Genomic DNA, 112,364 nt, shown 5'->3' on the forward strand with positions numbered 1-112,364 from the left:
ATATACTAATGGGTAGCTACTTTTTATACATAACATGCAATAAAACTATTGCCCGATGTTTAAAACAAGAGTTTCTTGAGCTATGGCTTTGTAACTTTGAGTTCGCGTCCAACCATTTTGCGGCGCTAGTGGCTACCGCATCTCCTTTTGCACAGGCTATGGTAAACATATTTACCTAGAGACTGTTCTTGGTTTGGTATTTTATATCTGCACATTGCAACATTGTTGTTCAGTCGATTCATATTCAAGTGATACATTCACTTTACCGCTAACAAGTCATTGCACAGAAAAACATGAAGAATAACCTTGGATACGGGCTGGGTAGTTCAGTGACAGAGCATGGGTGCAGAATGCCACAGACTCTGGTTCTACTCCTGGTCAAGCTATAATTTTCACAACATTGCAGAAAATTATGAAATTTATAGTTTCACATTGTAAACATGGACACCAAGTAAAAGAGTCCTTAGAGATGGCAACATTTCGCAAACATGCCTAGCCAACATCACATGTGGAAGTAATATGGAACATTTTCAACCTAAAACATTCAACATATCATGATACATTTATTGCAAATGAGTAATTACAGTAGTGTGTACATGAAGAAAAAACGAAGATAAAAAATGATTGTAGAAAACTTAACCAACCATTAACCTTTTTCTTCCCCTCATTCTGACTTCATCAAGTTTCTTTAGAACCTCTGGGGCCCCTTTTTTGTACTCCTTCGAGTAAGACTGCAAAATGACTTCAAACATGCATTCTGTATTGGGATGAGTACTTAGAAGGGCACGCTCAAGAACATACAGATCAACTCCCTTGTCTTCAGGTGTACCATCAGCACTGCTTAGCCCAAAGTCAATAAGCACTAATTCATAATCATCAGATTTTTTACGGAGCAACATGTTTGAGGTTGTAAGATCGCCATGTATTATACTACTTTTGTGCATTTTCCCCAGCATGGAACCAATCAGTTTTGCCAACTGAATAAACTTCTCACCAGACTGTTCCTCATCCTGAATTTGCAACATGTAGTCTCTCACTGTCACACTGTTTTCAATGTCTTGCATGAAAATGCATCTTCTATGAAAATCAACAAAGTACAGTGTGGGAGTGGATATCCCTGTTTAGAAAAAAAGATAAGCATTGTAGTTTGCAGAATTTTGTGGAGTTTATACAGGGTGTTACTTTAATGGTACCCATGAATCACAAACATATAGGGGACATGAAACAACTTTTTTATTGTTGGTGCATCATTTCGGCACTACAATCGAAGATTTGCAAATTGTTGACAAGTAGGCTGATACAAAACCCAATATTACCACTTCTTTTGAATAAGTTGTTTTTCTATGATTTTTCTTATCGTTGGTTCACTTCCCGTTGGTCTGGTGGACACATTCCTCACTTTGTTTTACAGCACATAATGTGGTTAGTAGGTTGTTATTTTTCACAAAATTTTTGCATTTCTTGCAAGACTGCAGTGTTTCACCATACGTCATGATGATGCAGATACGATCAAATGTTGTGTTGGGTTCCCAGCATACAGGTGGGAAAACAGTCTTTTTTTGAATGACGCACCAATGATAAGAATGTCACGACAAAAGTTGTTTGATGTTCTCGATACATTTCTATGGTCCATCCGTGCCATTCAAGTGACACCCTGTATATATATCTTTTCCATTATTTTAGCAACAAGATTGTGAGGAGAAATGGATTTAGTGATTAATTTTTCATGTGAAATTATGAATAGGTATTTTAAATCAAAACTCAGGTATGCTATTGCACAGTTCGAATGAAAACTTAGATGTTAAAATTTGTACACAAACTACTTTGAATTGTTAATATTTCCAAGTATCGGTAAAAATCAGTAAGGGTAACGGCTAAGCCCTATATAAAATGGTTTTGTAAGAAGTTGAAAAACACAATATATTTACTTTCCTTGATACTAAGCCATGAAAATAATACTGGGGCTAAGTTTTAACTAAAAAAGTATTGTTGAACATATCTAAAATCCAGTGTTCAAAGTGGAGGGATAGTATCCCCTACTGCAACCAGAGCTAGCAAAATTTGCATAAAGCTTTCTGCACTGTATTGTTTCACTCTGTTGAAGGATATAAGCTTCTCCTCCAGTGCTGCATCCATTGACCCAACGCTAAAACTAAAGATTTTTCCCAGGGAGGGGCAAGGAAGGTAATAAATTCCAGGGGAGGGGGCAAACGTTGCACATTATCCCCCATAATAGCGTTGCCCCCTCAAAAAACACTCCTTCAGTTTGAAGTTATCATGTTTCTACAATACACTTCTAATAATTACATAAAATACTGACACAAACAAAATTTTGTGTGTAATATATAATTATTTTTTTTTTTTTTTAGTGGCCGCGGTGGCTCAGTCGGTAACGCGTCTGACTACCATGCTCAAGGTCCCGGGTTCGATCCCCGGCCGGTTCAAATCCGGGAACTTTTCTAACGGTGAAAGCGGCCCCGGCGCCCACCCAGCGTCGAATAACATGGGTACCTGGGGGAAACCCTGGGGGGTAAAGGCGGTCAGGGGCGTGATGCTGATCACATCACCCCCACTCACGACCGGATCAAGAAAGTGTGGGGCGTTACCCCCACACCCCCTATACACCTTCATGGCGTGGTGCTATGCACAGGGGAACACTTTACCTTTTTTTTTTATATATAATTTTTTGGTGTCATTCATTTTCCAGATATCCATGGCCATAGGATGCACAGTCCTTCCATTTTAACGTTATTATGAATTAGCGATGGAACAGATTGGAACCCTATCTGTATCAGTCAATGTAGGCATATCAATGTATCGGTAAAATTACCGATCCGATATATAAATATTGTGCAATATTGTGTCATTTCGTTATAATGTTTATGCTTATAAACATATTCAGTGGCGTCGCGTGTGGTTAGCATACGAGTGTTCACAATAATGTTTTGTACTGAATGCAAATTTACTCCTACCCACTGTAAATTCATATTCAAATGAAAAAGTGAGAATAACAGTTCAATTTATATTTTGAACAATTTCCCCCCAAAATCATGCTATATTTGAAGTAACTATTATCAGGAAGAGTTGTAGAAAGTGGTGCAGGAACTGGTTGAACAGTATATCCTCCCCTATCCGCAGAAGGACGTAGGGGACATTGTCCCTCTCCCCCTTAAAATATGCCAGGTTTAGCGAATTGTCGCTAGAGTTTGCAACTATGTAGCACAGAACTATTCGAATCCCCCTAGACATACCTAGCATATGATGCACTCTGGTGCCGAATGTAAGAAGTATTGTCGCTTGCATCAGTGTTCGCACAGCGAAGTGAACATCTTCGGGGTATAGTGGCCAACAGCCCCTTAGCTCTCAGCTCTATGCAACACGCACAGCAATTGTGTTCAACGCCCTCTGTGGAACACTGTAGGAGTCAGTATTACCAACTATCTAAAAATGTTATCTGACGTGAAAGAAGTCACGTCAAAGTAAATTGTGTGTATATATACTAGTACATCAAACATAGTATTTTTCGAATAAATATACGTATGTGTGTGTGCATTTAATATGTACGTAATTTAAGACATATACATGAGTGTTCCCGTGCTCATGCGAACATTATCAGGCGACATGCCTGAACATATTATCTCCAATGTGTACTTTTTTAAAAAGTAGATGTCTTAATATGCAGCTTCTTGGACATTGCAAAAGCTTGGTTCAATTGGTAGCATACATTTACTATTATGAATATAAAGTGTCTGAGCTTGCTTGTTATTTGGTGGAAAATTCTGAAACTTGGTTATCACTTTTATAAAACCACACACATAATTTGTATGTGCTGGTTTTGTAAAGCACAAGTAAATACAGAGTTTCTTTTCAAAGATAAAGCCCATTATGTCACCTGCATATAAACAATAACTAAGGAGGTTAATGAATCACTAACGTTCCTCATACTTCATCAGCACCAGCAAAAAATTCATACTTTCTCATCCCACATGCCAATAAAAATTTCATACCAGTTCATATCTAATAAGTGGACTAATGTTTCAAAGAATGTGCAACAATTACCTGCCATCTTGCAACGAACTATAGCCCTAGCTTCAGCCTTAATCCTGTCCCTAGTGAGGTGATCATCTAAATCTGGGTGCCTGTACTTTTTAGGGAATCTTTCTTTCACGTAAACTGCCTGTCCCAAATATTCGCCTCGATACAGACGGGCCTCTGCACCTTGTTTAACTAACAGAAAATTCTTCTCTAGGTCCATATTGTGTAATTTCTCCTGCTTAAGAAGAAAAAGGGTGATATGAAAATTCAGAAAAAATACACATGTGACTGGAACGTAACAATTTATTTTTTGTACCAATTAACAAATTATACAAAAATGGTTAAGAAACAAAAATTATAGACTATTTACGACCAAGTATTGGGTACAATGCACTGAATTATTCAAGTCTTAATAGAATAAAGTGTTGAATATCTTTGAATAATACTTCTAATGTAAAGTTTAATACCTAACAGTTAACATGACTAAACAATTTATGATTCAGTAACAAGGAAAAACAATATAGGAATTTTAAATTCATACTTATGACCATACACAAATATTCAGTTAATAAATGCAAAATTTGATATAACATTCAATTCACCTAATATGGGATATAATACAATCTAACTGCAAAATATATTCATAGAAAAGTGGAATGGGTTAGTACTGTTTTCCTAAATCCCAACATTTTTATTCACTGTAAGACAGATACTATATTTCCTATATTTACTGATAACACTAAAATGTAGAAAATCTATTAACGTTTTAATCTCCGGGAAACGTTTCGAATTCGTTTATTTTCTTATTTTCACATTGGTACTTACATATTCTGCATTGCTGAGGATTCGTGAAGGTGGCATTTGGCTTTTTTTACCCAAATAATCTCAATTTTCGACATATCGAGTAATTCTTGTTTGTTCGTTTTCTCTTGCGTTACATGCAATATGGCGGAGAAATCTTGACTAGCGTTGTCGATGATCAGAGGTTATGCAGTGTTTCAACCTTCTTCATCGAAAAATACCTATTTTTGTGTTACTGATTTTTTTTTCTTCTTCCAGGTTCGAAAACCCCACGAAACATGCACGGATAGTCCCACACACCATTCATAAATAGCCCCAAGAACCATGCACGGCAAGGTTAGGTTAGGTTAGGCAAACGTAGTTAAAATTGTTATTCAACATCAGAAAAATTCAGGATAATTCTGCAACATTTACACAGTTACAAAACTGCGTGGTTAGAAACACTGCCCGGATGTTACATCATCAAACGCACACAACATTTGCTTCACGTAGTAGAAGGACATAGACGCAACAGCTTTCGTGCATCGGAGAGACATTAATCTTGAAAAATACATGATTTCCCGGCCAAATAAATTAAACGATGGGGAAAAACACTTCCACGACCTTTGAAAAGTCTACAGAAAGTCAGTTCGGTAAGTACTTTCTACTGTAAATTTGAAGAAATAAGTTTCTCGGAGATTAAAACTTTACTGAAAATGTTTGACAGAAACTTCGTTGCAAAATGATGTTAAACAACAAACTGGGAAATACTATTATTTACTTGACCTGACCTCCCTAAAAAAAAAAACATTTTAAAGTTTACACAATGTATAGTGCAAGTTTGCAATAACAAATAATAAACATGTTACCAGAATGCTTAACTTTGGATATAGATAGCTAAACAAATAGAAGGAAATTATCTGCATGGAAAAAATATGTCATACACACAAGTAATTATTTATCTGACTGGTAGCATAAATTTTTGATCCTTTACACTACACTGTATTCTCATGACTAAATAAATTGTCTATTATATCAATCACTTACGTTTTCTTGTAATAGGTATCACCTCTTTTACCCCATGGGAAATTAATATATTGTACATGTCCACTTGTTTGGACAGTTCTAGCTTTCATTTCACAATAAATAAAACAGAGCAATAATAAATACATGGTATCACACTTAGCAAAAATATGGTGAACAGATATCTATGCATAATAATGACACTAGGGAGAGGTGGAGGAAGTGGGTCAACCTTTCTATGTATCATGTTGTATCATGGAATATCAACAAAGTATTTGTCCCACTAGATCTGGAAAACTTTATGCCATGGTTTTCAGAAAGTTGCAAGGGAATAAGGTAACAGTATGGTATAGTGAAAACACATTTCACTCATTTATTTCCTAATTATTTACATTTGTACTTACATGTTATGCATAGCAGAACATTTTTGAATGTGGGATTTTGCTTTTTTCACTGAAAAAAGCATAATTTTTCACATTACAAGTATTTATTGTTCGTTGCTAATTCGCTTTCGTTACACACAATATAGCGGGCAAATCTTGACTCACGTTGTCGATAGGCAGTGTTTCCAAACTTATTAACTGAAAAATGCCGCATTCACAGAAGGTTTTTAAGTGAAAATTGATCCACAAACCATTCACGGAAGGTTAGGTTAAGCAAACAGAAAATTAAATTGCAACCTTCACACGTCATCTTGTAAAACTACCGTGTGGTTGCTACACTAACAGGGGGTTACATAATCGAACGCATGGAACATTTGATTCACGTAGTCGACGATAATGGTGGCAAGAGCTATCGTGCATCGGAGATACATTAATGTCGAAAAATACATGATTTGCCGGCAGAATAAGTTGAACGAAGGGAGAAAACACTTCCACGAGCTTCCAAAAGTCTATAGAAACTCAGTTCCGTAAGTAGTTTCTCCTGTAAATTTGAAGAAATGTGTTTTTACTATACCATACTGTTACCAGGGAGTAACAAATCTGAAGAAGCAACAAGAGCAATCTTTGTCTTTTTGTTACCTGGTTGTAAAATGCTTTTGTTTGTGTGTTTACATTTTTCTATTTGGCCTATAAGGCATTTAGTCATGTAGAAACTTCTTAACTCAGTTCCTGCCATTTCCTTAATCACACAATAGGCTGTTCACTTACACCAAACATGCCTAGCATTATTATTATAAAAAATGCTAGGAGGGTGGTCCTTGGAGTAATTGGACCACCTCATCTTTCAAAAAAACAAAGTAAATCTAACATGGTCAGAAAAACAAAGGTTGTGAGAATATATGAATAAAAAATTTGGTAAATTTCTTGTATCGGACAAACGGATTTCTTCAAATTTACAGGAGAAATTACTTACCGAATGCAGTTTCTTTAGACTTGTGGAAGTTCGGGGAAGTGTTTTCTTTCATCGCTCATTGAATTTTGCCAGTAAATCATCTATTCTTCGATATAAATGTGTGACTGATGCACGAAAGCTCTTGCATCCATTTACTTCCAGGTGGATATAGCCAGTGTCTGATGACGTAATCCCGGTCAGTATTTCCAAACACGTGTTTTTGTAACTGAAGAAGGTACGTTTCCGCAAATGGTTTGTGGGGCTATGTGTCAATGGTTCATGAGGCTGTGTGTCAATGACTCGTGGGGCTATGCATATTTTTTTCAAAACCAATTTTTCACTAGTGTAACCTATAGTGACCCTACCTAACCTAACCTTACCGGAAATGGTTCGTGGGGCTATGCGTCAATGGTTTGTGGGGCTATGTAGGTATTTTTGGGTGCAGTGGGGTGGAAACCCTGCATGCCGAGTACGGTAGTGAAACTGTGACCGCCATTTTGCACGTTACCGAAGGCAAAAAGAAACGAAGAAAACTTACTCGATATGTCGCAAATAGAGCTTATTTCCGTGAAATAAGCGAAATGCCACCTTCAGCAATGTTTCTCAATGCCGAATACGTAAGTACGAATACTCAAATTAAATGAACTAGCAAATTTCAGCCGTTTGTCCGATACGAGAAATTTACCAAAAATTTGGTTGGTGTTTATGTCAAGCGTAATACTCAATCAAAAATGAATTGTGATACCGGTATAACGTTGTACACTTACCCCACCTTACCTTCATGTAACAAGGAACAATGTAAGAATTTTAAACTTATATCTACGACAACATACATACGACATTGTGTAAAACATATGAATATTTCAATTCATTACCACATGAAAAATACAACAACTTATGCTGTCTTTGTGGCATGGCCTCCTGAAGATGCTTTCAAAACTAAAGGATTTGAAACACGGAAAATACTGGGTAGCATTGTTGCCAGAGTGCCAAACACCTCTTCAGAAATGCCTTTAGGAACCAAAAATTGTAAATTCTTTAATTCCGAACCTCCCCATGAAGCCATTTCTATCATGAACCCCTTAACACATTTGAAAACAAGTTCGGCTCTCTTGGTGCACCAAGCAACTGTCATGTCTTCTGCCATTTCATGAACCAACAAAACGGGAATAGTCAGTGTAGTAATATCATACGAACATGCTGCTTTTAGTATGTTTCTTAGACCTAAGATCACCGGGTGCCTTGAATTGATATCATTCGATCTGAGAGAATCATCGACCACCATGTGGAACACTACATGCACTTCTGCTAAGTTAGAGTGGCGTGTGATGTAAGCATCTCCAGAGAGAAGATTTTTGGAGGAATTGCGTCGCATATGCTGCTCAAGATTTGTTAGGTTTGATAAATTATCTTGAGTACTCTCTTGGCTGTAATTTTTATGCCTCCATGAAACAGCATCTTTAATCTGATCCCTAGTTTTTTCCAGCTGATCATCTACTGATGGGAAGTGAAATTCTGTTGAGCTCTGGCAAACAGAAATGAAATATTTCATTAAACCAGTGCAGCTGCCGTGGGAATCAGTGAGTAGTACAAGACCACATAAATCATTGGAATATAAACCCAATGCAGTCTGTAGCCTCTGAGGTTGTGGCTCAGTGCTTCCAACTTTCTGTAATTTCACTCGACAAAAATCTAGAACATCTGTAGAGAGTATGCGAATATTATGCATTTGTTTCATTTGTGAACCTAGATGGATGGTAAAACTTTCCTCTAAGATAGGAGATGGGAGTGTTTCTTCTTTTCCCATTAGACTACTAAATTGCTTTGGTTTTGAAGTTTCTGGAGAACTGGTTGGTGTTGGTAATGTTTCAATTGTTTGATAGTCTTCATACACTTTCATAACCCAGTTTCTGTATTCTTGACACTGTGTTTGTTTCAGATTGTCCAATTCACTGTTCCATTTTCCTTGTAGAAGATTCTGATCCTCAAAATGTTTTCCTGCAAGTTCATTAATATCTTCTTCTGTATTGTATACATTAACTCCTTCTACAGCTGTTGACATTTCATTTGTCTGTTTATCTATCAGTTCTGAAATTTGATCATCTCTCTGTGTGATAAGATCTTCTACCGCAAGAGCATATGAATGTTCAACCTGAAGAATTGTCTCAAGAGCTGGAGAGTGTACCAGCTTGTGGTATACTTCTGAAAACAGCTCTTCATCTGTAGCACCTTGTGGTTCAGTATATTCGACAATCTCTTCTTTAAATGCACGTTCCCATGCTTTAGTAATTTCATCAATGTCAATTTTACCATCAATTCCATCCGCAACATTTTTCTCAGCAATATTATCATAATATTTAATTGACTCTTCTTTCACAAACTTTTCAAGGGTAGAAACAAGATCTGGTTCAATGTAACATGGTAATTTGAACATAGTCATTAAACGTTGAGACAATTCCTTTACGGAGCTCGTGCAAGGAAAAGTGATGGGCACTTCCAACTTGAATTCATCTTTTGAAGTACACGCAGGGAAGGTGAACCTTACAGTTTTCTGTACAGTTTCTTGAGTGGCCATCTCGATTATTAAACAAGTACAATAAAAACTGTTACCAATATTTGCGGCTCATGCTTATCTCCGTATGTTATAGTTGAAATAAAGGTAGTTCGATTGTAATAAAAATAAAGCTTGACACAAATCACAGATGTAAATATTTCTTGCGTTCAGTACCTGTAAATGTCTTTTTTTGTCAAGCACAGATATCTATTTCCGAAGGTACTCTACTACTTGCATGGTGGGTGTACACATCGATACTCCCATTTCCTAAGTTGTTGTTGACACTTGGGTTCTACTGGTTATCCCGAAGTGAAAGAATATTTTTAAAAATTCGTAGCGTGAAAGAAAATAAACAATATGAGACTACACATAACTCACTAAATAAGTCGTACATAATACATCAATAATTAACTTATAATGAATGTAATTCGAAATTGTGTAATTATTAATTTTACATTGACAGTTTCTATTGTGTAGTATGGGACGATTAATTTCAATACCAGCATGTCACCAGGTATTACAAAATATCCCAGTACGCAGTGAAGTTACATATATATTTTTTAACACCACATATGCTCCATTTTGTATATTAAAAGCTTCGTCATTAATGTTTTTTTTTTAAATATATAATCAGACATCACTTCACAAAGAAACATCACTTTCGACGAGTTAAGGATAAACCTTAGGAAGGTGGGCGTAGAACAGGGTTCAAACAGCTGATTCATATGAAATAAATATTGTAAAAGTATGAGAGAGATACTAAATGAAAAGCACCACTTGACTGATGACCCTGACGTCTTTTTTGTTCCCTACGAAAATTACTATTTATTTTAGTAACTACTCCATACTTTGACTAATTCTGCAATCACGAACGAACAAGTTTAGCTTATTAGCACTAGCACGACCACTATTCGTGAACAGGCAAACATGGCAGCGTCCGCTGGAGAAGAGTCTCGTGACGTTAAAAACAATGGCAAAGGAAATGGATTATTGTTATATTATCACCATTATTCCTTTTATTCACAAAAGGTATACTCTTGTCGTAGGTTATGTACTTATACAGAATATTAACGTCATTCAATGTTCGAGACAAGAGATTTAGAAAGTATGCAACACCCTTCTTGTGGACCCACCTGTAATGCGATTGTTCCTTCAGTGTGTGAAAATATCGCATATCTGTAATGTGCTATCAAACTGAAACACACTACTTTGTTAAATTTTTACATGGTTAAGAAATTAGCTGTAAGAGCTCCAAAGTGGTAAATTAATAGTTGTGAAATAGTGCTATTGAAAAGGTTTCTCCATTTTTTTAAAATATTTTTTCCTACTATTTTCATTTCATATATGTTAATTTTGTTAAATGAGAAACTAACGGTTATACGTTATCCCTTTATTTTTTACATTTATAAAATTGTCAAAGGGGTAAGAAGGGGGTGTTAACTTTTGGCAATGTTTTCAAAGTGGTAGTATTTGAGGAGTGAGGATGCTCATAAAGAATTTACATCTACTAACTTATCGAGTGTCTTGTTATTGAAATAATGTGTGGTTTCCAGGTGCGATTATTGGTAATTATGCAATATAGCCCGAACACCTCTCACTAGTTTATTTCGTTCATTTCAGCATTGATACTTACCTATTCTGCATTGCGGAAGATTCTTTGAGGTGAAGTTATGCCTTTTTCCATAAAATAGTGTTTACTTTTCATATTACGAGTCATTATTTGTCTTCCTTGTTCCGCTTGGGTAACAGACAATATGGCGTGCACTCGTCATGGATCATCGCGCGACATGCTTGTGTTTTGTCGATTTGGAGTGGGTATGCAGTGTTTCAACCTTTTTAACCGTAAAATACCTCCTTTCGTGTTCATTATGTCATCACAAACCATTGACGGAGAGCTCCAAAAACCATCCACGATAGCCCCACGGACCATTTCCGGCAAGGTTAGGTTAGATTAGCATAGTTAAAAAAAATTAAAAAAATCTCTTAAAAAAAAAAAAGGTAGGGGAAAGTGGGGGAATTGTGCGCACCTAAGCAATTTTCATTATATTTGGAAAGGTTTTGCTTGAGAAAATATGAAATTTAGCTTAATACTTTTTCATTCTTTCTCCTTTTGAATGAAATAATTATAATTGAAAGAAAACAGTGTGTACGTGAGTAATGCATCATGTAATGAAAACCTGCATTTGCGCACAATTCCCCAACCTATGGGGTAATGATACGCAAGGGTAGGGCAATGGTGCGCATTAATAAATAGTTCAGCAAATAAAAATGTATGTAGTTATATATCAGATTAACAACATATAAATTGAATGTGTTAAAAGTGGTTGCCCTACAATTGTAGAAGGCAATTGAATTGCTGTTTCCATATTTAAAATTGAAAGAAAATTAATGGGGAAGACGATGTTATTTTCGATTACAAAAATCACACACGTAATTGTTGGCTGTATCGACACCAGTACACTCTGCATGGCTCCATTCACAGCAAGAAACACATCGATACCATAATTCACCGTCTTTCCCAAAATCACCACAAATTCCGCAACGTTCATTAGTGTGTTGTACAATCAAAGCACTGCCTTGTCCGCTTTCTAAGTCTACGTCATCCAATTCATCTTCATCAAAAACAATTTCTTGATCCTCGGTGTCTGACTCAGACGACTCTGAAAGTTGCCTTTTCCTTATCAGCTTCTTCTTGATGCTTTTCATTCCACACGGACGTTTATGGTGTCGCGTTATTTTGTCCAACTTCTTCTTACTTCCTTCTTGTTTCTTCTTTTGGGCCTCTTCTAACTTGCGTTTAATGGGCGTACTGGTCAAAATTTCTGAATGTTGTTTTGCTCGCCGAGAATTCTTTACAGTTTTGGTATCATTCCCTTTTCCTTGACGTAATCCCATTGGAACAAAGGAAAGGAAAGAGTTTGTCCCTGCAGCAGATGTTGAAGGCACATTATTATCAGGATTTGGATGGATGATTTCTTCCACTAAGTCTTCATCTGCACTGTTCGGAATGCCACATGATTTGTTCGAACCTTTAGGAGAGGAAGAATCTTCAGCGATAACAAGTGTAACGTCCTGAACAGGAGCAAAATCATGATCCTGAAACTTGTCGGGATTAAAGGGAAATATTCCTGTAGAGCGGAAACCTGAAACAGCTTTCTCCATTGTTGCAACTTTTATGAAAGCATGATTTAGGAGTTCAGACAAATCATATTCTGTCACCCTCTCATGGCCAGTTGTAGTTAAATAAAGATCATATTCCCTGTACAATGCATTTTTCAATGGACTGAAAAATGTTACGTCGAGCGGCTGCAACCGGTGTGATGTGTGCGGTGGCAGAGATACCAGATGAATGTGGTTATTCCTGCAGAATTCATAACTCTCGATTGAAATATGGCTTGCATGGTTATCTAAAATAAGCAGCACTGGGTCACTTGCTGTGGGTTTTGCAGATTTCTGGAAGTGAACTAGCCACTCAGTGAACAATTCTGCGTTTGTCCAACCATTTTTCGAACACTTGTAAGAACACCCGATAGGACCATTTCTTTGTAATTGAGGTGTCATACGTTTCCGCGGATAAATCAGCATTGGAGGAATATAAGATCCAGCAGCGTTGACAGCAAAAACACCAGTTATTGTGCGCCCTTTTTCTGCTGAAGTAGCAGCACCAATCCTCTTCATACCTTTCGCAGCGTAAATCTTCGGGCACTTCTTTGGGACGACCGTTATTCCTGTCTCATCCATGTTGTAGATTTGCCTTGGCTCAAATTTATATTCATCATTAACTTTCTGAAGATTTGAGAAAAATAGCTTCGTTTCTTCTTCATTGAATGCAGTAATTCTATTTAAGCTTGTTCCTTCGGGTTGTCGTAGAGTTACATCGGGATTTCGTTTTAAAAATCCGTACAGCCAGTCTTTACCTGCTAGAGCCTGTTCCATATTGAAAGAATGTACAATTTCGTGATCTTCTGCATATCTAAATGCTATGCGTCTTAATTCTTTCGGAGTTAACCCGTAGAATAACTTTGCCAGTGTCAGAACATAGTCCTTCAATTCACTTTCCACTTCAACAGAAAACGTTGATTTTCTTCCAAGCCGGGTTGGAGTAGGCAGATCACGATTTTCTACAAGCTTTTTCCGTAAAGTAGACTCAGGTATGTTGAACCATCTGCCAACTTCCCTTATTTTTCTTCCTTCATTTTTGATAGCGTCCAGAGCGTTTTTCAGATTACCCTGAGAGTAGGAGTTCTTCTCAGTTTTTCTGTTGTAATTTCGTGGCATCTGTGAACAAAATAAAAACCTGGGTATTACTACTTGTTTCACCTTTACTGTCGTTTGGGGAAATTGTGCGCTTTCAATTACATGTACGGGGGAATCGTGCGCACCCTTTCTCCGAAGCGCACCATTGCCCCACACCAACCTTACAAAAAATTTACTTTCTAGAAAAAAATATAAAAACGTTAATCTCGTAACAAGTAGACACGTGTATAGACATGATCATGCACTATCGAAACAAGCATAGTTCAAAACACTAGAGTAAAAATTTAAGACATACCTCCTTATTTTCGTCAACAGCAAAATAACAACAATGGACACAAAAACAAACATCCACTCGCTACACACAACACAATACAACTGGCGCGAAAAGCCCAATGTAGTAGTATTTCCTGAGACGCCCGCTAGGTTATAGCATGAATCGAAAGCTCATTCTCTGGCTCGTACCTTCGGAAACGTGGTGCGCACGATTCCCCCACTTTCCCCTACGTTTGGAAACAGTGGCGAGACCGCGTTAACCTTCGACGCTCGCGCCATCTGCAGGTTCATTATAGAAACAACGGCAAAATGTTGTCGCTTTACAGAAAATGCAAGTTCCTTACATAAAAAGTGATTATTTCTTGTTCTGCAGCATTCTATGGTGAAGTTTTCAGTTTCCACGAAAGAAAATACCTTGAAGAACTTCGACAACGCTACAGAAACTGATTTCAGTAAGTAGTTTCTCCTGTAAATTTGAAGAAATCTGTTCGGGCTATATCGCATATTTACCCGATTATTTTCCGTGGTACTACACACATCAAATGTATGTAAGCTGACATTAATAACTGAGTACCTGCACCACTTTCACCACAAGGTACTAGTTTACTATCCTTCTGAGACATTTATTTATTTTTACAGAAGAAACTACTTACCGTAATAAGTTCCTGTAGCATTGTCGAACATCGGGAAGGTGTTTTGTGTGATGTGGGAATGTTTCATAGCTGAAATTCATGTTGTTCGTTGAAAATTAATTCTCCGACAGAGAATATCGTTTGGCGCGTACACCTTCGTACACTGTATCATGACACGTCGTGATTGTGTTTTGTTCATCTTCATTGGGTATCCAGTGTTTCGAACTGTCTGCGTTTGCAACGAGAGTTAGAAGGATGAAACGAGAGTTAGAAGGATGGCGTGTCGCTAGCCCCACGAACCATTGGCGCGTGGTTAGGTTTGTTCGGTTAGGTTAGGCAAACATAGTTAAAATTTGGTGTCATGTTAGTATGAGGATCTAGAAATTGGAAATAATTGCGAACCATTGACGCTAGCCCCACGAACCATTGGCACTAGCCCCACGAACCATTGGCGCGTGGTTAGGTTAGGCAAACAGTTAAAATTTGGTGTCGTGTTAGTATCATTATCTAGAAATTGGAAATAATTGTGAACCATTGGTGCTAGCCCCACAAACCATTGGTGCTAGCCCCACGAACCATTGACGCTAGCCCCACAAACCATTGGCGCTAGCCCCACGAACCATTGACGCTAGCCCCACGAACCATTGGCACGTGGTTAGGTTAGGCAAACATAGTTAAAATTTCGTGTCGTGGTAGTATCAGGAATATATATATTTGGTTGTGAAACAAAAAAATTCGCGAAAATCGACAGGTTCTATTCCGAAAACTAACACCTTATTTTCGCTTATTTTGCAATTTCTAGATGTTTCCCACTTATTCCAGGATGGATAGCCCCAAAAACCATTCACGGATAACGCCACGAAAGATTACAATTTTCTTTGTAAAACAACGCAAAAAAAAATGAAAAAGAAATCGATCTGAAGAATTTTGTTTCACGGGCATTTCTTGGGTTTCGAAGGTTGAAACACTGCATAACAATTGAAAATCGAGAAGGACAAGCCCGATGCGTCATTATGTAGGAAGGTGTACGCGCCATATTGTGTGTGAGGCAAGCGGAAAGGCTAGGAGAGAGAAGTACTGGTAATGTCAAAAATTGCTCTTACTTTCATCAAAACAATGTCAATACACCTTCAGGAATGTTCCGCGAAACCGATACGTAAGTACGAATGTCAAAAATTTGACAAAATACAAGCACAACGCGCGATTATGTAGGAAGGTGTACTCGCCATATTGTGTCTCATGCAAGCAAAAAGGCCTACCAGAAAGACGTACTGGTAATGTGAAAAATTGCAATTAATTTCATCAAAACAACGTTGATACACCTTCAGGAATGTTCCGCGAAGCAGATACGTAAGTACGATGACGAAACGAAAAAATTAGAGGTGTCCGAAGGATAGTAAATTTTTACCGTGTAAATGAATATTCATTATTTTTTTTAATTAAAAGCTTGAAATAAGTTTAAAAATATGTTGTGGGTAACATACTAACACAAATATTGCTTCTCATTTTAGGTTGTTATGTCACTGCATGAAAAAAAGTTACCGTTTAAACCTCACTTCGTAATGATTACGAAAGGTGAACAGTATCAGCCTTGGTTTCTGCAAATTAATCCACGTGGAGAAGTCCCAGTGTTGAAGGATGGTGTAAAGATTATTCCAGATTCAGGGCGAATAATAGATTATTTGGAAGATAATTTTAGCAATGGTGAGTGAGAATTTTTGTTCTGTTAATGCACGGAATTGTATGAGGTGTTCAGCCTAAAAGTAAATGCCAGTAATGCTAATTTGTTTTGTGTTCATTATGGGTAGTGTCACCAGCTACCAGGAGTTGTTTTCGGTGGACTGTTGGATGGTTTCAAACTCCTGTCTCTACAATAGGTAAGGGATGGGTGCCTGGCATAAACAAATGTCCACTAGTGCTTGCTTTAACTCTCCTTCCACCATTATTATGATGTGTTTAAGTACTCAGGATCACATGTTTTTTGTGGAGCATTATTTCAGGACAATGCCCTATGTGCAGTCACAGACATTTATGTATCGTAACAATTCATTGACTACTGCTTACGACATGCCGTTAACCCACATTAATTTATTGACACCCATTTGCGCCCACAAAAAGTAGAGAGTGGGGAATTACACGATGTCTATAGGGTAAAAAGTATTTGGTACGGTCAATAAATAGCTGGATTAATGCCGTGAAAATGCGAAATAAAGTGACAGAGCGATGAAACTTATGGGATATGTAGGCCTTCACGTTACAACTCGCATTAACTACAATTTCCCGTTACCTTACCGTTGAATGCAGCTGAAATTTTTGCATCACTGCGAGGAAGAACAAGCAGGAGGAAAATAAACAACTCACATTAAGCTATAGGCAATTATCGAAAACCAAAAAGATCACTTGAAGAAACAAACAAAGAAATATTCGTAACAATGCTGATGAAATTAAAAACGGCCGCTGCTCTTTATAGAGGCTGCCGCCAGTACAGGAAAGTGTGTGTATCGGCATGCTTGCCTTTTGCAATAATAACGGTCTTACTTCAGTACTTAACATTCGGCGCTCAATATGACGACATGACATAATATGACACGCTAAGGGTTAGTGTTTTTAGTTGAACATAGGGAGTGCGGAAGAAAATTAAGGGGCTCACAAGCAACCCCCTGGCCCTGCCCCTGGTGAGAGACAGTAGCGGCTCGTGCCTAAAATAACAGGTGAAGAAGTATATTTATAGGCAATGAAAAACAAATAGTAAGTGCCAGTGCCCCCCCCCCCCTTCCCCAATTTAAAACGTCTTTTTTGTCTTCATCCGTCCATCTGGAAAATGGTGTCTGCAACAAATTACACACTAAGTCATTTACTGGGTTCATTGTAGAAACCACAGCTCAACACATGAACCCAACACACGATAGGAAACGCGAAACACACACGCGGAACAAGATCTCGCGAGAACGCAAAGATTTTGCCACAAGCACTGGATGCAATGTTTTCTCCGACGAGAGAACTGCTTCATCTAGAAGGCGACACCCATTCAAGGCCAACGCTAGGTGACGTCACCGTTGCCATGACAACCAACTAAGTTTTCCGCAACCTAGCGGTGTTTGCTCTTGGGTTGGGACGAACTCAATACGTGCGTAGCGCCGAGCGGTGTGTTATTTGAGTATTATCGTGTGCGTTCTGCAGGGAAATAGTTTAATTTAACAAGCAAATGAAAAATGTCAATATTAATTTGAAAATTAGGTGAAAACATCTGCACTTGTTGCACTTGGCCAGCTGCCACTGGTGAGAGAAGAAAGGAAGAAAAAAAAACATTCAGGATAGAAAATGTTGAATATTTCACAGCACTGAAAATTCTCGCGACAGTGAGCACGAGTGATGATTACAGGAAACATTAACAATGTAGTGATGGGAAAAGCAGGTTTCCAACTACAGTAGAGTCTCGTTTATCCGACATACTACTGGAAAAAAAATCATCAGTCGGCAACAAGAACTGCAAGTTGCGAGTGTGAACTTAGTCTATTTTTAGTTTCTCCTGCAATTAAATACATTGAGTAACAAGAAGAAGCTACAGAAATCGAGATAATGATGCTGCAAAGACTTGGCAGCGAAGAAACGGCAATCAACAGGAAAGCAGACTAAGATCAAAAATTTCTTTCAATCATCACAGGACTGAACTTTTGAAGTACTGTACGTACGTACTGTGTTTAACTTCAGACAATTTTGTAACTGTAAGTTCATTTTCCAGTTAATTTTTTCTGGATTGTTGTAAAACATGATTACTGTATTAGGTTCATAATGTGTAAAATTATAACATCCCTATCATCCGACATTTTCGCTTATCCGACGTTCTGCCGGCCCGTTTGTGTCGGATGACGAGACTCTACTGTACCTAATAACATATTGATTTTTTCAGCAGACACAAATAATAGAGAAGGGAACATGAAAAAGGAAGATTATAAGAAGATTCAATGTTAAGCTGTTAGATGGTGATTCTGCAGAAATTGAGGTGAACATAGAGAAAGTGATCGAAAATATATTGGGGAGGGAGAAGCATAATGTCTAGGGCTTGGAAGTTGATAGCCTAAAAAATCTGAAAAAAAAATACCTGTAGAATGGCCTTAAAGTAAATTCTTTAGAAATTACCTAAAAAAATTTAAAAATAACCTAAAAATAATTTTCGCTCTTAAAATCAAAGCTTCAATTTTTTTGTAAATTACAAGAGAGTAGTTAAATAATTGAATGAAACTCTTCGTTTGGTTTGGTGGTTTAAACTACCGAATGTAAGAAGAAAAAGCAATTAAGTGCTAAGTGGATTTCTTTATTTTACTTCACTGTTACATGAAATGCACCACAATGTTTTTCTGTATATGTCATTCACCTCCTTCCAGAGTGAATCTTGCATGATACAGTAGTCACTCAGCACCACTGTACAGTTGTGTTTCAAGTGCATCGGATTATTTTTTTTAATGTTATTAATTTTATTTTGGAACCACATATTAGAGCAATAAAATAGGGGCCAGCAAGGAAACCTCACAGTAGGGTTCACCAAAAGTGTTTTTAGTTTACTGGAGGGAAAAATAAATTTACCACAATTAATCCACTGTCTAAAGATTTCAGTTAAAAATAATATTGTGTGTTTGGATTGACGATATTTTTGATTAAGGGGAGGAGATACAGTTATACACCAATTGTGCATTTACTTCAATATCGCCCAAATGAGAAACCCTGGATGTATTCAAGAGTATGAATTTCTCTCCATGTTGCAAGTGGAAGTGGTTTTTTATCTTGATTAGTAAGCTGGACACGATGTTTGAAAAATATGATGAATAAGAATTTTCGGAATCCCATGTATTCCTTATGGGGAATCAACTTCAACATTAAGTAACAGCTAATCAAATGGATGATTCGACTTTTCCGCTGTAAAATGCATCTTCAAACTGCCTTCTTCCCATTGACATCTTTTTCTATTCCATCGAGAGTTTTATATTCACAAGAGAACGAATCAAATCATACTCCCATATAGTCAATGCTTTTCTCCTTGCCTCCTCGCAGTGTTGCCAAACCTGATGCGCATGAAACATCTAAATTTCACTAACTTTCAAGGAGCTAGATTTACGAAGGCTGGATAAAGTGCCTCCTAGGGTAATGTAATTTGTCAATGGGATGGGGGGCACTGCTATTATCATTATCTCTAAATTGATGACAATTTATTCTTAGTTTTCAACATCTAGATCCAGCGGCATCGCCCATCTCAGTAATCCACCGATGGTCGTATTAAATCGAAAATAAAGAATTCCCTTATAAAAATATTATGTCAAAATCACGTCAAACACAGTGCTATAAAGGAATAGCTGGGGAGATACGATAGAATGGGGCGATGCAGCCAACATAACAATATCACGTCACGTGCAAAATGTATAATTATGACAAAAGTCAGTCTATGTGAGCCGGAACCAGTGATGGCATCATAGTGGGGCATGGGGGTGGGCGTCCCAGTTCACAGCCGAACGAGTGCACCAAAGAGCCAGATCTGGCTCCAAGAGAGCTAAGTTGGCACACTGCCATGGATGGAAGAGCTCGGGAAGAGTCCCGTGAAGACTGTATCGCATGCCCTTAATGGCATATGTACTTGCTAAAAAGTCCATGTTACTATTTGATTGATTGATTGATTTGGTATTTTAAGTCCACTTTATACACAGTAAGGCTAATTGGGACTGGACCTACAGTTTAAAGTGGGATCCGAACCACTATGTGCTTACCGGGTATCGAACCCGGGACCCCTTGATTACAAGCGGACGACAGTACCACTGTGTCATTGGAGAGGACCTCCATGTTAGGAGATTTCAATATGAAAGTGCATTTAAAATTCATAAAACAACAGGGAAATAAGAAAGAAAGGAAAAATTATCTAAAACTCAATAAAGGCCAGAAAATGCAAAATAAGTCTTTCTTATTGTAATGGATGAGAAATGGACTACTATCAGGTTTAGCATTGTGTTCAAGGCTCAGAAAAAGAAACATGACTTTTCATCAACTTTCGAGCCCTAATAATAACAATGAAAAAGCTAGTGCAACTAAATTGTGAATGATTCAGTTTGTTTAGTTGTCAGTTATAAACATGGTAAATTTATTTAGCCTGATAAAATCATCATATGTAAAAATTGTAATGTCTGAAAAGTTTTATGCTCATTTTATATGTATTAATAGTATTACTTCCTATTTTTATTATGGTAAATCTCCTTGCAGGTGATACACCGCGCCTAATTCCTCTTGACCAAGGACCTGAAATTAGGCAGAGGGTGGTTTATTTTCGAACGGTTCTGGACCAGCTTCCAGCAGGTGTTATTACCATGGGGTCGTTTTACCATCCTGAATTTTGCCAAAACCCAAAACCACCATTTACACAACCAATAAGGAAACTGCTGTTGAGTAAGTTAGTATGAAATAATTATAACATACATCATATTGTGATCTAGTAACAATGTTCGAAATTAGTAGTTGCAAGTCTGAAGGTGCTGCTATTTTTTGGTTTGACACTTACCTCAATATGTAATGTTATCCATGCATTTTTTATGTATATAAACATATCAGATTAATCCATTTTTTTTATTTAAAGGATAGATCATTTCACGTGCCAAAATTGTAAAATATGGGTTCATCTTCAATATTTGATCACATTCCCTTGGCTTCATCAGGGAGGATATGGAGACGAGAGTACTTGTTAAATATCAGAATGGTATGGATATACAGGGTGTTCCAGAAACAGGTGGCATAACTTCAGGAGCATGTTCCTTACATGTAAACAATGAAAAAAGTTTATATGAACATATAACATAGGTCCGGAAATTTTTTCATTGTTTACATGTAAGGAATAATACACTCCTGAAGTTATGCCACCTATTTATGAGACACCCTGTATAAATGAGTATACACAGGAAGGATTAAAAAGCACCAGTGTAGTTAGAGATCGGTTAATTGATAGAACTCTCCAGCCTAACTATTGCCTATTTCTGGAAGAGCAGGAAAAGGTTTTTAGTCCTTTTCTTGGCACATTCTCACCCAACAGGTTGGTTGCTCCAAGTTGATACCTTCCTGGAGATGAAGCCTGCTCAAAAAAGGTTTATAAATGATTAAGAAGCATTTAAAAATAAGAAAGGCTAAAACCTTAATTATTATGAGTGTGCATTGTGGGCATCCCTTCATACTCGTCCTCTTCATCATAGTTAGCCAAAAGTTGCAGAAAAAAAATGAGAAATAATAAAAAATACAATACAAAAACTTAACGTAAAGTTTTAACCTTTCTTTGGATATCCATTTTCTAGATTTGTACAATTTTTATTGTCAAGCAGTAAGTACCGTATTTACTCATATATAATGCATACTTTCTTCCCAAATTTTTGCACCCAAAAACTTTGGTGCATATTATGCACAGAATATTTTTTTCATGTTTACAGAACCCTATCATGTTATATATCGTTGTAATGCTTGAATTCTGTAGTTTCTGAACATGGCAACTGTATTCCATTCAAGATAGCGACACTAATGTGAAATAAACTCATCACAAAATGAAGGAACGTTGTGATTTTTGTGGTACTTTGGATGAAAGAAAAGATAAGGAGAAAGAAAATAATAATTAAAATGTATTACTGGACAAATAATATGACATATATGGAGTGTGTAAATGCCTTAATGAAAGAAATCTTGTTCTGGTAACTGCTAGTTTGAGAGTCCTGAATGGGCCTCTTATAAATGTGTACGTGAGGCATGGAAAAAGTATACATTTTGAAGGTTTTTTTTAGAAAAATTAAAGAGAAAATGAGCAAAACCAGGCATAAAAGTCTAAAGGCCATTTTCCACGATTTTTCACTTTGTAATGTAATGTTCTGCAACACAAGAAAAGCAGTGCCGTTCTGGCAGAATTCAAGCATGCACCTCCCATCACATGGGATGTGTATCAGCGGTATTTGTTGGGCAAGAAATAACAGAAAATAACTTCCTGAGCACTGCAAATCCATAACGTAATTTTGATCTCCCTTTCTACTATTACAGAATAAATATGATGGTTTAAGAGTGAAAGCTTTGGGATGCTAAACACAGTCGAGTGGAGGGAGACGGGGAGTCAGTAGCTCTTGATTGGCATAGCAACAGCTTTATGACCTTAAAGTAAAAAAGTCATTTCTTGAACCAGGATTATACTGCGCATTATACATAAGACAACATTTTTTTGTCACTTTCCCCCATCAAAAACCAGGGTGCGCATTATACATGCATAAGTACGGTACTCTAGTTCCTTTACATCCACCCTGAACTTGGTAGAATATTAGTATTAAAAAAGGTAAAGGTAAAGTGTTCCCCTGTGCATAGCACCACGCCATGAAGGCGTATAGGGGGTGTGGGGGTAACGCCCCACACTTTCTTGATCCGGTCGTAAGTGGGGGTGATGTGATCAGCATCACGCCCCTGACCGCCTTTACCCCCCAGGGTTTCCCCCAGGTACCCATGTTATTCGACGCTGGGTGGGCGCCGGGGCCGCTTTCACCGTTAGAAAAGATCCCGGATTTGAACCGGCCGGGGATCGAACCCGGGACCTTGAGCATGGTAGTCAGACGCGTTACCGACTGAGCCACCGCGGCCACCGAATATTAGTATTGGATATCAAATATTTAATACTACTTTTGGTGGCAGATTTTTGGAATTAGAATTCTCAAAAACATTCATCACTAAAGTGTTTGTGGTAATTTTTGTGTTTACTGTACTGTAATTATGTGTTATTTTGAGTCCATGTGATTTTTTTGTTGTAACACGACATGAGTGAAGCAAATTGGAAATAAGCAGATTTCAAAGTATGAAGCTTTTTGTCATACGCTGCCTCTAAATAAATTCCATGCACAAAGGAACCATTAAAGACCACCTCGACGCGATCTAGACTAGAACTGGTCCTTGTCATTTTGGTAATTTTTAGATGCACTCTTAAACCATTCCCGGTCAGCCAACAATTTTCTTCTCCCCACTGTAACTCTAGTTGTCAACAACCTCTTTTTCAACTCGTCTGCAAGCGTTCAATGATGTTCTTTGCCCTGCCATATGCCACGCGTTCCCCTTGCCTGCGGTAATTTGACTTCAAAATTCCCTGTTCCTGGGAAAATTACATGCTGGGAAAAATTGGTTTGCAACATTGACCCAGACTGTTGAGGAAGTTCAGAGGAAATTTTCCCAATATATGCAACCCTTCTTCCTCTCCTGCAATAGTTTGGCTCCACATTTCCAAGTTCCTGGGGAAATTACATGCTGGGAAAAACTGGTTTTGTGGTACTTGTGGTACCTCTGTCATGCTTGCCTGTCACCCCCTGGAACATGCCCTGGAGCTGTCTGCCAACTGCATCTTGTAGCATATTTTCTGAACGCAAAAATTTGCTTAAAAATACGTTACAAATTCTTGCTCCGCATCAGCACGGAAGCATGCTGCAGATGCTCTGTGAAGTATTAAGGTAGTTACACTTTCCTCTGCTAGAGGGAGACCTTCAGCATTAGTTTCCTCCCTTACATACCCTTAATCCGAGTTACCACATTACAGTCTCGAATTCAAAGAAAGTCGTCAAGGTTTCCAACTCCTAATAAATCAAGGTGCCAACTTCCTAAGAAATAAGGTTCATCTTCTTATTGAAACGAACAATCAATTTTATGCACATTTTCTGATAGATATTTTTTTCTGTATTTTGGTCACTGAGTCTGGGCTTCGCAGATAGCCCTGAATATACGCCCCTGATTGGCTAGAATTTGTTATCAAATTTGTACCGATGCTTCCAAATGCCGATACCAGGACATCAGCTTGGCTTGTCTCTAATCATTATATCTATTGAAGAAGTACAAAAAAATAGTATAGACATTTTAAGTGTATCATAACTATTTATAAATTAATATTGTTGCTTTTTCAATATTTTCAGATTCAGAAATGAACAATTCCAAGTCTTTATATCAGATAGCAGAGAAATATCCAGAAAGTAGAGAAGCACTTACTCAGAAGGCTAAAGCTCAGGAATTAAGGCATCAGACATTAACAGATGCAGATGAATATAGGAAGGTACTAGTGAAAGTCGATACAGTACTAAACAAAGTAGAGACTGAGCTAGCATCACACAGTGAAGGTAAGTTGATGGTTTCATATTGCTAGCACGTTAATACATGAGTCTAGTGCATCGTTTCTCAACCTATGGGGCGCAACCCACTTCTGGATCCCGAGGGGGCATTTGGTGGGTCGCGAAGTCAGGTTCGAAAGTTTATTTACTGTGTCTTAAAAACCTATTACCTTTAAATTACTAAGATATATTGTTTTAACAATTTAAATTCAACCCGTGTTGTATGTAATCTAAACTCTACAATTCTGTTAGTTCAGTGAGTAAAAAAAAATATTATTTTCAATTTCAGCATGTGTGTTTAGTTAGATGTTAGACTAGAGTAAATTAGAATTTTAAATTACATATTTACTTTTCTAGAATGAAGTATGTGTAATTTATTTAAGCAAGCATAAAAGAGGGCTTTTTAAAGTACTCTCTGTTAGCAAGAGTTTGATTATAAACTGGGTGCACACTCCTACAATTCTGCCGGCAGCCATGCTTACGGATCCCATGAAGTGTAATATCCTTCAAGGTGGGTCCTGGACTGAAAAAGGTTGAGAACCATTGGTCTAGTGTATACAGACCTCAAATTTTATTGGCTTTTTTGCTTCTGGGACTTCAGTATGAATTTTGTATGCATTTGTATATTGTTCAAAGTGAAGCTATACAATCGTAGACACTTACAATAAATTTATAATTAGGGACCTCATAAAACTACAATACTTTTTGCAAATTTGTACTTGTACACTTTTTTTTCCTCGTCATCTCTCAATGTGTAGGGTATTTGTTGCAAGTTACATTAACTAAATCATCCAACCAAATACCGTCCCTCCCATCGAGAAGAGATCATTTTAACTTGACTTCGAATTGGACACAGCCATCTTATGCACTGTCATTTGCTGCAAGGACTGGACCTGTTCTTTTGCCATGTCTCTAATGTAGTTTTAAATGCTCGTCACATCATTCTCGAATGTGCTGATTTTTATTTCCTCAGAGTTTTAACTTTCCCAGCAATTTATCATCCATGTTGAGAGATGAGAGTATTTTAACTAATGTTTTTATCTTCGTGAAGAAGTTTTTTAGTGTTTCCTTGCCTTTTTAATGTGTTGCGTGTCTCCTGTGCAGGTCCCTTTACAACCTGCGCTTCTAATATTTTTGAAGGTTTTTTTTTAAGACTTTAAGGTAAGGGGGCATTTCCTATATATACAGGGTGTACCTAAAACAATATAGCAGTTTCAACATTTTTTTTTATTTCTCGTTGAGCGACGGGGTATGAGAACAAATGTTACATCTGATGAAAGAAGATTTCTCAAAGTATGTGGAACTTAAATTACAAGTGTTCAATGTGTGATCCCTTGGTGTGATGGCATGGTATACATAAGTCGGAAGTCCATTTCCAGCTACATTTGTATCAGCACGTGTGATGTGATGGACTGAATGACTGAAACAATCCAAGGTTTCTCAATTCAGGCAGATCGGTTGGTCGTGGTGACACGTAAGCATGACCTTTTACAAACCCTGAAAGGAAGAAATCACATGGGATGCAGTCAGGAGAACGTGGCGGCTACAGCAGACAAGGAGAATGCTTTCTGCTGGGGAGTCGCCATTTCTCGACAGTGGTGTCATGCGCCAGTGAGGGAAAGTACAAGTTTGTGGGTATTTTGAAAAAAAAACTTTCACAGTTCCCTTTCATCCAATGTAACATTTGTTCTTATATCCTTTTGCTACGAGAAATAAAAAAAATGTTGAAAGTGTATATTCTTTTACATACATCATACATTAAAGTGTGCAAAATGGCCATAATGACATATACAATTTTTGTTTTTTAAGTAATTGTGGATGTTCTTTGTAGAACAATCATCATGGTGGCTTTGCAGCGATAGATTCACAGTAGCTGACATTTCCTTAACCATTCTTCTGGACCGGCTGTATTGCTTGGGACTCGAAAAGAGATTCTGGGAAGACGGGAAGCGGCCATGCTTGGAATCTTATTATCAGCGTGTTCAACTTCGAGACTCTTACAAGAAAACTTTTCCATCTCGTTTGTTCCACTTAAAAATGCTCGTGAAAATGCAAGCACCATTCTTGATAGGTGTCGTCGCTGCCGTAGCAGTCCTTATAGGTGGAATAATTTATCTTAAGAAGCGTAAGTGAAACTGTGAGCATCATTATAGTGGAGTTATAAGTAATTAAAAGGGTATTGTTAAGTCTTCATTAAACAGTTGATACTTGCAGGTGAATTGTCTGTCATTGGTAGCTGTATGTGGGTAGTGTGATGCAGCGGTTAAATTACATCACATTGGAGCATGGGCTATCTTTTCTATGGCACCATTCAGTCGGTGGTAGTAGAGATTATTGATGGGTAGTACAAAACAAAGTAGCCACATTTAGTATAATTTTTCAGTGCAGACTTATTTCGAAAAATAAAAATAGAATGACGTTCGAGAGGCTACAGGTACATGTTAATTGTATGTGAAATATTGCCATGTTGAATGAGTATGTACATATATACACACACACAATGTACGGACATGAAGTTTGGTGAGTCTGCATTTTGTTGTTGTTTGTGATTGATAGAAGTTGTTAAAAAATTGTTTATTCATGAATGAAAGTTGTTGAAAGGATGATCAGATTAATGAATAACTGTCTCGAAAAGAAAATGTGACAATAGGTATAATGAATTATTCATTATGAATGAATCGGTTTCAAATTCTACACTCTAAATAGGTTGCCCAAGCATAAAAACATGACTTATCATTTCATTTCATAAAGTGAAATATTTCCTTCATGTATTTCAGCATTTTTATGCATGAAATCATAGATGTAGAAATCTTATTAAACAATACAATAATACATTTTATATTTAAAATTTGGTTTTTCATATGGTAATATTTGTATAATATGTTATTAGAAGCTCCAAAGTTTTCAGTTTTCATATACATCTTCTCCCCCAAGTAGAAAAGCTTTCCTGTAAATCCTCACTGTGAATTCGGAACATTTTTGTACAGTATGCGGGAGCCTTTTTACTGTGTTGTAATTTCACAACTAAGGGTATAATCATAAAAATAGCTTGTGTTTCTCAACCGAACTTAAAGCAAATTACATTGAATGTAACAGCCAAATACTGAAACTTAATATTGACATGAACTGTCATCATTTGCAGGTTCAGGTTTATGCAAGGATACAAGCCCACGTATCTCAAAACGTTTTGTTTTCTTTACATGGTATTTTTGAAATAGGGGGTACTAAGTCTACATTTCAAACCTAGAAAAATAATGTTAACTTAATTTTGCTTTAAAGTTCCCTTTATGCACAGAGACTAACCAGGACTGAGCCCATAGTTTTCCACACATTCAAAACCACTAAACTTTGTGCTCTCACTGGGAAGTCCTATCAGGAGAATGAAGATCACTGTTATCTCACTCAAATTAAATAAATTTCCACTAATAATGTCATTTACTTAAGATCAGGTGATAATATTTGTCAAGATTTCGACCCCATAAGCAGTCTTACAAAGATTTGTACAGTGACAGACATTTCTAAGTTTACTTTGTTGTGGATGTGTCTGACTGTGATTGCAACCTTTATGTTTACACTATTGTCTTTGTGTTTAAATATACACTGCCTCTGTAATATTTGTCACCAAGGTACTAGTATAGTGGTCGCATTAAATAAGGTGGTGAAACCGTAGGTTATTTTCTTCCTATGTGTTTCCTTGGTTATTTACATTAAGAAATTTATTCAAGTATGGCTACTGTAGTTACACAGGTACAAGGTGTTGTCCACCTGGATATAAAGCCAGATCATACTGTGTGAGTTTAGAACTACAAATTCTTTGAAGATTAAACCTCTGCAATATGAAATTTATGGTAGAAATCAAAAGTAACCTATTGAAGATTCTGTATAAACTTCAAATTTAGAAGACATTTCTGTTACATATGTTTGTTGATTGTAACACATTGTTGTGTCATGTGTAAGGCTCGGAAGTTGAAGACCTATGAATTGCCAAAAAAAGAAGACCTAAAAATGGAAAAAAGAACGTATGAATGTGATCCAAATTAATTAATAACTTCAGTTTTAATTACGTATTTAATGAATAAAAAAATACAAAATTTTGGTGGTATGGATCACACTGCGAAAAAACTATATGAATGAAATGCATCTTCTTTCAGTCCAAAAATGTTTTTCTCTCGTTTCAGGGATGGTTCAAATATATTTCTTTCTTCCTTTTTTTTTTTATTTCTTTACTACAGAAAGGCTGTTTAAGAGGTGACGAACTGATGATGATTCGAATTGAGAATGGGCAGTAAAAACGTAGTCGAAAGAAGGTGAAGTTGCAAAAAAAGGCTAAAAAAGGACCAATAAACCAAAAAATGCCGAAAAAGGCAAAAAAGGACAAATAAAACCCACCTTTTTCGGGGCTTTTGACCCAAAATGAACATATATTATGTTGGGCCTCATCTTCGGACACTAAGGGGGAAAAAAAGGATTTTTCCTCAACTTCCGAGCCCTAGTCATGTGTGTTTGCCAAAGAGGAAAACACAGGATGAACATATGTATGTGCTTAGAGTCGTGACTGACGAAAATTTTATGTTAACTAAACTTCTGACATGGGTCTTCAAATGTTAATTGAAAAGTATGTGAAAATTTTTATTATCATGCCCGAACTAAGAACTGTTGATGGTATTCTTATATACACCCAGTGGCATATTTAAGTGTGGAGGGTCTGTAGGGCTCGATACCACCCACTAAATAGTCATCAGAACTTTAAAAAATGATGGTGTTGTCTTCAAAATGATTTATTTATTGAATAGTGTACATACAATGCGAAAGAGTTGCAATGCAGTATTGTTTGACAAAAACAGGACATGTACTACATAGGAATTGAAGCAAAAAGTGCAGGCTGACTGACTCCTTATTTAGCCTGCATTTTTTCCCTTCAATTTACAGGTTGGGAACCCACAAATTTACAGTAAAAATTCAAATTAACCATTCCCCTTTACTCCCAAACATGAAACCATAAATGTCTGAGCATAGTCTTGCATGTGATAGTTGCACCAGTCCGCACATGCATTAAAGTAACTACAATGTTGTACTTGAGATTTTCAGTTTGAAAGGAATCCCTTGCAAAATAAGATTTGAAATTCATTATGATTCAAATTCTCTCTTGACATCCTTGCCACCATCTTGTAATCAAGGCCTTCTGAGTCCAGTGGGGGACACAATTTCTTTTCCAGGTCTTTCGAGTCTTGTGTAAGACTGTAGGGGAAGTCCCGATTAGCCTCTGTGCATAAAGTGAACTTTAAGGCAGACTTTACTGTGGAATGACACGGTATGCACATACTTTTAGGATAAGGGTTTATTTATTTCGAAATTCATTGAAATTTATTTCTGTAATGTATGTTTTAGTGTAATTATTTTCATTTACAGTATTTATAACTAGTAATTTGCTGTTTTATATATGCATGTTCAAATCACCAGATGAAACAATCTGTACAGCAGAACCATAAGATTACATCATGGATTTTATTTTGCCCTGCATAAAATCAAGGTTCCACTGTGTCAAGTGAATACTGTGAAAGAAAAATTAAAATATGGAACTGAAATGTTATAATTATGTGCAATTTGAATCAAATTAACCTTGAATTTATACAGGAGGCACATGTGCTTTTGATATTTAAATGTAATAAATTTTGTGTTGAGAAAGGCACTGTGGTGCAATGTCCTTTAACATATAATTGAAACTCAGTCTTCTGTTTGTGGTAAGATATTACTAGTAATGATTTTCATTTATTAAAAACACATTAAATTAGTACCACGTATTGAAGAAATCCCAGTATCTCGAATAAAAGAAATGTTTGTTGACAATAAGTGATGTGAAATAACCTGAACATTGGAAGATTCTTCTTAAGCAAGTATGAATGATTGTGTCAACCTTGCTGCCAATCACAATGGGTGTGCCACCAATATCGGTGCCAGTATCAGTTCACCAATATCAACTTACAAATCATCATCATCATATTTTGCCGTTTCCTGCTGTGGCTGGGTCAGCATAGAAGTCAAGCCTCTCCCATTTTTTCCTGGTCTTCCACTATCTGCTCTTTCCACCGACATCTTGGCCTTATTCCCACTCCTTGCACAGTGTAAGCTGTTACAGTTAGTCTTTATGCATCCATCCTCTTCATGTGTCAGAACCATTTCATCTGTGCTTGATCTATCCTGTCCTGAAGCTTCACAACCCCCATTGTTTGTCGAATCTCCTTATTCCTTATTCTATCCCTCCCAGTCTTCCCCAATATACTCCTTAAAAATTTCATCTCCGCTGCCTGCATCTTTCTTTTGTCTCTCTCTGTCATTGTCCAAGTCTGCTCCATACATAATTATTGGCACATAGTATGTGTTGTATGTTACCTTCTTGCATTTCATAGGCACATCCCTGTACCATATTAAACTTCGAATGCTTTGATATAGTCCACCACCCATTTGTCCTCTTCTGTTTACCTCCTCATGTATTCTTCCACTTCTCTCAATTATGCTTCCTAGATATTTGAAGCTCTCTCTATACAAATATGGTATGAAAAACCTTTGATCATTCAACCTCTTAATTAATATAAAGGGATGTATACACAGCAAAACTTCAGTAATGAATTCCTTATGTAGAGAGAAGAAATAAAAGGTTATATGCAACCGGCTCTAGGGAGGGTAACTTGGGCACTTGTCTGAGGCCACATGCTTCAGGAGCGCCCGTACCAGATAAAAATAATCATTTGTGTATGGCTTATTACGAGTTTATATGATGCTAGTGCTTCCAATGAAGCAACCAACCTGACTCATCTTACCTCATGGATTGTTTTGACATGCGTAAAATTTTTGAAAATTACGAAACTCATACTCTAAACAAAGTTGTATATTAAAATAGTGTTCAAATAAATATGTAATTCAAAAATAGTTACTATGCACTATTAGCTTAATTATATAATGAAATGAAATGAAAATATAATTCATATGAAAGAATGTTTTTCGATATGATTAAAAATTGCCAATTTCAAACGTAAAGTAACAGTTTGACATTCAGTTTTGCAATTAAATATAATCAACGTCACACCAATGGAGCATCAGAAATGAAAAGAAATCAATTTTCGGCAATTCTTGGTTTCAATATAGGGTGATCATACGTCCAATTTTGACCAGGACAGCCCCATTTCAGAGATTTGTCACGGTCGTCCCGTCGATATTATTAAAACACATTATTTGTACTGTTTTATAAAAGTGTAGTAGTTATCTTGAAAACCAAATCTAAATTTGAGGGACATTTCATGCTCAAAAAGTTTTTTTTTTTTTTTTAAAATTAGCGTCATGGTCGTCGAGAATGTTCAACCAGACTGTTGTGTTGTTTTGTGTGGGTTTCGTTATTTGTTGAGCAGTGGATAAGTATCGTCAAGAAGCGTACATCATGTAGTTTCAATACGAACCTGCAACAAGAATTTAAATTCCTGCATCTTGACAGAAACACAAGACAAAGCTCTAGTTGTGTGTCAGATATGTTGGGAGTTTTATGAGTTTACTTTCTCTTGGTAGACAAGGCTTAGCATCAAGTGGTTATAGTGTGGGAGAGAAACTGTCCCCCCACCTTGCCTAATCTCCGCCATTGCTCAGAAGGTACATATTTCTGGATCCATGTTGATATAACCTGTTTTTGTTCTCTATACATGTGGAATCCATTCCCAAAGTAACAACATAGCAGAATTTTGCACTAATTTACCAACTAGTTGACAGAAACAGTGGTGTGCCCAGAATTTGTAAAAAGGTGGGGTTACAAATACTTTTTTTTAGTAGTCTGCCCTCATTTTGCCATCTTTTCTTGCCTTTGACATTCTTTTTTTTTTAGGAATACTGGGCCAAAGAGGGAGGAAGTCCACTCCTGATTCTTCTCATTGTTTAACATCCCAGTGCCTTTCTTTGTCAAACTTCCTCACCAATGTATTCTTTTTTCCTTGGCGGAGTAATTGACTGCTCTAAAAATTGTCAATATGAGCTGCTTATGCACAAGCATGAAATAACCGAATAGTCTATTAGAACTTACATGTAATTGAACATGCACATATTTATATAATATTGGTAAATAGCACAGGCCTACTAATTTTCAGTTGTGTGTCAATAGATCTCATTTCAGTTTTTGTACAATCTGTGATGATGTTGCAAGAGATTTTTATTGTGAATTTATGATTATTGGCATTCCATACAGGAGTTTTTGTTCCCCATAAGTAAAATAGTAACTTTGTTAGTGATATTTTTTCAGCATGTATGTAATAGTTATTTGCCTGGTATCAGGCAGGATGTTTGAAAATTAATATGCATATTTTGGTCAGTTTGTTGTTACACGAAGAATTTCATTCATTTGAAAATCAAAATGGTATTTTTTTTACGTGGTTGTTTCGTTTGCTTTGAATAAAGTGGAAAGTAGCGTTGATATTGGGGAGGGGAAGGATTGGTCAATTTCACGCAGTTCTGAATTTTTCTTCTTCCAGTTTCATATTTCCCCCCACAGAATATTCACTATCAGGTGCATCTTACCATTAAATCCTGAATTTAGTTAAAACGAATGCCTATAGACAAAACTAGTTTTAACTCTAATTACAAGTAGTTTTAACAAATTCTTAAAGTGAAATTTACTTTGTACTAGAGAAAACTAGCTTTTTAGTTTAAACTACTTTAAACGAACACTACCATAGACGGATGTAATTTCCATTAGTCACATTCCAGTTTAAGCCTTACCATCAAAACCAGCATATACAAAAATTCCATCGTTCGTAGGTTAACAATGAGCAAATATTTTAAAATGGTTTAAACTGGAGTGTGACTAGTGAAAACCAATTCAAACTATTTTCCATTTATACATTTGTTGTAATAAGATTATTTTTCATGGTTCATTATTTGTATTATTATCTTGAAGGCATTTCATAGTTATTTTTTCTTATTATTCATCCAAGAATTTTTGAGTATTTAAGGTTGAAATCCTCAAAAATTAGAAGGTTATATCCTGAAGTCAGGATAGGACCACACTTGTAGTCATAACAGACACAAGAAAAATATATCTCAATGAGAAAAAGTTATTTGTGAAGTTCCTCCTCTCCCCATTTTGTTCAATTTCAACACTGGCAGAAAATATTTTTTTTCTTTAGTCCACACACGCACACACAGCTCAATGACAAATGTACTCTTAATGTTTCCTATACCATACAGTGAAAATATATTCACTGTCTACTATGCATAATTACAACAGCATAACATGTTAAAAGAAAGTTTTGTTAACATTTGGTACTTTCTGTGGTGTTTACGAAAATTTCTAGGTTATTCTCATAAAATATTTCCTCAATTAGGGGATGTTTCTAAATTGTATCTAGGGGCGTGCGGGACAGAATTTCTTTGATCGGGATGGGAAGTTTCTTAAATCCCGACATTCAGGATGGGAAAAATTTGCAATTTCCCGACTAGTCTGGAAAAAATTCTAATTCTACATGTCATTTTCACCTTAAGTGATTGTTTTTGCATTTCAGGAATAAAAACTAACAATTTCTGATAAGTTCCAGACACTTAGAATGTGGAAAACATCTAGAATTAACGATTTTTTAAAATGACCATTCGGTATTTCCAGACTGGTTGGGATCCCAAAAAATCTGTCATTTTTTTCCAGATCCTGGTTCCGACTTTTCGGGATCCTGCACACCCCTAATTGTATCAGATCTACCTTTCACAATATAAAAGACTAATAAATATTGCCTATCATTCTCTGCAAGAGAATTGTTAGGGAGATATTAAATACGAAATAAGTTTCACCCAATACTTGTAGTTTTTTAAAATAAAGTGAAAGGAATCCATTGAATGCTTGTAGTCTGGGAAAAGGTACTTTGTAATGTAATATTTTTCTAAAAACAGTAGGAAAAGAAAACACTTATGCAAAATGTAAACTATTTTTGTCATTTCTGTATATTTTTTGTATGTTGTGGCATTACTATTTTTTAAATAAATTAGACTAAAAACAGACTCATATCTTATAGTGTTCTAAAAAATTCTGGTATTTGTAGCTGCCTAAGAGTGGGTGGATTAAAATGGACAGGAATGAGTCTTCCAGAAGAAATAAAATTGTATCGGTTATGGTTTTTGATCAGCTTATAAGATACAGGTATGCCTTGTTTCTTAGCACACCAAGATATGTCTTTATGTGATACTAAACTTTGGAACTACACCATCCCAATTAAATTGGTTAATAAATGGACTCATATTTTTCTACTTATGATTTTGTGTCTCAGTATCGGTATTTCAGTCTTCCTTCCAGCATGAAAAACTATGTACACGCTAGATTTAAACAGTTCCTGGGATCATGGTATTGTAATAGAGCCCGGAAGTTCAGGCATTTATTTTCATTAAAATAGGCAGGCAAAAAGGCATTTATAATGTGGAAAATAGGCACTAAAAATGAAAAAAATGCAAAATCAAAAAAAAAAGGCACATTTGGAAGTCACTTACTTTTATCTATAATTTCTGGCAAAATGTTAAAATCTACATTGGGAAGAGCATTTCAATTTTCTCAGTCTTGATTGCACATAAATGCAAACAACGTTTTTTGGGAGAAAAATAATTTATATACATTTTTTTTAAAAAAAATGGTCAAATTTCATTGAAAAAGGCAAAAAAAAGGGCATTATAATTAAAAATAGGCAAAATGAAAAGGCTTCTAAAACATTCGAAATAACAAAAAAACGTATATCCGGAAATTTTTTTATCAATATATGCAGTAAATAAAAAGGCATTTTGCCAAACTTCCAGGCTCGAGTAATTAACATTAAGTATGGCATTTTGTGCTCTTCTGTAAGTGTTGGACAATGTGATTACATCCCTCTGTACATAAAGTTCAGTAGTGATCACCTTGTAATCAAGGGGTTCTAAATTTGATACCCAGTGGAGGAACATAGTGGTTCACATCCTACTTTTAAACTACAGGTTCAGTCCCTATTAGCCTTTCTGTGCATAACCAACTCAAAGTTCAGTAACACTTTCTTTAATTAATTGCATAAAGGCTACAATGATATTACTTTCGTATGTATGTCTTTTCAACAGAGGTGTAACTTGGCAGAAGCAAGGGGGTCATTTGCCCCCTTTTTTTTTTCACGTTTAATAAAATTTACAAGTTAAATGTGCTTTAACTTCCTGTGACCTGAGGAGCAAATAATAAATACATAAGAACAAAGTAATAGTAATGTTTGTGATTTTGCAAATTTAACAATTGTGTAGCAAATAATCCTGGGTGCTATTTTCATGAAATAGAAACATTTTCAATTATGCCTCCCAAAGTTACGCCCATGCTTGTGAAAGATAAACTTGAATACTTTTTATTTTCAACCAAAGTTTCTAATTTCGCCATCTGCCACAGTTGACGTTACTTGCAAAGGTGGAGACTTGCAGGGCATAGAGGACTTTCAGTAAATGACAGTATGACGAAAGGAAGTTGCTGCAGATGTTCAATGGAAATTCTAAACAACCTATCACATCCGAATATATTTATATATTTTTTCAATTTTACACCTGTTTGTTTACAATTAATTATCTACAATAAAGAATAAGGGCTCAAGCATCAGCTCCTGGTTGTTACAAACATTATTTTGGCAATGTTGTAAGTGTCTCCCAATTCAAACAGTCCATTGCTAACTCCACCCTTGCTACTAGTTGCATGTCCAACAGCAGTGCCAGAAGCAATGATTTTGTGGCGCACTTGCGGGATTCGCTTCTGGTTTCTCTTCAAGACAGTCACAGTAATAGTTACAATGCTGAGAGAAGTGCAATCAATTGTTTTAAAACTCAAGAGTTACATACAGGGGATGGACAAAAATATGGAAACACCTACAGAAATGCACAATACCTTTATTAATATAGAGTAGGACCACCTTTGGCACGCAGAACGGCCTGCAGTCGACGTGGAATGGACAAATACAGGTCGCGTATGGTTGTCAAAGTGATGTTGTACCATTCTTCCTCCAAAGCAGCTGTAAGTTGTTGTAAAGACGATGGTGGTGGGTAGCGGTCTCGCACCGTGGTCTCCAAAACCGACCACAGGGGCTCAATAATATTGAGGTCTGGCGATTGTGGAGGCCATGGCAGATGTGACACTAAATCTTCGTGCTCATCAACCAGTTCTGGACGATGTGAGCTGTATGAACAGGGGCTCTGTCATGTTGAAACATGGCATCACCATCTGGGAACAAAGTTTGCACCTTGTTCACTCAAAATGATTACATAGTCCCTGGCAGTGACATGTCCATGCAGGGTGATGACGGGTCTGGCAGAATACCAGGAGATGGCTGCCCAAATCATCACTGAACCACCGCCATGCTTCACTCTCGGTAACAGACAGTTTGTATCGTACGCTTGTGCTGGCATTCTCCACACATACACTCTGCCAGCAGTTGGAAACAATGTAAAGGATGACTCATCCGACCAGATTATAGTCTTCCACTGCTCCATTGTCCAGTTTTTATGGGCGTTGCACCACTGTCTCCATCTAGCAGCATGGTCAACAGACACGAGTGGTTTTGGAATTGCAGATCTGCTTGTGGAGTTCTCTTCTGACTGTTTTGACGCTAACAGGGTTTGTAAGCACTGTATTCAGCTCAGCAGTGACTTTTGGAGCCGTGGTGATCTTCTGCTTGGTCACAATCCTACTCAATGTGCGTCTGTCTCTGTCACGCAACACACACTTGCATCCATGCTGGTCCTTCGCTGATGCGGTTTTTCCGGAAGTCTCGTAGGCAGTCATGATTTTCGAGACTGTGCCTCTTGATACACCGAACATTTCCGCTACTTTCGTCACGGAAGCTCCCACCATACGCGCACCCACAATTTGCTCTCTTTGAAACTCTCAGCTCGGACATGATTCACGATAACCTGCATGCACCGGTCGCTGAACTGTAACTGGCCCATCTGTCAGGTTGGCCAGTGTGTATACCTCGCAGGAAGTGCCAGTGACCACAGCGCCACCTACCATTCAGACGCAAATCGCGTTTGAAATGGCTACCTGTTTTATACCAGGTGTTTCCATATTTTTGTCCAACTCCTGTATGTAGTGTGTTATATTATTAAAAACGTAAATTTTTTTATAATCTTAAGTCCATATTTTGGTGAAAAAAACTAAATATGTACTTACACATTCAGCACATTTTTACTACATATAAATCTATTCCCAGGTGAATTTGGCAAAAAATAAACAAGGTAATGCACACAATGGATTTATTTTTGAAACAAGGTTGCCCTTAATACAGAATACTACAATGCTCTACAGATGAAAGGAGCAAAGTGTTCTTAATAATAATTACTGGCTTATAATGCAAACAGTGATTCTATACATAACACTTCATTTACCTTATATCCCAACAGAAATGCATACTTTTCTACCAAATACTGTACATAATTATCAACAAAATTCATTGCTCCTCAAGCACTAGTTCCCATAAAGAGTTTTGTAGATTTCCACTTGCAAATACTTTATTAGAAGTGAGAAACTGATTACATATGAAAGTACAAAAATAATGCGGTGTTCTGCTTAAGAGAGAGTCAAAATTTGCATTTTTATATGTATGTTCCAGTGGCTAGCCAAGGCTGAACAGACTACACTGCCAAGAAAAAATCATGAGATTTAACTCTGTTTGCATTCTGGCATAACACTGCTGCTTATACCATTTCAACTCGAAATTATCTTTGGAATATATTTTTTGCTTATATTTCACCTTTCTACCTGTCTAGGTTAATCACCAATTCTAAAAATTACAACACAACTGTGTTACTGGTAGAATTATATATAATTTTAAACAGACCAGTTAAAAAGTCATTGGTGTATGGCAAGATCATTGAAATAGCATTGTATATTTTTAATGGATTGAAGTATTGTATAAAGCACATGAGGAGTCGTGTATAGAGGTAGGAAAAGAACCTTCGGCCAAAAGCCTTCGTGCTCTTTCCCCTCCATCATTTAACTTGGGCCATGAAGAAGCACGATCCACTCTGCATCTTCCCTCAATGCAGGAGGATGATACACCAGAGTGACGAGTCTGCGCAAGCTTTCATCAACTCGGAACACACTCCTTCATGGATTTTTTTATCAGGGGCTTGAAATAGGAATTTTCATGAAACTGAACAGATTACTTCCGTTAACATGCTGTTGCATGTTTTTTGTCTCCAATTATGACAGTGGTAAGACGTGCTCTGGTCCATTTCGACCTCTGGATTCTAAGCTTGTAATTTGGCTATTTCTCCACATTTATTGTTGGGTAAGATGATGGTAATATTTAGAATACTGAGTGTTACTGCAGTGAATTCAGACGTTAGCATAGCCACATGGAACGTTACAAAGCAAATGCTATTCTCAGTTATACCATTCCTCGTATACAAAGGTATTAAGTTAATTTCCAGCACCTACTTTGTGTATTTAACGAATAAACCGTATACACCAACATTTCACTTAAAAAATTAACTACATATGAACAATGAATAGTGGAAAAGTTGATATGAAACTTTAAACTTATCACAACCATGGTTCATGGCAAGGATTTCATGTACAATACATTAACTGCTTATGACAAATTATTATGGCAGTACAAAAAAACACTGGGTGATAAAAACAATACAAACTAAATATATATACATACAAGTTCATGAACATTGCACACATGAGTTATAAAATGTGCAGAAAGCTTCTTCTCACTGTATAAGACCAGAAAGATAAAACAAATTTATGAATTTAGCATGAAGTAATGGCTACTCTACAGTGGTACCCAAACAATATTATCTTTCATATGAATGAATCCAACATAAGTGGACTGAACAACCTTACAATCATAAATTCTTGAAAAGAGATGCTTTCTTTAACATGTAATTTTACTTATTTTAGTCAGAACTACTGTGAGCTTTCACTTGACTAATCCTACTAGATAGTAATGGTATACAGTAAATGGGGGAAGTAACAGGTGGTGCAAAAGTCATCCTATTTGAACAGACTTTTATTTTGACACTTGTTGTTTATATCAGCAGTGTTTTGTCAGTTAAATAGAAGATGCTCACGAAATTTTTGTGCGCGAAAATGAATATGTATACCCCACATACAGCCCGTGAAACATTAGCTCTCTTGCGTGACACTTTTCCGGGCAGAGTAATATCCCGTTTTGGTTATTTGCCATGGCCCACCAGGTCCCCCGATTTGCCCGCTCCAGATTTTTTCCTTTGGGGATATTTGAAGTCATTGGTTTATGTGAATAAGCCAGAGACGTTACAGCAACTAAAGGACAATATTCAGCATGAAATTGAAAACATTTCCCCGCAGATTCTTTCCAACCACCAACGCAATATAAAGAACCCAAATTTGCATCAATTTGAATGGTGGTCATTTATTGGATCTTATCTTTAAAAACTGAGGAATAAAACTTACAGTATCAATAAAAGTTTAACACAAAAAAAACTACTTTGTTTAATTTAAAACCCAAGCTGTAGGCTAAGAAAATCAGGTGATGACTTTTGCACCACCTTGTACTATCATCAATAAAGGAAACAATATGTGCAATTAATGTCTTATCCTACTACCAAAGTACTTACACTACAATGTTTTAACAATTTGTACTTCCGTTTCTGGTGCTTAACAATGGTAAGTACCACTGACAAAAGTTACTTTTTTCTACTTTCGTTATCATTTTGAAAGTTGATTTACAGTATTGTCTGTTTATTCTCTCTATAATTACAACTTGGTCCTATTGATAGAATATGTTATTCACAAAAAATCAGTGTTAATTAATTTTTCTACCTGTAGGGGCAAGAGAAATGTGGTCTAAACATTATAATTGTTCTTTTGCAAGTGTCCATTTCTTTTACATAAAAAACTAATACCTTAGTTCAAAATAATCCATATAAAAAAAATACCTAAAAAATTTCAGATCCTGCAACTTCCGTTACACAATTTAATTCCCAACAAATTCTGCTTCAGAGATTTTTTTTTTACACTTTCAATCACCTGTCATGGTATACAAAACTATTGATCACAATACCATACTTCAAATCAGGCCATTTTTTTATTACAAACATCTAGACAACGAAAAAAGAGTATACTCAAAATAGACCATAATTTAATTGCATTTATCACTTCGTGATGTCAATTCATCTTAACTAATTATTTCATACTTAAATAGACAGCTGCCGTATTTACTTAAACTAATACATTTTTTATGAATACCACAATAACCTTTACACAAAATACGGTCATAAATACTTTTATAAACATGCAGAAAACTAGAAATGCATTTGTTTCTTAAACTTCTAATCTTAAAATTTAATAAAAACTAGGCCGATGAGCTACTAGACATCTCTCTAAGTTTTTCCGTTAGGCACCTTTGTGTGGAAGATATAATTCACATCTCCTTCCACTGGTCCAAATTTAACATCAAACCATTCCATACACTCTTAAAATTACAACCACATGGATGTTTGCTGGTACACTCCTCGCTATTTCACATGACAACAAAACAGAACTAATTTACTCGTTCAATGTAGGAATAAATTGGAAAACTGGTTTTTAATGTGACAATACATAAGCTTGAATGACTCTCATAATACTACTGTGAATCACGTAATATGGTTGAAGAAGGTAGGTCATCGATTATGCAGATGTGCTTCATCTTTTGGAATTCAGAATGATAATTTATGGCATAGTACAAGACAGAGCTATAAAGACACTTCCCATATTTGAAAATACGTTGCAAGCTATGAAGAGTGGATTGAATTATTTATAATAAATTCTCTAAGCCATAATGAAAGTATTTTATATAATAGACAACTAGGTGAGACAATAAAAAATATGTGTGTCTTAAAGTTCTAATTGCAAGATCTTTGAGAAAATTTGAAACATTTACTAGTTTCAGGCTAGACACGTCAATCTTTGTGCTACTATTTGGCAGGTCTGATAGTCCACGAAAACGTACCGATTGCTTGATAGACCTGATCTGCAGTTTAAAGTGGGATCTGATTTTTGTTATCAAGTCGCTTTTCTGCAACTGTTGGATAATCGAGACAAGACTGAATGATGTGACGAAATTGATGGACATTCACAAAGAATGCCCATACCCATGTTGGGATTCAAACCTTGGACCCCTAGCAGCATAATGTGCTATGCTAAGCATTCTGCCACATTGGCTAAAATGGGATAAGAATCAATAAGTCTAGTTCGATGCACTTTTTGACACTCTGTGCAGTGCAGGTGTATTCCAGTGTCAGGGTGGTGCAAGGAAATGACGTTCAACCACGTAGACGGAAAGCGGTGTTCAAGTTCAGAATATTCAACAAATGCCTGTCTGCTGCTTTAAACGGTAATTTGATTTGTTAACACTCACCATGTGATCATACACCACACATACATTGACCCAGAACATAGTACATCAAATACAGTACTCGACTCCAAATCAAATCAACAAACTATATACGACTCGGTGTTGCACTGTGTACCCAACCAGACGCTTCGATGCAAAGAGAGTCAATAAGTGTAGCGAAATAGATGGGGCTATTGTGTCTACTGAGTTTGGGACCTGGGGTCCCTTGATTACAAGATGATGGGCCATCAAGGAGACCAATGAGATACTAATTATTAACACAAGTCCTTTTTTTTATCCTTAACCCTACGTACACCAAGGGGTTACGCGTAACACCGCACACCAAGGGAGGGTTAAAAAATGTCCACCACACAAATCATTTTTTCTGTCCCAGAAAATTTAATATTCTTATCTATTTTGTAGTAACTATAAACTAAGACAACTGAAGGCTACGAACAGAGCAGGTATTAAGTATATCACCTTTTTTATTTGTTATCCTTACAATATATTTTAACATTATGGAAATTCTATTAAGTATATCACCATTTTTATGTGTTATTCTTACAATATATTATAACATTATGGAAATTCTATTCACATATTTCCCGAATTATAAGAGCAAGGATGTAGTACTACAGACATAAATTATTTTTGTTATTGGAAGCTACAGAGTAAGCATTATTGTCTTATATTACTTTCCAAAAGTCATTGTTGATTACTCTGTATCAATAGTCTTGCGTTTGCAAGAGCGGCACACTTTACTTTTTTTCACTATGCTTTCCACAAACAAAGGCTTCACATTTTCCACATACAATACAAACTTGTTCAACTCTACATTTTTCGATCTGGCTTCTTTGCAACAAAGAACACATCTTCCTCTTCCTGTCTTAGGTTTTTTACATGCACATTATGGTAACACGTTACACCACGGGTGGGTACTTTATGTCCACCACGAAAACTTTTTTTAAAAATTTTGGGTTATTTTCTAGTAATTAAAAGTATTGAATGACAGAAAATAAAATTTATATTCCTTTTGACACAAAACCTGAGTTTTGACATGATACTAAAGAAACATCCATAAAAATTCTTATCCGAATCAAAGTGTGGACAATTTTTAACCCACCTTGGTGTACAAAGGGTTAATGCTCAGTACACCCTTTTTTGTACACAAGTGATTGAAAATGTCAAGATTTAGTTGCACTTGATGTGGAGAATTATTGTCGTCATTGCATCCCGAAATTTGCCCAAGCTGTCAACTGCCTATGTTGAACGGAAAAATTAAATGTCAAAATGCTTCAAAATTTATATAGAGCTCATGCACCTTAACGCCATCTATCCTTTTCAAATTAAGACTTTTGAAGGGATCGGGGAGAGTTTCATCTGCATGGCATTAGTAGTAACTCATCTGCCATTTATCATTCATTATGAGAGAACTTAAACTATTTTTGAAAGATTTATTCAGCCTATTAATATTTGTCAATTCTATGATGATTTACCCACTGTACCCCTTGAGAATTACGTTGATTTTTTTTAAATCGACAGGTTTCAATGTTTTATGTAATATAAAATTGGTTCCAGCATGCATAAAACACAAATAACGAAGATGTTTGATCCCAAAGTACGGCCTCCACAAGTTAAAACCTGCCATTTCTGAGTACTTTCACTGCTTTTTATTAGTAAAAACCATTTGTATGCACACTAAAATAGTGAAAGAATACGTCACATAACTACCAGTCCCAAATCTAACCTAACTGCATAAAATTATCGCTGTTGTTAAATGTCATGTTGGGAATTATATGCATTCGCACGAAGCGTTCAGGCCATTCTGCTTCATGGTAAGGTAACAGACGTACTATACTTCACAATAAAAAAAAAAAAAGTTCATAAACAACAAAATCTTCACAAACCATGCAAAATATTTCACTTTCTCGAGGGGGTACAGAGGGTCAATGGTACCATTAATTCCTATTAACATGGTAAAAATAGACAAACGATATGAAAAACTTTGTTACAGAACCACAAAACATTAGCTTACTTGTGCAAAGTAAATGACCAACATACAGTGGCAACAGCATGTAAGTGACATTATACTCAACACTGTATGGAATGGGTAATATCTAATTTCGGAGCAAATTTACAATACCGGACCCCTCCCCGATTTTTGTAATTTTTCACATACTCACTAATTGAGGCCTCCTAATCACGAATTTGAAGTTAAAATTTTGGGGTCACATGCAGAAATTGCAAAATAAGGGGGTCCATGATAGCAACCGACAATGCACGATTGCTCATTATTTATCGCAAGATTTTGCATTTCCAATACTTAAGGAACGAAATATATATTTCTGACATTACTACAACCCCAAATTTTAACTATGCTTGCCTAACCTAACCATGAATGGTTTGTGGGGCTACCTGTGCATGGTTTTACAACCCCAAATTTTAACTATGTTTGCCTAACCTTACCGAGAATGGTTTTGCGCTAATTGTCATAATGAACCGATAAAAAATCTTATTTTCATAGCACTTTAATGGCAAATGTTCTTCAACGAAGATGCCATTTTCGTACCCTGCAATTTTACGATCGATGCATTGTTGCCAAACTTGCCTGTAATCAAATCAGTCCACATTCTACATTGTGATTGTCAATGTCACTGTTCTCTTCCGCCATTCTTACAAGATCCATGCTCGGTAAAAATTTACTATCCTTCGGACACCTTTAATTTTTTCGTTTCGACAATTTTTGACATTCGTACTTACGTATCTGCTTCGCGGAACATTCCTGAAGGTGTATCAACGTTGTTTTGATTAAATTAATTGCAATTTTTCACATTACCAGTACGTCTTTCTGGTAGGCCTTTTCGCAATTATTTCTAATTTCTACATCCTGATACTAACACGACACCGAATTTTAACTATGTTTCCTAACCTAACCGAACTAACCTAACCACGTGCCAATGGTTCGTGGGGCTAGCGCCAATGATTCGCAATTCAAATCCACTGGATTTGATACAGTCACGACGCGTGATGGTGTACGAAGGTGTACGCGCCAAACGCTATTCTCCGTCGGAAAAATAATTTTCAACGAGCAACATGAATTTCAGCTATGAAACATTCCCACATCACACAAAACACCTTCCCGATGTTCGACAATGCTACAGGAACTTATTACCGTAAGTAGTTTCTTCAGTAAAAATAAATAAATGTGTCCGAAGGATAGTAGTTTCTTCAGTAAAAATAAATAAATGTGTCCGAAGGATAGTAAACAAGTACCCCATGCTCTCCAAGTATCAAATCAACAGTGTGGCAATGCTGTAGACAGCGTAACTAATTGCAAACGTCAATTGTTCATATCAACAAATATGGTTCCCAAACTTATATACGGAGAATCATTCCGAGAATAGAAAAGCTTATTTTACAACTTCTACACGGTAATGAACAATTTCTACACCTCACCCCAACACGTTAGCCTCAGATAAATCATCGCGACGAATTATTTCGTGAGTATAAGCAGTAGCATAGAAATTACAGAAGGGTCCGGTATTGTAAATTCTTGCCCTTATTTCTACCAAACTATTATTTTAAATTAACAATATTCACTAAGAATTTACACAAGAATAATGATTTTTACCTTGAATGTTCCTGACACGAAAGTTGAGATAAAATCATTTGCAACAACTGCAGACAGTTTGTATTCTGTTACTAAACCTATTACAATGTGTCATGCATTTATTGGACTTACAACTTTACATCTTGCTGTTTTGCCCTGCGTACATTTTGCATTGCCGCTTATTATAGCAGCATAAATGGTGAATTACAGTTGTTCCCTTTGGTTTGTGAGAAATGTTAAATAGAATGCACTTGATTTTGTGAAATCAGGCATGTCATGCTACAAGTTTGCTTAAATTCCAGTTTATGTGCATATGGATATATTGGAGATGTACTTAAACCTACAGTTTATCTTATGAAATTATTTGTGCAGAATTGTTATTTATTCACAACAATAAGAATGAATTAAGAGATTGAAAACACAATGGAACTGCCATGCCCTGCCTGGGATTGAAACTTAGGAACTTGGAAAGCAAGATTGTGATACAACCACGCAGCACATGTACACAAAAAAGGTAGCATTTTTAGTGCACAGGTTTTGAAGCAGGTGGGTTCTCAAAAACTTATCCAGAACTCAGCTGGTCAAACCTACTAAAACTAACCTCTGTGTTGGCCAAGTAATTAACAGATTAATTCAAACCAAGTCTTCAAAACAGTTGGTGGTTGTACAATGTATGTATTATTGCAGCAAACATCATGTAGTATGATAATAATGTACAGTACAAAGAACAATTCAATTTGTTCTATAATGTATATTAATACCGTTATATACCAGTGTGTCTGACAACAAAACTCCCGGCAAACTCAAATCACTACCTTAAGAGATATGGGGTTCTACATTGTTTGATGCAGAGATATGTATTCAATATGAATGATAGGTTTCCGATTGGTCAGTAACAAAATAAGCTCCAGCTAAGCATAACAACTGCTCTTAATTGTAAAAATTGGTTGTTATACTTACACCTCAAATTAATAAAAACATGCAAATTACGTTCAACTTTTCGCAACATATCAGTAAGTACTGCTATATTTCTTTTCTCTAGTACTATATCTGATATTTAGTTATATGAACTTACACTAAATACCAAATAAGGCTTGAAAAAAATATCATGCCAATGTGTTGAAATATCACAAAAACAGGTATAGTACTTGTTGAGCATAATTTACATGTATTATTATTTTAGGCAAAACAACTGAATCAACAATTTTAAATAACTGCTTATACACTTTAATAAGCAAAATAAATACTTAAGTCCAACAACAACAGAAAATGCTACAACATGAAAGTTTGTAGACATACAAACAATGCCTTGAGCTTAACTTTCAGTCACCAACTGGAAGTTCATTGAATGACATGGAAATCAATATCATCTACAAATTGCCAATCATAAATGAAAAACATTACAAATAAATTTTCATTTTTAGGAAGTGTCTATAACCTATGGAGATTTGCATTGTTAATAAACACTATAAAAATTAAATACATTTGACAACATTCAAGGACACGCTACATATACAATCTTTGAAGTCATGGTCACTAGCCTTATAACTGGCTGAAATATGGGTCTTGAGAAAAAACAATGTGAAAAGAAACATGCATGGAGCAGTAAAGAATTTTTTCTTTATATTTTATCGTGATATACTTGTAATTTTGTCTACTTACTAAGTTTGTAAAAATAGGATAACAATTCATGTGTTACTTTCGTTAAGTAAGAGGAGCTGTATTTGGTTTGTTTAAGGAAGTGGTTTGATTATCATCACCTCCGGTTGTTTCGTTAACATTTTCTTTTTCCTCCACATTTTCCTGATTTCGTAATCCATACAGTGGCATGCCCATGAATCTGGGAAGGTCTCCTTTAACATTGGCATTACTTAATGTTGACCTTCTTTTCAACGGCACATCTTTGCACTGTCTTAAATCTCTATACCGAAATAACCCATCCCCTGGAGAACATGGAGGAATATGAGGTAATGTATACCAATACCTATATGTCACAAACCACATAAGAATGGCTATGGCACCAGCCAAAAACTTTTCAATCATTATGTGAAAATACAATATTGTACTAATTAACATGACATCCCATAAAACAGCAAGAAATGTCATGGCAACAAATAAAATACGTATGTATGGTGTAAATTTCTCATATGAAACTTTAAGACTTGTAAATTCATCATTTTGAAGGGCCCGTAGGGGTCGGTTGTCTTCATTCTCACCGCTGTTCCTCGAATGTTCTTCAACTCTTATTAAGTCCTTTATCCCTTCCCAACCAACAATAGCACGAGCCTCTTCGATAATCAAAAGATTGCTGTAGATAAGCAAGAAGGCATGTCCAGACAAATCTAATCCATTCCAATAAAATCCCTTAGCCAAACATTTTTCCTTTGTTTGATACAATTCCGATTTTACGTTACACCTTCCAAACGTTGACTCGATGAATACAAAAAACTTGGTCCAAAACCACCACATCAATGTTCCAATTGCCAATCTCAGAATATGCTTAACAACCTTTTCACGTTTACCACAGCAATAAGTAAAACTGGTGAGAGACACAAAAGGCACTGTCAATGTTAATGTCCAACCCCATGCTAGCTTCACAAAGAACTGGTTAAAAAAATTGTCTGATCTCGAGAAGTAAGTTTTTGGAAACGGGAGAACATCGGCAATAAGTGATACAATAAATAAACTACCACCATAGATTCCAACTTTCACGCTCGTGTCCACAAATAATGCTTTTTTACAAACGTGCATAACCATCATCATAAGAACATGTTGAATAGATGAAGGATCTGGAAGTGGTTTTGTTCCTCTTGTTTCCCATTTCGGTGATTCAGTAGATGGGCGAAATTTCAAATGGCTGGCCCCACCGGTCATATGCAAAGGTCTCCTCTTCGTCGCCATGTTCGCTTACTGTGCATTTTCTTCTGCATTCAGCATTGCCAGGCATCATTTTTAGATGTACGAACAAGATGCCAAAAATAATGCACAAAACTATATCTTGATTTTAAAATGAATTTAGAACTCACAGAAATGCTTCAATAACATTTAAACCAAATAAGAAGAAAAGGTGCTGTTTTTAAGAATACTCACAATCAATTATAGAAACAGAATGTTTACAACTAGCATTAACATGAATTTAGAACAAGGTAGTCATAGACTGAAAATGTGCACTCATTGATTGGCCGATGTAAAAAAGACGACGACAACTTTTCTTTCACTCTGTGTTGGCAATTTTTATGTCAGTTAAGTTAACACATGCATTTTTTATGCACAGACGTCGGAACCAAAAGAGGCCAGTGACGCGCTCTACTTCCCAATAATTCATAAAAAGTAGTCTATGATTGTATGTTATACACCATAGATTCAAATATATTGAAGTATTTACCTATGATTTTACTCTATATAGCGACCTCATGATGAATCTGAAACAAAACAATCCACAATACGTAATAGTTGTATTAACTGAGATTGTTTGGTTCACAGATTATATATAGATCTGGTACTCATACGAAAAACAAAGATGGCCAATAGCAGACAACAAATTATCGTCGGAGCGGCGGCAAACAGGTGATAACGTGGGAGAAAATGTGATAAAAGTGTGTGCGTGCAGCTGATATCACTCTACCATCGAGAGAAATCGCAAGTTCAACGAGTCCCTGTACCCATATTGAAGCGTTCAAGGTTAGAGTATCATAATTGCATTAATTATAGGGGAAAGTAAACAGGTATCTAAGTTCCTCTGGCACGCCACAGATACAGTATGTAACATTGTTTATCGTACACATAAAACTTCCGAGAACAAAATGACATATCTACTAACTAACTAACGAACTCTCTAGCCTTCTCAAACCCGAAGAACATATCTACTTGTAAATATACTCATTGGTAACAGTTTCATACATCGGAGACATATCTCTTTAATCTTACACATGAAACTACTTACGGAAATGAGTTTCTCCAAGGTTTACAACGTTCATCGAGGTATTTTCTTTCATCGTGGAATATATTTGACCGGGAAATGATTCATTTTTCAAGAGAAATATCTCACCGACGCAAAATTGCCAATGCTTTCATTTGCTTGCCTTACGACAACCGGATGCTGCGTAGGTTTGATGATGTAAGCCCCTGTCAGTGTTTCAACCCCATTTTTTTTTTTACTATGCTTGCCTAACGTAACCAAACCTAACCTAACCTTATCGGAAATGGTTCGTGGGGCTATCGGTCAGCTACCGTTGTCACGTGCCAGTTTCGGGTAAGAGTCTAGTTTACGTCCTTTTCCTAAGGAATACGTGTCATATATCGTTGGAAAGGTTATTTTATAAGGAATTCAACAAAGTAAATCCCAAGGCGAGGAAAAATTTCCTGGAGGAGAAAATCGAGAAAAACCGATGTTGTCCAGATATGCGTGATTGAACGTACTGAGGACATTTTTCGATGATGAAGCACATATTTAGGGGTGAAATGAGTGCTAATGGAACCTAACCTAACCCCGTAGGCATACCTCGTTCCCGTGAATGGTTATTGACAGAAAGTGTAAAAAGAAAAACTTACTTACCCTACGGATGCCGGAGCGCCGGCTGTCTGCTAGCACGGTTTTGTAAACGGGCAAGAAGGAGTGCGCAAGAAAGACGTAAACGGGTAAGAAGGAGTGGACAAGAAGGACGTAAACTAGACTCTAGCCCAGTTTCGACGACACAATGAAAAATGCAAGGAAGAACTGTTTCCCGAAAGCGACGATAGATGGCAGCACGCCATATAAAGAAGAACAGAGATCATTATAGAAACTAGGAGCGTAGAAGAGCAATTATATATATATTATAGTAACTGAAAAATATATAAAGGAAGAGTATAAAAATTATAGAAGGAGTGAATAAAATGTTGTTAATAGCAAATGAAGATAAATAAGAATATTCTCGCATATGAAACAATTAGGAAAGTTAATAAGTGAACAAATGAATTCAGGAATGTATCTCTTTTTGATTCTCTGGCAAGGAGAACGTCGCCATGTTTTGGTTGCTTGTCCCCGGTGGCGCTGTTGTCAAATTAGACGCCCCGAAGCACTTTACGGTTGCACTCTTTATTAGTCGCACTGGGCCATCGGCAGTGCTTGTTATTAACGATCCTGGTTATTTCCCGTGGTTGTTGTTTTAGGAGGAGGCGCTATTGTCAGATTAGACACTCCTAAAAATCCTCTATAGCTTTGGTTCAATTCTCTACAAGGAATGCAGCATAATGATTTGTGTATATTATTGAGAAGGGTAAAGAGAAATATTTGTGATAAATGAGAGAAATAAGACTTTTTCCAGTGGCAAAGAAGAATAGAGGAAATAAGAATTTGCTGTGGAAAGAATAAATAGAAGAATTTATCGAGAATATAAGAATATCTCAGCAGAATATAGAAGACAATAAGAATTGCTGCTGAAAGAAGAAATAAGAATTGATATGAATAGAGGAAATAAGAAACAACGATGAATAAAAAGGGATGACTATTTTCTGTGAATAGAAGAAAGAGATTGTCATAAAAGGTAGAAGAAAGAAAAAGAAGATGATAGAAGAAGTGGAAATTGAAGAAAGAAGAAGCCTTTCATATATTTTGTCATAGAAGAAATTGACGAAAGAAAAAGCAGCATTTATTTCCTATAGAAGAAACTGATGAAAGAAGAAAGAGCCTTTCCATATTTTATCATAGAAGAAATTGATGAAAGAAGAAGAAACCTTTTACCAAAATAGAAGGAAGAAAAGAAGAAGAAACCTTTTCCCAAATCAAAGATAGGAAGGAAGAAGAAGCCTTTTCCCCAAAATTGTGAGAAGAAAATAAGAAGAAGAAGATTTCCTTTTGATTATACATATATTTATTATATATTTCAATGTATATACAAGCTTCGCTATACATTTTCTCTGTATTGTGTATAGTTTCCAGAATATAGATCTGCATTTAACTATATCCTCTTGGCTATAAAACACTTTCTTATTTGGAATTCTCGAATAAAGAACCTATCTCCCTGAGATTAAGATTTCTGTAGCCGTGGTAAATAACATTTAAGTATGTACCCCAAAGGGCGTAGCATAGTGGCGCCCATAACATGGAGCCTTGCCTTACCTTAACTTACCCACGAACCAGATGAAGCATAGTGGCCACCAACGTTGCGGCTAGCAGAATTGTGACTGAGAAAGCAAAGAGAGAGAAAGCCAAGATGGAGAAAGCAAATAAAGTCGAGGACGAGGACAGAGAAACTATAATGGAGGAAATGGAAGACAGAAAGGAAATATTAAACTGCTGTGGAAAAGAGGGAAATAAGGAAGAAACTATCCTATGCAGCTCATGCAAAGGAATGAAACATTGGCTATGTGAGAAGATAAGAAGAGAAAAGTACATATTAATAAGTGACAGAGGAGATTACGTATGCAAAAATTGCAAGGAAGAAAGGATAAATGAAAAAGAAGAGAAGAAAAGAGAAAATGAAGGAAAAACTAAAGAAGACGGAAGATGTGAACATGATAGAAATGTTCCAGAAGTTATCGATGCAGATGGAAGAAAATAGCAGAAGATTAGAAAGAGAATTAAAAACACAGATGGAAGAGAATAACAGAGAAGCAAAAGAGAATAATAGAGAATTAAAAACACAGATGGAAGAGAATAACAGAGAAGCAAAAATAATAATAGAAGACTCGAAGAAAAGATAGATGAAAGTAGGAGACAATTAAAAGAGAATAGTAAAAAGTTAGAAGAAAGTAATAAAAAGATGGAAGAAAGGCTCGAGGAAAACAGCAGGAAATTGGAAGCATCGAGATCCGAAACTCATGAGATGTTCTTGAGATTGAATGAAACGTGTGAAGGAAATAGAAAGTCGTTGGAAAGCAAAATAGAGGAAACAATGCTGTCAATCAAGAGCACGAGTTTAGAAATGAATAGAAGAAGCGAGGATGAGGTTTCAGAGATTAGAGAAGAAAATGAACGAAGAAATGAAAGTCCAGAAAGGAAAATGGGGGAAAGCGATTCTCAGACAGAAGTAGCTGTTTCAAGAACAGAAGAAAATGACAACAAGACAGAAGTAGATGTTTCCAGAATAGAAGTAAACGAAGACAAGATAGAAGAATCGAAGGTCCTTATAGAAGATAGAAGTTGGAAGATGAAAAAGGAAAGTTCAAATGATTAGCATGACAGCAAGATAGAAGAAGAAGGTATAGAGTTAAGCAAAGTAAACAAAGAAGAGGCAGTTGAGAAAATAGAAGAAGATGAAAGAGGAATAGAAAGAGATGAAAAATTTAGTTGTCAATGTAATGATGAAGAAACCCATATCGAAATGAAGATGAAAGAAGAAAGTTCCGGTGACGAGTGTCTGATGGAGGAAGAAAAGAAGTATAAGCCTAGCAGAAGATGTAAACAAAGAAGAAAGAAAAGGAAAATTAAATTTAGATATATTCACGTAAAGACATGGAATAAGAAGAAGAGAAATAAATTAAAAATAGAAAAGAACCTGAAGAAAGTTAATAATATGCTAAAAAGGGTCCACATAGATCAAATGGATTCTGATGCTACTTCGCCAAAGAGAAGAAAGAAGAAGACGAGACTGAAAAGACAAGGAGAGCATGCATTTGCTGAAGATATAGAACATAAGAAGAAATCTTGGCAGAAACCAGATTGGAAGAAGAGAGAAATGAAAGTAATTTATTTACTGGAAGAAAGTTGGAAGAGGAGAAAGAAGGATCTTGAGAAGAATAGAATAGAAAAGAAAATAGAAGAAAAAAGAGGAAGAGAAAAAGAAAACAAGATAATGACAAGCAACGAGTATTTGAAAGAATCGGAAGAAACAAATAAGACTGACTAGTGCAAAGGAAGGAAATGTTATGATTTATAGACTGACAAGCAGACGTTTCTAGAATTAATAAAGTGTATGAAAAAGGTTCCAGCTCACCAGAAGAAAAATTCGTGGACTTATTAGTTTGGGCAAATGTTAATGATCTATTTGAAAGAAGAAAATTTTAGTTGTTTAATGTTAGTTCCTGTAAAAAGATATTTATATGATAGCCATCGTTGGAGGAAAATCTATTCTGCAAGTTAAATCTTAAGAAAGAATAATGAGTGCTAATCTATGTCACCACTCCATTGAACAATGAGACCGATAGTTTAGTTTAGTTTAGTTTATTTGCGTCCAAGGACTACCGGTGTGTACAAATTAGAGTACATAGTAATATAGGACATGTCAATACTTACATTACAATACAGGTACATTAATAGATTTTACAAATACAAAATATATAGACAAAAATTGTAAAGAATTGGGTCTTACTCTGCTATTATATCAAAATCACAAAAAAATATAACATGAGAAGATATACTAATTACCCACTTTCATTTGACATTTAATTTTACAACAATAATATGTGATTATACTACATTATGTATATTTGTCTTATGTAAAAGTCTTTTCCTTGTATTCAGCTATAGAATAAAAAACATGCTTCAGAAGCATTGATTTTATCTTGTGCTTGAATATCATCAATTTTGGTTCTTTCCTCACATCTTGTGGTAGTTTATTGTAGAGATCTATGGAAGAATTTAAGGGACCTTTCTTACATAAGTTAAGGTGGCAGTGTTTTATGTGAAGTTTGTCTTTATTTCTTGTGTTTAGGCCATGTATTTCCTCATTTGTGGCAAAGTTGGAAATATTTTGCTTAACATAAATTAAGCATTCATAAATATATATGCAGGTGAGAGTTAACACATTAAGTTTACGGAAAAGAGTTTTACATGAATAAGTTTTCTTTACTCCAGCTATGATTCTTAAAGCTCTTTTTTGAAGCATAAAAATGACATTGGAGTGGCCCTTGTTACCCCAAACCATAATACCGTATCTTAATAAAGCATCAAAGTTTGCCATATAAAGGCACTTTACAGTTTGGGTGCTTGAGATGTCTACCATTTCTCGAAGGGCATAGCACACACTACTTAATTTTGATTGTAGCGTGTTTATGTGTTCTGTATAGCTAAGGTGTTCATCCAGAATGATACCCAGAAATTTTGATTTTTTTTTTAGGCTCTAGTTGTGTATTCCCGGATATTAGATTGAGGCTTATTTGGTTTCTGGTTTGGATTGTAGAAAGTGTAATGTAATTTGCTTTTTTGCTGTTGAGGAGTAGATTATTATTTAAAAACCAGTCATCTAATTTGTTTAATACGTTATTAGCCTTAGATTGTAGAGCATCTTTGGAAGTGTCTGTTACTATAATATTTGTATCATCAGCATATAATATTGCATTTGCCTCAGGTATAACATTTGATAAATCATTTATGTACATAAGAAACAAAAGAGGGCCAAGAATACTTCCCTGAGGCACCCCACATGTTACACCTTTCATGGTGGAGTGTTGATGTGTTACGTATCCTTTTGCTGTGGTGTGCATTCTATTGGTAAGATAAGATTGAAACCACTTTTGTGGTAGTCCACGAATACCAAGTTTTTGAAGTTTCCACAGCAATATCTTGTGATTTACAGAATCGAAAGCTTTTGATAGGTCACAAAAGACTCCTACCGTGTGATTACAATTATTCAGAGATTGTGTGACACATTCTACTAAGTCTACTAACGCTGTTTTCGTGCTTCGTTCGGACCTAAAACCATGCTGCGACAAGCTTAAGATTGAGTGTTTACTACAGAAATTTTCTACTCTCATCATTATTGCATGTTCAATAATTTTTGAGAAAACTGAGAGTTGCGAAATGGACCTGTAATTTGATAAATCCTTTGGGTCATTTTTTGGAAGATCAAACCTGTAAAAGGAAAGATGCCAAAGAAAGTAATATGGAAAATGGAAATCAACTTTTCAATTGTACGAACAGAAGAACGGAGAAGATAGAACAGTTAGGCACAGAAGGAAGTTAATTATGAAGAAAACTCTCAGGAAAAAAGGAGAAGATAATATAGAAGATCGAACAGTATCAGTAAAATGAATTCTTTGTAAGCTTAAACGATTAAAAGTCATCGTGTGTTTAGAAAAGTGCAAAAGAAATGGGTTGTAATCTCAGAAGATAAAGAAAAATCGGTTGTATTCCGAGAAATGGGTTGTAATCCCAGAAGTTAAAAAAGAATCTGTTGTATTCCAAAAAATGGGTTGTAATCCCAGAAAATAAATATATCTAGATACATGCTGATATGAAATTAAGGCTGATGTGAAGAATTATTGTAACTGTTGTAAACACTTAGATGGTCAACTTAGAGAAGAGAGTTATTTGAAACGGAAAAATCTGAGCTAACTGATAATCTGTAGAGAGATTGCTGAAAGAAGAAAAGGGTGAAACGAAAATTACTATTTTGGCAGGACATCGTCAGGTAAAGTCTATCTTGGAGAAATTAGACGAGTAGACTTGCAGGAGGTGAACTATTGAAGAAATATATTTTGTATTTAAAAATAACTTGAGAGGTCACGAATATTTTCGGAACGCAGTGATAACATATCTAGAAACGGAAATTAAAAAGAAGAGAGATATAGAGAGATGAGGAAAAATGCTGCATGCCAGGAGATATAATTGCACAGAGAAAGTGAAAAGGAATATGAGCAGTAGAAATGAGAGCCAATGAGAAGAGTCAAACGAGATGTAGAGAAAGTGGAAAAATTTATCTATTTCCAAAAGATTTTTCCAATAGAGAAATTTTTCATCCTCAAGGAGGGGGATATTGTGTCACGTGCCAGTTTCGACGACACAATGAAAAATGCAAGGAAGAACTGTTTCCCGAAAGCAACGATAGATGGCAGCACGCCATATAAAGAAGAACAGAGTTCATTGTAGGAACTATGAGCGTAGAAGAGCGATTATATATATATTATAGTAACTGAAAAATATATAAAGGAAGAGTATAAAAATTATAGAAGGAGTGAATAAAATGTTGTTAATAGCAAATTAAGATAAATAAGAATATTCTCGCATATGAAACAATTAGGAAAGTTAATAAGTGAACAAATGAATTCAGAAATGTATCTCTTTTTGATTCTCTGGTGAGCAGAACGTCGCCATGTTTTGGTTGCTTGTCCCCGGTGGCGCTGTTGTCAAATTAGATGCCCTGAAGCACTTTACGGTTGTGCTCTTTATTAGTCGCACTGGGCCATCGGCAGCGCTTGTTATTAACGATCCTGGTTATTTCCCTTGGTTGTTGTTGTAGGAGGAGGCGCTATTGTCAGATTAGACACTCCTAAAAATCCTCTATAGCTTTGGTTCAATTCTCTACAAGGAATGCAGCATAATGATTTGTGTATATTATTGAGAAGGGTAAAGAGAAATATTTGCGATAAATGAGAGAAATAAGACTTTTTCCAGTGCCAAAGAAGAATAGAAGAAATAAGAATTTGCTGTGGAAAGAATAAATAGAAGAACTTATCGAGAATATAAGAATATCTCGGCAGAATATAGAAGACAATAAGAATTGCTGCTGAAAGAAGAAATAAGAATTGATATGAATAGAGGAAATAAGAAACAACGATGAATAAAAGGGGATGACTATTTTCTGTGAATAGAAGAAATAGATTGTCATAAAAGGTAGAAGAAAGAAAAAGAAGATGATAGAAGAAGTGGAAATTGAAGAAAGAAGAAGCCTTTCATATATTTTGTCATAGAAGAAATTGACGAAAGAAAAAGCAGCATTTATTTCCTATAGAAGAAACTGATGAAAGAAGAAAGAGCCTTTCCATATTTTATCATAGAAGAAATTGATGAAAGAAGAAGAAACCTTTTACCAAAATAGAAGGAAGAAAAGAAGAAGAAGCCTTTTCCCAAATCAAAGATAGGAAGGAAGAAGAAGCCTTTTCCCCAAAATTGTGAGAAGAAAAGAAGAAGAAGAAGATTTCCTTTCGATTATACATATATTTACTATATATTTCAATGTATATACAAGCTTCGCTATACATTTTCTCTGTATTGTGTATAGTTTCCAGAATATAGATCCGCATTTAACTATATCCTCTTGGCTATAAAATGCTTTCTTATTTGGAATTCTCGAATAAAGAACCTATCCCCCTGAGATTAAGATTTCTGTAGTCGTGGTAAATAACAAAATTCTGTACATACCCCCAAAGAGCGTAGCACCGTGCATAATGGTTCATGGGGCTATCCATGAATGGTTCGTGGGGCTATCCGTGTATGGTTCGTGGGGCTATCCGTCAGCTACCCGGGCTATATTCCAGCTACCCGTGCATAATGTATAATTTCCACCGGTGACGAACATGATAGTAGGTATTTTTCGGTGAAGAAGGTTGAAACACTGCATACCCACAACATGAGTCAAGATGTGCCTGCCATATTGTGTGTTCCGGAAGCGAAGAAAGGAATAAAAAAAAACACTCAGAATGTGAAAAATTGTGTTTGTTTTCGTGTAAAAAGCATAATGGCACCTTGAACTATGTTCCGCAATACACAATTGGTAAGTGTGAACCATGCGAAACACAAAATATCCGATTTTAATGTGTCTCCGATCTATGAAACTGTTACCACAATGATTTTCATATGTACCCGGAAATTAATGTTAATGAAGGTTTCACCAACAAATGTCTGTAAAATTTCAGTAACCGCCAAACGTCTGAAATGCCTTTATTTTCTTCTTTTTCACATTGGTACGTACATATTCTGCATTCCTAAGGATTCTTGAAGGTGCCATTTCGTTTTTTTCACGCAAATAATCTCAATTTTCGGCATATCGAGTAATTCGTGTTTGTTCGTTTTCGGGCGGAGAAATCTTGACTAGCGTTGTCCATGATCAGTGGTTGTGCAGTGTTGCAACCTTCTTCATAAAAAAAATACCTACTTTCATGTTACTGATTTTGTACTTTTTTTCAGGTTCGAAAACCCCACAAACCATTCACGGATAGCCCCACAAACCATTTATGAATATCCCCATGAACCATTCCTAAATAGCCCCACGAACGATTCATAAATAACCCCACTAACCATGCACGGCAATGTTAGGTTAGGCAAACATAGTTAAAATTGTCATGTTCTTGGAAAACAACGGTGTGGTTGGAAACGCTGACTAGGGTTTACATCATAGAATGCACAACATTTGATTCACATAGTGGAAGAACATAGAGGCAACAGCTTTCGTGCATTGGAGAGACATTAATCTTCAAAAATACATGATTTACCACCGAAATAAATTAACCGATGGGAAATAAACACTTCCACGACCTTTCAAAAGTGTACGGAAAGTCAGTTCGGTAAGTACTTTCTCCTGTAAAATTGAAGAAATACGGTTTGCGGATACGAAAATTTTACCCAAATGTCAATAAAAATGTATGTTCAAAGTGTATAAACAGAAATTTGTATGAAAAGAGAAAAACACGCTGTTACATGCAACATTGTTATTCGTACAGGCAAGAGTTTCAATCTTCCTCACATACAGTGCCACCGCTATTCGGGCGATTTCGTGCAGTTTGCAACTTGTAACAAGTTTGAACATGCAGGTGCGCTCCCCGTCAATCGAAATGCTGGCATAGGTATTGTTGTAGGCCTATCGTCTATCTATCAGAGTGTTCGAAATGGGCAAGGTGAAGGAACTTAGTTCCGATCTGAAGGATGTTATTATAAATTTGTCCCTTAGAGGTTATTCGTTAAGGAAAATTGGACAAACAGTCAATAAATCACACTCCACAGTTCAATACATAGTAAACAAATTTAGAGAGGAAGGTTCAACACAAAATGTGCCGAGAAAACTAAAAGGCAGACGGTTGAATAAACATGATGAACGCTTTATTTTAAAAAGAGTGCGAGAAAACCCCCGACTATGTGTTCCTCAGTTACGACCGTTAGTAGAAAATGTGGTACCAGTTTCATAGATCAGAGACACATTAAAATCCCATATTTTGTGTTTCACATGGTTCATACTTACCAATTGTGTATTGCGGAACATAGTTGAAGGTGCCATTATGTTTTTTACATGAAAACATATGCAATTTTTCACATTCTGTGTGCTTTTTTTTTATTCCTTTCTTCGCTTCCGGAACACACAATATGGCGGGCACAAGTTGTGGGTATGCAGTGTTTCAACCTTCTTCACTGAAAAATACCTACTATCATGTTCGTCACCGGTGGAAATTATACATTATGCATGGGTAGCTGACGGATAGCCCCACAAACCATTCATGGATAGCCCCATGAACCATTATGCACGGTAGCTGACCGATAGCCCCACGAACCATTTCCCATAAGGTTAGGTTTGGTTACGTTAGGCAAGCATAGTAAAAAAAAGGGGGGGTTGAAACACTGACAGGAAGTTACGTCATCAAACGTACGCAGCATCCAGTTGTCGTAGGGCAAGCAAATGAAAGCAATGGCAATTGTGCGTCAGTGAGATATTTCCCTTGAAAAATATATGATTTCCTGGTCAAATATATTCCACGATAAAAGAAAATACCTCGACGAACATTGTAAACCTTGGAGAAACTCATTTCCGTAAGTAGTTTCTTGTGTAAAATTGAAGAAATGTGTCTCTGATATATGAAACTGTTACCGAAATTGTTGCTGGCAAGATGATGTCCGATCAAACTGTCCGATGTGCCTTGTGGAAGCATGGATATCATAGCAGAATACCACGAAAGAGGCCATATGTAAACAAGTAGAATCGAATGAATAGACTTTCATTTGCGAAAGAGCACTTCCACAAGGACCAGGAATTTTGGGATAGTGTCCTATGGTCAGACGAGTACAAGATTAATATATATATGGGTCAGATGGGATAAGTAGGGTCTGGAGAGAATCAAATAAAGACAATGATCACATTAACACAGTTTCAACAGTTAAACACGGTGGTGGGTCATTAATGATTTGGGGCTGTATGCCGTCCAAAGGTGTTGGTACCATCCACTTTTTGATGGTATGATGGATGAATATGTCTATTTGGACATATTGAAGAACAATTAAAGCAGAGTGCCCAAAAAATGGACATGCCGCCTATCTACAGATTCCAACAAGACAATGACAGTAAGCATAAGGTGCGAGTTAAGATGAATTGGCTAATATGGAATGTGCCCAAACTACAAACACCAGCTCAAAGTCCAGACTTAAATCCCATTGAGCATTTATGTGTAATTTTGAAGAGGCGAGTCCACAAAGTATCCGTCAAGTCCAAACAAGAGTTGAAAACTGTTGTGCAAGCCGAGTGGAATAAAATAAGCTAGCCCTGAAGCATGTCGGAAACTGGCTAATTCTATGAAGAACAGGTGTCAAGCAGTAATTAAAGCCAAAGGATACGCATCAAAGTATTAGAACTGTCAATCAATTTGCTCTGAATATACTTTTTTCTTTTATGTTATTAAGTGTACGAATAGAAAAGTTGTACAAAAAATGGCATGTTTCTCTTTCAGTTTCATTTAATTTATTATTATCATTGGTTATACAGAATTTGGGTAAGATTTTATGTCCCTAATAATGTTAGTTATTGAATTGTAAAGAAACAATTTCAAAAAATTGTATTTCCTTTCAGATATTAAAACATTTTTGGTACTATTATAGTATAAGGGAAACACCTATAAATCATATTTTTTACATTGCTAACGTACTATTTTGGACTGCGGAACATTTCCTAAGGTGAAATAATGCATTTCTAACTAAGATAATGTCTATTTCTTACATTTACGAGTACTTACTGTTACATGTTATTTCGATTCTGTAACACATTATGGCAGTCGATAGCGTACTGGTTCAGGGCACGGTGTGTGAGTGTTTTGTCGATTTATGCAACCTCGTTCACCGGAAAATACCTACTTTCGTGCCTGGATTTCAATTATGCTAATACGTTGCAAACCATTGACTTTAGCCTCACAAACCATTGATGTTAGCCCCACAAACCGTTGACGTTAGGGCTAGAGTCTAGTTTGCATCCTTCTTGCACACTCCTACTTGCCCGTTTACAAAACCGTGCTGGCAGACAGCCGGCGCTCCGGTATCCGTAGGGTAAGTAAGTTTTTCTTTTTACACTTTCTGTCACTAACCATTCACGGGAACGAGGTATGCCTACAAGGTTAGGTTGAAATGTAACATTTAGTTTGTTTTAAAATACAATGAATTCTGTCTTGGTCAGCATATTAAGTTTTTGGTTATCATGGAAACAATGGTGTTATCATACAAAGAAATTATGGATGTCATAGATCTTGAGGTTTTTTCTTTGCCTGCCTGAATTGATATGGACTAAGCCGAATAAGACCTTGCTAGAAGAACTATTAAAGATGGAGATAAATTGATCACAGAAAAGAAGGATGTGTTGGATGTATGGCGGAAACACTATGGTGAGAAATTCCGGAAAGAAAATAATAACCCAGAGGAGGTAGGGGTGATATATGGACCATGCATGGAAGTTCAAAACCCAGATGTAGAAGGGGAAATAAAGGAAGATGAATTGCAAATAGCAATAGAACTGATGAAGACAGGAAAAGCAGCAGGATTAGATGGAATAAATCCAGAATTAATAAAATATGGAGGTGTGGAAGTAGTTAGTTAATTTAACCAAGATGTTTCAAAGAATATGGAAGGAAAACAAAATAGCAAATTAATGGAGAAAAAAATATCATTATCCCACTACATAAGAAGGGCAGTAGCTATGACTGTAATAACTACAGAGCAATATGCCTCTCATCAGTCGCTTATAAATTATACACAAGGATAATAGAAAGACATCTCAGGAAAGTGGTGGAGGAAGATATGGAGGAGGAGCAGGCAGGATTCCGCCCTAAAAGGCAAACACAAGATCATATATATACTATAAGAACGATTATGGAAAATAGAATTGCCAAGAACAAGGACACATATCTAGCTTTTATAGACCTAAAAGCTGCTTTTGATTCAGTCCCTAGGCAATATGTATGGGAAGCATTGGAGGCAAAGAAAGTACCAGGAAAATTATTGAATGCAATAAAATTGTATGTAATAATCCTGTAGGAACAATTAGAGTAGACGGCGAACACTCAGGTGAATTTGACATTGAGAAAGGCATAAAACAAGGAGACAGCCTCAGTCCAATCCTATTTAACGTCTTTTTAGACGAAATTGCTAAAATAAGCAAACGACGAACACATAGAACGAAAATAGGTATGTGGAGATTAAGGCCAGTATATATCCAAGCACTGTTATATGCCGATGATATCGTACTGATATCAGATACACCTGAGAGACTTCAGCAAGCAGTGGAAGAATGGTATGGAGAAATTAAAAGGAAAGGCATGAAGATTAATATAGAAAAGGGTAAGATCATATGGGTGACTAAAGAGGACAAGGAAAATGAAGCTCTGAATATAATATGTGAAGGGAAACAACTAGAGAAAGTAGAAACATATGAATACTTAGGAACTATCATAAGTAGCAGTGGGAAAATTGATAGATAATGAATAGAACAAAGAAGGCGCATCAGCATATTATCAAATGAGTAATACTTTAGTGGGGAAAAGAGAGATCAGTACAAAAACAAAAATGCAACTCTACAACTCAATTGTAGTTCCCATCATGGGCTATGGCACAGAAAGCTTAGCACTCCAAGTATATTTCAAGAAATAGAGATGAAATATCTTAGAAGAACAGTGGGTAAAACTCGAAGAGACAGAATAAGAAATGAAAGAATAAGAGAAGAGGTAAAACAAAAGAAGACAATGACTGAAGTAGTAGAGGAATGCCAGCTGAAGTGGTATGGACATGTAAATAGAATGAATGAAGATAGGAAAGCCAAGCAAGTGATGGAGATGAGGGTTGAGGGTAGAGTAGGAAGAGGCAGGCCAAGAAATGCATGGGAAGATAGAATAGAAAAGATAGGATTAAAATATGGAAAAACTAAGAACGAAATGAGAAGAATGAGTCGAGACCGGACGGAATGGATGAGATGGACAGAACGAGGTACCCGATGCTTAACGGCATAAGGGAATGGAAAAGAGGAAGAAGAAGAAAAGTAATTGAATGAATCGTTCCATAACATTGTATTTTATCTTATTTTATTATGTTAATTGGCAGTTGCTGAACTTACTGCTAAGAAGTTATTTTAAATTAAAAATTGGTGTGACTACTGCAGGGTTCCCATATGAACTCTAAATGAAATTACATGATCAGTTCATTTTGTTTTATTGCGATTTCATCATGCTACAAATGCAATTTTTCCATGGTTTGATTTCGATTTACTTCTGTTAACACATACTGCGGAGTTTTAGTGATTACTTAAGATTTTGTTCAGTACTTGCTTTCATAGTTAGGTTAGGCGGGCCATGTTTGGTTCTCTTAGCTATAAAATAAATTCCCTAAATGCATTCTACTAAGGTTCCAATTTACTTCTACATTAATTCCCACTAGTCTATGAAACTTACAGTCGCTTGTCAACGGAAAATACATTGGTAATGGTAAGCACGCATGCTGTGTGCGGTAATTTTTAAGTTGTTTTTGTCAACATAAATAACTTTTTTCGAAATCCAAACAGTGCTCATTACTTTAGGGAAGGTTCAAATTTCAAAATTGATTGACAAAATTCTACGATAATTAGTCTTCCTGCTAGGAGATTTTGAAAAAAAAATAATCATGAAACGATCTGAAGCATTACTGATAATTTTTATTATGTTAACAACACATGATGTAATATTTTAGCGATTACTTAAGATTTTGTTCAATACTTGCTTTCATAGTAAGCAGGCCATGTTTGCTTCTTTTATACTGAATGCAACTCCAACTGGTGGTTGACGTCGATGGTTTTTTCTGGCGCATCCTGTCCCCCAATCACTTTCAGGGCTGTGTGTTTCTATGGGCATCAACAAACTCAGTTGTGAAGTAAACCTGAAAGGGTCACATCGCTCTCCTGAAGCAACTTTGCGAGGCGTACTTCTGTTTTTGCCAATTGCCTTTATATGACTGTGTGTCCGCCTGCATTCTGACCTTCCGGAAACTTCAACGTGCAGAACCACATGTACAGTTGAACCCGCTGATTTCTGGTGTGGACTGAGAAAACTCTTTCTCCCTTTACAGTACGTTTGGCAACATGTGGTGAACCCAACGCTCATTTGTTTCATCCCGCGAACAATGCTCGGTACCTTGTGACTCGAAAATGCCCGATCTCAGTCAAAGAAAATTCAACTGATTGCTGATTTGCTGTTTCCCAGCCGCCAGTTGGAGTTGCGTTTAGTATAGCTATAAAATAAAGTCCCTAAATGCATTCTACTGAGGTTCCGATTTACTTCTACATTAATTCTCACTAGTTGACGATACTTACAGTCGCTTGTCAATGGAAAATACATTGTTCATGGGAAGTGCACATGCTTGTGTGCGGTAATTTTTAAGTTGTTTTTGCCAACATAAATAACTTTTTTAGAAATCCAAACAGTGCTCATTACTTTAAGGAATTTTCATGTGACGATGATGACAAAATTCTACGATAATTAGTCTTCCTGCTAGGAAGACTAGCATAAAACGATCTGAACCATTACCGATAATTTTTATCGTGTTAACAACACATGGTGTAATATTTTATCTTTTTTATTAATCTCTCAAGTAACCAATTGAGGAAACAGCATCCTTACAATGCCATGAAAATCTATGCAAAACAGATTATCTACATACTACAAGTCATCCTGCCACCAAAGAAGGCAAACTATTGATGTCTTTTTTACTGGTCATGTAATAGCTGAAGACAAGCTACATTAACTTGTCACCTAGATAACAAAATGGACTCTCCCAACATGCCCCAAAAAATAAATATATTGATAATTCTTTACTAAAGATAAGATTTGGATTTGCTTGTATACAAGGTGGTCATATAGCCTGGAATCAATGGGAACAGCACCTATCTTTAATGCAAAGCATATTTCACATGTCTCAACACACTTTGTCAACATGTTTCCTGGATTTTTTTTTTCAAAATGTGGGAATTATCCTTTCCCAGAGATGATCCAGATATCAAGTTTCAAAATTCCACATGTGGCAAAGTCCTTGGGGTTGAGATTAGGTGACCATGGTGCCCATTCCAGGGCTCCCTTCCCCCAATCCAGCATCAGTACCATAGCGCAAGTGCCAACCTCCATGACAGAGCGGTTATTAGCACATTGTGCTATGATGCCAGAAGTTTCAGGTTCAAATGCTGTCATCGGCAGGGGTCGTAATTGTGACTGGCCCTTCATCAATTTATTCATATCATCGCTCATCCTCATCTTCGCAATTTGCCAAAAATGGCAGAAAAGCAAAAAAGAAAAGAACAAAACAATCAACCAACCGTAGTGCAAGTGCCTTTAATCAGAAAGCATTGCTTTTGATTTCCAGGCTTTATGGCAGAAGTTCTCAACCTTTTCCAGTCCGGGACCCTCCTTGAAGGAAATTAACACTTCCTGGGACCCATAAGCATGGGCGCCGGCAGAATTGCTTGTAGGGGTGTGCACCCAGTTTATGATCATATTTTTGCTAACATCGATTACTTTAAGGAACCCTCTTTTACACTTTTTTAAACATTCATTCTAGATAAGTAAATATGTAATTTAAAAGACTAATTTACTCTATTCTAACATCTAACTAAACACACATGCTGAAATTGAAAACATTGTTTTTTACTCACTAAACTAATGTGAAATTTGGAGTTGTCTTTTCCACATAAATTGGGATATGGTGGGTTCAATGGTGGTTAAGGCCGGCTTTAGACGAAAGCATTTCCTTTAGCATTTTTGCTAGCATAAATGCTATGTAAAAGCTTCCAAAAATCTTATAGGAGATAGTACTTTACATGGAAGCATTTCATGGAACTTTTTGGCTAGCTTTTGCGATTACAGTGCATAACATATACAGCATGAAAGGTACGTCGAGTTACACCATATATGGCGAGTGCACGGTGTTTACAATTGAAAAAACTAAAAATATTATTCCATACGTGCACAGTAAACGTTGTAAAGTATTTATTTAATCAGTGCCGTGCTTCTCTACCTAAAACCATTTAATACGAAGCGTAATTCCACTCGGTTGAATAATTATCGTGTTTTAAAAATGTGAAGTGATATGTCGTTTACATCTCATGCAGCCACTATTACAACTGTACTCATGATCTAGAGGTCGCTTCTGATTGGTTATGTTACGAGAAATGCTATGGTTATGTTACGAGAAATGCTACGGAAGTAGGACGGATCCTATCCTAGCATTTTGGTCATGGGATAAATGTTGAGAAAAATGGTAAGGAAAATGCTTTCGTCTAAAGCGGGTGTTACTTAAGTCGTAAATCTGAGGGTGCGTCAAGTCTATTTCTGTACTTGCTTCACTTTCATCAGAGATGAAAATCCCTTTTCACACAAATATGAGATGGAGTACAGCATGAGCAACTTTAATGCCTCATCCGAAAGTTCAGGATACTCACCTCTTAAGAACTCATTGCTGCAACAAAAACGACAGATATCCGATTCCCTTGACTTAAACATCATTGAGATGCTGTTAAGAAGCAACGGTAGAGCGTAAATAACAGAAATGTAGAGTTTAGACACACACAGAATTTAAACTGTTAAAACAATATACCCTAGTAATTTAAATGTAATAGGTTTTCAATACACATTACGTAAAATAAATTTTTGAGCCCGACTTCGCAACCCACCAAATGTCCCTTCAGGACCCAGCAGTGGGTTGCGCCCCATAGGTTGAGAAACGATGCTTTATGGCCATCCTGTATATGTGTGTATATAATGTAGAGTTTCTCTTGTTTTCTAATGCAACATAAACAGAGCCAGGTGGCCAAATAAAAGGTAATCGAACACATAAGTTAACGGTTCTACATTTCAGCAGTGGCATGCCCAAGGGGGTTGGTGGGGGTTATAACCCCCCTCCCTCCTTTGGCCAAGTCTTCTTAAAAAAATAACGTCAAAGGTAGGAAAATATGACAAAATGAGGGCTGACTATCAAGAAAACGTATACATAACCCCTCCCTTTCGAAAATCCTGGGCACGCCACTGCATTTCGGTTACCTTTTTTTGGGGGGGGCCACCCTGTAATTAAGGGCTGAAAGGAAAAATTTGTTGACATCAGCACTTGGTCAGTAAGAATAAACAATTTTAATCCATTTCTAAACCTTCGAAGTTAGGCAAATTCCTTAGGAAGAGGCAGGTGCACTAAAGTTGACTGTTCTCATGTATTTTCTATGTTGTAAAGTGTAGAATAAAAGTTGAGTGTCATATTGATGGGTGTATGTGTAGAAAACATATCTGAATTTCACTTTCACATACTTTTTATTTTATTTTGTAAGGTCTGTCTTGAGGCACATCCAGCTGCAGATGCCCGATGTGATCCCCGCTGTACGCACATGCTGGCATCAAGTGTGAGAGGGAGAGATGGCGGTGGAGCAAGATTTGCTTAAAAGCATAGTTACGAATTATTTGAATGAACTAAAAGAAAATAATAATACCTATTTTGGGTATATTGAAGGGGAGGAAAATCATGAGAATTTTATGACAGAACTGTCAGCCGGAGGATTTTCATTCGTCACCAGGAGTTCGAAATCGCATGCAACAGAAACTGACAAAGGTTCTAATATTTTAGCTTATTAGTGATTATGATAATTATTTATATTTTATGCAGGTTTAAAAATTTTGAATATGTACAATGGTATGCAGATAAGTCAGTGAGTAGGTCACAAATGTTTATTTACAAAAAATACTAAGTAAGATATTGACTTGAAAACAGTTTTTATTTTTCAACATAATCTCGACCAACATTCATACACTTATCCCGTATACAAGGGTCGTTCAAGGTTGACCGGGATTTTCGTACGTAAAAAATCGATGAATAGCCGGATCATGATAAAACGTGCGGGTGACGTAATGTATTCCTTCGCGAGTAACTAGCGCCCGGCTTGACGTATTTCATGCATGCGCAGCAGTTGCATCGAACATGGCGGCAAGCAGTGTGTCTGTGGCTGTGGAGCAGCGGTGTGTAATCAAATTTCTCGTGAAGGAGAAAGTGAAACCAGCTGAGATTTTCAGACGATTGCAAGCACTGTATGGTGAACAAACGATGTCGCGGACAAGAGTGTACTAATGGTGTGAGCAGTTTCGCGAAGGACAGGAGCTGGTGACAAATGAAGCACATGGACACATTCGCCCGACTGCAGTCACACCAGTGAATATCGCACGTGTTGAACAAATGATTCTTGAGAACCGGCAAGTAACAGTGCGGGATATTGCTGCCGAGGTGAATATCAATGTCGGGAGTGTTGAGACAATCATTCATGACCACTTATGCTTCCGCAAAATCTGTGCAAGGTGGGTTCCCTGCCAGCTGACATTCGATCAGAAGTGGACATGCAGGATTGTCTGTGAACAGCTTCTGAATCTGTTTCGAGCAGAAGGTGATGAATTGTTGCAATCCATCATCACATGTGATGAAACATGGTTGCACAATTCAACCCCAGAGACCAAAAGACGCAGCATGGAGTGGCGGCATAAAGGTTCCCCGCCCCCCAAGAAAAGCAAAACGCAGCCGTCCGCTGGAAAGATCGTGGCAAGTGTCTTCTGGGACATGAAGGGCGTTATCCATGTGGATTTTCTGGACAAAGGGAGCACGAGTAATGTCCAGTATTACTCCACATTGTTGCGTGGTGCTGTACGAAAGTCCATTCGCAAGAAAAGACCTGGGATGTCTGGAAATGTCATTCTTCTCCATGACAATGCCCGCCCTCACACGGCCAATGTGACAACAACAACTCTGGCCGACATGTGCTGGGAATTCTGCCCCATCCCCCCTACAGTCTGGATTTAGCCCCCAGTGATTATCATTTGTTTGCACTCCTTAAAGACCATCTGGGAGGGAAGAAATTCACGACAGACGAAGCACTGCGGAGCGATGTCCTCCAGTGGCTACGACAACAAACAAGTTCTTTCTACGCCAAAGGAATTCGGGAGCTGCCAGAACGATGGCAACGGTGCCTCGGCGTGCACGGAGAATACTTTGAAAAACTGACATAGTTTGTTGTTTCTTCTGCTACCTATTTCCTCTGCAGAAATAAAAGTCCCGGTCAACCTTGAACGACCCTTGTATTTATTAGTCCCTTAAAACCTGCTACATAAAAGTCTTTGGGCTTCTGTCCCAGCAGTAATAGTTTGTATAATTAGTAGGGTAAAAGAAGGGATGTTCGCCATGCTTGGAATTTCGCCATATTTGTGGTTTTTGTAATCGTAGATAGATACTATAGGTTGGAAACACTCACTGATGCCTGTAAAAAATCAAGTAACATGTGCCTTGTTTCCACTGAAAACTACAGTGTGGTGAGCGAACTAACAAGCAAGCAGTACAGTTTGGAATGCATGGTTGCGTCTACACAGAAGACAAAGAAAGGTGCCGAATTTCAATACTACGTTGGATATTGTCATTTCGTGGCAGATAAGAATTATTTTTCTTCCTTTTAATTATTGATATCGTAACCTCAAACCTTAAGAATGTTGTGAAAAGATTTGCTTTGGAAAGCTTGCATGTGCAAGTAAACATAAGTTGTTTTCTTTTGACTGCATTTGCTGGTAAATTTGCCAGAGTAACAAAAAATGTGTCAAATTTCCATTCTTACAGGCGATCTTTCACACACAACTTGTTCACAATGCATATGAACATTTAGGCCTATGTTTCTTAAACATGTTTGTATTGTATTGTATATTTTTAAGCTGTTTTGTATTGTCATTTGTAGGTCTTTTACACTTTGTTGTCTGACTTATTGGCAACAGCTTGGTATTTCATACATTTAAACTGACGATAAAATAATAAATAAGTTATATGGCGAATTTCCCAGCATGTGGCGGGAATTTCACCACTTTTTCTCATTTTAGTATTTTTTAATATTACGTCATTAGTATATGTAACACAGTATTTGTTATATTCATCATAATCCACAATGACTACTTTTTGTATCGTATAAATTTTGTCCTTCTCCCCCAATTCGTTTCGAAGGAAAAAAATGAAAATCATTTTGGTGTGGCGAACTTCTCCTCCTTTACCATATATTTCCTATAGGTAGGGGATGTTTTATCTGTAACACCTCATGTTCAACATTCACATTTTTTTGGAAATTCAAGCGATCATGTATTATGCTGAAGAATAAACCATGAGAACTCTCTCTTGCAGTTGCTATGCTGTCTCGCCTATCAGCTCAAATCATCTCATCATATCTTAACGAATAGTTCTCAAGAATGGTCGCCATTTTTAAACAGAGCTGCCCATGTGTGCGTCTTCTGTCTAGCGACTGCTAACCACATATCATTGTTAGATTGTGCTGCCACCTAATGATACCTTTAAAAACTACTCACTGCTACTTTCAGCCATCCCCCATCAGTTTGTGACCTATTTACTGACTTCCCCTTATTCAATGCTGAAAGCAGCAGTGAACAGAATGACTGTTGCCATCAACACAAATGTGTAGCGACCATTTGTGTAACAATGTTTTACAAAAAAATGTTCTTGATTTAATAGTCAAAAATTACTTAAAGTAATCAGCAACACAAAACCATACAAAAATAAGAAAGTATCATCTCAAATGAAGTTTAATTGATTGATTATACTTACTGCGAGTCCAGAGACCAGAGCCGCCCTAGCCTTTGACATTGTAAATTTCAATATTAGTTATATCTAGAGACATGCATATTTCGTTTTTGACGAAAATGCGAAATGTGAAATAATGCATTGTTATGTTAATTTTTCATGTTACTGAAAAATGTGAGGTGCATTTTTCTACCCTGTTTTGTCACGAAATAATGCAAAATGAACTGCAAAATGCGAAACAAACTCTTAAACATAAAATTTAGAGTTTTTTTAACGACATGACACTTTCTGAAGTCAGAATTATCCTGTGAGTTATGCAATTCATGGAAAATTGATTAATTCTGCTGTAAATATTTGAGAAGCAAAAATGGATCCCTTTATACAGGAATAAACTTAATATTCTGGTAACAATGTAAATTTGCTATTAGAAGGGATATGTTTATTTTGTGTAATAAGTACAGTTTTTAAATCAAATTTACGGTTATATACACATTTTTAAAACCAAAATGTCATTCTGTCTACTGCTTTATCACCGCTATAACAACGAAATTTTATTTTATTTACCGCTTTTGAACCCGGAATTGACTGTTTGTTGTATTGAAATTTCGCTTTTTTATTTACCAAAAATATGTGCCTCTAGTGATATCTAATGTTTTAGATGTGTATTGTTGGTTCTCATCCAGTTTTCAAATTGTAAATGCGGAATTTCTTTTTTTTTTATTTTAAAAGTTTTATGGTATAATAAATGGAATATATGTTAATTTTTAATTTAATAACTATAAACGTGCGCAGGGTTTTTTCAGGGAGGGAAGGGGGGGCAAACGAGTCATATTTCCACATGTTCCTGCAAGGTTCCTATGACAATTTTCTAGGGATGGGCCGATATGAAATTTTGGCCGATACCGATAAAGTAAAGATATAAAATTTACCGATACCGATAACTGATATTCTACCGATCCGATATAAAATTAGAAATGTTCCTTGAAGAACCTGAAAGGTTCACTGATCTTTTTAATAAATGTGAGTTTCGTGGTGACTGCAGTGCAAAAGAAGTTGAATATTTAGACATTTACTTTTTTAGAAAGTAGGTCATGGAGATTATCAATAAAAATTACAACAAAATGCCAGAATTTTGCACTAAATTATCAGATATTTATCGATATATCGGATCGGTAAAATAATTGGTAATTTTACCGATACACCGGTACGCCTATATCGGCTGATACCGATAGAGTACCGATTAATCGGTCCCATCCCTACAATTTTCATACATTACTGTGAGTGACGTTCTGGTGTTTGCTCACCCCTTTCGGAGTTCGTGATAATTATAATTATAATTCAGTGAAATCCCGATTTTACATTCCTGGATCTTATATTTACACATTCTATCATGATTGTCCCAAGAAGCAAAACACTATAAAACTGTCCTCGATTTTACATTTTCCTCGTGTTAAGTTTTTTCAGCTTGGCCTAGTAAATTCGAGGTTCCACTGTAATAGTTTTATTTACCTGTAACAATTTTACAAATAAGTTTCAGTAGAGATGTGAAAAATGATACGTTAGATGTTCATATTTGCAGGAAAGATTAAACGTGCCAACGGTATAATTATGATTTCCAATCCTTAAAATTAAGTTCCAGCACAGGAAATTCCTGATGGATAATAATAATGACTATGGTAGAATATATACTCACAGAATCGAGTTGGTTGAAATTTGGAAACTTAGATCAGGGATAGAAAAGGTGCCTCAGTTGTATCATTAAAGTAATTTCTTTGCCAGCACAATTATCATTCTAGTGGTTCAGAATATGCAAAAGTCTTATTTTTATGGTAATTGGTCTAAGTAACGGTGTATTCTATTTCCTTGCAGGTAAATTTTGGTTCCAAAATCCATCCAAAGATGATAATGCACCTGGTATTCCCTTTTGTGGTTCCCCTTTTCAAATAGTACAAATTAGTAAATTTCACTGTACACTAGGCAAACGTTACAAGAAACTGCCACCTGAAAGAGCTGCTGAAATAGTAAGTAATAATAATAAGAAGAAGAAACTTCAATTGTTTTTTTTATTGTTGATCCCCCAGTTAAGAGTACAGTATCGGGCTTATGGCAACAATGTTGCCACATTGTGAACAGCAGAATATGGTTCCACTGCCCATTGTAAGTCTGCTGTAGTAAAGGGTGGGTCACAGGAAATGGACGATTTGAAATTAAAATAGGTAGAACTCCAGTAATGTGTAGTTTCCATTTTATGTATCATAATGAAATGATACAGTAGAATATTCCATTAGAAGTAGATTATGTATGGAAAATGATGTCACTTAAATACCGACCGTTTTGGCAAATGCAAATGTGGTCTATCCCCTCCAACAGTTCTTGGGAAATCAGTCCCACTTGTTGACGAATGGCTTCCTTCAGCTTGCCTAACGTGCGTGGCTTTCCTACGTACACTCAGGACTTAAAGTATCCTCACAAAAATAAATCACATATTGACAGGTCGGGTGACCACCAAGGCCAGGGAACATCATCAAATCGTGACACGAGTCGACCTGGGAGCACTCAGGTCTCTGGCATTCCATGCCATTGCTCTACCACTGAGCTACCAAGTCAGCCTGGCTTCGCCTGATTTTTCCACATAAGTAAAACAGCGACAGCGAAGAATCAGGCAAAGCCAGGCTGACTTGGTAGCTCAGTGGTAGAGCAATGGCAAGGAATGCCAAAGACCTGGGTTCAAGTCCTGGTCGAGCCTGCATTTTTCACTGTAAAATCTACATAGTACATCTCCTATGTGTGCCTAATTTAAATAATTTCTCTATTTCTTAAATGTTCCACAATGCTCCAAAATTACTATTTGGATTTCAAGAATGGCAATTCTTGCATAGTGTTACATAATTATAATACAAGTGAACTTTCATGTGATTTTTTACAATGTCCGAGCTACACGTTATACATATGGCAGTTCAAACATTGTAGTGGCATCTATTCATACTTAAGAATATTATAATACAAAATATTAGAAAAAATACCTACCAACTTCTTTCACATTTTATTTCCAGGAAGATGAGTCAAATCTGGACAAGAAGCTATCAAGGATGCCAATATCCAGAAAGGTTGGGTGCCCTGCCAAGATGACTATAAGGAGCATTAGAGTCTTTCCAGATTTTATCACAGATGAAGGCAATTGGCGCCAAAGGAACAAGGTAAAATGCATTCTACCCATACACTTGCATTTATTGTATATTTATGTACAATCTAATGCTGAAATTATACTGTATCGGTAGAGACACATATTATTATTAAATAAAAAAGCAAAATTTCAAAACGAAACAGTCAATTTCGGGTTCAAAAGCTGTAAATAAAATAAAATTTCGGTGTTATAGTGGTGAAAAATCAGATCAAAAGCGGTATATAAAAATGAGATTTTGTTTTGGAAATTTTGAATATAATCCTAAATTTGATTTCAAAACTGCACGTATTACACGAAATAAACATATCCCTTCTAATAGTACATTTATATAGTTAACAGAATATTAAGTTTATTCCTGTATAAAAGGTCCATTTTTGCTTCTCAAATATTTACAGCAAAGTTAATCAGTTTTCTGTGAATCACATAACTTGCAGGATAATTCAATTTCCAGAAAGTGTTGCGTCTGTAAATAAACACTAAATTTTGTTTTTAAGAGTCTATTTCGCATTTTGCAGTTCATTTTGCATCATTTCGTGACAAAACAGGGTAGAAAAAATGCACCTCACGCCTTTCTGAAACTTGAAAAATTAACATTTCAATGTGTTATTTCGTATTTTGTGTTTTACGTCAGAAACTAAATATGCATGCCTCTATGTATTGGTTTTCGGTTGGATTTTATTGACCAATACCAGCTGATACTTTTCCAGCATTCTGATTGATCACATGGTCCACAAAAATGCAGCATGCCACTGTTGCAGAGCCTAATTATCATTGAAGTTGTGCAAAATTCGAAATTTCCATTGATTTTGTACCAATAGTATATGGAGAAAACTATTTTGTGATTATGTAACAGCTGTTTTTTTGTATTCCGTTGTAATTTTTTGATATTTCAAAGCAAAACTCTGGTAAGTTGATGCTTATATTTTGAATGTAATAATACTCACCCACTAATATTAATCAGAATTTTGAACTACTTTTAATTGTTAAAATTTTGAAGCATCCTTATTTATGGGAATCTGTAATAGCATTCTTATCGGTATAGGCATTGGCTCAGCAATAATTAAATCCCTTCACAAATGGAAATTTTGGAACACTGTTCACTTTGGTTAGAGGGCAAACACCTACCTACGATTATTTCTTTTGTAGTTTACGGTTTCACAAGCATGTGAAAGCAATTTTTGATTTTTCGTTTCGGGAGAACACATGCTGCTTTCATCAGACATTTGAAGGGGTCGGGGGTAAAACATGGTAAATGACATTTTGGTCATTATTGAGGTACTTCAGCAGAAAAGTTATTAAAATAAATTGTTTTAGTGTTTTGTTTACGAAAGATTCAGTGAGTCCAATGCATGATATGGCAATTACACGAGAAAATTTAAGGATGGATGTTTCTACTTTGTTACTGAATTATGATCAAAATATCACTTACTGTTTTATCCCCTAGCCCTTCATTTTTTTTAGTTTCAATAATGTTACAATTAATTTAAGAAAAGCATAAAGAAACAGTTGCACAATAAATCTTGTTAATAATATTACATTGTTGGAACATAACAACTGTGAAACAAGAAATGATTATTAGGGCTGTGGCTGATACCAATGATCTTGAGTGGCTAGAAGAGCAGCCAAAAGAAACAACTCATTTGTCCTTTTCAAATGTTCACCCTTCCTTGTGACTTGGGAGTCCAACACAGGAAGTTCCATGTAGCTTTCTGAGATATTCTGTACCCTCCTGGGAAGCAGATGATAAGATCAAAGGCAGGACTAAAGTGCTACACCCAAATGTGACATTGAAGGCATGCAACTGCCTGGTTGTCAATGCTATGAGGAAATAAAGAAACCATTCATTGTCAATTCTTGCTCGCAAACTCGTGGGGTAAGAATATGGACGTTTTCAAAACCAGCATTATTATCATGCTTGGCTGATTCCGGAGATCTTGGGATAGGGATGAATGTGGGTTGTGGATTCCTGCCCTTCTCTCTAAGTCTTTTTGTATGACTGCTGGCCAATACCGACACTGCAGTGACTTGTTTTTATTGCAATAATGGCAGCAGGGCATAAACAGAGCCGGCCAATTGAGCATTATTATACAGGGTGTCCAGATTAGGACTGACAGTTTTTAAAAGTGTGTTACTTTAATGTGGTAAGGAGTAGTTAGAAAGAAAAACATACATTTTGAAGGGAAACTCGCCAATTTTTGTTGGAAGCGGTTACAGCTCAGTGCAGCTCCACATGAGCTCCGTTTATTGCAAGGAGAATGTCCAGCATGTATTCAATCTCCCTCCACATGTTCTGTAGCATTACAAAAGCAAGAGCATTTCGAATACGGTCCTGCAGTTCTTGGAGATCTTTTGGCCAGAATACACCATGTCTTTCATGTACCCCCAAAGAAAGAATTCTCGAGGGATAACACCAATCTTCTGCACAATGCCAATGGTAAATGAATGTCTTTTCGACTTGTCATCTGGCTTAATTTTGAGCAACAACTGCACTTTGTGTGCATACAAATGTAACCTTTTGTGCACAACTTTGCGAACAGTGGACCTTGAAATTCCTATATTCCTGCTCACCTCAGGTATTGACTTCCGTGGGTACACATGCTTTTTCCTGTACCGACACCATTTTTGTTTGAGCAACACTAGCGCTGCCACCACTAGTTGCACATGTGTAAAAATTGGCTGAACCAAAGTCACAAATGTATTATTGCTTTTGCAATAATTTGTTAACAAAAAGCTTGGTTTGTTGATATGTAATAACTATTTAAAAACTGTCGGTTACAATCCGGAAACCCTGTGTATCTGTATTTGTATGTATTTTTACGTTGCTTTCCTCCCTCTCCAGGTTAACCCAAGCAACAAGAATGTTGTTTGCATGAAATTGAAGCAGACACAATTATAGTAATGCACCGATTTTTCGGTGTAACTACAATGCTTTTAAAAGGCTTGGAACATTTCAAAAACTCCTTTCTTCTTCATCCTCTGGGTCTAGAAAAAAGTTCACTTAAAATGTCACAAGACATTTTATAATGCTACATGATAATAATTTGGGAGTTATTGAATATCACTAATAGAATGTGATGTGATGAGTTTTTTTGACTCAGTAGCTAACATTTGTTATTTTAAACTGGAGCGTTACCCCCACACCCCCTATACGCCTCCATGGCATGGTGCTATGCACAGGGGAGCACTTTACCCTTTGTTTTTTAAACTGGAATTATACAAGTATCGGCATCGGATGGAATCAATGAGGGTATTGGTATCGGCTCAGCCCTAATTATTATTATTATTATTATTATTATTATTTTAAATGAAGATGTCAAATTTCAATTATGGATTCCAAATATCATCAGGTAATTCAAAATCCTATTCTTTCGACAAAGATTCTTCTAGGCGTCACTCATGGCATAGTGGTAATGTCATTACCTTGTTCGATACTTGGTGGAGGCACAAGTGGTTGGTTGAAGATGGATGTTCGAAATTTCAACCAGCAGTACATGACAGCAATTAACGTGCAATTTTTTGAGAACTGCACATCATATTTCAGTTATATATTTTTTATATTTAGTGTGAAGGTATGACATACTCGAATCACAAAACAGTATTTCCATTGTTACTATTATTAACCCTTTTGGGACGGGGCCTATAGATGTCAGAAGTAACTCAAGGACGAATATTTCGTCAAACAAATGTTTTGGTAATAAAAGTTTAATAAACAGGAAACTGAATTAAAAAAACACACTGAATCTTCTTGGGTTTCATCTCCAAGCTTTAAGCTCACATCTGCCGTCATCACCAAGTAGACTCGGACGTTATTCTCACATTGGAATTATATATAATATATATTTACATATCTAACACTTTTTTGGTGCATGTAATCCCATTACAACAACAAATTTGCTGATGTATGTGGGACATTCCATCCGTCATACACACGGACTACATTTTTCACATTAAAGTGACTATTCTACTGATAGTTAAACAGCATTTTTCTTACAGTTTTTGTGCAATGAAATATGAAACTTAGCACTATTTATTAAACATAACTATCCTTAAAATTCCTTCCCAGATCTGTAGTTGAAAGTGAACAGTTTTGTGTCATGGGTGGGACAGACAAAACTTCCTCTTTACTTTATAAGATTTATTGTTTGAAGGCCACTTTATGCACAGATAGGCTTATCGGGACTGGACCTACAGTTTAAAGTGGGATGCGAACCACTATGTGCCTCCACCAGGTATCAAACCCTTGATTACAAGGTGATGACGTTACCACTATGCCATCGGGGAGGCTTACTTAGTAAGAAATATAGTTTAATTTCCATGAATATTCAAATGATGAAAAATAAATTATTTAAGACAAAGGTAATCGACCTTTGACTATTCCAGTGGAGTTGCGGGGGAAATGTAACGGTTAAAGGAGAAATAGTTGTTTTTTTCTTTTTGTGTCATGGGTGGGGACAATAGAAAACAAAAGTACATTCAACCTTGTAACGAAATTATGTATAATACTTAAATGTTTATGCAAATGACAATTGTAGATTGTTCACTCACAATGTAGGATAAAATTACAGCATTTAATTTAATTTTAAACTTTGAGATTATGGGGCACTTTCTCATAGAAATACACGTCTAGTATTAAATGTTCCTCTTTCTTCTCAGGTAATGAAGGAACTGAAAAGTAGCATAAAGGCAGGAACCAAGCTAAAGACTATTCAGCGATACTATGTAAGCATTTCTTCAGCATCACAGCACACACACGATGAAATGTCTGCAATGATCGGAAGAAGACTCCATCCAAGTTTGGTTGAAGAAATCCATAAACTGGTCCAGAACAAAATAACATCAAACAAGCACATTAAATTGCACCTAGAGAGCTTTGTTGAAGAAAAGTTCAAGAACTCAACTTCAAAACCAAGTCTTATGAACAGTTCCTTCTACCCATCAAAGAAAGCCATTGCAGACTACACTGCAGATGCGTTAGTAAAAGTTAAAAAAAGTGCAATGGATCAACATGCATTACAAATAGCCGTACAAACCTGGAAAACAGCATCTAATGATCTGTTTTTCTTTCAGCCTCATGTGGATGCAACTGAGGAAGAATCATCCTCCTCTCTCATTTTCTGTCATCAAACCAAATGGCAACAACAGATTCTATCCCGATATGGAAATCACATGTGCTTGTTGGATGCCACGTATAAAACTGCCAAATATAGTGTTCCTCTTTTCTTTCTTTTCGTTAAAACAAATATTGATTATTGCGTGGTTGCAACATTCGTCATTGAACACGAAAATCAGGGAACGATCCAGGAAGCATTGGAAGTCATCAAATCGTGGAATCCCAAATGGCGGCCCAAAAATTTCATGACAGATTACTCAGAATGTGAAATTAAAGCTCTTGAGTTGGTTTTTCCCCAGTGTAAAGTGTGTATATGTTCATTTCATCGTGAACGATGCTGGATACAGTGGCTCGCCGAAAGCAAAAATGTCAACGAGGAAGATGCTGCTGTTCTGGAAGAGCTTTGGAAGGCAATTGCCTGTGCTCGTATGCAAGAAGAATACGAAAGGAGACTGGAGGACTTGCACAAAAGTGATTGCTGGAAGAACTGCGAGAGAGCACGCCGGTATTTCTCCTCCCAATGGCTTTCCAACCGCGAGAGATGGGTAGACGCTTTCTATTCAAAGGAACTATATTTTAACATTCGAGCAAACAATGGGATTGAGGCTCAGAATCACCTTTTAAAGAATTCATATCTGAACAACCATTCTGACAAGACGTTAACGAGCATTCTGACCGTCATCGTTGAAGAGCTTCTGCCAGATCAGTACAGGAAATATTGCAGAGAGAACACCAAGTTGAGTGCAAATTACAAAATGTACCATGACATTCCTTCTTATTTGCATGAGCGACCACCACAGTTTGTGAATCATATGATGAACAGATTGGAAAAGGCAAAATTGTACTACAGCGGAGCTAAAATACAGGTCGTATCAGATGGGCTATTCTTAGTTGAGAGTGAAGACCATGAAGACGTTTGGTACGTTGTCACCTTTGAACCAGTATGTTGCAGTTGTACAGATTTCAGCAAATGGCAGTTTCCGTGCAAACACTTTTGTGCTATTTTTTTGTACGTTCCATGCTGGTCCTTTGAAAAGTTAACTGCTGATTATACTCAGAGTGTTTTTCTAGCCATAGATCCAGACCATGGCTATACAACTTGTGCCTTACCCTCAAATAAAGACAATGCAAGCAGTTCAAAAGATTGCCAGGTTATTGCTAATAGGTTCCATCATCCAGTAACGGATACACCCCTCGGGAAATTACAGGAAAGTGTAAGAGAAGTATTGAAGAGTAGTGTCAATTTAACGTACTTGTGCCAGGACGAAGCAATCCTTGAAACGATAAAGGCTGATGCAGAATCGATAAGGTGCAAGTTAGAGGAAGGAGTTTCCACAGATTGTAGGAAGACACTAAAGCGAAAATATGAAAGAAGTGACAATAAGCTGCCAGAGAGAGAAAAAATGAAGAAAAAGTGAAGTTAATGAAATTAAACATTGGGTACAAAGATGTATAATGTTGTAAATGTTCTTGTTTCTGTACAAATATTGGTAGCAGTTGTAATAGTATTATTGTAGAAAATCTCCAAACTGCATGTGTCTAGAAATTGTGTGTAGGATTTACATTGATTTGTTACAGAATAATTCTATTTTTACTATATATTTTTTTATTTTTTAAAAAACGTTGCACAATTTTAATGTCATTCATGTGTAATTTCGTAAACTAATTTGATGATGGTGGGAGATAATTTTTCCTGAACTCTTGATGCCAATAATGGAAGATAACCTCTTCATCATTCATTACCAAAAACCTTCGTCACATTTTAATTTTGACTGTCAAGCAGCATCAGACTTGGAGTAAAAGTTTGTTCTGACATTTTTGACCCAGTTTTCTTATGAAAGTGTGAAATATAGAAACACTTTTTTTTGGGTCATTCTTGCTCTTTTTTTGTTTATCCACAGGGACAGCAGTTCCCTTGTGCCCAAATGGTTAACAGTCTCACCTTTGGTGTGAGCAGTCCTAGGTTCAATTCCTGGTGGGAGTCTAAACTTTCAATGTCGATCCAGCATTGTGAAGACAATTTGGGAAGTTCTTGGAGAAAATAAATAGCTGAGACGTGTCTCGAAAGCTAGCAAACAGCACCTATGAATCCTGGTCCTGACCACACATCGCTCATGTAGATCGTGCCCAACAGGACTGTTGCACCATGGGGGCAGCAGGTGTTCTGGCTCCCTCTCTATCAGAGCCTATCTAATTATACTTAGGTTACATCAAGAGATTGGTTAGTTCTGAAATTTTTACCAAAAGGTAAAACAATTAATTTCTTTTTTCCTCCTGTTTCAAAGCAAAGCTTTACTTCCTGTGGAGGACCATGCCAAAGACTCCTAAATCCAGACCTACCTGTTATGCTAATTCAATATTTCTAAAAATACATTTTTTTTTGGGGGGGGGGCTAACTTTCACCAGCCTTTATCATTTGAAGGATTTTGCATCTGAATTTTTTGGATTAGGATTGGTGCCCGCTTTCCAATGTGGAGTTCTTGGTAGTATTTTTTTTTATTTGTTTGTTTGTTTCAACTGTAGGTCAGAGTTTGCATACAGTGGAATCTCAATTTTACGTTTTTCAGGGGACCAAGGTAAAAGAACCTCAAATGCAGGGAAATGTAAAATGTGGGAAAATTTTGTAGCATTTTGTGCTGTTGGGACCATGTAGATTGGATATATACACAGTGTGGCAATTTGAAATCGAGACGTGCTGTAGAAACTTACTTACCTTCGATCATTCAAAGTAAGACCCTCCTGCATCCACACATCATAGCGCAGTGCCAACCAGTGCATAGAAGGATTGCTGGAATTCGTTTTGTGTAAAACTTTTTAAAATCCATGTCGTAGCCTTCTTGATTGTTGGTACATCATAAAAGTAAGAACCTTTCAGTGCAGATTTTGGTTTAGGAAATAAAAAAATAATCACATGGAGCCAGATCCAGTGAGTAGGCAGGGTGTGACAACACAGTCGATTTAGGGCCAAAAAGTTCTTCGCAATCACAGTCTTGTGACTTGATGCACTGTCATGAAGCAGATGCCAGCTGCAATCATCTTGATACTGGGGCCTCACAGTGTTATTCCTTGCACCAAATGTTTCAGTACCTCAAGATAAAATGCACCAGTAACAGTCTGTCTGAAATTTCAGTCTTCAGTAATGATTATCCTCACTTTCTCAACCAATTTTGGTGTTCTCACCATCCCTGCTACACCTGGATGCTTGTCGTGTTCAATTGGCTCCCGTCCTTTACTGAAACGTCTGAGCCATTCAAATACGTGCATACAGGATAAACAATTGTCCCTATAGACTTGCTACAACATGTCAAACGTTTCCGCAGCAGTTTTACCCAAGAGCGCATAAAACTTGATGTTTTCTCTTTGTTCCATGTTGAAATCACGACACGTGCCCACATTCAACAATGCCACAAGCGGCAATGTCGCTCAAGGTCAACGAGCTCTGCGTCGATTGTTCGTGAAATACCCGCTACTTGTTCGCACCACAGAAAGCTTGCACAGTGGCGCCACCTACCAAGAAAAAATCAGTCTCGATTTCAAATTGCCGCACTGTGTAATGTAGGAAAATGTAAACAAGAGAACGTAAAATTTTGGTTTCACTATATATTAGTAGCTTCTGTTGAAATTATATTGAAATTATAGCATTCAGAAATTACTAACACTTTACTTAAGTGGATATTTGTTGTCCGATTTGAACATGATTGAAGGGTTTCTGGTGTATATCACACAGTAATGGAGTTTTCCTTTATAATGGCAAGATAGGGTTATCAATACCTTGCAGTTAATGAGACCTGGAGCAGTTGCTTATATTTTGAAGTATCCTTCTGTCCAGTTACACATGCCAACTACTGAAGTTTAGCTGTTTTATGATAAAGTGACAGCAATATCAGATTTGTAGGATACTGCTACTTGATTTGCACGTAAAAACCAATGATAATATAACAATTATAACAACACTATTTGCATACAAGGCAAATCAAATAAATAATAATAATAATATGGTCTTGCAGCCCTTTTCCCATTTACTTGCATGTTTTGTTCTTCAGATTTTAAAAACTCTCCAAAGTAATATCATAAATTTGAATTTCTTATAGATTTTTTGTTTAAAACTGAATGTATTCATGAATGTGCTACTTCCCTCCTAAAAATGAGTGTATATTGTGTGTCAGTGTAGATTTTCTAATGTAATGTTGTATTTTCTGAATATGTTGATTCCTCTCAAATTATTTAATTTTCTATTCCATAGAACTGTAAATTATATGTAAAATAAATGTAGTATGTATGTAAAATTAATCTAATGTAGAAATATATACATTGTTGAAGGTTTGAAATTATTTGTTTTGTTGTTTGTCTTAAATTTGTTGACAAACTTATCTTCTACTTCTAATTCTAACATTACAGTGAAGTTTATTTTTGTTATTGTTTTAATGGCATTGGCTTGCACAAACAAGCATAATATAAAATCATGAAGTACATGTGCTTTGTAAGTTTCGTTAAATTACAAAAGTTTTTAAATAATCATGCATTACTGGAGGTCATTGTTAACCCTTAAACTACGGCTTGTTCCATACTGGAACAAGGAGCTTCTTCTCTTGGTATGTGACTTTTAGGACATACTGTGACTCTGATAATGGTCGAAGATACATGTTTTGAGTTCTGCATGAATTTTGAGGTATGTAATTAGCAACTAGTAAAGTTTAATTTCATTCTTGCTCTAGTTAGGGAATGGGGGTCATGAAAATGGAGGGTTTTTTTTCGGGGGGGGAGTCATTTTTACATTGATGTTGACATCACTCTAAACACACTTTTACCAAGGGAAAGCAATAAGTGCGCTATTTTTTACACGGTAACGGAAAATATGTCGGGCAATATGCAGGTACTGTTTTGTACCTTCACATCCCGACTTTGCCTGCAGGGGGGACCAATGAATTTAAAATTTCATGAAAAAATTCTTCTTCTTTTAACTGATTACCGAAAATATATTTTTCTACTGCACCCATATAGCCCAATGTGTACTGAACAAAACAAGGTATATTTTGAAACTCGAGCATCCTTTGTTCCAGAGTTTGCACATGATGTGATATTGTCGTGTTGGCTGCATCCACCCACCCCCTCTTACCTCCCTGGCTACAAGGTGTCCTGGGTTCATACCTGGTGGAGGCACATAAAGGTTCAGATCCCACTTTAAACTATAGATCCAGTCCCAATTAGCCTTACTGTGCATAAAGTGGACATAAAAACAAGAAATCAATCAGACATAATGTTGTTGTCCGGGAATCCTTTATTTTCGATTTCATACAACCATCGGTGGATTATTGAGATGAGTTATGCCACCGGAAAACTTAGAATAAATTGCCATTACTTTAAAGTTAATGGTAATAAAAGTGTCCCACTTGAAAGGGAACCCATAAATTCTCACATCATTGGGTAAGTATTTCACCGAATGGTATCAAATTTGGACAGATTGCAGTTCAGTACATGAGAAAGCTGATGTAGCAACACTGTGCGTCGTAAAGACTGAAGAAGTGGGTCAACAGGCAGGTTCAGTGAGTCGCCGTGTTTCAGTGAAGCGTAAGCGGAGTAAGTGGCTTGATATGACTTTGTCATTGTGTTTTTAACAATGTATCGGTATTCTCTTGAAGAGCACGTGTTTATTGACAAACAATATTGGATAACTGGCTTCTTTAAGACATGTCAGCGATTGTTTGTCGAACGTTTTGGTGGGCGAAAGAAACCGTCAAAACACTTCATACACAGTTTAGTGAGGAAGTTTGAAACCTGCTGAACAGTGACCTCTACTGTGACAAGTGAAGTTTACATTGACCTTTTCCGAGAGTTTGTGAACCATTTAGACGATCAGGAACTGACACTCGGATGGTACCAACAAGACGGTGCAACGTCACACACTTCGGGAGTGAGCATGGCTGAGGTGGAATTTCCAAAGGATTGTGGCCCCCAAGATCACCGCATTTGACCCCACCTGTTTTCCTATGGGGTAACCTTAAAGGAAAGGTCTTCAAAAACAAACCACGCAACCTCGATGAGCTACGGGAAAACATCCACCGTGAAATCCATGCAGTGACACCTGAGGTTCTGACAGCTACATTCACAAACTTACAACATCATGTTCAACTGTGTTTACAAGTTTGTGGAGGTCATTTCCAACATCTTTTGTGATGTAATTTCTTTTCCCACAAATACAGGTAGGTCGTGTTCACCCTGTATCAGCGCCCCCACCCCTTTGACACTTAATATTACCATAGGAGACACTTTACCCAGCCTTCGTAAATCTGGCTCCTTGAAAGTCAGTTTTAACTCCATTTAAGCTGAATCTTCGCTCTTTTATGCATATCAGGCTTGGCAACACTGCCAGGATGGCTGTAGGAGGCAAAGAGAAATGCATTGTGCGTATGGGAGTATTATTTGATTTGTGCTCTTGGGAATATCAAACATCCGATGGCATAGAAGAAGGTATCTACAGGAACACGACAAATTGGTGATGATTTTGACCAGCAGAAAAGTCGAAATTTCCATTTGATTAGCTCAAGTTGAAGTTGCTGAGTTTTATTTCTCCATGATTCTGAAAATGCTCACTCATATTTTTCGAATGTCGTGTGTAGCTTAATAATCGACATAAAAAGAAAATGCTTCCACTTGCAACATGGGGGGAAATTCATTCTCTTGCATACATCCAGGTTTTTTTTTAGAAGCAGGACCCATTCCGACGATATTGAATCAAATGCACAGATGGTACGTAACTGTAACTCCTCTCCTTAATGAATCTCCACAGGTAATTTGCCCACAGTCTCTGTACTTGTAATTAATTTTAATGATCGTCACTTGCTCCTCCGTCGTGTAGCACTCCATAATGACTAACTGCAACATGTTTACTACAACATGTGACCTCGCAGAATGCTGCTGACCATGTGGAAGAAAATGTGCACAATTGAAATGCTGCGTTAATTTTGGGAAACTAGCTGCAATAGAAATAAGAAAAGGTAGCTCTAAGTCAAAGTTTATTATTCCCAAATGCTTATCTACAACAGCAGGACAACTACATAATTAAATCCATGACATGACGCTTCTGATTGTTTTTTGTGAACAGCAATCACATGTTCTAAGTGGAAGATTGTTTAGCCCTATTGGGTTAATATCTCTTTTCTAGCAGATACTTGTCCTCTTGTGGCAGACTTCACGATACTGCTGCAGAAGGGACATCTAGTTGCGAAGCCACTTCCTTGACATCCGTCAGTTTTGCCAATAACCTTAGGTTCCTGTTTCTGTGGTGTGTTCAGAAGCAGTGTCTGATACTGGTTCTGGCTCGTTGATGCAGAACCATGGCATTCTCTTCTGAAGCTCTAGTCTGAAAGAGAACAAAAGGCAAAGACATATAATTGAAGCCTTGTTTGTTGAGATTGCGTGGATATATCTGGCATGTTTCAGATTTATTTCTTTTTCTCGAGCCCTAGAATTGTCATTTTGTGCAAATATGTGAGAGCACTGAAATTTGAACCCCCCTTCCCTACCAAAAAAGAATCTACTTACCAAGTAACCATCTCCTACAGGTTAATAATTTTATTTTAACACTTGGTTCATGTTTGCATCTACGATAAACAACAAAGAAAAACTAAGGATTTAAGAAGCTTGAAAATACTTTGTTTTATTCAAATAACTTTTAAGAAAAGTAGAAAGTATATTACCCACTTATGTTAATAATCTAAGGTGTGAATCAGATTTTGTTACACATTTTATAAGTAGCCAAATTGAAATAACAAATGTTTAATGTAATGAAATTGTTATTTTTTCAGCATTTCAGAAAATAAAATATTTCTATGTTAATCTTTTTAGCAGTAGGGCACTATATTATATATTGTAACTATAGAAAACTTAGTACTGCCTTCAATCCCAAAAAAAAAAATGTGCATCAGCTGTTGTATTTTGTGTGTCACCAAGAGGTATCGAATTGTTCCATTGTTGACTCCAGCAGACAAATAAATGGTCCAATAGATAATATAAATGAAGTGAAAGTAAAGTGGTCCCCTGTGCTTTGCACCACACCATGAAGGTGTATAGGGGGTGTGGGGTTAGGGCCCCACACTTCCTTGATCTCTGTCATGCTGGGGGGTGATGTGATCAGAACCATGCCCCTGGCCGCCTTTACCCCCCAGTTTCCTCCAGGTACCCACTTTATACGATGCTGGGTGGGCACCGGAGCTGCTTGAACAGGTTGAAAAAGTCCCGGTTCTCCCCCCACCGGAGATCGAACCTGGGTCTCTCGCATGGCAGTCAGACGCCCTAACGACTTAGCTACCATGGCATATAAATGAAGGTGTTATTCAATATGTGTGTGTTCTGGATTGGTTGATTCTGAGATGTTGAAATTTCAAGTTATATTGATTGATTGCTTTAAATTTATTGGAAAGGCAGAAACACCAACGCTGGACCCTGGCCGGGGACCGGTAAGGTGGGGGACCAACAACGGTGGAAACACCCAGGCTCCCTGCGAGTAGTGCCATCGAGACTCTGCCCACTTGCCCCACTGACCGAGGTCTTTGGGATCCTAGATGGGGATTCGAGGAGTAATCAAGCACTCTGAAGTTGGGACCACTAGACAGATGGATGTATCGACCGACATTTTCATATTGCAGTAAATAGATCTTTCAGTCCATTAAATTATATATTTGTATTTCTAGTAACTTGCGAGTATCGATAGGTATTGGTTGGGTTTGATTATTTAATCAGAGATACACCAACAAGATGGATATCTTACAACGTTAATAATTCAGAATTCTTTCAACTCACCAAATGTTTTTATACTTTGAATGGTTTCAAAGATAACGTGAGAAATCAAATGTTGAAGTAGATATGTGACGTGGGAAATCGTTATAATTTATATTACTTTGAACTAGCATTTGGTAGCTCTTTACTTTTTAGAATATTTCAAATCTTCAAATTTGATAGTTTCTCAGATCACACAGCTCATTGCAGGTCGATTGCTGTCTCTCATGACCAGACAAGGTGAACTACTACAGTGTGTACAAGAAGTCCTGCACTATACCAGGCCTGTGTGAGATCGGGAACATTGTATTGGTCAAAGAGGACCCGTTGAATGGACGGGTCACTGGATTTGAATCCGTTGGACTTTTCATTCTGTGGGTATCTGAAGTTCCATCTGTGCAGAGTGATGATTTGCAATCTGGCCTACCTCCATACTAGGATCAAGGCGAATGGCATGCCATAGCACCAAACTAAGTTTCCCCTGTGCTCAACAACCTGCAGACCTGTGTGGAAGAAATACTAGGATTTGGTCTATTGTCTGGAACTTTTTGGGCATCCTGTATTTGGTAGGTCTATCAGTCCACCAAAAGTTGTCTTTATAATTTTAATACTGTCTGAGAGACCGATATTTGACCCAGAGGAACACTACTAGACCATAAAGGTCCTTTTCTCAGTCTGTTCTTGCCACAGGTGTAGAGATTTCTGCTATGACTGTTCTACAACATTTTTATTCTGCTCTTTTCATCATATGAATCAAGGATTTTGGGAGGAAGAAAACATACCCCATTCTTACCTGTAACGTGGGTGGTTTATAGCATAGACTAGGGGATCCAGACAAGCCACCGCCTTGCAAGTCAGAGCTGGGATCATGGTTACAGCTGGAGTTAGTAAGGTCCTGCAAATTATGATAATAATAATTATATGTATAAATTCCACTAAGTAAAGAATGCATTTTGTTCCTATTTAACAATTTTCGAGACACTGAACATTCAAATCATACCTGTAAACTCATTTGCACCTTTTTATGTGCAAGGCCTGCACAAACTTTGTATGTAATATCATTGGTAGGCATGAATTACAGTACAGTATCTGCATTAGTCGCAAATAGGTCTTAGAAAATTGAGTTAGTGTCAATGCTGTATTTCTAGTATATGTAGAGAAAGTGAAAAATACACACGCACACATTCGCAACTGTAATGCTGACATTGTGTTGTGATCCATTGCCTACCAGTAAGGTGGTTTTAATTTTGCCAACATTGGAAAATGTGATTATTATTGGTTGTTGTATATAAGTGGGTTTAACACAGTTCTACTTATATACTTGTAATTTCTTTTATACTGGAAAGGGGATAGAAATATTCATGTCATGCACCTAGTTCTCAACGTTGATTCAAATTATAACTTATGTGTTATTGAGAATTTTGAACCTCTTACCCAGATATTACCAGTTATCCCTGTAGAACTATACCATCTGCCCAAGTTAGCCCACGCTCAAAGTTCCGGATTACGTCAGCTTGCTTTTGTCCACCATGCGCTGTGCATCAACAGCTTGGGTGCCAATAGGTGGCAGGTAGGTTAGTGGATTTCCCTTCTCTCAGTGAGTGATACCCGCTCATGCAGACTTTTAGTATCTACAAATCCCACTCTGTGAGGCAGGCTATCAATATTGATTTGAAACTTGTCACCAGATGGCTTTAGTATATGCAGTAACTGTTTACCCAAAAGTGATGTACAATGTGGAAGGGTGTCCAACATGATTTACACTTAATGCTACAACTGCATTGGCTGATCTTGCAGAGAAAATGCAGCATCACTATTTTTGCTTCATGTAGCCACAGTCGACTACTTATATTAGATTTCCCTGTGTTCTGTATTCCAGATCAAGATTCTGTTACACAATATTCCAAATTTAACTTCTTTATCTGAAATGCTTCTTTTCTTTCAAACACAGCCATATTTACCTGTTGCCAAAAGCACCTATGAACGCCATCACAGCATATGGAGTCCAGGAGAGAATAAATAGAAAACACAGAGACACTGCAACTTTGGCTATCCTGACCTCGGCTGACATATGACCCTGTTCCTTGTTAGTCCTCAAAGACTGTACATTCATCTTCTTGGCCTAAAGGAATAATAACAAAATAATTAGCAATATTTACAATAGATTAAAAAGAAAAGTATACATTTGCTATAATGAAAAATTACCATAGATAATTATAACTTGCATCTATTTTTTTAGGGTAACAAAATAAAACATACTCAATGAAAATACTGTTAATACACCACTATATACGAGGGTCATATCAAAAGTAGTAAACAACAATTATATAAAAATATATGTATAATTGAAAAACACTTTGAGGCATCTATCTATAGTCTTTTTTACTTTTCCGAATAATATCTACTTTTTTTGTACACATTTTCCTCACCGTTCTGGAAGTTTTGATATGCCCCTGCAGTAGAATTCCATTCCAGCCTGTTGAAGACACTGACCCACTGCTTGCTGAATTGCTTCCATTGTATCAGAACGTAGAGTGGAGTGGATCATAATTGTGCTGGAGGAAAATTTTTCTTTCAAGACGTCCAACCCTCACCTTGTTGCATTCTGTTCGAGGGTGACTTTCTATGATCTTGAATGCTTGAATTTCCATCTTCAAAATGTTTTTTCACTCATCATCTAACATTGCTAGCACCAATGCACTCATTTCCACATTTCCAGAAGGCACACTGAAGTCTTTCGTGAATTTCTGCATCGGGGATTTCCTCTTTTAACGAGAAATTCAATAACAGCACGCTGATGAAATGAACTATCGCTGTCCTCCATTTTGGTAGAAGTCATACTGGTCCCGTGATGAAAGCTACTGTTGTCTTATAACCAGAGTTAGAATTTTTAGGGGAAAATTTCATTGGGAAAAAGGAAGGGAAAAGGTGCTAAAATAAGACCAAAAAATGTGCTGATTGGGGCAAAAAAAGGTGCTGATAATTATACTACTTATTAAAACTTTCCTTCCTATTTTATTAGTCTAAGCTATTCACTCAAAGCTGTGTACACATCACACACATAGGTTGTGTTACAGTTATTCACCAGAGTCGGGGAAAAACACAAAGCTGTTGTACCTTACAACATTAAGCATTTCTAAATTTTTAAGAGTGACTTTGTTTCTTTTCAGAGATAAAATATCTTTATATAAGCTGAAGCTTCTCTCTACATCCACAGAAACAAGTGGGACAAACTTAGTATTCACTCGGAATGGCAACTCTGTGGAAGTGGCAAATTCCACAACATCCGGATTCTTGTCAAGACTAGCCTCAAGTTTGTCTCTGGCAAAACCATCTAACTGCCCCCTCACAATAGTAAAGATATCCCATTGTTTTCCCTTTTCGACGCCTTGTTGTTCTAAGCTTTTGATGGCTGTCAACAGGTACTTGTAGGAATGTACACAAAATAGTTCTTTTTGCAAATCATCTATCTTGTCTGGGAGGAGCAGTTGCTGTGCCTTGGAAATTGCACCTGCATCGGTTGAATCCAGGGAAAGCACAAACTCCTTAATTTTTTCAAAATTTTCACACAGAAATGCAGCATACTCAATCCATGATCCCCAGCGAGTAATGATGGGGAAATGTGGCAGGGGCAGGCAGGTAGTTTCTCTGTAGGCAAGAATGCGACTCGGGGCCTTAAGGAGTATTTTCTTCAGATCAGATATGAACTCATTTATAATGTTGTATTCGTTCCTAATAGATTCAGAAACCCTGTGAAGGGCATGAGCCAAACAGGTTGCATGCTTTAACTTAGGGAACAACGGCTTCAATTGGTTAAATACCGATAGCATGTAGGGAGCCTGCTCAGTAACTACAACAACAACTTTTTCGAACTGAATTCCACCGGGCCACAGTTTTTGACAGAAATTCATAAATGACTGCATCACTGTACTGGCATTGGTTTTCTGCAACTCATACATGTTTAGTAACATGGGCTTAACTTCCTCACCTATCAGATGAAAAACCAAAATGTTCAAAACATATCGTTGCATTGAGTCTGTCGTCTCATCCAGAATGACACCTTTATCGCAATCTGACACTTTCACCTAATTTTACGAACAGTTTCTTCATACACAGGTTCAATATAGTTTTCCCTTAACGTACTCTCATACTCTCATCGGGCACTGACAACCATGTATACTTTTCAAGGAACCCTTTCAAGGCCGGATGGTTCACCTTGTTGAGTGGAATCCCCGCCTGTGTAAAAGATGCACACAAGTCAACATTAAATTCCTTTAAATTTTGGTTCTTGGAAGAACACTGCTCAAATGTATTGCATAAGAGAGGCTGCTGAGACTTACTTCCTTGCAGATTCTTGTTCTTTTGATGCTAAGAGCTGGAAATATGTTGCTGGATGCGATCTCTCTGGTGTTTTTCATCTAATGTGATTCCCGTATCACAAACCGTGCATCGAATAACAGTTCCATCACTTTCTATGAACTCGTGCTTAAATTTTGAGCCAGATTGAGAAATCGGGATCTGGGCACTTTCGGCATGGTAAAGTACATGCACTAACAGGATCTAACAGAGTGAAAAAGCAGGTAAGGAACTTACATCCACAAACAATATCTGTCACTGCTCACACATGAAACGTGAAACCCGCCACTTCAGAAACACATTGTTGCTTAACTGCTTCCAGGACCAAACTGCGTTTCCTTCTATCTTAAAAAAAATAACGGCGATCTGGTGCATATCAGTAGCGGTCTTTCCATTGTTGATTTCAAATAGGCAACAATCAAGCACAGTTTAAATACATTCAATTTCAGATAACAATGTGAAGACATCTTAAAGAGAAAAGTGTCGCGAAAAAAGAAAATAAAAATTCAATGATTTGCTGAGGAAATATATTTAACAACACCAGTAAAAGACACAAAAAGGGGAGGAAAAGCGATTAAGAACACGAAAAAGGGGGAAAATAGATAAATGTCCCAGAAAAGGGAGGGAAGGGGAAAGGTTATCAAAAAAGGGGGAAAAAAGGTGCTGGAAAATTAGCTTCATTCTTACGTTGAGGCAACATTTCACCCACTGAGTCCTTCCAGAGAGGTCTCACTTTCACTACGAAAAAAAGGTGCGCACCTAAAAATCCTAACTCTGCTTATAACACTCATGCCCGGTTCGCTCAACGCGCGTTAAATTTTAAGGAAGCGTTAAATCAAGTTAACGCTACATTAGCACATTGAGGCATTTCTCCAACCTTCGTTAAGGCTAACAGACCTCTAATGTCGTCGTTAAATCTAAAGGCACTCTTTTGCTTCATTAAAGTGCTTAACAGCGCGTTGTGTTGTGTCGGAAATAAGATGGCGAAATTGCGTATGCCAGCTGTTGTGTTGATAGGTTATCCCAAACCGATTTGAACACATTATTTGCATAACATCGCAAAACATACACTAGTTCGATTTCTTTGTACAGCAAAAATAATTTTCCCATTTCCTATTTCATATTATAAATTCGTACTGCAAATCAGAAATCACATGTAAGTTAAATGAGAAATATTGTATCAATGTACTTTTTAAAGTTTTGTCAATAATGGCATCGTGATCATCACACATTATTCAATTTTTTAAAATTTTGCCTGTCGAGCTAAAAATATATGCTTATATTTAATTATACGAACTTGATGTTTTTAAAATGCATATTGGGCTTCCACCTTCAATGCACTGTAACCATAAACACAAAATATCGCATGACTTTTTAAAATAATGTAACCTCCTTTTACATATTTCAATTTGTATAAGGTGAAGTTATTCACCAGAATATTCGGTGTCGTCGTCCACGCCGTTTTCCAGTGGATCACATAGAAACTTGAGAAAGTCGTGGTTTCTTGTGTTTATGCTTACGTCTGCTTATAACTACCATTCCAATTTTATGTTGTTTTTTAGACTGAAAAATGTCAGAAAACGTAAGAGATAAAATTAAAATGAAGCAACTGTCCTAGAAATAGGCAATACACGTCCTGTACTCTCATTTAATGTAAAACAAATTTGTGACATTACACAATGTAGCCTGCAATCTTTCAAAGTAGTAGGGAATTGTTCTTTCGAACTTTTCAAATTATTATCCACCTACTCCAATTAACATAATGGAAGGAAATGATTTTGCAGTGCCGAGAATGCTCGACACAAATGTTCATCATTTTATATTCTGAATCACAAGCGGCTAAGGACAGCTGTAGCAAACTGGAGATGCTAAAAACACCAAACCTGACCTGCCTAACCTAACCAAATACAGAAATAAAGAAAACCTACCTAACCTATTTACTTATTTAGTTCGTAGCTGTACATATGTACTGTAGAATAGAACATGTTCTTTAATATAACGTGAGTCTTAATATAATCACAAAACCAAAACAATTATTATGCAGTATATTGAAAATGGGCTGACATATAACGGTGCAAATGGAAATTAAATCGTATTCATAACAACTGAAAGAGCACTTAAAAATTGAAAAAAAAATAATCAACCGTTACATGTACAAGATACATTTACGAACGACTACCATCTCATCACGTAATATAGCTTACATATGTTGTTTCATTAAGAAAAAAAGCTTGAGGTCCTAAGCAGTTTCAGGTATATTGTTTCGTGCATTGACATTGTAACATTTTGATATTGTGCAGTGACATAAAACACACTACCATCAATTCGGAAATTATTCCTTGTACATACGTACAAGTGGTAATGATATTGTCTGAGTGCACTTGTTATATATTTTACCAGTTATGACAAATTAAAATGTAAAATATCATATTAATCAACCGTTCCATGTACAAGGTACATTTTCTGAATGAGTACAATTTTATCACATAATGAATAACCAAACATATTGAAAAGAACCGTACTACTCATGTATGTTTCATTAAGGAAAAAAGCTTCAGGTCCTAAGCAGTTTAAAGGTGTTGTCGTTTCGTGCATGGAAATTGTAAGAGTATACATACTTATTTGTTTGAAAAACACACTACCATCCATTCGGAATTTTTTCCTTATACATAGGTACAAGTGGTAATGGTACTGTCTAACAGTGCATTTTTTTTTTTACCAGTTATGATAAATCAAATGTAAAATATCATATTAATCAACCGTTCCATGTACAAGGTACATTTTCTGAATGACTACAATTTCATCACATAATGAATAACCAAACATAATGTAAAGTACAGTACTACACATGTATGTTTCATTAAGATAAAAGCTTAATCCTAAGCTGTTTCTGGTAATGTAGTTTCGTGCATGGAAATTGTAAAAGTAAGCATATTTGTTTGTAAAAAACACTACCACGCATTCGGAAATTATTCTTTGCACAGACGTTCGTACAAGTGGTGAGGATACTGTCTAACAGTGTACTTGTCCTTTTCACCATTTATGATAAATCAAATATAAAATATCGTATTGTATTATACATGTATATATTTTCTCTTTGAAAAATATTTGTACGAAACAAAAACACAACCATTCAGAAACGTCAGAAACATATGCATGGACGGTAATCATACTGGTAAACATTTTACATGTCTTCTTTTTTTGTCAGTGATTATGTGGAAACAGTAGATTTTTTGTTTGCAATGCCCTATTCACATCAATGCCAATAGAAGTGACTTACATATTATTTAATTGCCATGGCACAGTAAGTAAAGTTATGCATGGTGTACATTTCGTGAAATGTTCTCTTTTGTTGAGGAAAATTATTATAGCAAACACACATTCATTTCCACCTTTAGGCTCTTTTGCCATGCCATTTTAATATAATTAAATTTATCAAACTTCAAACAGATTACCCTAACCTAGAACAGTAGTTTTTATTTATATATTTATGATCTTGTATTGGCAGTCGGTAGGCACTCATTTAAATCTAACTTACGAAATTACAATGTAACTGTTAATCCTAATACATAACATTTTCGGTTTGCGGACGTAAATACCTAACTAACATTCATTTCTTAAACATATATTTATGTGTTACACATTACTTTATTTATTTTTGTTCCTGGGATTTCATACAAAAAAAAGCCCAAATCCGCTTACGCACAGTCTACTGTCCACGGTGCAACCAATGAAAACGTTGCACTTCTAGTATCAAAGTATGAGAATAGCAAGGCATCAAAGCAAAACGTCTCTAACATGTCGTTAGTTAAAGGGCCTATAAAATTGCTTGAGTGAACATTAAAAGTTTAACAGGCTGCTAAGATTTTAGTGATGCGTTAACTATCAACTCGTTAAGAGCGTTTTAAAGATGGTTGAGCGAACCGGGCATCAAGGATACATAACAGATGGCGCCTACCACACAACGCTCATTCTTCTCTGTTACAGATTTGCCCACAAAAAGAATGCTCATTACTTTTCGTATGACCCTCGTTCATGGTATATTGAATGTAGGCTAGTATCAATCTACTGTTACGGTTTTGACGTGTTCAGAAGTTGGCGACATTGAGTCAAACCCACCTGTTCTCGAAGTTGCTTCTCGTGCGCCATGACATGTTTCACTATCTGCACGTAGAAGTATGCCACCAGACTCAAGGGTAAGCAGTAGGCACAAACAAAAATGCAGACTACAAAGGCCTTCGTTTCACTGGTATCGGTGAGATAGTCGAAACTGCAGCTTGTGAGATATCCCTCTGTCAAGAAAATAAATTATTTAAAGCGTAAGTCCAACTTTTCTCGTGAAATTTGATTTATTTAAACAATGTTCTTTCTACGGTAAAACTTTTTATTTTATTTTATCGGTTTCATTACTACAAACATGGTTCGAGTCTTGTTTTGTGCACTGATGTTTCTTTGCGAGTGTCACTTCATCATTTTCATCCAATGATCACTCATCTTCATCGCCGAGATTAGCCAAAATGCCAGAAACGTCTACCTACATATTTAACAAACAATTATTATGTATCGTAGTAAAGTTTTGTGTAACCAGCAACAATAATCGTTCAAGAGAGTTGTATTCAGTGATGTGCCATACTCTATAAGTTTACATCTGTCTACGTGCGTTGTCTACACGTAGATTACATTGGGTTGTAGTTTACATAGACTACGTAGACAATCTAAAGTGCATTAAAATTAATTTTCAAGGCTTTCATGAAAGGAAAGTGACATTTTTAACTATATTGGTTCGAACTGAAAATAATCCAATTTGCAACAAAATTTCTCTTCTCTTCTATCATCAACTATGGAAGAAGATAAATAGTATGCAAAAAACCAACAGATGGCAGTCGTGAGTCAACATATTCTTTTTCCCATAAAATACTAGAATATTTCCTATGTTAGGTTTGTTTTCTAGGTGAGAAATTGTTCGAATTTGGAAGGGAGCGTATGAAAAGTTCTCGCACATCAGCGACTGATGATACGTAGTATAATTTTGTTTTACTTCCACGGCGTCCTTTGCTAAGTTATCACCTTTCGCCATGTTGTTTACATAGATTACGTCATCTACGTGTAGAATGTAGACTATTGTTGTTTACGCGTAAACGCACATCACTTACATTTAATTTTTATTTCAGTACTATTCTTCTTATTTCTTCAACTTGATTTATCCTACTCGCGTCATTTGCTTCTTTGTTATTTTAATTCAATGGATGGTATTCAGCGAACAACTTCCCCCACAATTCATTGCACCATATTTGGGCTGCACAGATCAGGCCAGGTAAGCATTGTGCGTATGGTCTTTGTCGATGTGATTCAAGGTATTGTCGTGATCATATGAGAAATGTGCAGATGTCTATTTTTAACCTTTTCCAATTGAAGCCCTACAGAATCAGTGAAATATATGTAAGTGGTGCAATGCAAATTTTCTCGCTGTATGAAGGCTCGAATCTGTTTGCTTGCTTTCTTCCCAGAGTGTAGCGCATGATGACGTCAAGTTGAATATCATCCTACGAGGGCAGATCAAAAAGTCTTTGCGATTAACTATTTATTGCCAGATTACAAACCATAAAAGAAAAACAAGATATACACAATCTTCTACGTACTTTTTGCTATTTTTCCACATAATCACCACACCTGTTGAGACACTTCTCCCACCGTACCACAAGTTTCGCAATGCCCGTTGCATAGAAGGTGGCCTACTGATCACGGAACCAAGGATGAACAACGTTCTGCACTTCGGTGTCATTCGTGAACCTCTGTCCTGCCAGGAACTTCGTCAATGGATCAAAAAGATGGTAAGCTAGGGCTAGGGGTCTAGGTCTGGGCTGTACGGGGGATGCTCCATAATCTCCCACCCCCATGACTGAAGTTTGACGATTGTTTTTTTCGCCACGTGTGGTTTCGCGTTGTCATGGAGGAACACGAAATTGCTCACTTCACAAATGCCTTGACGCTTTTTCCTAATGGCTGCTCGCAGATGGGAGCAGATCCATTTTCATATTGTAATATAATTAAGCCTTGTTTCCATATTAAAAACATTAAGTTGCTGACCAAGGCAGTTTATTAAGATAAAAACACTTAACAGGTAACGTTTCAACCCTGTATCATGGTCTTCCTCAGAAGAAGAACTAAACTAAAATGAAGAAATATACTACACACAGAAAGATTACATAGCACATAGCAGGGTCACTAGCCACACAACAACAAATCAAGTTGACAGTCCTTATCTAGGAAGATTTCTCCAAAGGAATTAAACATATCACCTCCTGACAATTGTTGACTAATGGGTCTACTACACTGACAGGTAATTGACAGGTCAAGATTAGCAAGAGTCTAGAACCACCTGCATACCACTCCCCCTCCCCTCCTGCCTTTTTTGGTTATGGATGAATACCTCCTCCTCTGGTCTTCTTCTTTTCTCTTCTTTCTTCCTTGTTCATACTTCTTTTTTCTTCATTCCTTTTCTTCATCCTTTCAACTTTCTCTAACACACTCTTCCATTCCTTGTTTATCTTGAGTCCTCCATTCCAATTCATGATGTCTTCTCCTTTATTTTCTATTTCTTTGGCCTCCTTCCATTTTCTCACTAGTTCTCTCTTCCCTTTTCCTATTCGCCTAGCCGAATCCCATTCAACTTCATGTCCTGTTTCTCTAGTGTGTTTGAATATGGCATTCCTGTCTCTCATCAATCTCACATCATCCATGTGTTGCTTTAACCTGTCTTTAAGTCTCTTCTTCCTTTCCCCTATATATACACTTTCACATCCTCTGCACTTCACCTCGTAGATAACCCCTTCCTCTTCTTCCTTCTTCTTGCTGGCTATACTTAAAATAGTGCGTCCTCCCTTCCTGCAAGTTCTTATACCCACTTTCCTCAGCACTTTGCATATCTTCTCTGTGGCATCGCCCATTCTTCTTATACCAAACCATCTCTCTTTTTCTTCCTTCTCTTCCAGTCCTCTCTCTTTTATCTCTTTCCTTCTTCTGTTGATGTTGTGTCTCTTTTTCTTTTCATAGCCATTATCTTCTAGTTGTTCCCACAGGCTATTAATCTTGGTTTCTTCTTCCCCTTTCTCTGTGCATATCTTCTTTATTGATCTACCATGTTCCTTATAAAATTACGTTTAGTTCCATCACCCACATCACTTCTTTTGTGGCAGAACACTCCTGCCGAACACTTCTTTTGATACCATGTAGCCACAATCCCCATTCCTCTCTTCTTTTTCATCTCAATATCCAAGAAATTTAATATTCCTTATAGTAGACCCATTAGTCAACAACTGTCAGGAGGTGATATGTTTAATTCCTTTGGAGAAATCTTCCTAGATAAGGACTGTCAACTTGATTTGTTGTTGTGTGGCTAGTGATCCTGCTATGTGTATGTAATCTTTCTGTGTGTAGTATATTTCTTCATTTTAGTTTAGTTCTTCATCTGAGGAAGACCCTGATACAGGGTTACCTGTTAAGTGTTTTTATCTTAATAAACTGCCTTGGTCAGCAACTTAGTGTTTTTTTCATTTTCCTGTGTATATCTGTGGCTCTTTGTCCTTTGCACCATAAAAAACTAATAACACTTCGCTCCTCATATGGCGTGGACTTTCCGAGCACTCCAGCCATCTTTGCCAACTGATAACAGCGCCGTGTCGTGGAAGAAATCGGAAGTTACACTAGGGCCGTTGCAAGAAAAGCCTACTGCATCGCTCGTATATCTCGCTTTTGTAATAACACTTATAACAAGCTCGAAAAAAATAGGCGCAAAGACTTTTCGATTCTTCCTCGTACATGTCCGTTATTTCTATTCAACGATTCTTCCTTCCTCTTCATCTCTGTGTTTGTAAGAGTTGAAAACAAGAAGATGATTATGAAAGAAACGTTGACAAATATAACGTGTACGTTTGTTTTATTTGTGTTGAAAGTAGGGCTGAGCCGATGCCGATGCATCGGAAAATATCGGTTGTATATTATTTACCGGTACCGGCATTTTGATCGTTCGTGAGATCCGCAAAAATACCACCCGACCCTTTCCGGAATTCTAATTATCCTGGACGTTATGCACCATTCAAAGTTTCCATTGTTTTTTTTACCAGTATTATGTGAAAAAGACTGTATTCTGTGATTACATAATATGTATTTTCATATTGTCATTTTTTTAAAAAAAAATACAGTAGAAAGACGTTTATCCGCATTAATTGGGACCGAAGGTTATGCGGATAATCGAACATGTGTTTCTTTAACAAAGAAAAGCACGTACAGTACAGGTTTATTTTATACATACAGTACACAGTACTACATACGTATACAGTACACGAAAACAAAAGACATGAGAAAACACTTGTAATGTACGTAGAGTACGTGCCTAAATTACTGTGTTATTTATGTGCTTTTTTGATTGTGCGGATAAACGACGTTCTACCGTATTTTAAAGCAAACTTTCGTAAATTGATACCCGGAGTGGAATAATCACCCATTAATATTAATAAAAATTTTCAGCAACTTTTAATTGTTACAGTTTTAAGATACCGGTTACTGTGGGAATCGTTAAGAGTATCGGTTAAAAGTGGTATAGGCTTAGCACTACTTGAAGCAAAAGAGCTATCAATAGTAAACATCCTAAAAAAATCGTTCTTAAATTCAATAAGTGTGATTTGTACAAGGCAAGGAGATTCTATCAAATAAACCTGTGTTCGATGCTCGGTAAATAACAAATAAACATGGTTATTGGGTCCTACCTGGCACAAACCGACTCCAGACTTCCAGGAGCGGGAAGAGGGCCCATGGAAGGACATAAGCCCATAATATCAGGAGCAACACCCCTGTATGTAATTTCGTCATCTTTCCAGCAAAAGGTCTGACGATTGTCCTGCGAAGAATGTACATAAGATTACTGACATTTTGCCAACGTTCCGCACAACCACATTCACTTTATATTTAATTTCAACAGGAATTTTTGTGCCTTCAATGATGCTAACTCTAGCCTTCTTAAACCCGAAGGTTTTTGGCTGCAGCAACACAAGCCTTCCATTCGTCCCTATCCTGGGCAAGATCAATCCAATCTTTTCCATCCTCACCGATGTCCTTAGGTCCATCTCAACGTTATCCCTTGGCCTTCCTACAGGTCTCTTACCATCAGGTTACCCAACAAGAATCCTGTAAACTCTTCTTTCCTCACCCGTTCGTGCCACATGGCCTGCCCACCTGTGTCTTCTTCATTCTTGAATATGCTCGATGTACTACACTACTGCAAGAGCCAGTAACGGTAAGATGATCTAGGGTTTCAGCCTGTAAACATGTAATAAGTTTTCTCTATGCTAATATCTAAATTTCTTTGTTTTATAATTATTTTAGTATTATTCCTAACTGTATTAACCCTATTCAGTATGTCAACATCACCATCTGTATATTTCAAAATTAAGATTCCTTAATGCAGAATATGCATTGTAAAATTGTTTTCTATATCAAACTGGGGATAAGCCGGTTTCCTAGAAGGGCTCTGATCATGGGCGTCCTGAAGGGTGGGGCCCATGCCCCCTGGAAAATGAAGGTCAAACAAAAATTATATATTTCACACATATAATTTCATTTCAGTCACAATAATATGTGTTAATTATTGCACGAACATGGTAAATTCAAATTTAAGCAATATTTTTTGAGGGAACAACGCTATTACTGGGGAAAATGTGCCTCCCCCCTGGTAAAAAAAAATACCTTCCTTGCCCCTCCCTGGAAAAAGTCCTGCGGACGTCTAAGGCTATGATCCGACATACGTACCTGTAGCGTTGTTACCGCATACCTACTCTTACAGCAACGTAAAATGTGACCCACCTGTATCTATCGTAGGCAATGGCAGCGTTCGTCATGGAGGCGCCAATCCCAGAGAGTGATCCGACGAATGCAAAGAGTTGGCAGCCAAACTTTCCTGTTGCTGGTCCAAGATTGAAGGAATTGTAGATGAACAGAGGCGTCTTTGCCATCATCATGAAATCGCAGATAGCCAAATTCAAGACCAGCATGTTGGACGGCGTTCTCAGCGAACGGGCTCTGCGAAGAATGAAGGACGTATTTTATTGTTAGAGCAGGAAGTCAAGATTTTCGGAACCGAGATTGAGGTAAGAAATTATCAGGGTGGCAACTCATTCAAGTATAATTCCCGGTTTTCAAGGCGAACTTTCCAAATATTCAAGGGTAGAAGATAACGTTTTCTCTATTTCAACCATACGTATTACCGCCTCTCACCATCCACACACATAGATAGCCTATATTAACAATATGAAGGGTCTGTGAGATTCCAATGCATCCAAAAATTATAATTAAATAGTATATAATATATTTAAAATATTTAATTTCAGGTGCGGAGTGGAGTTTACATTTGCCATTTCACATACGCAGACCAGTGATGTGTCGTAGACTATAAGTTTACATCTACGTGCGTTGTCTACACGTAATCTACGCGTAGATTACATTGGGTTGAAGTTTACATAGACTACGTAGACAATCTAAAGTGCATTAAAATTAATTTTGAAGGGTTTCATGAAAAGAAAGTGACATTTTCAACTATGTTAGTTCCTAACGAACTGACAAGAATCCTATTTGCAACAAAATTTATCTTCTCTTCTATTATCAACTATGGAAGAAGATAAATAGTATGCAAAAGAAACAACAGATGGCAGTCGTGAGTCAAAATTAGTCTTTTTCCCATAAAACACTAGAATATTTCCTATCTTAGGTTCTTCCTAGGTGAGAAATTGTTCGAATTCGGCAGAAAGAGTATGAAAAATTCTCCTCGCACATCAGCAACTGATACGCGGTATAATTTTCTTTTAATTCCACGGCGCCCTTTTATCACCTTTCGCCATGTTGTTTACATAGATTACGTAATTTGCGTGTATAAATAAAATAGTCTACGTGTAGAATGTACCTATAGACTATCGTTGTTTACGCGTAGACGCACATCGCTGACTCAGACTCTATATACATCTGCAAACACAAATCAAAAATGTTGCGGCTTGTTAATTGTACAAGAATTTCAAACTCAAATTGACGTAATCAACTTCAAGATATCCTGTCAGATAGATTGTTCTGCAAAGGATACTAACAAAGTAAACAGATTGAGGGAATTTTTTTCCACGCAGCTTTCTTTTCCTTCCTCGATAAACTGTGAAAAAACTTGCTTCAGGGCATTTATAAATACAGTAGACTCGCGATTAACCGAGGCTCCGGGTTAACCGAGGGAGTGGTTGGAAAACATCGCGCTTCATAACGCACCCCCTGTTTGTTTACTAGTAAGTTGGAGTCAAGTCACCGTCCGCGCTGCACGTGTTCGTTACATTGTCGGTGTATCCGATTGCTAGGGTGGTGTTTAAATCTGTGTATAGGCTTATTCTAAGCCAGTAATGTAGTATGAGTGGCAAACGGAAAAGGTGTGTCCAAAAAACTACGAAAGACTTTTTGAAAAAGTGATCTTCTCATTTATGTTGTACTGGTAATAAATAATTACTAATATACAGTTTTAAGTGTTGTTTCGTCATTTACGACCTATTAGCACATTATCTCCGTATTATCCGAGTTTTTACGTATCCGAGGTAGTCTCGGTACCAATTAGCTCGGATAATCGCGAGTCTACTGTATGCGTAAATTCAATTGGATTTGGATTAATAAAAGTCGCAATTTTTCACTACTACGGAGAAAGATTCACGCAGAATTCCTGGAATTCACGGTTAGTAGCCACCCGTAAATATATTTAATACATATTTATTGGAAACCTTAAATTCACCCCCTCCCCCTCACACACACACACACACCGAGCTACCCCCACTCATTGCACCGTGTTATGAAGGCACACGAGGATTTGTGGAAGTAGAGCTACACACATACATTGATGATGGCCTCTCAATGGCGGAGTGGTTAGCACAGCGCGTTGTGACGCCAGAGGTCCCGGGTTCGAATCCCGGCGTAGGCATGGGTGTTCTTTGTGGTCATTTTCATGATATCATCACTCATCCTCATAGTCGCGATTAGCCAAAAGTGGAAGAAAAGCAGTTAAATAAAAAAAAATCAATCAGAAATTAATCACGACCATTGATGAAGGTGACGTTTGATCGTCAAGGTTGCTTCTTGGTTAGGTGATCGCCTAATGCAGGGACATTGTCGGGAAAATTCCCACCTCTGACCACCCTCTCCAGGATTCGAACCCGAGTCTTGCACGTGGGAGTCATCTGTCATATCAACTGGACACCGCTAAGCTTTATACACATACATATACAGGGAGGGGGGTTGCAAAAGTAGGTAACATAAAATTGTTACTTGAACATTGCTGGATATGTATGTATGTATATATGAGATGCAGTAGCGGCAATTCGGTTACAATACTGAGGGGGAGGGGGGGGGGCAAAGACAGTTTGCTTTCCCTTCGTACATAAGGTTTAGCATAGTGCGGGGCCAAAAGTGACAAAAAGTGGGGGGCAACCCCCCTCCCCCATAATCGCCGCCACTGACGAGAGGTCCAACTACGATATACATATAAATTTGCTTACAGAAGCACTCAATATGCATATAGCGAAATAAAATAAAAATAACAGTTGTTGCATTAGCTAGGTAAATTCAATCATTATTGTGAAGCGTCCAGGCATTGACAAAAGCTCTCAGCTACTTGTGTGTAGAATCGCTTTGGCAATACTTCTCAATAGGGGTACGCGGGACAGATTTTTTTTTAATCGGGCAGGGAATTTTTTAAAATCCTGACATTCGGGACGGGAAAAAATACGGGAAATGTTCAAAATTTCCCGAAGCTCTGGAAATCTCGAATTCTACACGTAATTTTCACCTTAAGTGATTGTGTTTGCATTTCTGGGATAAAAACTAAACATTACCGGTAAGTTCCAGACACTTACAATGCAGAAAACGTACAGAATTAAGCACTTTTTTAAATGACCATTCGGTATTTCCCTACTGCTCGGGATCCCGAAAAGTCGGGATCGAGATGGGAAGTTTTTTTCCCGATCCCGGTCCCGACTTTTCGGGATCCCTCACACCCCTACTTTTCAACAATAAAATTCTCAGCTGTTGGGAAAAATACATGCTGCTTCTTCCACTAACAACACTACACGGTATTCGCGATTAAAATTACCACCTGAGCGCTAGTGTCGCTTCCAATATGGCCGCTCTAGGTAGGATAAATCTTTGTTTACATTTAGCAGTAGTACAAAATAGCAGCGTCTTGTCATGACTGGTATGGTAGAAAACGTTTAAATTACGCATTATTTTTAAATATTGCGAATGCGAAGTGAATTCCAGGTACTCTAACAAACGTCAAGCTGTACTGAAAACAAACCATTTAATTATGGTAGGCAAAAATAACACGGAAAATGCAGACGAAACTATGTATACGCAATGGTTGTCCAAAGCAGTGCTGTATCATCTGCACGTCATGTTGTAACTGGGGTTCTCGGAAATTATTTGAAAATAAAGGAATTGGAATTGACCTATACTTGAAAAGCTGGGACAGGAGAAAATTGCGAACATATCGTTGCAGTTCTTTCTCGAAAGAGAAAGGCTGGTTCAATAATAATATTCACGATTTCATGACCAGGCTATACTCACTGAAAAATGACATCGTACTGAATGAGACAGTAACATTAGCATGTCCACTTCTTTTTCTGGTTACATTTGACATCAAACTATTTTCATCTTCTCCAGTGGCGGCCCGCGGCTACTATGATGGGTAGTGCCAACGTGATCAAAAAATCGAAGGAAAAACCCTCTGCAGCGCCCCACCCCCCCCCGGCTCCTCCTTATGGTTGCGCCACTGGTCAAGATGTTTAGCTTTTAATTTATCCTCGTTTGGTAACGTGCAAAACAGTGTGTGTAATAAGTAATAACGCATTATCCGATCGTCATCACTCACTAATCTATCTTTTATACATTACAGGACACTTCCCTAAAAACACAACAATTACAAGAGAAAGGGAAAAATAAATCCCTTCACCTTCTCCTCCCTCATGCACACGTATTCCAACTGGACGTCGAAAATATCCTAGACATATATTTTAAAAGAAATTGTCGAAATGTCAAAGGAAACTCGCATCATCATACGATTTTTTGCTATCTAAAAAATATAAATGTCTGGATGGCCCTTTAGACGCATCTATCTTATATCTAAATGTTCATTTAACTTTGGATAAATACTATGTTTGTTTTTCCAAAAGTAGGCAGAAAAGTAGATAGTACTTTTCTGACGAATTGCTTCCCAACGGGTCTTACAAATCAGTCACATTTAGCGACTTATCTCCAAAGATGGCAACTATGTCCCTCGTCCGGCCAAGCGAAAACTGGCTCGGCTGGTGTCTTATGACCAGCAGCACCATGGCTAACCCCCTCCCCCACCTTGTTTCCAGCTGAGACTTCTTCGACCCTCTGCTCATGTGTCAACCTCGCGAGGGTACGAAACAGCTGGCGATGCCGCTTGTAGGTTGGTGCGGTCGTCAGCTTGACCCAAGGTAACCCAAGTCTTTCCACTATGAGATTCGAATCTCCTTGTCTGTAAATTGCAAATGTATTAATTTAACAATACTTTGGCGAGGTATGGGTTTCTTCTGAGGGTAGTGCCATGGCACGGCGGCTCTGCCCTTTGAGCCGCCGCTGATCTTCTCTCTTGATCGACTTGCACCTGTTCCAAATTTCACACATACGTAATACCTATGGTAATACCGGTAATACATGGACGCATTGGGTAAGACGTTTCATGATTTTTCGAAAAAAAAAAAAAGCTTTATTTATAAGTACAATTTAAAACTTTACTTTCATGGTAATATATATTTATCTCTCGAAAAATAAAGTAAGCAGACTCGTGCATTCTTCGTAATTTTCTTTGCCGAATTACAGTGTTATATCCCCTATACCAATGTTCTGTCAATTACGTTTTCCCTGATTTATTAACAAATTTCATTTTCTTGATTCCACGGGGTGGAAACACATGAAAACTTTTAATTTGTTCTGACCCATAAAACGATTTAGAGCAACAAAAAAAACATGAACAGTAGACCTTACTCTCTCGCATATTCCCCATGCTTTAAACGACTTCAACACAACGTATCCTACTTAGAGTACTTCCTGAAAATCCCGCCAGATGGCATATCGGTTAATTTTAATCGCGAATAGACATCACACGTGTCACTGATAATGCTGCTTGGTTTGGAACGTATTGACCTGCCACCTGTTGGCAGGTTGCGGAACGAGAACGACCTTGGCATGTTTTACACTATCATTGCTGTGGATATGCGCGATAATGGGATCAGCGCATCAGCCTGTGCGTGTGCGTGTCACACGCACGCATATATTATGTAACATGTCGCCACACAACATCAACATACTTTTACAACGTCTAGGAAATATGTTTTTGGTATTTTTGCAAGAACAGAAGACAAGACACTCGATAACATTTTGATCTGAATTGTATGCAACCACGTGACACTGATTCAAAGCCAGTGATGATTAGGTCTAGGGGAGGGGAACATTTCTTGTATCTTCCCAGTAATTCATACTGTGGCTGTTTCTTGTTTCTTCTACCATCGCCTTCTGTTTATTCAGCATTTGTATGATTCTAGGCCATCCTCGCTATATGCGAGCAAAAAACCTGTAACTGTTTTCAATCTGGTAACTCAGTGTAACACCCTCGCCTTATAATGAACAGGTGCCGGGTTCGATACCCGGTGGAGCCACATAGTGGTTCTGATCTCACTTTAACCCGGCAGGAACTGCACTACCCACAAGTAAAACTATTATCATTATTATATTTTAAGTAGGGTTACATTTAAGCTTACAGTTTATTTTACACTAATTACACTGGGGAACAGTGAAATTGCGGCACGGTGTTTGAGAGCTAATTTAGGGCGATTTCATGCTGCTGAATAATGATATAATAATATATTTCCTGAATTGGCTCTCATTTATGAAATAAATGCAACTAAACCAAAATGGCGGAAACATAAGACATACTTATAAATGAACTTCCAACAACAATTTAATATTTCTTTTTGTGATTACAATCATTATCATAAAAATAAATTTGTATAGGCCTATGATCATAATAATTAAGAAAATATGTACACAATGAAGTAACAAACTATGTGATACGTTTTCTATACGATTTCCTGCTGTATTGCTTTTTAGGACAATCCCTCTGTAAGCTCCAACAGTAGTCGGCCATCATATGGCGATCCCACCGTCCCTGGTACATTTCTTCCATTATCCTTATATCCTGATGGAACCTTTCTCCCTGTTCTTCACTAAATTCACCAAGGTTCTCAGGGAATCTATCAATGTGGCTATGTAGAAAATGTATCTTCACACTCATATTAGCTCCCAATTTCTCAAAAGTTTTGAACATATTTCCAACTATATCGCGGTAGTTTTCTGCTCTGTGATTCCCCCAAAAATTCAACATTAAGATATATATTGCCTAGCAATGCCTAGCAACAATTTACAAATAAATAAATAAGTTTCTTAATGGGAATTTCAGCCCATTATCAAATTTTGATATTACCGAGAAAAGCGTGGAGTAATTTTACCTCCTACATTTTCCATGGTGTGTTTATTTTTATAACTGGAGTCAATTCAACTGAACCAATCATACAATTGGCAATCACAGCTGATTTGTGTGCTGAAACTGTTATTAAACTTTATGCCACAAAATAAAATCTTTTTTTTGCTCCCCAGTGTTATCAATCTATAAAAAATATGCCATACATGAATGAATGTGTTAAGTATACAGTTATGCTAATTGTTTATATATAGAGAGAATATGGAAATTTCAAATGTAGATAATTTTAAAACATAAGAAGAAAGTAAAATATAAATAGTTTTTCAACTAGCGTATGTGAAGAAGACATTGGGTAAATGAGGCACAGTGTCAGTATTCATAGATTAATGTCCTAACATGTTTAAATTTAGTCAAATTTCTCTCCTCTCTACAGTTCACAGGCAGTTTACTCCACGCTTTACTTGCAAGAGATGACAGGAATTGTAATCCGTATTTTGCGTTGTTGCATATTGATGTTGTTATATCGCACACTTGGATAATGTGTATTTCCAGAGATAATTACTTTGTGTCTTAGTAAGTGGTTGTGTGTGTGAATTGCCTGGTTATTTTCTGTAGGAATTACTTCTCCAAGTCTGAATTATAATTGTTTTAAGCATGTAAATACCGATATCTTTATTGATTAAAAGAAGTTTATCAACTTTGAACATTTATTGTACGAGTATGCAAGTAATAGAAATTAGAAAAAAATAACATGTTGAAATACCAAACTGAAACGTATGACTGCATACATGGGTGAAATTTACCCAGGCAGTATTTCTACGACAATACGGACGGAAGTAGCGAAATCACACTCGATCCGAGATTCCGATAGGCGAAAGAGTTCTGTAGAAAGGCACTGAGAAGGGTGGCTTCAGGCACTCATTGAAAATTTAAAAAATATATATGGAGGCACATAGTGGTTCGGACCCCACTTTAAACTGTAGGTTCAGTCCCGATTAGCCTTTCTGTGCATAAAACAACAATTCAATCAATCAATCAAAAGTATATTTCAAAATTCGACTAGGTGATCTTTATTCCAGGGTTGGCAAAATTTGTTTGTTTTTTAAGAAACAAAACAAACAGTTTTCTTTTGTTTTAGACAGTGTTTTAATCAAGAACCGTAAAAAATGTTTTAAACAAATAAAATTTAAAACATAATATCAAGAAGACTTATTTTCTAAGAATAATGATTAATAAGGAATATGTTAATCATCCAAAGAAGGATTGGGTTCCAAAGTAAATGCTTGACTAACTTTTTAAAATGCCTATTTACGTTAGTCTTAAATCTCGCATGTAGGCTGTTCGACAAGCTTCAATTAATCCACAGTTGCCAGGTCCCACACAGTCAACATGGTAGCTACTCTGTTTTTCAAAATACATTTTATCGTGAAGGCAACAAAATACTGACATTAACAACTATGTGCAGTATGTTAAGTGAGGAACAAAACTATTTCACCCACACGGTATTCCAAAAATGTTTTAAACACTTGTAAGAAAACATAGATAGATGTTTCAAACGTGGCCCACGGATATTCATCACGGTATGTTTCTTTGAATATACATTTCCAGCCACTGAACAGATTTCTGTGCACGGTAAACAAAATGATACGGATTGAATGAAAAGACAAAGTTACAGACCATGCAAATAACCACAGACTATCAAACATCAAGTATCAAAATGTGTTTTAAACAAGTATATAAAAAAAACACGTTTAAAGCAAGTTGTTTTAAACACTTTTGTTTTAGACATGCCAACCCTGCTTTTCCCACACCAGTGTTCTTACGGGTTAAACTGTACATTGAATCTCGATCAGCTTACCTGTGCACAATTTGGACTTACAGAGATAGTCTTCCACTAAACTAAAACTACACAACTTACGTTGAGAATATCCAGATGACAATCCCATTCCCGATAAGGGCACAGAAGAAAAAGCAGACGTAGAGAAATCCAAGGAGGTAGTGCATTATGGGAGCTGGAGCATCGTACTCGAACCAATGGTTTGGAATGTAAGAACGCTCATCTGTTGGAACGTTCCATAAGAGGTTCCGAGCTGTGTTCCTGAAAACATGGAATATATCGTTGTAAAAAATTATACTCGGGTACAATTTTTGCTTAAATTGCCAATAATATTTTGTGGTGGTAGCAATGGTTCACTTTATGCAAAGAGTGTATACTTTAATTTTAAACAACAACAGAAATTTACTTCGTTCCTTCATCTGGAAACAACATATTAGAATGCTTTAGCTATAATTTTTGTTGGCTTAAAGAGTAAAGCTCTCCCCTAACTAACTAACTCTCTATTCTTCTTAAACCCGAAGGATTATGGCTGCGGCAACACAATCCATTTTTTTCCCTCCTTATCGCTTTCCTTTAGGTCCATCTCAACGTTGTCCCTTGGCCTTCCTACAGGTCTCTTACCATCAGGTTTCCAAACAAGAATCCTGTAAACTCGTATTTCTCTCTCATTCGTGCCACATGGCCTGCCCATCTAAGTCCTCTTGAAACAATTATATCTGGACATGAATACATATTATGCAGTTATCCCCTTGTGTATTGAACTATGTCATGAAAGCATATACGGGGTATGGACACAGGTATCCTCGCATTCGTTATCTGGCCATGTTGATTTGGTCAGTACCGCGCTTCTACTGCCTTTACTCCACATGTTCCCGTTGACGAGAGGCAGCATGAACCCCAGAGACGCTCGTGCAGTGATATTAACAAAAATTCTTACCTGAAAATACCCAAGATGGAATACAACCAAGGTCTACCTTCATACCTACTGGTTCGCCGTCCTTTACCTTCAGGAAACGAGGGAGACGAAATTAGGAAC

At 36.9% G+C, this 112,364-nt stretch overlaps 6 protein-coding genes across 7 annotated transcripts; 2 read left to right on the forward strand and 4 right to left on the reverse strand.

Annotated features, from left to right (window-relative positions):
* Positions 1–580: 580 nt before the first annotated feature.
* Positions 581–10,001, reverse strand: Tcs5 (TP53 regulating kinase). Of its 2 annotated transcripts, none has more exons than XM_083143746.1 (3): positions 9,902–10,001; positions 4,060–4,273; positions 581–1,117 (listed from the first exon to the last, which is right to left on the reverse strand). In XM_083143746.1, the coding sequence occupies exons 2-3, from the start codon at positions 4,253–4,255 to the stop codon at positions 636–638; spliced, it is 678 nt and encodes a 225-aa protein (XP_082999872.1). In that variant the 5' UTR covers positions 4,256–4,273; positions 9,902–10,001; the 3' UTR covers positions 581–635. The 2 variants fall into 2 exon arrangements, with proteins under 2 accessions (XP_082999872.1, XP_082999873.1); XM_083143747.1 differs by having other exon boundaries at positions 4,060–4,270; positions 9,902–9,983.
* LOC146004763 (FERRY endosomal RAB5 effector complex subunit 3) lies at positions 4,382–9,985 on the reverse strand. Its single transcript, XM_083143741.1, has one exon. The coding sequence runs from the start codon at positions 9,746–9,748 to the stop codon at positions 8,069–8,071; it is 1,680 nt and encodes a 559-aa protein (XP_082999867.1). The 5' UTR covers positions 9,749–9,985; the 3' UTR covers positions 4,382–8,068.
* A 611-nt stretch (positions 10,002–10,612) lies between the features above and the next one.
* Gdap1 (ganglioside induced differentiation associated protein 1) lies at positions 10,613–35,295 on the forward strand. Its single transcript, XM_083144010.1, has 5 exons — positions 10,613–10,756; positions 16,401–16,593; positions 21,133–21,315; positions 24,831–25,031; positions 26,854–35,295. The coding sequence occupies exons 1-5, from the start codon at positions 10,655–10,657 to the stop codon at positions 27,153–27,155; spliced, it is 981 nt and encodes a 326-aa protein (XP_083000136.1). The 5' UTR covers positions 10,613–10,654; the 3' UTR covers positions 27,156–35,295.
* A 2,979-nt stretch (positions 35,296–38,274) lies between these two features.
* Fitm (acyl-coenzyme A diphosphatase Fitm) lies at positions 38,275–49,411 on the reverse strand. The gene has a single exon (XM_083143971.1). It carries the CDS (start codon positions 48,906–48,908, stop codon positions 47,712–47,714), a length of 1,197 nt encoding a protein of 398 aa, XP_083000097.1. The 5' UTR covers positions 48,909–49,411; the 3' UTR covers positions 38,275–47,711.
* A 121-nt stretch (positions 49,412–49,532) lies between these two features.
* LOC146004938 (uncharacterized) lies at positions 49,533–84,093 on the forward strand. Its single transcript, XM_083143995.1, has 5 exons — positions 49,533–49,688; positions 68,219–68,496; positions 73,366–73,517; positions 74,550–74,693; positions 79,334–84,093. The coding sequence occupies exons 2-5, from the start codon at positions 68,304–68,306 to the stop codon at positions 81,206–81,208; spliced, it is 2,364 nt and encodes a 787-aa protein (XP_083000121.1). The 5' UTR covers positions 49,533–49,688; positions 68,219–68,303; the 3' UTR covers positions 81,209–84,093.
* Positions 84,094–86,817: 2,724 nt separating this feature from the next.
* Positions 86,818–111,528, reverse strand: LOC146004939 (opsin, ultraviolet-sensitive-like). Its single transcript, XM_083143996.1, has 7 exons — positions 111,410–111,528; positions 102,780–102,995; positions 101,687–101,817; positions 97,041–97,213; positions 90,527–90,687; positions 89,359–89,460; positions 86,818–87,150 (listed from the first exon to the last, which is right to left on the reverse strand). Exons 1-7 carry the CDS (start codon positions 111,493–111,495, stop codon positions 87,054–87,056), a joined length of 966 nt encoding a protein of 321 aa, XP_083000122.1. The 5' UTR covers positions 111,496–111,528; the 3' UTR covers positions 86,818–87,053.
* Between the last annotated feature and the right edge of the window lie 836 nt (positions 111,529–112,364).

The sequence above is a fragment of the Lepisma saccharinum genome, chromosome 22, assembly GCF_977018435.1.
Source record: "Lepisma saccharinum chromosome 22, izLepSacc3.1, whole genome shotgun sequence".
Classification (NCBI taxonomy): Eukaryota; Metazoa; Arthropoda; class Insecta; order Zygentoma; family Lepismatidae; genus Lepisma; species Lepisma saccharinum.

What these genes read in the sequence shown, in the direction of transcription:
- LOC146004939 (XM_083143996.1), bottom strand. Translation starts at nt 111,495, where the DNA reads ATGCACTACCTCCTTGGATTTCTCTACGTCTGCTTTTTCTTCTGTGCC. An exon ending in GTCATCTGGATATTCTCAAC is followed by an intron (nt 102,996 to 111,409) that starts GTAAGTTGTGTA and finishes CATTCTTCGCAG; the next exon opens with AGCCCGTTCGCTGAGAACGC. An exon ending in CTGGAGTCGGTTTGTGCCAG is followed by an intron (nt 97,214 to 101,686) that starts GTAGGACCCAAT and finishes TTTTCTTGACAG; the next exon opens with AGGGATATCTCACAAGCTGC.
- Tcs5 (XM_083143746.1), bottom strand. Translation starts at nt 4,255, where the DNA reads ATGGACCTAGAGAAGAATTTTCTGTTAGTTAAACAAGGTGCAGAGGCC. An exon ending in AGTTCGTTGCAAGATGGCAG is followed by an intron (nt 1,118 to 4,059) that starts GTAATTGTTGCA and finishes TTTTCTAAACAG; the next exon opens with GGATATCCACTCCCACACTG.
- LOC146004938 (XM_083143995.1), top strand. Translation starts at nt 68,304, where the DNA reads ATGGCGGTGGAGCAAGATTTGCTTAAAAGCATAGTTACGAATTATTTG. An exon ending in TGCAACAGAAACTGACAAAG is followed by an intron (nt 68,497 to 73,365) that starts GTTCTAATATTT and finishes ATTTCCTTGCAG; the next exon opens with GTAAATTTTGGTTCCAAAAT. An exon ending in CTGAAAGAGCTGCTGAAATA is followed by an intron (nt 73,518 to 74,549) that starts GTAAGTAATAAT and finishes TTTTATTTCCAG; the next exon opens with GAAGATGAGTCAAATCTGGA.
- Gdap1 (XM_083144010.1), top strand. Translation starts at nt 10,655, where the DNA reads ATGGCAGCGTCCGCTGGAGAAGAGTCTCGTGACGTTAAAAACAATGGC. An exon ending in GGAAGATAATTTTAGCAATG is followed by an intron (nt 16,594 to 21,132) that starts GTGAGTGAGAAT and finishes ATCTCCTTGCAG; the next exon opens with GTGATACACCGCGCCTAATT. An exon ending in AATAAGGAAACTGCTGTTGA is followed by an intron (nt 21,316 to 24,830) that starts GTAAGTTAGTAT and finishes CAATATTTTCAG; the next exon opens with ATTCAGAAATGAACAATTCC.
- Fitm (XM_083143971.1), bottom strand. Translation starts at nt 48,908, where the DNA reads ATGGCGACGAAGAGGAGACCTTTGCATATGACCGGTGGGGCCAGCCAT.
- LOC146004763 (XM_083143741.1), bottom strand. Translation starts at nt 9,748, where the DNA reads ATGGCCACTCAAGAAACTGTACAGAAAACTGTAAGGTTCACCTTCCCT.